The 105,672-nt window shown below is 41.8% G+C and overlaps 7 protein-coding genes and 1 long non-coding RNA gene across 18 annotated transcripts; 4 read left to right on the top strand and 4 right to left on the bottom strand.

Moving 5' to 3' along the window:
* The first annotated feature begins 12,275 nt into the window (after positions 1–12,275).
* Positions 12,276–18,996, top strand: metrnla (meteorin like, glial cell differentiation regulator a). The gene is made up of 4 exons (XM_046415963.1): positions 12,276–12,652; positions 14,444–14,832; positions 17,872–17,931; positions 18,080–18,996. Exons 1-4 carry the CDS (start codon positions 12,555–12,557, stop codon positions 18,391–18,393), a joined length of 861 nt encoding a protein of 286 aa, XP_046271919.1. The 5' UTR covers positions 12,276–12,554; the 3' UTR covers positions 18,394–18,996.
* Positions 18,997–27,662: 8,666 nt separating this feature from the next.
* atp5pd (ATP synthase peripheral stalk subunit d) lies at positions 27,663–29,580 on the bottom strand. Its single transcript, XM_046415231.1, has 5 exons — positions 29,419–29,580; positions 29,081–29,177; positions 28,821–28,892; positions 28,648–28,710; positions 27,663–28,108 (listed from the first exon to the last, which is right to left on the bottom strand). The coding sequence occupies exons 1-5, from the start codon at positions 29,538–29,540 to the stop codon at positions 27,977–27,979; spliced, it is 486 nt and encodes a 161-aa protein (XP_046271187.1). The 5' UTR covers positions 29,541–29,580; the 3' UTR covers positions 27,663–27,976.
* Positions 29,581–31,199: 1,619 nt separating this feature from the next.
* Positions 31,200–36,206, top strand: LOC124073188 (medium-chain acyl-CoA ligase ACSF2, mitochondrial-like). The gene is made up of 16 exons (XM_046415228.1): positions 31,200–31,406; positions 32,469–32,664; positions 32,857–32,985; positions 33,209–33,262; positions 33,424–33,542; positions 33,725–33,887; positions 34,002–34,097; positions 34,175–34,326; positions 34,416–34,504; positions 34,611–34,687; positions 34,782–34,889; positions 34,972–35,123; positions 35,243–35,384; positions 35,546–35,656; positions 35,757–35,825; positions 35,921–36,206. Exons 1-16 carry the CDS (start codon positions 31,285–31,287, stop codon positions 35,969–35,971), a joined length of 1,830 nt encoding a protein of 609 aa, XP_046271184.1. The 5' UTR covers positions 31,200–31,284; the 3' UTR covers positions 35,972–36,206.
* A 4-nt stretch (positions 36,207–36,210) lies between these two features.
* On the bottom strand, positions 36,211–45,652 carry ndel1b (nudE neurodevelopment protein 1-like 1b). The gene is made up of 9 exons (XM_046415229.1): positions 45,494–45,652; positions 42,256–42,352; positions 40,282–40,435; positions 39,352–39,500; positions 38,817–38,953; positions 38,541–38,708; positions 38,360–38,451; positions 37,974–38,119; positions 36,211–37,864 (listed from the first exon to the last, which is right to left on the bottom strand). The coding sequence occupies exons 2-9, from the start codon at positions 42,339–42,341 to the stop codon at positions 37,774–37,776; spliced, it is 1,023 nt and encodes a 340-aa protein (XP_046271185.1). The 5' UTR covers positions 42,342–42,352; positions 45,494–45,652; the 3' UTR covers positions 36,211–37,773.
* Positions 45,653–46,292: 640 nt separating this feature from the next.
* Positions 46,293–49,341, top strand: LOC124073399 (RING finger protein 222). Its single transcript, XM_046415569.1, has one exon. The coding sequence runs from the start codon at positions 46,590–46,592 to the stop codon at positions 47,214–47,216; it is 627 nt and encodes a 208-aa protein (XP_046271525.1). The 5' UTR covers positions 46,293–46,589; the 3' UTR covers positions 47,217–49,341.
* Positions 49,342–49,361: 20 nt separating this feature from the next.
* arhgap44a (Rho GTPase activating protein 44a) lies at positions 49,362–75,931 on the bottom strand. Of its 11 annotated transcripts, XM_046415557.1 has the most exons (22): positions 75,615–75,931; positions 66,086–66,125; positions 65,352–65,471; positions 64,968–65,044; positions 64,677–64,788; positions 64,402–64,478; positions 64,121–64,235; positions 63,871–63,939; positions 63,656–63,737; positions 63,209–63,336; positions 62,250–62,361; positions 61,721–61,802; positions 61,478–61,558; positions 60,614–60,727; positions 60,435–60,526; positions 59,741–59,924; positions 58,836–58,853; positions 58,551–58,739; positions 56,893–57,405; positions 54,825–54,970; positions 54,325–54,726; positions 49,362–52,569 (listed from the first exon to the last, which is right to left on the bottom strand). In XM_046415557.1, the coding sequence occupies exons 1-22, from the start codon at positions 75,665–75,667 to the stop codon at positions 52,415–52,417; spliced, it is 2,961 nt and encodes a 986-aa protein (XP_046271513.1). In that variant the 5' UTR covers positions 75,668–75,931; the 3' UTR covers positions 49,362–52,414. The 11 variants fall into 11 exon arrangements, with proteins under 11 accessions (XP_046271513.1, XP_046271521.1, XP_046271516.1 ...); XM_046415565.1 differs by lacking the exons at positions 66,086–66,125; positions 75,615–75,931 and adding an exon at positions 65,939–66,050; XM_046415560.1 differs by lacking the exons at positions 66,086–66,125; positions 75,615–75,931 and adding an exon at positions 65,817–65,956.
* A 1,581-nt stretch (positions 75,932–77,512) lies between these two features.
* Positions 77,513–88,928, bottom strand: LOC124073301. The gene is made up of 3 exons (XR_006845665.1): positions 88,797–88,928; positions 81,234–81,279; positions 77,513–79,286 (listed from the first exon to the last, which is right to left on the bottom strand). It is a non-coding gene; the product is annotated as an uncharacterized LOC124073301 (long non-coding RNA).
* A 472-nt stretch (positions 88,929–89,400) lies between these two features.
* On the top strand, positions 89,401–101,097 carry hs3st3b1a (heparan sulfate (glucosamine) 3-O-sulfotransferase 3B1a). Its single transcript, XM_046415463.1, has 2 exons — positions 89,401–90,237; positions 99,197–101,097. The coding sequence occupies exons 1-2, from the start codon at positions 89,744–89,746 to the stop codon at positions 99,813–99,815; spliced, it is 1,113 nt and encodes a 370-aa protein (XP_046271419.1). The 5' UTR covers positions 89,401–89,743; the 3' UTR covers positions 99,816–101,097.
* The last annotated feature ends 4,575 nt before the right edge of the window (positions 101,098–105,672 follow it).

Below are 105,672 nucleotides of genomic sequence, written 5' to 3'. Positions count from 1 at the left end.
TAGTCACAAAACATAGCACCTTCTCTCATCATATCTTTCACATACAGTTCTCCATGAAGAACATGCTGGCCAATTCCTAGGTACACACTGAAGTTGCAAATGGGGGCCCCTGCTGTCCTAGTCTTTTGTCGGCGGGCCACAGACATGCTTGGACACATCAACCGAGGATCAAATTGCTTTTGTTGGACCAGTCCCAGGGTCCACGCTGCTCCCCATGACTTCAAAGGGCCACGTCAATGTGTGTTAGAGAAGATGAGAAGCGGTACGAGGGCAAGCCAGCGAAGTGTGATCAGCAGGGGCCACGGTGCACCCTCAGGATGACACTGTGTTGTCTTAGTGAGATGGAGAGTCACGCAGCACTGACAAAAACACCCATGAAGAGGAGCCGAGGTGCACGGGAGAGCCAGCCAGCAAAGGTGTACAGGACCAGCGAGCAGCAGGACAGACAGGTGGAGGTTTGGAAAGGAAGGGCTAACTGGGAGGTGGGAAAGGACTGCATTGAGGAAGAGGAAGCTTACGGATAGATACTGTACATACCGGGGTCAAATGTCTCACAAATGTCTCTAAGAGCTACAATAGGACAAGAGGTAAAGCAGGTTGTGAGAGGATGATGGGGGTCAGGAGTCACCACACAGGAGGCAAAACATCCTCCACAATTCTCCCAAAAATCACATCCCCTGGTGTCGTTGCAGCCAGACCTGAACATCCTCTCCCCGGTCCAAACACAGCAACTCTCTTCCCCACACACCTAGTCTGCAACTAATCGCACAGCACGTAAAAACTCAGCTGTAAAAACGTTCTGAGTGTAATGTCTGAGCGGCACGTCTGTTATCTTTGAGGGTGTTTACACACTTTACACGAGAGCGAGGGGGGAAAGGAGGAAGAGATGTTTGCTTGATATTTTTTATTTGTTCTGGTGTGTAAGCCTTATTTACTATTCTTACTTAACCACTTGTTGATTTTCATGTTCTAACTACAAAAGGAAGATTATACGTGTGTTGTTGCTTAAAAAAAATGTACATGCTCAAAAATACACAACTTGCAAGCTGAAAACTGAGCTGTTGTTTTTAATGTGGGGTTTTCACCACACAGTGACGCAGCAAACACTCACGATGTTTTTCCACTTGTTATTCTTTGCAGTCTTGAAAAGAAATGCTTGACATTTTTGTGTGTAGGCTGCAGGTATTTCAGGCCACCACGGGTGTGTGTTTAGCGTTTGAGGTGACGATGCCTCGCGCACGGTAAAAAAGGTGTTTCATCGACAGGTGTGACTCCTGACCCTGTGTCTGTCAACACTCCGGGGCCTGATGCCTCAGCTCGGGCATGGAGAGACATGTTGCACCACCACAGGCTTTGTCTGCTCACCTGCTCGGAGGGATACAATATCCACTCTGTTGAACAGTGACGGTACGCACTCGTAATTGGGTTTTCACTATTCAGGCTTTTGTACGTGTCCTGAAGTAATGTCTGTGACAGCTTTTATTTGCACATAAGGTATATTCTCTTTTCCTCTCAGTGCAGCAGACATGACACAGTCGCGTGGTGGACTGCCCAGCCATGAGTAATGAGGAGGAGACTGATCGTAAACTAATTGTTGATGTTCAGCAGGAATTTGCTCACTGGAGATGATGTCAAAGCCCAAACATCTATTGGCAATTCACCAGTGAGTTTCCTTAATTTATTTTCTTGACAGTGAGGTTAATCTTTGCACAATGATAACATTCCTGGCAAACCTCCTAGATGACCCACGCACACATATATACGTGAGCATGCTTTCATTCGACCGGCAGATGATTCCAGATGTTTCCTAAACGGATGAAAGGCAGGGACCTGCATTAGACTCAACTAAGAGTTGGAAGCTGACCAGCTGGAGGCTCCTCCGCCTCCATACTGTTTCCTCCTCAATGGCCCTTCCCAGACACAAGCCCATATTTGTGATTTATCTCCCCGGGAGGTGTCAGGCGCGTGGGGAGTGCGAGAGGGCTGACATCCCAGTCATTAAATACAAAGCCCCATGATAAGATGCAGTCCAGGGAAAGAATAAAATGAATAACTGAAGCCAAAAAGAGAAACCCAGTCTCAGAAAATGTAGATGTAGCCTTTTCAGCACATTTGTTTATGTGTCATTAGACTGGTCGGCTTTTTTGCAATATCATCCAAGTGGAAAAATGATTACTCATTTGGGGTTTCAGATTGGCAGTAAGGAATTATTAAACTTCTCCAATGAACCGCCCTTTCATCACAGATCACTGATTCACCTCATGGAAATATCAGAATGTTATTAAATCTGTCACTCCAGCTCTACAGGGCTTGTGGTCTGGACCTTGGCTTGCACAGACACACATGAAAATACAAACAGGAGCTTATTTAAGCGGCAATCTCAGGTGCGCGAGCCACCCACAATTTAATTCATTATATCTGATTGATGCTACATCCCTGAAAACCGCAAACCTCTCAAAATGTCACTAGGAGTCAAAGGTGGGCGTGTTTTTCACCTGAATGGGAAGATTGTAACAATTATGGTGTTACCTCACCGTGCACAATGGCCCCATTGTGTAACATACAACTCCCCAGTCTGTTGTGGATCTGAGGCTTGGCGAGGAGAGAGCGGGACAGGGTGGAGGTGCACAGCGAGCCCACCGCTGAATCGTTGGCTTTGTTTGCAGACATATCCTCGGATTTTGATCATACGGGTGAAATGGCTGGGGCTCAAAGCTGCTTGGCTTTGCTTGTAGTGTGGCCAGAACACAGTGTCAGACACATGTGAAGGCACATTTAATCTTGCTATGAATATTGTAGATATCTCCACAGTTTCCTAAACCATCCGGATTTAGCTTTAGGCACACAATGGATTTAAACACGCTAAACGGTGTTAAATTGACAACATGCTGTATCATGAAGTTGTGTGTGCTACTGTGGGGGAAATGTACTGATATGAAGGAATATTTAATTTCTGCGTTGATCTGGTTAGCTGACCTGACAGATCCTCACTGTCCTTCACACTCACGTTCCTGGCAGATTAATGTGCACAGAGCGTCGACCTTGTTGATGTTCCCGAGTCCCCTGATACTGGAGTGGAACTAATGATATGATTCTGTCTGATGCAAGTAAAAACTGCATAGAGCTGAGTGACTGTAATGTTGCTTTGGGTATGACTGTGTCCATGTGTACGTGCTAAAGGAATTTCTTTTCTTACGTCAAGACTTGTATTGCAATTGTGTTGAACTTCTACATTCGAGTTTACACAACTTGAGCGGAACTTTTTGTTTCCTGAAGTTTTTGTTTTTCTTTTCATAAATGTGAGGATTTACCAGAAGCACGAGTTTCTCCACATCGGCTATGTTTGATTTAATTTACCAGTTGATGATGATTGAGCTGTGTGTGTGTGTGTGTGCGCGCACGCATGCGCCTGTGGCTGTGTCACCTGTTGTAGCTCTTCCAGTTGCGGTTGTGATTCACCTGCACAGACGCATGTCTCATCATGACGGACTCTCCTGTGTTTCAGCAGGTGTCGGGCTGCGCAGCAACATGAACTCCTTTACATGAGGGAATATTCAGCAGCTGTGTGTCCTTAAAAGTTTACATTACACTCCTCGTACAGTTTTATCACTTACTTACATATTATTTATTATTACTTTTAATAGCAACCACATATTTAACCATAATACCTGCTGCTGGGGTTTTATCTGACAACACAATATGATTGTCATGTCACTGGTAAGCTTTAAGAGAAACTTCTGTCACACAATGTATGATAGAAAGACAATCTGCAGACTGCTGAGCCACGCTCTGCCGCAGCCTTGTCTGATATGACACGTGACTTTTGTCATTCGGCATATGACCTGGGAGTGTGTCTGGAGTGTGCCAGGCTTTAGCATACGTGAGGGAACAGGATCAGTGTTCTAAACGTGCGTGCCTGTGTGTGTCACACAAACCGGCCAGACAACTTGCCGATTCAAACCTGCAGAAATAAAGGTGTGTGTTTGTGTGTGTCAGACACTGAGCTACTTAGGCGGGATAAGCCAGGCAGGCGAGGAGGGCAGCAGAGTGCCGACAAACACAAAGCACAATAATAAGATCACAGAGCACAACCTCCATGCTCAGTTCCCGTGATCCCTCAGCTGATCCCGCTGCTGATCCCGCAGCTGATCTGGCAGAGTTGGCCTTCGTGTTCCACTCACTCAGCACATCAGCTGCTTTCAACCTCATCCAGGTTACTAAATATGAAAACTTTCTCTGCACTGACTGCCACCTGCTTCAGCCCTAAAATAATCTCTCGATGTGAGCATGGCCTTTCTGTATAGACTCACACTAATTCATCCATACAATATGTGTGCTTAGAGGAGAATATTAAACAAAATATTGACTAGATGCTTGTCTATACTTGTCAGAAGTGTGATCTACTGGGAGGCCATTTCCATCAGCTCTCTGGATACCTGCTTGACTCGAAATGGCTCTTCATTTCACCACAGGCTGTGTTGGCTGACTGTCTGACATGACCTTAGGATGAATGGAGGAAGATACAGACCTAACAGGTTATTTGTGTTTTGCTCTATGCGCTTTATTAATGCCACGCTTCATGTCCTGTCATGCCTTGCATTGTTTTTCACAAAGGAGACAAAACAAAAGGAGAGGTTTGAGTATTTAGCAATGATTTTGGAGCTAAGGATTGCTAAACTCTGCAGTACTTTTCCCTCTCTCTCTCTCTCTCTCTCTTCCATGTTCCTCATCAGAAAGACGATCCCTTTACAACACAATGAGGAACAACACAATGATGAAATGTGGTCATTTTATACTCTGGGACAACCAGCTTGTTCTCTACTTCAACTGTAGTAAAGTCAAAAACATATTTTAAAAAGCTTGAACAAATGTTCCCCAGCTTGTCTGCTGAGTGTATATTACATTTCCACTCTGTTTATTTTAGAAAAGGGCATTTCCACACTAAAACAGCCTTGAAAGTTTGCGGTGGTGAGGTAGCGCTGAAACACTTACACCACTATTCAGGAAGAAAGAATTAAATAAGGAAACCTAATTTAAAATTCTGCACATTTAGTCTGCTCAAAGTTGACAAACAGAATATATTTCATATATATATATTACATATTTCATTTCATACGACAGCGGGGGAAGAGGACACAGCTCTGACATCCTGATTTGTCTTACTGCATTTTCATCAAGCACTTTGAAAATAAATCAGAATAAGAATGAAAATGAAAAGAACAACAATATTCCAGCAGAAACTGCAAAATAAGCTAGGATGTGTGTCTTCCATCATGGCTTCACTGTGAGCTGAATGTGATAAAGAACTGGAGCTCAATAAACCAAAAGAAACATACACCACAGCTGGCTGGATGCTACAATTGCTGCTACAATGTACACACCGACTTTGTATGTTTGTGTTTGTGAATAACCGCTTGCTTACCCTTATATGGTTTTCCCTGACCCCTACCTTTTCCAGTGAACCTGCCACCCACTGGCTGTCACCAGCTTGTGAATCAGCAGATGAGGCGAGTATCACCTTCAGAGCAGACCACGCCACCAGCGGAACTCTGGGTTTCCGAAATCCAGCTCTCATTACAGGCAGAATGAGTTCCATTCACGGGGGTGCCAGAGGATCTTAAAGACCCCTCTGTGTCTGTGCTCCAAGAACCAGACCACTGGGTCAGAATTTCCATAAAGAGCCATCGTGCTGTAGCTGATACAAGGATCTGATGGCTTGTTATGTTTTAAATTGTTTATTGGTTGTTTTCCGCAGGCAAACCATGTGCGAACACAAAACATTTACATGTGGATGGACACAATAGGCCAACTGTTCTCCTCTCCTGCACTTTCCTTCACTGTTCTCTCGCCCTGTGTAAACACATGAGCTTGTTAATGTGATTGCACTAAAAAGGCTGTGTTTTTTGGCTGGACGTATCAGCTGTGCAGTGGCAGAAGGTGTATTCAGATCCTTTACTTGAGCAAAAGTCAGTAACAGTCAGTACCTGAGTGTGAACATACCATTGCAAGTAAAAGCCTCACATACAAACATTCCTAAAGTGAAAAATTGTACATAAAGTGTCAAAAGTAAAGTAAGTCTCTTTCAGTGTGTTTCAACATTTACTCATTATCACCTACACATTAACATGTAAGCAGCATTTTAATGTTAATGCTGTCAACAGTGGAGCAGATTTTATTGCAACATTTCTTTCTGTTTAGCTGTGAGGTACAAGTATAAAGTAGGAGAAACTGGAAATATGCAAATGCAACAGAAATTGTACTGCACTTATGTAAATGCATTTAGTTGCTTTCCACCACTACAGCTGTTTGCGTGTCCGATGAGAAAGTCAGTGTTTTTTGTTAACGTCTGCCTTCAAAAGAAGAAGCCATGAAATGTGTAGATTGGTTAGTGTTCTTTGTTCACTTTTCAACTCCCAAAACCATTCAGGGGAAAGTTAGGCGTTATCTCCTTAAAAATCTGCTCCTTGATGTATAAAGAGGCCACAACCAAAAACATAACCTCCATTGAAAATACCAAGGGAGTCTGACTAAGCCCTCATGTGCACTGGCAGATGACTGCATCTCTGATTGAAGACAGACGTCCCCTGAAAGATTAAAACTCCATAAAAATCCATTTGGCTTTCCATGAGACTCAACTTGAAACTACATCAGATGAATATTGTTTGGATAGGCAAATTTTTAAACGTTTTCCTGCAAGAGTGTTAGCGCCAAAGTATTGCATGGGAATGATGCCAGAGTCTGTTGGTAGATAGAAGAAGCTGATCTCCTTGTATGAGCCGGAGAACTTGGGATTTAACAAAGGAAGGTGCTCCTGCTTCGTCCTTCCTGCCCCCACAGTCTCTGAGTCTGTCATGGCTGTCACCCAGCATCAGCGGGCCTAATAGCTGAAGCTTTTTGTGTACCGCATCCTGGACTGATCAGGCGAATCGAAGAATGAGTGTACGTATCAAGGAAACTCTCATGTCACCGTGCCATGAACAAACAGGAGGGACGTGGGCCAGAGCGCTTTCTCCACAGGAAGCCCTGAGAATCAGATCAGCAAAGCTAATCTGCAAAGCGGAAGTCGTCCCAGAGAAAGAGTGCTGCAAAGATACAGATCTGCTTTCCTTTAACGAGACAGATTTTTACCTTCAGCACTGTTGGCTGTGTCTCTCTGCCCTCGCAATGTGATGTTCTTTGTGTTTGGGTCACCGATTGGCTAATCCTCGAGCCTCAGAACCACCTGGACTTGCAGGCCTAATCCATATCTGATCTCTGTGACATTCAAAGGCACTTTTATTGTGTTGCTTTCATAAGAGCTGCCCACCTGCTAGCTCACACCTACCCGTGTCAGAATTATCCCCGACCCAAATTCCTCTAATGAGCCCCCAGGTCTGTCGTTCCTCAGGCTTCTGTCTTTTGCTCACAGATTGTTATGAAGGAGCTGATAGTGTGGTGTCAAAAACAGCTTGAAGGCATCGAGGGGCTAGTTCTACATGGACTTGAGCATGTCGCTGTGTTCAGGCTTTGGCAACATCTAATCTCCTCTGCCAGCCCTCACATGGCCCACAAAAGATACAACACAAGGAACCATGAGCCTTTTTTTCTGTACATCAGTGTCTTTTTTCCCTCTCACAAGCACATAAACATGAGTTATATATCACTATCAGGGCTGAAACAAAAGACAGGCTTTGTCTTCGCTGACTTGCAAAAACTTCAGGGAATTTTGAATGAGATGAGCCAGTTGCTGCATACTTCAAATTTGTCACTTCCTTCTACGTTTTTCCATGCTGGCTGGATGCATGCACTTTACTACCAACAATACAACCACCAACCAGAACTGACAATAGAGACCGGAGGGCTGCAGAGCTGGAATGTTTCTTCAATGTCATGTTGCTGAAGCAAGTGAAAAAGACTGCAAAAGTCATGCAAGGAGAAGAGATACAAGCAGTGGCTCACACTTTAAAATGACTGGTTTCTGTTGACAAAGAGGAATGCTCTTCACAGGTTTGAGCTCAGCTGCATTTCTGACAGTCTGGACAAGAGCCAGAGAGGGTTGATGACAGACAGACGGCCTCTCGATGATATCAGCGCCTTCCAATCTGCCTTTGCATACCACAGGATATCGGACATTCTTGTGCGGCTGCACTTCACAGTGTATCTGCCAAGACAGAAGGCTTATTGAAATAGGATGAGTCATTGAAAAGAGCAGCGGTTTAGGCGTACATCAAACCAAAAAGGAGGTTTAACACTGAAGGCTGAAGGTTGTTGAAAATTAACTCAAAACTCCAAAGCCAAACAGATCAGTAATCTTTTAAACCCCGGGGGGAAACAAAAGGTTTGCTCACCGACAAAACTTGTTTCTTGTTTTGCCACAGTGAAACAGCTAAGGAAACAACAGAGAGAAGGGACAGTGAGGACACACACACACATGCCAACACACATAAAAATCACATCCTGTCAGCAGCCTAATCTACTTTATGACTGCTTTTTCACCTGCAGGCGAGCTCCGGGCATAAAAGTGATTCACACTCAGCGAAAGGACAACTGCCACCCCCTCACACCCCTCCCCATGACTCCCCGCCTCCCCAAACTCTGCTTGTGTTCTGCCTCACTATCCCAGGCTACATAACAGATATTTACCAAGCGCTGCTTATCTTATAATTTAAGCTGCACCTCACTACTTCGTACTGAATGTCATGTTTCCTCTGCTCATCAGAACCCAACAACAGAAGCCCACTGTATGATTATCTCTCTGTTGTAGTATCAGTGTCCTGCTATCTGTCGCTGGTTAGTTTTATTTCTGCCCTCCCTGGTCTGCTCTGCACTCCTACCACCAGTGAAACTTGTGACAGGTGGAGGGCGAGAGTTAAACCTGCTTCCTTGCAGTGAGAGAGAAAATAACAAACACTAACAGCAAGTGACCAAGCAACTGGAATAACAAGAAGAGGCCAAGCGCGGGATTAATTATTCAGGGAAATAGTCTTTCAAGAGATTAGGTGATTCAACACCATAATCAATTGTTTCTCTCTCAGTCATTGCTGTAAAGTGATTAGTCATTCTAATCGGGTTTTGAGGAGGGCAGCAAATACTTCTGTTTATTATATTTGTTGGAGATTTTTTCGGAGGAAGAGTTTTAAATGGCTTAGTTTATCTGTTCAATAATTGTTATATTCTTAAAACAGATAAAAGCAGCAAATCTTCACAAACTAGGACCAGCAGGTGTTTCTTAATTTAGTTTAATAATTGACTTAAACTATTGATAGATTATCAGAATTGTTGTTATTTTTCTTATCAGCTAATTGACTGTGTCCTAGTTTTGAGTACAGTGACTGTCCCATTATTTATGCACAATTAAAAACACTTTGTTAAAAACTCAAATCTGGAGAAAATGAAATAATCGTTGACAGCAATGTCATTGTTCTTCACTGCGCAGACTTTTTGTATGTTAGATGTGAAATATTCCCATCTAGCAGTTGAGTTTTAAACTCCCAAATTGATTGGTGACCATTGGTATGTCCACCAGTGTCATCATTGTATGTTTTTTTACTTCATACAATGTAGTAAAATAGTCCTGTCTTCTTGATTTAATATTAAATTGTCGTAACATTGTCAGAGTCACTGTGGACAGTTTAGAAAAAGTCTTTTTCATTCCGCATATTCTTCTTCCTTGTCAAAACTTGCCACTGACATTACCCACAATTCAACCTGTTATCCAAGAGTTAAGTTGGATATTCGGGTGTCTGTCTCAAGGTGCATGGAGCGAGCTACAGAAGTAAGCTCGCATTTTCCAGGCCTCCAGATTTTTTTCTTCTTCTTTGTTTCTTTCAAATACACAGTAGTCCTCGCTAAGACCTGTAAACAGACTTTGATGTGTAAAATCAGTGGAATTCTCCTTTAATCTCAGCATGTAACAAATGACTGGGACACAAAGTGTGCTAATTTACACAAACTCACCAGTGTAGCGTTGCTCTAACACAGCAGGTGTCTTTGTTATGGTTCCTCAGACATCATGTTCAGACACGCCTCACCGTTCTGTTACCTCATCAAGAGATAAAACTCCCCGAAAGCCTGCAACACAGCAAGGCCTGCACAGAAACACACACACTCGCCAGTGATCCACTACAGACCACACAAGCAATACTAAAAAGTTGCTCAGTGTACAACTCTGGAAGCTGGCTGAGAGTTTGAGTGATTTCATTAAAGAGGGAGAATCTAGAGTCAAATAAAGAAAACCTATCCGCGTCTGCGTCTGAGGTTTGTGAAGCCCTGTGGTGGCATGTGGCCCAGGCTCGGACATGCACCCTGCATGTCGGGTCAGTAATAAAGACATGTCGATCACCAAACAGAAACAACTAATCCCAAGTCCTAAGAAACCAGAGATGGAAACTAGCAGTTACAAACTGCTCTGGTTTTCCTCGTCAGACGGGTTTCTTTCCCATGCTGAGCACCGTACGCGCACACATAACATCTTGTTCCATAAGAAAACCCTGGATCTACGACTTGAGTGATGAGTGAGTTTGTGTTTACAGATGCACCCAGTGGTAACGGACCCCACCACTCTACAAGTCCCTGCAGCTCTTGTTGCGTTCGGAAACAGAGCTTCATTGTAAACTAAAAAGCTCAAGCGTGTTCCCTTCACACGGACGAAGGATTTGTGTGTCATAAATCTATTGTGAAAGAAATTAAATTAATAATAACATGAATGAATGAAAGAGATTATTTTCAGTGGATGTTCTGAAATGGCTCTTTGACCTAAGTACTGTCTGGAAGGCATGGTGTGGTTTTTTTGGTTTTCCAGATTCATACTCATCTTATAAATTGCAGAATGAATTTAAATTTTCGAACTACTGTGTCATTATTTTAAATTTTAGGCATTATTTCACATAGAGCAACATGTCAAGTTGTGTTTACTTACTTGTGACTTCCATTCATATTTCCTTGATGTGGCCAATATTTGCAGATGTTTTGTGGGGCTGTGACCAGAGCACCAAACCATAATTTTTAATTTCAGCTGGTTCTTCTCTCCAGCCAAGAAATTGTCTGAACATAAATAACGCTCAGTATGTTCCAAGATGGTGAGTAAAATTCCTACAGTATGCATGGACTGCGGCCCTCCATGTTTCTCACGCATCATGTGAACCTTTTCTACAAACATAAACTTATACTCGTGTACTTTTCACTTTTCAGCCCATAATTTCAACATACTGTACAGTTGCTGACAGGTATTGCAAAATGCAGCGAAACAGAGCAACAGGCTGAAACAGTCGGTTTACTTAAGTCTGGTGGAAGTTCATGCCAGTTTAAATCAGATACAGGAAACAAGCTGTTTTAATAAAATAGCTAAATTCAATCCATGTATGAATTATGAACTGGTTTCAGCAAGCTGTTTTGTTTCACTTTTCTTCTGAAAACATTTGTTAACCAAGTTTACTTCCTTTTCATTTATTCCCACTTGACTGACTAATTTTAGGAAAGACATGACTGGGTGACATACTGGTTTAAAAGTAATGATAGTTACTTAAAATGAAACAAGACATTTCTACTTTTCTATAAATGAAAAAGGTGAGCATGTGAGATTGTTGTTATCCTAGAAATTCAAACGAAATTCTAGACTTTTATGCTAACTTCAACGACTGTGGGAAATTTTGGCACTTGTGAGATGATTCATCTCAACAGTAAATAAAAACATAAATAATTGGAAGGTAGGATTTTTTAGTACAAAATAATTACATCGTGATAATAACAACATAATTGTTTTTTTGTTTTTTTGTTTTTTTGTTTTTTTTTTTGGAATGACAACGAGAGTAAGTAATTGATTAATTGCCATACAAACAAAACAATCAACCCAACTAACAAAGCGAATCGTAAGCTGTGTTACTCAAGTTCACTTCAGTTCAATTACGACGTATTCCACTGTTCTCTACTTCAGCTACTTGATATATTTTTTAATTTTAATTATTTTGTCATTATTCAAAGAAATTAAATGCCTACACTTTAATATTACTCCTTTTATCTTATTAAATCATTATTCTGAAATCTGAGTAGACACTTCTTCCACCCAGAATGATTTGTTAGAATTCCTTTGTATTCTGTCACACATTTCTGTTGTTGTCAAGATTCAATGAAATAATCTCTTTTATCTACCACTGCATAACAGAGAAAACCTTTTAACCAATACTCGACACGGTAAAAGACCTCCTAACATAAGACACAGACGCCTTATGCCTTGATTCTCAAAGCTCGGAGTTTCGCCTGAGCACTTGAAGGCAGCATAAGTGATAAACCGCCGCGGATGGGGTGTGACGTGGAGAGCAATGGGCTGCTGGAGCCGAGTCGAGGCTGATCTCAGTTCACATTTCACGGAGTTCTGTCAGCACCGGACGCTGTACGCCAGAGTTTGAAAAGGCGCCGTTAAGTCATCTGAGCAGTCCGAGAGTAGAAGAAGAAACTCCGGGGAGCGGCACGGGACGGAGCCGGGGGCACATGGAAACGCTATGTGGCTGGAAATACGGCGGCGGACTTCATCATCATAGTTTCACTCGAGAGGAGGCGAAGTGAGCTGCGACATAAACATGCTCACCCCGATGCTGGCCTCCCTGCTGCCTCTTCTCCTTCTCTGTCGGATTTCCTTCAGCCAGTACTCAAGCGACCAGTGCAGCTGGAAGGGCAGGTGAGGCTCGCTGTCCTGTTTGATTAAACATCAAGTTTAAATGTCGGCAAATAAACGAGTGTAATAAAAGGAGTGCGAAAGTACTTTTGAGCCGCAGCGAAGATGAAATGACTGCAGGCTAACCGAAACTCAGGAGCGCAGAGTTAAACGAAAAGAGCCAGCAATTAGGACAAAATACAAATACAGCAATTGTCATAAAGTTCATAAAGCAAGTTAAAGGCCTGTTATTGTTTTAAAGGTGCAGTAGTTTTACGGACACGTGATTACTTTTGTCTCGTTTCAACTGAATTTATGAGTGACTAATTGACAAAATTATCTGATCACATCAAGCTCCGATTCACCAATAAATGGTGATAAATTGGATAAATGGAATAATTTGAAGATTTTAATACATTTAATTATTCTTCTTACACCTATTCAAATGTTCCCCTAAAATCTCAGTCAACATTCAAATGTTGGAAATTTTTGTCTTTGGGTTAACCTTCCCTCCACCACAAAAGAAAGAAAGAAAGAAAAAAAAAAAAGAAATATTCAGATTACATCCACAGATCTCCCAAGAACAGTTAAATGTTACTGGTTAAAACATTTCTAACAGATCCTAAACCCTTCGGCAGCTTTTACTGGAAAGTTTCACCTCCCATCAAACATCTGCTGAAATCTGTTTTGCACTTGAGAAGCTGTGCCTCACTTAGTGCGGTTTTGTTTTTCATCCTCCAGTCAGGAGGGGTAGGCCTTATCCTGTACTTTGAGGCCTTCACCAATAATCTGTTGTTCATTAGTGAGACTCTTGAGTAATCTCCTTTAATTGCATGCAGAAGTGATGAAGTTAGAGGGGACTTAATTAGAGGCGTGCTGAGGGGAGCCTGGTTATGGGGCTTCAGCTGCATATGCTCGGCATGTGCCATGGGTTACTTTAGATCTATGGCAAATTTGAATTTCAGCATCTCATTTTCAGGAAACTGGGCGTTTCTCCCCCCAGAGTCAAACCACTAGCTTGGCATGCACACACTGGTAGACTGCTGACGGCTTCCTGCCTCTGGCTTTGCCACAGAAAGACTGACAGCTTGGAGTTTTCAAACCCTGACCAGGCATTAAGTTCTGGAGGGAGTCATTTGGTCATGCTGGCGCCAGAGTCCGAAGTGCTGCCCGGACAAGTCTCTTCCAGTCTCTTTGGTGGCTTGAAAGCAAGGGAGGTTCGGTGCGTGACCTGCATTTGCACTTGCATGCAGCGGGCCCAGCTACTGTTGCTGCCGTTGTCTGCCCAGAAGCCCCTGTGTCCCTCCATTCATCCATTTCTGCTTCCAAAGTCTTCCCAAAGGCAGCATGCCAGTGGTGCATTTTGCCAAAGCTCTGGGAGGAACAATGTGGTATGGAGGAGGGGGGGAGAGAAGGTGGGGAGGGTGTGTGTGTGTGTGTGTGTGTGTGTTGGAGCTGAGGTCATTTTGGCTGCTCCGGCTCGTGACTGGTCATGCAGCCAGTCTTGCGCGCAGACGGCCTTTAATGCTTTAGGAGGAATGTGGTCTAATGTCCTCCCGGTCTGCCAGAGGTCTTCACCCTGGTCGGTTAACTCAGGGTATAAATGACTACAAAATAATTTTGAGACTAGTGAATAATCCCTTCATGTGCTAAAAGGGAAAAAAGCCTCAGTATGAGTTTGAAAAACACATCTCCACAAAGACGACTTTCACATTTATGGGTTCCTGTAAATGTAGACTTTTCGGGGACTCTTGACAACGGCTGCCTTGCGTGGTTTGATGTCTGCTGAAGTCTTTCCCTGTCTTCTTCTTCCAGCGGTCTGACTCACGAAGGCCACGACAGGGACGTAGAGCAGGTGTACTTGCGTTGCTCCCAGGGCTCTCTGGAGTGGCTCTATCCCACGGGGGCCATCATCGTCAACCTCCGACCCAACACGGTCTCGCCGGCCGCTGCCCGCCTCTCCGTCTGCATCAAACCCGCCGCAGACTCCAGAGGCACCAACATTTACCTGGACCGTAACGGCAAGCTGCGGTTGCTGCTGCGTGAACAGGACCAGGCTCAGGGCAAGGTGCAGTGCTTCAGTATCCAGGAGGGGGCGCTCTTCATCGAGGCTGTCCCACACATGGACATCAGCCGCCGGATCACAGCGTTCCAGTACGAGCTGGTCAGCGACAGGCTGGGACTGGACGCACACTCACTGGGTGGTAAGATGCATCTCCGTTATGATGCTTTTATAGTACAATATTACTGGCAAACCTGTGGTTAATTGTCCTGTGTTTCATCTGTGTCATCATATAAAAGGTCTCTAGGCTTTTGATTGATTCTCCATAGGAATCACTGGGTTCCCTTTGTGCTTTGTCCCTGTGGTGCGTGCTGTGCACTAAATGCAGCCATCTACTGGTGGAAGTTTTTAAGTTGCTTTCTAATAGTAGGAAACTCAACATTTGCTCCAGCACACTGCTAATACTGAAGCCCAAGTGCACCTCACTGGTAGCATTGTTTGTACATTTTGGTTTTAAGATGAATTTATTTCCTATCTAACTCCCAAAACATCAAAATCTGAAGGCTTTAAGTATTTATGGTGTTTTTTTGGTGCGAAATGTTCATATTTGAGTTCATTATTCACACTTGATCTGACTTGGCTCTAAGTTGTGTTTTCTTTTTTTTTCCCCGGATGGGTTGTGTGTGGAGGGGCACAGTCAAACAGAGGGCCTCCGCTGAAAAACAGACGTCTATTTTCACACCGCGTACCTGCCAAACCTGCACAGTTTCAAGCTGTGCAACTGTACTAGCGACTGTGTTTTTTGTGTTTTTTTTTTTTTTTCCACCTCAAGCAAAATACAAGCAGTATCAGGCTCACATCTGTTTTTACGGCTCTCTGGGTTCACATATCCACATCCTGCGTCATTATCTGGCACAGCAGAGGGTTTGGGGGGGGGTTCAATGTAGAGGAGAGAGCATGGAGTTGTTTTGACCACATGGGTGTGCTCTGCGGATCTGTGGAGTATAACCTCCGTCTGTGATGTGGCCTGAGACAGCACTGGGATGGTGCCCAAAGATGGTGGACTCGTGTCATCTGAACTCTGTGCCGGTGGATTGGCTGCTCCTTTTGCATCTTCTCATCCTCTTCTTTTACTTTCTCCTCTTTCTTTCCCTCTCCCTTCCTCTTCTCTCTGACACGCTGTGCTGGGATTGAGTTGCTCACTGTCAGGCTGGAATGTATCTCCAGCCAGATGTTGGGAGGACCTTCTAGGAGCATATAGGCTTATTTTCCCTCCACTCCCACTTTTCTTGCTGTCACTTCCCTCAGCCAGCCTTTCAGCTCACTTAAATTATCCTTCCCTTCTGTCTCACTATTTCCTACCTCTTTTTCCTTGTCTATTTATCATTCTTCTGTTGTACTTTTCATTCCTCTTCCCTTCATACATCTCCCCTCTCTCCTCTGGGCTGTTTGAAGTGGTTTTCATCTTTGCCGAGTGGCATTAGCAAGTTGCGCTCCATTACGGAGGAATGCGTCAGGGCCCAGATGTTGCAGGGACACTATGTTGTGCTCCCCTCCCTCATTTTACCACTCGTCCCATCCCTCATCCCTCCCCGGCCCTGTGAAGTGGTTCTGATCAGAGCGCTGCTGCATGCGCATGGGCCAGAGAGAGAGATGCTGACTCGGCTTTCAGCCCATTCCTGTGGTTCTGTTTCATGTCTGACATGTGAGCCCCGCTCTGTTCTGCCGTGGACGAAAGAAAAGAACAGCCCTGGGTTTAGGCCACGGCTCTGATGCTATGGCAGCACGCAGGATCACTTCAAAGGGCCTTCGCACTCCATAGCTCCGGGCTCTGGGCGAAGTCGGCCCCTCTGAAGTGTCCCAGGTCTCCAGCTGTTCTTAAGCTGTCCGAGCTTGTGGCTGTTTGACCTCTGACCTCTGTGGTGATGCAGGCCGCGCCTCGTGTTGCTACACAAGCTGACCTAAGACGCGCTCACCCCTCACCCCGATACCCTCAACTGCAGACAAGCCAGCTAAAAATAATGCTCCTGAAGATGACACATCTCTGTTACTGGACTTAATTCGGGGTTACGGTCTGCATACTTTTCTTCAGAATCCATCATTTCAAAAGTAGAGAAATTTTCCAATTTATGACCAGACTGTGTACGTTGAGTTGGTTTCCAATGATCCGGAATTAATGCTTTTAATCATTCCTCCTCTGGCTTTATGGATGGACACGTACTGATGCCCCACCCAAAGCCCGCTTGCTGACTCGACACCCCCCACCCCTCACTACTCCTCCCCTCCCCACCTGTCCCTGGATGCCACTCAAACCACAGCAGATCCAGGGCTAATAAAGGCGTTTTGGTCAGGCCAGCCGCAGGACCACCTGAGTCAACTAATCATTGATTTGACTGCTCTCATTTAAGACCCTTTCTCTGGCCATAAAACACTCTGGAGGCAGGCTGGCTGGGTTGCAGCTTACCACCAGCCATAAGTGAAATGTAGCCTGGAGTAGGCCTTTAAAGCACTTTGTAGAGGCTATTTCACTTTTTTTTTTATTATTATTTCTCTCAGCTAATTATTTGCCCTGCAGTTATCAGCACATGGCTTCCCTTAAGTGTATATGACAAAGTGAGAGGCTTTCGTGTAGGTTTGTCTTGTCTGCCTCCTTCTCTGAAGTCATTTTCACTGAAGGGCTTTTAAGAACTCAACTTGATGTTATCTTTGAAGACTCCCTGTTTCAGCCCTAGCAGGCCTGCTGAAAGGCTAGAGAGATGTAGCCTTTGCTTATGTCATCTGGTCCTTGTTTGTCATGGATTATCAAGGGTTTCCTCCTGCAATGGGGATGCTGACCACATGGCCCCTGTGAGCATTAAACACTCATCAGCAATTTTTTAAATTAGCAGTGGTTAAATTTTTGTTATTGTTTACCATCAGCAGCATGCCGGCCCAGCTCCATTTGGTGTTAAAAACCGGAGCTCTTCACAGCTAGATCCTGCTCTGCCTTTTTTTTTTCTTGTAAATAAATAATCTTATGTGGGGATGGAAATTGCTCTGACCCCAACTGGGAATGTGTGTGAGGAACACAAACTCCTACATGGCTGGCCTAACCACAGTGGTGTGTTTGTGTAAATGACTCTTAACTAGAACGTTGTTGACATGTCAACACAATTTTTATCAAGCAGCAAGTCCAGCAGTGCTAAAGAAATAGTGGACTTGGTTTCAGACTCATCCATCCTCTCCTTTTATTTCCATTTAGCACCCTGTAAGCCCTGCAGCGACGCTGAGATGCTTCTAGCAGTCTGCACCAATGACTTTGGTAAGTTAAAATGCGAGTGAGAGTTATGAGAGATATAAAGTTCCTGCTGCTTTATGGTGTTCAGGAATGTCCAATGAAAACATTCTGCGTAGCGTGAAACATAGCCACAACCAGTATCTAAATCTTATCTTCTGCTTGGTGTTTCCAGTGGCACGGGGCAGCATTAAGAAGGTGGAACAGGAAGAGGAGCGCTCGTCGGTCACTGTGGAAATCAGCCGCCTGTACAGACAGAAGACCCAGGTCTTTATATCTGGGGGTGTGAGGGTACGGAACTGGACCGGCCACATCAAGATCCCCCTTCAGTGCGGGGTGAAATCTGGGGAGGGCGAGTTCCTCTTCACGGGGACAGTAAGGTTTGGGGAGGCCTGGATGGGTTGCGCCCCACGCTACAAAGACTTCCTGCGGGTGTATAAGGAGGCACAGCAGCAGGGGACAAACCCCTGTCATGTGGACACTGACTGAGCGTGCCACCTGTCCACACTTGGAGATAGGACAAGTCCTCACTGGGTGGGGAAGAAAGTCAAACCGAGTGTTTGTTGAGTAAGGGACTGACAGACCAGCCCGGTGGCAGAGCCTCTCTCCTCTCCTGCTGTCCTGTGACTCCTTGGAGACAATGAATGGAGGTCCTGAATGTTGTCAAGCGGCGTGCTGGACTCTGGACTCTGTTCTGAAAGTCGAACGTGATGCACCGTCGAATGTGTTTGGACTGCCTTTTCTCGCAGATGAGGAACTCCCAGGTTTTAAATGTAGCAAGGTTTTTTTTTTTCTTTTAATGTGTATAAAATGTGAATGAACATTGTATATTTTGAAGCTCTGCGTGCTTTGTAAAAAGCTTGATGTACAGTTCTGAAGTTATTTCTTATGTGAGAAATGTATAAAGTGAAAGCCTCTAATTTTTATTTTGTTTAAAAAAAAATGATTTGCAATTTCATGCCTGAATTCATGTGTTTTTTGGGCTGTACCAGGCTGTACAGTGGTTAAAACAAAAAAAAACAAACAGACCAAAAAAGCAAGATCTTGTTTTGTCTTTTTTTGCCCTTGAGAATAAAATTTTATTCCCTGGAACAGCACTGATGTCTGTGGTGTTTCCTGTAAAATAAATGAGACAGGATTTTGGCTTGGCTTGGCTTTGTCTCTTATACACACACTGTGTGTATAAGAGACAAAAAAAATTTTATTCTAAATTTTCATAAGGAATTATGTTGTTTTTTTTTTTTTTTTTTTCCAAGCAAAAAAGCCAAGTATGACCAATTTGCCACTTCTTTAATTGGAGTATTTGCTACTTTTTCTTTTTTTTTTAATTAAATAGTTGTGGATTTTGAATGTAAAGACCTTTTAAGGCTTCTCTTTGAGCCGTGGGGACCTATGATGAGTGCTTGTAACTTTTTATATTTTAGTCTAAAGAAGCGATGCTTGAAAATAGTCATTAGTTGCAGCCTTAATTATATTAAGCTAATTTATTTTGATGCACTGCAACCATAAACCCAAACTTAAATGGACGTAATGGGTTATTCCAGATCGGATATAATATTCAGAACGGTTTATTTTTTCTGTATTTTCTGCTGGAATAAAAACACACTCATATGATGTGCATTAGCCTCCTCTCCAAGGTTCTCCTCAGCCTTGAGCTGACTGTCTGCCAGGGGTACAGGGAGATTGATATCAGAGAGCTGGAGTGGATTCCTCTGCGCTGGTTCCTGTGGTGATGGGGGTGGCCGTGTGTCAAGGTCAATGTGAAAGGCCTCTTTGTTCCAGCGCAGCAGCCCGGTATGAGAGAGACGACTGAAGACAGCCCTGTGACTGGGCACGCAGCAGAAAGCAGCACTCTCCAACCACACTCCAAATTTTGATTGGCGTGTTCAGTTCTGCTCAGGACTCCTGCTTAAGTGAAAGCTTTTCATTTTCGGTACTTATAAAAACACAAGGAATGCGTCAGGTTGTTGAAACTCTTAGCTGTGCTGCCATACCAGCCCAGGCCTGGTGAGATGACATCCAGTTCATTGGCAAGACCATTTGTTCTTTTTTGTCTGCCTTTTCACTTAAACGGAAATGCACCTAGACTGCCTTTCAAATTGCCTTACGTAAACAATTGCTCTTCCAGACAGCACCGTGCATTGAATTGACTGTCTGAATTCCAGCTGAAAGCCAGTGGTCCCGGAATTGTTCACTGGGAAATGCAAACAGAGTTTCTATAGCAACGATGCCTTACTGTGAACCTTCTCGCTCTGGCTATAAGACCGGGAGCCTGAGGAAGAATGCGTCAGGGTCAGCAGGCATTACTGACTGATGACTGTTGGGTTCTTTGCTGGTCAGACTGTCTTGGTTGTCAGACCTTCTTCTCTTCTCCCTCTCTGCTGCTGGTAACAGATGCACCAAGTCCTCGGCTGAATCCACAGCAACATCAGTATCTGCATCACTGTCCAGCATGTTGATGGTGTGCTCTGTGCTTTAACCCCAGCACACATATCTGTGTTCCACACTGAGCAGGACAAACTCTATTTATTCAGCCTATTTTTCATAAGGATTTACTTTCACACAAATGTGAAACTTAATAAATTTAAAAATCTTTGTTGCAAACTGCTGGTTGCACAAAACAAGACACTTGAAGCACATTAGTCAAAGAAAATTCTGATGTTTACTAGACCAGATGATTCATCAATTATAGGAAAACAACTGACAGATGAATCAATACTTCAAATATGATGATTCAAAAGCTTATTTTTCACATAGGTTTGCTGAGGCAAAGCATGTGCTCATAGTTTTAGCTTGATCAGTAAAGAGTAGAAGGTTAAGAATTATCAGTAATGTGAGAGTTGTGCAAAACAGATCATGACAGAAACTTGTGCTTATTAATCACATGGCATTTGGATTCAGAATGATTACATTCAGTTATCAATTACAGTGTTGTTTCTGATAAATAAAAAGGTGTCTGAATCTCCCTCACAAGTACCTGAGGCTAATTTGCACACTGGCTTTTCTCACTAGTGCTGCGCCATCTACCTGTGGTTCACTTGCTGGATGAGGATATAAAATATCCAGAATAAAATACAGTTAGTATTAGTAAAGGGTCATACATTACATAAATAATGTATTATTTTCTTCAGAAAGGATTCTAGTGTCACCGGGCGTAACTTCTTCAATTAATCTGACTATTATATTCGCAGATACAATCAGTTGTGACTTCATGGGCGAGGTCAGATTTAGCTGTAATACCAGTTGAGAAGGACCAGTTTAAACCAGATATGAATATGTGGCGTCTCTGTGCTGTCAGTGTGATTCAGACAGAAATCACCGCATGGTCATCTCGTGGGTGGAATTAAAAAAAAAAAAAGAGAACGAACAAAAAAGTATTGTCGAAAACTAAAGTGCACAGTCACTTGTAAGAAAGAGCAGTAGAGACCCCAGCGGGCAGAAGTGTATTGGCTTATATATTGTGCCTTTTTGGGAAGTGCTGGAATGTGAGGAATGTGTTGACTTCACACACACACACACACATACGTGCACATGTGCCACATCCCCCAGTGCTGCTGCCTTGATTAGCTGAAATCAATAGAGTCTCTGTGGTTTTTTTGTGTATTTGTGTGTGTGTGTGTTTGTGTTAGTGTGTATGCCCGCACTGTGCGCGTGGCCCTAACCCCAGCACACATAAACACACCACCCCATAGGCGAGATAGCTGCCACCCACACTGAGCCACAGCTCACTCTGCAGCTGCAGTCCTAACACCTCCGATCTGACACTATACTGCTCTGACACTTCTGTAAGGCAACCCTCAAATGCAGTTGAGACAGTTTATGAAATATCAGGTTTAAAATCTGACTTTTTCACCCCAAGAATAAAGTGGAATGTTACTCATTTTTGTGATATTCTTTGTTTTGTTTAACGACAACTCACTTCAATTTACGAGTTCATGGCTCTCTCTGCTGCAGGCTTATATTTCAGCTTCATGTTTTAGTCTAAATACATGACTAGGGAGACTAAGAATCTTAAAATTGTACAGTAATTTTAACTCTTACTGGTAAATAAGTCCAGACATCCACAGGAGAATCATTTGTATTGTATCAACCCCAAAACAGCACGATTGAAAGACTATTGAAAGACTTTTTATTAGCTTACAATCACCTGAAACTTAAAATAGTTGTATTTCTGTTCCAATAGGATGACCCCTTTTTTATCTGAAAAGTAAAAAGATCCTCTTTCACATGGTCCGTCATGTTGCACGCCATGTTTCTACAGTAGCCCAGAACAGACAATCCAAACACTGGCTACAGAGAGGGCCTTTTACGTTTTTTGAAAGCTGGTGCTTTACAGGTAGTATTTACCAGGTTTGTCATCTTAGTTTAGCTTGTTAGCGTGATAGAGAAAAACACATCCTGAAGTGAAGGTCAACAAGTGAGTAAGACGCCTCATAGAATGCTTATTAATCCCCAGTGGGTCATGAGTTTCCCCGTCATGAATACCTTGCAGCCTCCTCCTTTGCCCCACCTCTCTCACTGAGTCGGTATGGCAGGATTATGGACTCTGGTGTTGGGTGTCTCCAGAAAAAAGTGATTGCAGGGTCACAGCACGGGCCTGCATGTCTAAATATCAGGTATCAAAGGGGATCTGGGAATTGTACACTTCGACCAGGCACTGTCTCCATCAGATGGTCTGGAACTCAGAGTTGTCTGGTTTTGGATGATGGTAGCCTGTCAAGACCATGCTCCACTCTGCCGTAAACCTGGGTGAGACTTTTGGGATCGCATCCAGTCAAAAAACATACAGCAGCAACAGGCACAGTCTGTTGATGAAAACTGCCCTTACAGCCTATGCATGTGATAGAACACTGCTAAGCTTTATCATGTAAATTCCTCTTTCTTGGCATATGTCTATATTATGACTAATTATTTCTGTTTGTGAATGGTGATTTGCTCCTGTAGTCTGCTCCTACAAGACTGTCTCCTTCTGCCTTTTGTCCAACTTTGTCCCCTTTTCTTATTGAGTGAATGTGTGCGGCTGTTGTCAGCTCACATGGATCCCAGAGGCCGCGTCAGGGCGCCTTGTTCGTTCAGCAAACACACCAAAGTCCTCCAGAGTGGGGGGTCCTGCTGCAATGGGAGCCCCGCAATGCTCTGCAGCCCAATAACCGGGTAGAATTTGGCTCGAAGGACGTCAAGCAAACACACTGCAAATGGCACTTTTATTTACTTGCGTTTGCGTCCCTTCCCCCAACATCCTTCATTTACTGGGATCCACAGTGCCATTTCCAGGAGCCCCATGGCAACAGCAGGCCTTGTCAGTGGGGGGAGGGGTGGACAACTTTCTCATGATGTCACCAAACCATGGTGATTGGTGTTGCAAAGAGATGAAGCTCACTCCAAGATTTCAGGATACCAGTGGTTATTTGGATTTTGGTATTGAAGCTTGACCTGTGGATTATGTTATGATCTCACGAATCTGTTTGCGAGTTCCCTCGGTTTGGTAACCCCCTCCCTCCAGACCTTTTCACCATTGGATTTGGAGAGACTGTGACTTTTTTGTGACCTTCTGAAACTGACTGACTGTCATTCACAGCCACTTCATGCAGCAACTGGCCAGGTGTAAAGAAGTGAGGAGAGTCAGAGTTTAAACTTCTCTCTTGAACTCCCTTTTTTCATTTGCTTTACAGCTATGTGTGGCGCTTTGGATGTGAACAACCGAGTGCAATGCCTTCCCAGAGAGACCCGTTTGGAAATGTGTGGCATTGTCCCTGTATTTAAACTATTTAGCCTGTCTTGCTTAATGGTTGCCAGCTTGGAACAGCTTTAACCCTTTCTGTTTTGGTCAGACAAAACGTTGTACAAACTATTTTACGATACAACACGGCCCTAAGAGATACTTCACTGTGAATGGACCATCACAGAAAGTTTCAATGACAAAAGCCAGTCCTGTCACTGCGGCTCTCTTGACTTCATCTTGGCTTTGAATGAGCGTGTTGTTGCTTGCTCTACACAGCCTGTCACTCACCACACTCGCTTCTTGTGTGATTGTGATAATGCAATCTGTCCCAGCTCCTCTGCTTTCAGCCCTGTCAGACTCAGTACATCGGCTGTTTGCACAGTCCAGTGAGCACCAGTGGCTTTGCCTCGTTGGTGGAGTCCTCCATAGCAACCAGGCCAACCCCCTTTGACCTCTGACCGGTGTCAAGGCCTTGGGATGAGAGAAGAAAAAATAATAGTTCCTGTCTAAATTCAGCCATTAGAATCTGGAGGAGACGGGGGCGTGCCCTCTAGCCTCTAAAGGAAACACACATGTTTGGGCTTTGTGGGTTGACAAAGATCATCAGCCAATGGCGGGACAAGTGCAGACCGTGATGGATTGTGTAATTGAACATTTGACATTTGATGGATGTCTAAATGAGGAGCATAATAGGTTGTGTGATGGATAGGTAGGAAGCGAACACTTAGATTTTCACACGGGAGCGGATGTGAGATGTTTGCTTTTGGGACGGAGAATGATGGATCGATTCTTCAGGGAGGAGGACTCGGCAAAGGAGGGAATGGATGCGTCATACTACTGTTTAGTTTTTAGATAATTTCTGTTTTCACCATCGACTGGATCATCTTGTGCATAAACACAATTTATAGCCAAGGACCAGTAACCATTATGATCCAACTCTAACTCTATGATCCAGATATTTACAAAATACAAACGTTGCGCTATTACATTCAATGAGGTAAACACAAGTTCAAATCACACAGTGTAATGAGGGACTGGGGTGAATTCCTGTTGAAGAATCATCAGTTTAACATAATCATGTTTGTTTTGTGCATTCAAAGTATTTCTTTAACAGAAAAGCAACCCAACAGCTGTTCTGCCTAATTCAGGATAGAACAATCTGAATTTAGGGCCCTGCTCAAACATAACTAAGCTCAGCACCCCAGTGTCAAACATGGATTCAACAGAATTTTATTCTTGCAAGTACTTGGTTGCATTAAAAAAAGGCACTTTATTTTCTCTCTGTACAATTTCCAATATAAGATATTTTGCTGAATTATACACTTTATAGACAAAAGAATTGGGGCACCTGACCATTACACCAACAAGACTTCAATGACATCATATTCTAAATGCACAGCTTTGCAAGTGTTTCTGTTTGTATGTTTGCCTGTTCATGCAGTAGAGCATTTGTGAGGTCAAGCACTGATATTGGATGAAATGGCCTGGCTCACAATTTCCATTCCAGTTCATCCCAAAGGTGCACGATGGGGTTGAGGTCAGGGGTCTTTGTCAAGTTCTTGCACACCAAACTCATCCAAACATATCTTTATGGACTGTTGCCACAAAGTTGGAAGCATAGCATTGTTCAAAATGTCTTTGTATACTGAAGCATTAAGATTTCCTGTCACTGGAAGTAAGCATCCTAGCCCAACGCCTGAAAAACATCCCCATAGAGAGGGGTGTCTGGATACTTTTGTCTATATAGTGCAGTGTATAGTGTTCCAAGTTAGGCAGGAGCGTGGGGATTCAATTAAAACCATTACTGGTGGTAAACCAATGTTCTGAGCTCTGAGTTACGGCAACAGTTATCAAGTGGACAAGTGTTGGCGACAGCTGAACGCTCAGCTGGGAAAAGAATGGCTGAGCCCAGGGAAAGTAGAGCTATAGGGGCTCGCGGAAACACTCACACGTCTTGTATGCACATGCATGTTTCTGTTTCACAGAGTGACTGGGCACAGGTGACACTCAGTGACTGTTCAGAGTTCAGGACCCTGTCATGTTCTTGTTTTCCCTCCCAAAGGTCAAAGGCCAACTGGATTAATTAACACCGAGGAAGTGAAAAACTGAACTCTACTACATTTTTTCTGTGGGAATGGACATGTGCATATGACAGAAATAAAAAAAGAATAAAAACAGGCCATTTTTTTGAAAAATGAGACATTAAGTATGAGAAATCAATTAAATATAAAGATTTTTTATTTGATTCTCTTTGACTTGCAGTCTGTCTTCAATTTTTGGTCCGCACGCAGTGTTTCCAGTCTCTCAATCATATGAAAGCTGTTGTGGAGCTGTGCACTCATGTCACACCACAAGCACAGCAAGTCTTCCCACTTGCAGAATCACGAGACGAACCCTCGCTGGTGAGACATAATGTGTAGACTTTTGGGAGGATTATCACTCTGCTTTGGAATGCATAACATGTCTGAGTGGGGGAATCAAAGAGAAAAAGAACCTCACAGTGTGCTGACAGTGAAATTTTGTTTCGCCGTGCTATTTAAAAAATGTGAAGCTTACCGAAAGGACTCTTAAATATTTCATGAGCCTCTCCTGATGTTATGATTCCAGAAACTCTTCAGTGGTTCAGTGTGTAGGACCCTATTGGCAGAAATGGGATTTAATATTCAGATTTATGTTTTCATTAATGTATGAAAATAAAATCTATATAGGGAAATATGTATATATCATATCTATCTATTTCTTGTTTTTATCCACCACCAGTGGTTCTCCTACAAGTTTAGAAAGGGAGGATGAGACCAGGATTATTCAACTGGTTGCAATCTGTAATCTCATTCCTAGATACCAAATCCTACGCAATAGACCTTAAAATGTAAATTTAAGACAATCCACAAATTGCTGTAAGATACTCGCATACCAAATCACATCAACTTTCTTGAGCTATAGCAAGTCTTTATATAACTGTCAAAGTGTGTAGGTCAGTTTACTCATCATGAGGGCAACTACTCAGCCAGCAGTATCATGGGGTCATCGGGAGACATGATGCTGCTGCTGATGACCCGCTGCACAGACTAAAAGTACTATTTAGCTATTTTGAATTAGACCATTATTTGCGATTATCTAGATGTCCAAAAATGTTATTAGAATGAATGACAGGAATATATTAGTTTAACAAGCAGGTAAAAGCTTAAGGAAAATATTTCTCATTATCTTAATTCAACTCTAAAATATGAATTTGTTTTGTTTTTCCACTTTGAGAAACACAAAAAATTTTTGCACACTAAAACACTGGCCTAACTAAATGGATTTAACACAAGGTTCACAGATCTCTTTTAATAAGACCAATGCTGCCCCCTGCAGGACGTAACATCTTTAGCCACAGCTTCGCGGTGAATCCTGAGACAATGACCGTGTCGAGGCCAGAGTGCATTCCTCCACTTATCACAATCACGCCTGCACCGATGGGCTCAGTTATGTCTAATATTAACCCACAAACCAAAGCCATAATAACAGCACAGAAAGTGGACTTTATGTTTAAAGTCTTTCATTGATCCCAGAGAGACCGCTCATATTTCCAGCTGTGGTGAAATGTAGATTTATGCCGTAGTCATAACAAAGGCTCAATGAGACTGACACTCCGTAAGAAGGGTGGCTGGAGGTGTGATCCGCAGACATGCTGTCCACACACATTGATGGATGGCTTAATTCTGTCTTATCTGACACTGAATGTACCTAATACAACAGGACATCAAATAAAGAGTGTGAGGCAAGTACGAGCCCACCTGCATACATGAGTAAATATTCAGAGAGAAGGATGCTTCTTCCCTGCTGATGCAGAAAACCGACAGCTACAAGTCGCTGTCCCAAAGACAACAATGATACCACGTGGGAAGGAAACCAAACTCTGCTCTGCGCCCAGAGTGATTTGGCCGAGTGTGTACTTAAAAACTCATCAGTGAGTCCACAAGGGTTGGCTTTTCACTGAGTGTTGGAAGATGTTTCATACCAAATTTAGAAAGAAAACACAGTCCAACAGATCAAGTTCAGTTCATGACGCCTGGGAAGAAATCCAGTAATAAAACAACAGTTGATCTGCCTGTGAGAGGTCTATGAGGTTGTTTATAATGGACATGTGAACACTGGCGAGCTTTAGTTCATTTTACTGATCACAAAGTCATGCCAGGATTACTTTCAGTAGACTTCAGTTAAAATGAGAAGAAACACAATAAATATGTCTTCTTTTTCCTTCATTCATACAGTCATTTTATAAACCCTTGAATGGATGAAACAAGACTTTTATATACACACAGTACACGTTTTCACTCAGGGGAAGGTACAGTCAGGGTGGCAGATTTACAGTTCAGCAATGGGTTTGTGTGGCCAGTACGGATATTTCTGTTTGTCCAGTTTTGTTTCTGGGAAGGCCTCGTTCAGGTCTTCTGTAGTCATCTGCTTGAAAGGAATCATGTTGGTCAATTTGTCCAGCTGGGGAAAGAAGAGCAGAGCAAGAGCACAAAAGATGATTTTGATGAAGTGTTTCCACTTTAATCAGATTAATTAATACACCGAATCATCTTTTCCTCTTCAAACAGTTGCAATGCAGCAGTATTACTTGAGTGTGTAATACATTTAAGTTTCAAGCAGTTTCCTGCCATCTTTAAACGTCACGATCTCATTCTCCTCTTCTCCAATCACAACCTGCCACATTCTGCTTTAGCCAGTCATTTGCAAGCTGTCCAATTTCAGCACTTCAGCTTCATTCCTGATCACCAACACCTGTGTCTTGTCCTGGAGGGAAAGTCTCCCAAGTGACAGAAGACTCTTTCCTATGCAGATTTACTTTCTGCCAGCATCCAAGTGCCAAAGTCTATCTCTTCTGCTATCAGTAAGTTAATATTTCTTCAAGTTTCTCATTCTTTTTTCTTTCTTATTAGTCTCTCCTGTCTGAAAGAAAAGTTTTGGCTCCTGAATCAGTGGTAAGCACAGGGGCTGATGATGCCAAGTTTTACATTCATAATTCCCACCTCTTTCTCATAGTGGACGATCCGAGCTTTGGATTCTTCAATGTAGGCAGCAGCTGATGCATCCTAGATCATAAAAAAAAACAAAAAAAACCGCACAAAAACATTAAAAGTAGAGTTTTAATACAGTTTGTACTATACTACTGCAAGATAAATCCGTACACAGTGACACTCACTGCTTCTGCCTCCTGAGTGTTGATAAGAGCTGTCTGAGTGTCTACAGGCTCAGGAACCTTCAGGGCACAGAACTGAGACGACATAAAGTTAATGCCGATATCTGATTTTATTGTCGCCTGATATCAATCAAATACTCTACATCTTATTATGGTTTGACAGCCATTACTATGCCTAATAATAATATAAATGTTTTAATCACACATCTGTTCAAAGAATAAATCAGTAGTGCATAGCTAGACTTGCTGGTAACTTCTCTTACCTTCTTCTCAAACTCATCCACCATGCCTGCTTTAGCCACAGCAGACCTGTAGTAGCTCCAGTCGATGGCGACGGGTTTCTCTGGCAGGAAGCTGAGCCTGTGAACACAACCTCCTCTGTAGTACCACTGCACCACCAAGTCTCAAACAAAGTGTGTTCACAACATATTGTGTACATGCCTGCTAAACTTGCAGAAAAATATGAATTCAATACCACATTCAGAAATGAAACAGTGATGCAGCTATACTGTTCCACATTTTAAGAGAGGAATGGGATTTTTTTAGTTCAGTGTAAAGGCGTGACATATGTAGGAAATGATATGCAACAGGGACTACAAACTTTGCAGAGACAGCCTCACTCCGTGCCTTCAGGTTGTTAAACATGTTCCTCTGGTTGGGTGGCACCCTCTGTGCAAAAGCCACCCAGTCAATGGCCTTCAGTGCAGCTCGCCTCGCAGCCATGTTGCAGGTTAACTAGAGGGGACGGAAAAAAGCTCAAGCTTCAAATCCCCATACAAAATAATCAGTAAATCAGCGTAGTTGGTTCAGTCTGACTGATGAATATTTTTAAGACAGTTACGTCACAACACCACTGTCAGTGTTTTACATTTTGTCATGTTGTAATATTTTGCAGACCACTCTCCCGGATTGGTCCCAATATGTTTAAAGCATATTTTAGAAAGATGTGAACATAAAACCAACATCATACCGTCGATCATCCCTGGCGTCCGACAGAATATTGGGACCAGTCTCGCTGTTTGTTGTTTTATTTTGAAGGTTTCACAGGAAGTGTTAGTATGATATTGTGTCTTTCTTAACACTCACCGGAGTTTGCTCACTTAACCACAATGTAGACAGTTTTAATTAGATAAGGTAGAGACATCATTGCTCATAATGAAGCCTGTTCTTTTGTATGTAAATGGTGTATATTTGACTGGTGGTGTACAGTTATAAAAGTAGTGGAAGATGGGAAAGTTACAGGGGAAATTACGCTGGTACCTTGGTGATAAATATGCCCATATAATAGATTTACAACCAAACCGTGGGTTAGAATTACACGGAGGTCATTAGGGTTTATTATACCAAGTGGCTTAAGGCACAAATATTAGAGAAGAAAACTGCACTCGCTCATGACCTCAGTATTTCTTAAATCCTACCTACAGCCCTGCCATCTGACTTAAATATTTCACTGGACAATTTGTTGAGAACTGGTTCAGTTTGGAAAATTCATTAAACAAGACTAGTTCAGGCTTCACTAACGGCCCCTTGAGACAGCAGAATCAAACATGTTTGAACAAGAAACACCTCATAAGTTTATTATAGCAGCCTAACTAGGAGTGGAGCTAAACATATAGACTTTGTCCTAGAAAACGCCATATGGGGCTTTTAAATGCAAGTGATTTAACGCATTTGTCACAAATGAAACGTATAAGAAATTGTTATGACAATCTGTCGATCACATTGCGAGATATCTTGAGTACAAAACTGATATGTTCATTTTTTATAAATCATTAAAGTTTGTCCTCTGTGGAACAGAAATGTAATCAGCAGTACAAATGGATATTTTCACACGTATATTAGTGAAAAGTCTGGCCTTCTTTAGCTTCTGCCTGACAACTGTGGAAAACATATGCTGCTAGGTTACATCATCTATGTTCTAATGCATATAGTTCATTTGATAGAATGATGAGGTCAGTCTAATGTAAGTCCAAAACATATGAGCATAGTGGCACACTTAATCTGTTTTATAAGCACTGGGACTGTTATAATAAAACCACATTTAACCCTCCTGCAGGTGTTTAGGATATTTGCAGGTTTGCAAAGATACTCTCAGCCAGTATGAATGAATGGAGGTTAAAGATTATACAGACTGTGATGCAATACAAGAAAAACAGCCTGTAAACCAACACTTTTGTCCTGTTTTTTTGAGTTGCAGAAATGATAAACTATTTGTTTTACACACCATTGAAGCAGGACAATAAATGATGTGTAAAACAATATTTAAATTGTCTCTCAGGCGTGCAGGATACTTGCAGGTTTGCAAAGATACTCTCAGCCAAAGACGACAAGTGGAAGTTAAAGATTACACAGACCTTGATAAAATCCAACAGGAACAACCATGAGCAAGTCATTTGTTGACAAGCCCCAGTAACTTCTAATAGAAGCAGTCAGTTCAAGCAGGTTGAGTACGTGATACTTGGGACGAATGACAGCACTGATTTCTTACTCACTTCTAAGGTCCTGTGCTCACAGTCTGAGATCTGTGGATGGACTCAAACACAGCAAGACTTGGAAATTATGTGGCACAAATTTGCTCCAGCATTTTCGGTAAGTTTATGCACGTCATGTCCAGTAAAATGGGGGCCTGATAGCACTCAGATGTCAATTTCACTTTTAAGTCTGTGATGGTTTACTACCTATGCAGAAAACAATTGGCTTTTTTAAATGAGGTGACAAAGATCTTTGTGAGATATTTTTCTATTTGGATATATACAAATAATGGGTCATCCTATCTGTAATGCCTAACCTGGAGGTTCCTTTCAAATTGTTCATTAACAACAGATGATTTTAGCACACTTCTTCCATCCTCACAGTATTACAGCTAAACAGTCTCACACGTTTCCTTCACTTTTTGGCTGGAGTTGGTCAAATAAAACAACCTTAAGTTTAACATCAATCAAACCAAAGATATCATCTTTTTTATTCCACATATTCACCTTCCTTGTGCTCCTTAAGACCTGCAAACAGACTTTGAATTGTAAATTGGCAACAATAAAAACAACATCAATGTACTTTTGTTTAAAAAATGTCCTGAGAATCAATAATTACTATTAATTCAGTTGCATGTTGTTAATGACACAATGTGCTGAAAAGTTTGGGGAGTATTGCAGTTCTAAGACAAAAAAAAAAAAAAGAAAAGAAAAGAAGGAAAAAAAAGAAGAAGAAGAAGCTCACATAATTAATGGAAGAGCTCCTAAGAATGTCTGCTCATGTTTGACTCACAGACATTACAGGACTAACCGTGAGCATTCGTTCTCACAATAATGTGGTCTTTGTGTTTTTTCCATATGTTTGGTTTAATGGTCATGTCAGTGCACTGAAATGGTTTTGGTTTTCATTACTTGGTTTGCATTAGTCCACTCATGCTTTGATTTTTCTTGGCCATTAAGGCTGAGAATGAGCCTGTTTTTCTTGGTATGGTTTATGTTTTTGTCTCTTATTCATTAGGCTTATCCAAGGTTCATTGTATTGCATGATATAGGAGAACAGGGACTCGTCAGTAAGCATCCTCTTCATATGTGCAGTAATTGGCATTATAATGTTGAAATCATAGTCCATGTATTATATTTGACCCATGTGCTTCTCCTTGAATGTTGTTCTCTATGCCAGGTCACTCCATGTGGACAGTGCTCCTCAAACCCCCGCTCTGACCAGCAGCTATGTCCATGGCACCTCCTCCAACTCTCTGCTCTCCTTGACTGTAAGCCAGAGCCTGGAATCCACAGTCCAGCGTTGGCCCAATCGTGAAGCTGTGATCTTCTTGAAGGAGGGCATCCGGAAAACCTTTGCAGAATTTCAGCAAGATGTGTGTCTCAGATCTTGCGCCTTCAGTTTCTGCTTTCAGGAGCCTTCATGCATTTGTCAACCATTTGCATTGCACTGGTTCTCTTATTTGAGATCAATCATCAGCAAGTTTCTCTAAATCCAATGAAGATCTAATCTAATCTAAACACTGGTATTGATACTACTGATGGTGTTTTTTGTGACACTGGTGCAGGTTGATAAGGTGGCTGCAGGTCTGCTTGCTCTGGGCCTGAAGCAGGGCGATCGGCTAGGAGTTTGGGGACCTAACACCTATGAATGGATCCTTTTCCAGTTTGCTTCAGCCAAGGCTGGAATTATACTGGTCAGTTGTTTATACATTCCAAGTTACATTTACAGTACAACCTTGCAGGCAGATTGACAGTGCTACAGCTGGATGACTGGACAAATTTTCAGAATACATATGTTAGCAAACACCATGCTGTCAAGTGTCAGTGAGTGTATATTCATTAGTGGATGTACCATTACAATGCATGTTTACAGGTCATTATTTCACACCTGGTTTCAAACTGATCTTATCCTTGCAGGTGTCTTTGAACCCAGCTTATCAGGTGAGGGAAGTGGACTTTACACTAAAGAAGGTAAGACGAGTTCCGTTACAGGGTCTTATCCTACTTACATAACCACATATCAAGGCCTACTGTAATAGTGAACCAAAGTATTAGAAAGGCTGTCATGCCTTTCTATTACTACTGACAGCTGACAACAATTGTACAAGTTTTCACTGAGTTGTCACATGCAGGTCCAGTGCAATGCTGTGGTCTGCCCTACCCGCTTTAAAACGCAAAATTACTGTGAGATGCTCAGGGAGATCTGCCCAGAAATTGACACGACGCCAGCAGGCATGATCAAAAGCTCCAGGTTAGACAGAGCCAGAGCTGAATGTCAGATTTATTGCATGTTTTATTATTATTATTATTATTATTATTATTATTTATATTATAAGCAATAATACAAGAATGGAAATACTTTAAAAAGTACACAATCTATGATGAATGGTTCTGTGGATCTAATATAAAAAAACCCTGTGTTGGGTCTGGCAGACTGCCGGACTTGCGTATGGTGATTGTGACAGACAGCAGACAGCTGGGGATGCTCCACATAGACGATGTGATTCAAGCAGGGGAGAGTCGACACCACAAAGAGCTGATGGATCTGCAGAACAAGCTGTCCTTTGACGAACCCATTAATATCCAATTCACATCGGTAACCTTCAGTATTGCACCTTTCACACTGACTCACACCACTTGGACTGACATTATGCTCTCACATAGATCCAACAACGATTCAGATTAAGTCAAGTTGTTTTATTTGTTTCAGGGGACTACCGGGAATCCAAAGGGAGCCACTCTTTCCCACCACAATATTGTGAATAACGCCTACTTTGCAGGTCTCCGAATGGGTTATGACTGGAAAGTAAGTCCATATTTGTCACTTGATTCAAAGAAAACAGTGTTACTGTACCTAATCTTATTTTTCCGTATTTCTGTCAGCCTCAGGTGAGAATATGCGTGTCTGTACCCATGTACCACTGCTTTGGCTCAGTGCTGGCAGGGCTGAGTATGGCGGTACATGGTGTCACACTGGTATTCCCTTCCCCTGGCTACAATAGCCAAGCAAACCTAGAGGCCATTCAGAGGGAAAAGTACGGCAGGTTGCACATCACCGGAATTACTTGCAAATAAACAACATTTTGCACTTTTATTAAGGGCCATTCATGTTTTTGCTCTCCAGGTGCAATGTCGTCTATGGCACTCCTACAATGTTTACTGACATGCTTGGCCAGGATTTGAGCAAGTACGATTTGTCATCAGTTGAAGCTGGTAAGAAATTTGAAGACTAAAATGATATGATTACTATGCATGGAATTTGGTGTGATGTTCAACAAGCATCTGACACATTCCTCCTCTGTGTGCTGCTGTGTTTTAGGTCTCATGGGAGGTTCTCCGTGCCCTCCTGAGATTTTGAGAAAACTGAGAACAGACATGAACATGAAAGGCATAACTGTGAGCAGTAACATGTCATTTTCAAATAATATTCCACAAAAGCAGTACAGTTTCTCCAGCATATTACATAATTATGTACATTATGTTTTCATAGGTAGTTTATGGAACCACTGAAAACAGCCCACTTACGTTTATGGGATTCCCACAAGACACCGAGGAGTTGAAGCTACATACTGTCGGATGTATCATGCACCACACTGAAGTATGCCGTAACTTTTGCACAAACCTTTATCACACATTACCATAACAACACTGAGACTTACGCCTGTGAGTCTTTGCTATAGGCTAAAGTGGTGGACCCTGCTACTGGAAAGATTGTCCCTCTGGGGACTCCAGGAGAACTGATGATCAGAGGCAACTGTGTGATGCTTGGATACTGGGACGATCCGGAGAAAACCAGTGAGGTTATCTCTCAAGACCGCTGGTACAGGACTGGGTGTGTACAATGACTGTTTGTCTAATGAGGAAAACAGATGGATTGATCTTCATGTAGAAAATATTCTATACATTTTGTGTTTTTTTTACATTGTGCGTTGTGTATTTTCTTCTACAAAGTGACACGGCCAGCCTGAACGGTCTGGGATACTGCCGCATTGAAGGACGCATGAAAGACATGATCATCCGAGGAGGGGAGAACATCTACCCTACTGAGATAGAGCAATTTCTCTACACTCATCCCAAAGTGCAGGAGGTGCAGGTGAGACTCAGAACCACTTGAGGGCAGCAAAGAACAGAAACATTGCTTTCCAAACAGTCTACAGCAAAGATACACACTGAATTCATATGTTTGTGGGGCAACTGTAGATGTTCTTTTCATTGTAAACAAAATGTATTTTATGCAAAGTATTTATTACCCAGGTGGTTGGAGTGAAAGATGAGCGGCTGGGTGAGCAGGTGTGTGCCTGCATCAGGCTGAAAGAGGGCCAGACTTCTAGTCCAGAAGAGATAAGAGCATTTTGTAACGGCCAGGTGAGAATAGGTGATAAATCAAATTGCCAAAAGCTTAAAATTCTCAGAATCGGAGCACAACTGTTCAATTTATGGCCTGACATTTCTCCCCCCCTGCTAGATTTCTCACTTCAAGATCCCACACTATGTGTTCTTTGTAGACAGCTACCCTATGACAGTGACTAGAAAGGTATGATAATTCCGCTGAACTATCAACATGGTTGTGATGTTTTACGCTTGATAAATAAAATGAGACTGACATAGTTGCTTCTTTGTGTTTTCTAGATCAAGAAGAACGTGTTAAAGGAGATAATGGAAAAGAAGTTAGGCCTTTAAGTTTGTGGACCCTGATGGACTTTATGTGCACCCACTGGGAAAGCAGTGGGAATTCATGCTTTCTTTGCTGAGAGCTGAACTGGGACTATAGAACTCCTGGCTGGACTGTCATTAATTGAACTTCTTCTACTTTTACTTCAGATGGGTGATGTAACTGACAGTTTTGGAAAGTGTAAAGCGGACTTTGTGCTCTCTTTAATTACAGTATATGACCAAAACTACGTAACAAACAACATAACTGTTGTCTCAGTCTTTATTTACTTAAACAATTTTGACAAAACAGTGGATAGCATAATATAATGGCTTTAACCATTCATTATCTGCACATGCCATAAAGAATTCTGAAATAAATAGGACTTTAATGCCAAATGTCAATATGTACAAATGAGGCAAAATTCCATCCTTAGAAGCTGTTTACAAGTAACAGGCGCAGAAAGGTGCCCAAATAACATCTCGTATTATCAAATTCCAATTAATACAAAAGGCTTCTACTTAAGTGGTGGTGACATAAAGGTCTATGGGAAAGACAAATATGTGGGGAAAAATGGATTTAGACAAGATTCTGGGGTATGCAATGAATGCACTTACACTGTCCAACCTGTTAAAAATCCAAGAGTCAAGTCAAATTAATATTAAGTTCACAAAATAACAGACAATATCAGCAAATGTGCTGCGTGACACAAAGGTCACAATGGACCATGAACTCATTTACACCAGCCAAAGTTAGACAGTTTCAAAAAACATCATTGAATCAGATATTTTGCTTCAAGTATCCTTTTGTAAGAGTTTAATGAAGCCAAATTCACCTACTTCTATTATGAATCAACCATCAGACTGAGGTCAATAAACCTGTCACAAGATTTAAAAAAAATCTATATGTTTAACATTTAAAAAAAAAAAAAAAAAAAAAGGCAAAACTGCTCCCCCAAAATGTCAGTGGAAGTCCACAGAGGAAAACGCTCGACTGCAGCGCAACCCGTGAGGAGCAGTTTAAGTGCAGGTTGAACCCAGAGGACAGAACCAGCTGATATTTCCAAGCTTTAACATGGAGAAAACTGGATTACAGCAAGTAGCCATTAGCACGAGGAATGACAGCAATATGACTACATGGCTTTGAATGATCAACATTCACTTCAGTCAAGAACGTGAGGTCCCACTGTACCTCTACAGCCCCACGTTACATACGCACACATGCAGAAAAAAAATAGCAAATAATAAGCATTGCATTTTAAAGCATACTGTGAGATAAATTAGTTAATATGAACATATCCCTTTTTAAATATAATACATTCTAAACTGAAAATATTTTATCTGTGCAATTTAAGTGAAAATACAGAAGGACAAGATAAGAAGCTGTGGTCTCTTAAGGACCTTTTGTCAGGGATAATAGCTTTTGAAATGATCAGAGGAACTGAGAATAATAGTGTAATAGTGGTGTGTCACTTCAGAGGTGACATCCAGGGAGCAACGCATTTGCAGTTACATTCATACAAGCACAGTACAGCTTTAGGCACATGCAAATATGTGGTAGGAACGTATGCACCTACTCACAGATGCATTTAGAGCTGCAAACATCATATTGTCAAGCTCCCTCTTTCACACATCATGTCCAAAAATGCACAAACCCAAACAGGAAAAAAAAAAACACACACTTCATTTTAAGCACACTCTCTTTCTCCTTTCTCTCTCATACATACACACACACACACACACACTTAGCACACAATGTAATGGTCTTTCAAGTGTCCTCTCTGTTTATGTGTTGCAAGTTTTAGCAGAGGTTTACGTGGTATGGGGATGCATCACACGCTCAGAGGCAGCATGCCTGGCGGAGACACGGCTCTGGATGCAGCCATGGAGGTCAAGGAGCTGGGGTCCAATCCATTAACAGTCCTGCGGTTTCCACAAGGGCATGAGCAATATTAGCAAACACAGACTAAACTTAATATCGGTAATACAGGTAATGAGGGGAAGAATGAAAACCACTTGATTAAAGACTCACGTTTTGTCGAAATAAGTGGTATGGAGAGTATGGGAGAACTTGGTGGCGTTGCTGTTGATGACTGTGCCGTTGTCTTTGGAATAATTTTTTCTTGCTGCCTGGTCTTTGGCAAAGTTTCTGCAGGCAGCTAGTTTGGACTCCAAAGCCTAGTCACAAAACAGGGAAATACAATCTGTGTTTAGCCTCATCACAAACATCTTTGTGTTTGTCCTCTGGCTGAGGACATACTGTTCCTCAGTGCTCTGCAACGTATTCAGAATGTGAAAGCAGTGTTTAGCTTAACTTTGTCAGAACTTATGACGCATAAAGAGAACAAACACTCCATGCAAAAGGTAAAAAAAAAAGGTAATAGAATTATGCATTAAATTATTGGGAATGATACATACCCCAACTTTCCTCAGGAGATCACCAACAATATTAAGAGCTGAGATTCTAGCAGAGGGAGTGAGGGATGAGTTGCCACAGCCATTGGTCAGTACTGCACCAGGAAACAAGCCAATATTAGTATACAAATGAATACCCCATTTCTCACGTGTGCAATTACAAGTGAGAATATTCAAACCCGACCTTTTGGGCTGATGAAGGGATGCTCTATGCTCTTTCCTACAGGTGTGGCTGGGAGGGATAAAGAGGCCTGTACTGCTGAATCCATCTTGTCAATGTCTAAGGTGGGTGAGCTGGGTGCCGACATCCTGTCTGTGGTCCTCTCCCGCACTGCCAGCTCCTGTCTCAGATCTGCAGAAAACAGAGTCAGACTCATGAAAAACTCCTCTGCTAACCTTTTACACTGTGACATATTGCCTGCAAAAGGGTCAAATACAATCTTCTGTGCTTTGTTTTTACCTCGTGCTTCATCTTTCAGCCGCTGCACAGATACTAGAAGAGACTCCTTCTCATCCAGCTCACTTTCCAGGAAGGCGTTTCTCTCAATGGCCTGGTTTAAACGGCCCTCAAAGTCCTCCAGAGACACAATTGTTGCCCTGCACAGACAGTAGAGGTTAAGAGGTACACCTGTTAAAACCTTTTTAGGAACTTTACGGCAGGTGCAACCACAAGAAAATCTGCATACAGTTGGAATTTATCATCTCCTCAGACATGCCCAACTTTGCATGCTTGAGGCAGTGTGTGTGAGTGCGATACTTCATGATTTCAGAGTATTAACTTATGTCTTATTTACCCTTTTCTCACCCCTGGAGCAAAAGTGTTCCTAATGGCTGCGTTCAAAACTAGCACATTCATTGTATAGTTATGATGTTCATACTGTTTGGAAACCAAAGAGTCACAGATCATGCTATTGTTTGTGCTATATTTCATGAGTGTATTGAAACATACAGAATGTTGACCTAAATGTACCACTATAATACCGCGTCACCCTGACCTTTTGGCTCTCTCCAGGTCATCGTTGGCCTGCTCGAGCTCTCGGACGTATTTGTGGAGCTGCTCCTTGATGCTGCGTGTCTGGCCCAGGTCATCCTCCAGCATAGAAATCTGTTTATAACTCTGGGCATACTGCTGCTCCAGCTTCTCCTGATAGAGACAAATAAAATGGAAAAGAGAAAAGACATGAGGAGTGAGTGTGTATACAGAAACATGCACATTAAACCTGCTGTTCCAGGAAAAAAAAATGATTCTACTATCATTTCCTTGTTGAAAGCACCATTACAATACAACACTCGTTGTAGAACCCCAGCTACAACCTGGTGAATCATGAGACAGTTAGTAGGTTTTTTTCCATCCACATTATTTCACTTTCAAAGAGCCTCTTTGTTCTCTGGGGAAGCCCTGTGGTACTTTACAGTACAGTCAGTGGCAGGGCTGCATGCCTATAGGGTGACCCCTGAGGCACAAAGACAGGAAAGTCCAATTCTCTCTGGTTCATTGACACAGTTCATTTTTTAGCATTAGCTGCTGAAAGCATACTCACATGTTGAGCCATGTGAAAAATCCCTGTACTCTTTTTTGCCCTGTGTGCAGGGGTTATGCTAAATTTCAAAATGAGCGCAGTACTTAGTTGAACTATGGATATAAACACCTAATTACCACTGATGCCTGCAGCAACAAAACACCAGACTTTGGAATTTTCTATTTTCTTCCTCTTTATCCTGACATCCACTTAAGGAGTGCTGGAGGATTACATAAGAGCATGCCTTATTTTAAAACAAGTAAGACTTGGACCTTGTCCTCAGGACAGAGATCAGATAGCCGCTTAAGCAACTGCAAATTGTTGACTTACTACTGATGTCCTAACCCATAGTCCATAAAAGCAAGCCAAATCCCAAAATAAACTATGCTCCACAGGCTCACTTACCTTGAGGTTGGCCATCTCATTCTTCAGTCTCTCGTTTTCGCTTTGGAGGTCTCGAAGGCGGTGTTCGGCCTGGCCAAGCTGTGCCTCCAACTCTGCCTCCAGCTCCCGGCTCCCTTCCTGGAACTCCTGCAGCTCCTCCTGGGCATCTTGGCAACTGGATGTTGCACATACAAATACAGTGGGGAGAAACATAAACAATCATGGTCAATTACCAGCTACCCTGTTCACTGGTACCATTCAATTTTGCAGAGCTGACTGGCTGAATAACCCGCGGGCACGAGCTCTAGAACACTAACTGGCTTTTGTCCTGTAAGATGAGCCAGGGTCAGGCATGTTCCAGTAGCTTTATCTCTGACGGCCAGAAATAAACCTGCATGAAAAGCAAGTCAGATATTTGTAGCTTGTTAACCTTCATTCTTGCTTCAGCCAAACAGGAAACAGCTCAGCACGGTTGAGTTAAGCACTCTAAATATACAGCTCTAAAGAAACAGCTGAACTGTGACGGTAGGTAGCTCAAGAAAAACAGGCCTGGTGTCATGCACCCTCAGCTGTGGGGGGAGGTTAAAGGTCAGGGGCACAGAGAAAAGGAGAGGGCGCCAAAACAGGATGAGGACAAGAGCTAAGAAACAGGATGTGTGCACATGCTGGTCAGGGATGACCCCCATGTAGAAGTACGATAATGTGTACATTTGAGGGCGGAATAAGAAGGAAAAATTAATTTGTTCGGAATCTAAGAGTGCATTTAATCTAAACAGATCTTAGTTTTCTCATCCAGCAAGTGCGTACACACACATGACGACACCGTGGCTAACACTGTTCTGAGATCAGCTGACTCGTGCTGGGACAATGGCCTCACAGTGAATCAGATGTTGTGCCTGCGCCGTTCCACACATACCAACACAACAGTGGCTGCTTCATCAGCAGGCTGGGCCCTGTGACTCTCCTGTTTAACAGCTCTCTCTCTCTCTCTCTCTCTCCCTCTACAACCAAAAGTACTCTGAATGTACAATGCATTAAACATTAAGATTAAATATACATGTGTGACTGTAAGAAATACAACTTATAATGATAGACTGTATGATGTACAAGTAGCCTAATCACAAAAAATTGAAAAAAAAAATCAAGCACTACTTCAGAGAGATAACTTTTCAATAGGTAACTAATAAACACTGCAGGCTGTACAAAAACATGCGTGATACAAGGCACTGTGCTATTTTTTTCCATGGACTGGTTGTTAGTTTTTCCCCTATGTACCCACAGTAGGAATTTCTTAGAAAACCACGAGGAGTTTAACCCACTCTAGGCAGTTCTTTGGGAATACGGCGAGCTCCAGCTCCACGAACAGGAAAAGAGTTTAAGAGTGATTTAAATGACACTCACAAGTACTACTTCTGTGGTCTCTGTGCAAGTCAGAGATGGAGTCATTTCCTCCGGAGCAAGCTACAGCTGTTTGTGGTCACTGATTTCATAAAGCTCTCCTGGTCATTTGCCTTATATGGCCGAAAACAGGGTTTCCGTAAGGAAACTTTAAAGCTTCAAAAGTTTTGAAAACATCTGGTTGATGATAGTCTGAAAATGAATGTGGGATCACATCTTTCAGAACTAACAGACAAAGCACACATTCAGAAAATTAGCGTCAGCCTATTATGTAAGACTGTAAGACTGAGCTGCAGTTCAGAGTTTTGGGTGTTTTCTTCAAGTGATTATTTCATTTGAGGAACTGCTGTCATCTGATATTTGGTTCAATTTTCTTTTTTTTCTTTTTCAAAGGAAATCACAAAGTAAAATATGACACATGGTTACATAACCCAGTTTGCAAGAATAAGCTTAGCAGGCAAATACTTTCCATGTACAACAAAATGAAGATACAACAGAACATCTATCCTGTAGTTTTATGTGCATAGCATGTTGTGACCAATCAAGTAACAAGATGTTAAATATGACTTCTTATGAAAACCATATCACATAACTTACCTTTTCTTATATTTAAGGGCTTGGGACTTCCAGTAATCAACTTCCTCATCCTTTGACGAAAATTTGGGAATCATCTCTTTGTCCATTTCAGGGCACTCTGAGGATTAAAGAGACATGTTCTTTTAGCCTCACAGACAACCAAGTGACTCAAATTTAGTAAAACAATTTGACTATTTGCATCCTCAGGCATGTAGAGTCTGGTACAGTGCATTTCCCTTCTTATCTCAGAGCACAACAACCAGGCAAATCAAGACTGAGAATTTCCCGCCATTCCTCAGCAGAGAATATAACAGAACAGAAAGTCAATCTGCTGTTCTGAGATGAAGTCATCCTTAGTTACTCATGAATCACTGGAGCATTAAGGATTGAAATTCAGAACCGGTTCCAGTTGCAAAATAGCTACAGTTATGGTATAGTTATGCATACAGTACATCAGAATCACATGCTTCTGAGCATACACATTCTCTTCATATTTTTCTGACAGTTTAGCATTGCAAACTAATGATATCAAACTTTCGAATCTAAGCTGCTGGAAACTTGGAACAACATGGAACAGGGGAAGAAATGGCCCAAAGCAGGGGCTTAATTTCACAAACAACAGTGCCAATTGTTATGTTTAAATGATAAGCTCAACTAAGAATGGAAATGCCAGCAATGTGTTGAAACATCTTCTTGCACAACATAGGCTCAAATTCCAGGAATGCCATCCATTGCAGAGGGTGAATATCCTGCATTATAGTAACATGAGTGCCATACAGCTGGGTTTAGCAGTATTCTTCTTTGACTAAGTAAACCTAAAATGAATACCATACAAATATTCTCCTATTTCATCCATTTTAGATGATGACAGGCTGTTGCTACACCTTTCAGAGAGCACTAATAAAACAGCAGCAGCTGATCCAAGATAGAAAACTGATCAAGAATAAATAAGGATACCAATGAAGAATTGCACTACTAAGAAGGACTAATTATGGCAATGATGTCAATAAAATCTTACCATCCCTACACAACACCCAGTCTTTTAGAGGATGGATTTGGTCGTCCGACTGACATGGCTAACAAGCCTTTCTATGACTGTGAATAGCCTGCAAAATGTGTCTCCTCTTCATTTATTTTCTAACCTCACAGATCAATTTATGTGCCTCAGCATAACTAATTCACCAACAGTCATGCATGTGAATTCAGTGTGGCTGGTGTTAAATAGATCAAAGCAGTCTGTAGCCTAGTTCAGAAGTTTTGATCGTGTGTTCAAGGTTTTCGTCTTCCGTCCTATTTGCATAAATAACACTTTACTAGACAGTTGTTCCTTTTTCCTTGTGAGCTAATAAACTGCCTAACTCTGTGATCTATGTGGACCAACATGGCAGGTTTAAGGAAATTATTAAAGACATCTGGAAAGAACCACCGTGTGTGTGTGTGTGGGAGGATACAGCTGTTGCCCCTGACATTCCCATCACTGCAACTCCAAGAATATTCATAATGTGAAAAAGGTTTTATAAAACAACCAGTGGATGTAGCACAGAAACAAACAACCTCAGCTGAACATTAAGTCCATTAAAGAATGTATTTATTTATCATGTTAGAGGAATTTGGTTTGATTACTGTTAAAAATGTCTGTGCAAAAAAAAGTGGATACATAATTAAAATAAATGTAGTAGCCTTTATTGTTCTATTTTGACCAGGCTAGTCTGGTTTGGTCTAAAGCAAGGAGGGGGATGTCTTATTTTCCTTGCCAAGACGAAGGTGGTCTAGACTCAGAGGCCGCCTGCTTTTCCCTTTGAACATTCCTCTGAGGTGCCGTCATCAACTATTTACTCGCTACAGGCCCCTCACGTGTCAGTACACTACTTTGGAAGTTACGAAGGAAACTGGAGACCAAAATACAGTAAGGGTGGAGAGAGGGAAATGTTCCCAGGCTGCTGCTGACATAACATGTAAGCTATATCATATAACGAGGGGGGAGGTTTCAAATCTATCCCAGGAACAGCATGAATACATTTCCAGGTAATCTAGCAAAAATTGCAGATCTCTACTTACATATGATGCTTAATGGTTGGAAATTGGGATCCAGTGCTTTCTATTGATCCCTGGGGGTCACCAAAGGCATGAGGCAACAGGAAACAGTTTCCATGGTGATAGAGATCAAAGGCCAAATCAGGATAATTACCTCCTCAAAATAGACATGGCTACTTATCAGACCACGGACCAACAACAGGATACTTAAATAAAATGGGACAATAGAGATATACCCCTAAGTATATCCTTTATGTCACATAACAGGTCAAGTGCTGATTTTCCTTCATGACAAATGACAGTTCCTGTTATCTCTCATTTCAGCATCCTTTGTCACCTTGACCCCTGGATCTATTTGTCTGTTTGCTGTAACAATACCTGGACAGGCAGGGCCTGTAGCCAGCAAAAGGGTTGATGGTGACACTTCACTTACTGTGGAGCCATCTGGAAATTACAGACAGGGGAGGGCAGTGAAGAGAGTTTCCTTTCGCACATTCTTGTCTCTACATCCCCTTTCGTTGGGAGATGACGAGGTGCTTACTAAGAGCTGAAGTGCTGGCAGTGATCTAGACATATTTATAGTAGGGCCCATGAGAGGGTTTTTAGAGGAATACTTAAAACAAACAAACAAACAAGACAAACAAAGATCTTTGTAGCCTTATTGGTTTGCTCTAATTTGAATGATCAAACCTAATGCTCTGCAGGGTGTGGCAGTAGTTGTTCTCCTGACTTGAGCCTAAATGATGGCTAGAGGTTCAAAATTATCATACTATCAGACAAAAAGAAAAATAAAACAAATTGGCGCTTTTACTATAAAATGACAATTGACTTATATCGCAGATAGCACACATTTGCAGCCAATGTGCAGATTTACACAGCTGAAGCACTAAAAAGGCACACATCTATGAGCCCAGATTTATCTGAGTAGCGGCAGGTTGTCATTTAGCTAATAAATGCAACGTGACACTGCGTGGTTTGACGTACAGAAGTTTAGCTTAATGCCACACAGTCGCCTACGTATTACACTGGCTAAAGAAAACATCACGTACAAAATCTTAAAATGTAAGTCATTAGAAGCAAGAATTCAAGGCGAAAACCTCTCGACATTTAAACCGACTTTGAGCTGTCATCACAGACGCCGCGGCTGAACACGACAGCTCAACAGACGAACAGGTCAGCCATTAAACACATTAAAACGGAATATTTTCGCTGTTCGTTTCGGTACCTGCTCATGTCAAATCGGTACTCAGCAGTCTTCTGTTTCAGCAGGTCGCCTTCCAGCCGGTGTTATATCCAACTCACCGACCTCTACCCTGTTCTGGCCTCGGGTGATACTAAAGTGACTGAGCCGTGTTTAGGAAATTGCCAACGCGTCTCCCGGAACCGACGTAAATCCTGACATAGACGTGCGTGCTGACGTAATTGAAGTTGGTGTCGAAACTGGGCAGGGTTACTATAGAAATAGATGTACTAGAATGGTTTTTGAACTCTAGATTTGTAGCTTTGTCTTTTTCATTGCAGTGACCACGAGGTGGCATATCATTGCTGGAGAATAAACCATCACACACACCCCCATTTGAAATGAAAGCAGGTCCATTAAGACACCCTGACCAACATAAATATAGACTAAAGCAGTACAACAGAATATTCAGGAATATGTTAGTTGCTCGGACATGTAGGAGGTCTACAAAACAAAGGAGACATTGTCCAACATGATGAAACACGAGCATGTAAGTAGGGTAGACTACTCCTACTTTATGTTCAGAGTTTACGGCCAATTAAAGTTAGAAATTAAAGTTTAAAAAAAATCAGTAAGCTATAGTGAGAAATATTTTTAACCAAGCAACAAATCTGCAAATGTGTGTTTCCCTTATAACTCTGGACCTTTTTAAAAAAAAAAAAAAAAAAAAAAAATCATTTATTTGTCCAAAATATGAACTTGCACTAGTTTATTTACACTCTATTAATTGGTCTAAAATACATGCAAATTAGTTTAAAACATCTTACTAGTGGTCAGATGTGTACCTTTTTCCATATGCATTAGTGCCATATGATGAACACGCTTAGAACCAGCTTGGCCACTTGAACTGTCAGTGATACCTTCAGGGAACCCAATCAGTTAAGTCACCGCAGTCACAGGTGGCAGACCCTGTTTTACAAGGCGCAGCTCTCGCCTCCTCCCACAGCCAAACGTAAAGAAAGTCAGGCGTTGAGACCAAACGAACTTGGGAGAGGAATTCACTCTACGTTTACCACGTTGTCTACTTTAAACCTCAATAACTTCCTAGCTATCCGACTGAAGGGATTATTATTTCCCTTTCATGGCATTTCACAAGGAAGACAGCCATGAGGACGCACGAGAGTGTCCAGTGTGTTATGAGTGTCTTTCGGGCACAGAGAGGACTCTATGCTGCGGACATATGTTCTGCCACGACTGTCTGGTCAAAACGCTCGTCAGCATTAACAGCGATGGAAACATCAGAGACACTATTGTTTGCCCCATCTGTCGACATCTTACTTTCATCAAGAAGCAAAAGGAAGCGCTGGTGTCGCTCGCGGCGGACAAAACCTCGGATGAAACGCAGACGCTCGAGGTGCCTCTCCCGCTGCCACAGGGACACCCCCAGAGCGCACGGCGCACCTCCAGGGGCACTTTACCGAGGGGAGCTAATTGGATTGCTCATTGCTTTAGGGACGTCTCCGAACGAGTCCGTCGACAGAGGCTGATCAGCCCCAGCCACAATGCGTCTCAGATCTTTATCATAAGCGCTGAAGGGCGACCCATGGCTGAGGAAGATGCGCTCAGCCCTGTGATGACTGTGGTTCAGCCCCAGCGCAGGCGACGGCGTAGGATTTGCACAACTGCCCGATGCCTGGTCGTTTTACTGTCAGCATTTACTGTACTCGCACTAGTGGCTGCAACTTTACCCTGGATTTTGTTGGCGTAACCCAGTGATATGGATGTCTGGATGAAGTGCCAATGATGAACTAACATCTGTAGAAAACTTATTGTCATGTGGCTCATCTACCAGTTATGCAATGAAGCAGTCGTACTTTAAAACTTTGTAAACTGTTTAATTTGTCCTCCTGATTCAAACAATCTGTTGCAATACAGCACATAATCAATCCACAGGAAACGTACAATTTAGACAAAACTTCAAAGCCAACTTTAGTTTGTAGCATGGTTTTCGTCTTCATGGTTTCCTTACCTGATTTTAAAGAAAAGTCAGAAAGTTGCATACCCATGTGTTTTATGTGCATTACCAAGCAACAGGCTGGGAAAGCCTCGACAAAACTCTTTTGTTCCTGTCTGCGTCATGTTGTACCACTTTTATGGGAAGCAAACATGCAGGATTTTTTTAAGCTTTCAAAACACAACTAAAATTTGTAAATCCAACTACAGTAAATATTTTGCATTATAGAACAAAGCAGGAAAGAAAGTTTAGCACGAAGAAGTGCAATAATAATAATAATAATAATAAAAACATCAAACACTATTGTTTTTATAGCAGCTCAGTTCATTGTGGGGTTACCCTGTTGTTGGATACGCTGTTTCCAAGCAACTTTGTGGGCAAAAGCTGTATAGCTGCAGAGCAACAACCACCACAACCACAGCAACTTCAGGTTTATTTTGGGCAGGTTACACTTTGGCAGCAGGGAGCAAAGTGTGACAGTGAAGATCCTGTTAAAATATGTATCATGCTGACAGATCTTCTTACCTCCTTACATCACGAGGAAAGATGTCTGACATTTAAAAAAAAAAAAAAATCCCACAATTTCCTTTTTAAACTTCAATTTAACTAATGCTCATCAAGTGAAAATGCTTAATATGCAGATGGCTGGAGAGAGTTAGTGGTTGTATTAGGCCCTTAAAAAACACTGTAACCGGCTCACCTTGTAGTGTGTACAAAGACGCTGTAAACAGAGCTACCTTTAAAACCTTCAGTAAGGAATAATTGATGTGCTCGTGGTGGTCTGAAGGAGATAGATCAGGAGGCAGGGATGAGCTGTGCGTGGCTGGTTGCTGTAAGGAGATACACTGCTGGAGCGTAGCATTAGATTACCACCGACTCTTTAAGAATCCAGATTAAGATGGAGCAGAGAGACCCACGTTTTGCAACCCGGGGTGGAGATTCACCACAAATGAAAAACTAGTTTTCAGAATGATCTTTGTCAGTATCGCCACACCATCCTGACACTCCTGTGGCAAACCTTCAGCCATCTTGCTGGGCCAGTCCTACTGGTTGCACACATGAAGAGGCTCCTGCTATTCAGCCATGCACGGTTTTTCAGAGTGTGGGAGGAGGAGGATAAGGATTTATTGATATATTTGATGAGTCAGACTTCTTCTGTTGGTGGCTTGCATGCAAAGCATAAAGGTGGAAATGCACAAAAGTCACCAATTTCAAGGCAAAGAGACAAGAGCTGAAAAGGGATAATATGAGCATTTTATTCAGGTCAAAATGATCACACTACCAACAATGAGACAGCTGCTCAGATAACAAGCTGATCTTGTTTGAGACTTTTCTTTAATATTAGATTTTTTGTACTTTCACCTCTTTGGCTCTTAGACAAATATTTAAACGGAACCATGTGAGAAATTTAGAGCGGAAATGTCTTTTTGGTGAAACAAGCAACAACTCATACATCTGGAGCATGATAAGGAGCTCCAGCTAGACACATTGTTTTTTTTAGAAAGTACAAGCAAAAAAAGATTGTAATGTGCTGGCTTAGTTCTTTACAGAATGCTGTATTTCATATGGTTATCACATGTGTTGTATAAAAACTCTTAATCTGAAAAGTTACTACTGACTATAGCCATATAAGGTGAGTAAAAAGCACAATATATTCCCCTAGAAAGTTAAGTGTAAAGCAGCAGAAAATGGAAATATTGTAAGAGTACATCAAAATTGTACTTAAGTTGTTTAAATGTCCTCAATGACTTTCAATCACTGCTTCCAGGATTTTTTTTTCCTTTTAATGGTGGCAATTCATTCGTGACAATTCTGTCATCAAGGTTCACCAACAGAACAAAAACAACAGAAATGCAAAAAAAAAAAAAAAAAAAAAATAGCGAAATAAAACCCCCATAAACCAGGTGAGATTATTAAAAATGTAGAGTTTAATATATATATATATATTTATTTATTTCTGACATTCTGATAAGGATTGCAGGTAGGCTTCACAGTACACACTGTGTTCCACTTGATATGCTAAGCAGAGGAGGAAGGGGTGGGCATGGTGGGCTTGACAAGCGGCAGGTTCTGTTTGTACACTAGTAGTGAAAGCAGAAGGAGGCAGTACATCCACAGGCAACATCTACTCCTCTACCATATTGCTCAAAAACCCCACAAAGGACCACTTATTGTGATCCACATTCTCTAGAGTTCATCCTTACATTTTACCCTTCTTACAATCCCTAAAAAGACAGTGATTGACAAAAAACGTGGCTTATCAAAAGACTATCTAAGCGCATGCACAACACTTCTTCAAAATATCCTGTTTTCTCATTTAACCCCCTCAACCCACAACAAAATGTAAACAAATTGAGCTTGGCTTTAGACCAACTTACTTGTGGTGAAGTGAGGTCTACATCTGTTAAAATGCTTGATAAAATGATGTAACTGTACCATTTGGTGCAAAAAGTGGCTCTTATGAATCTGCTCTTGAAAATGGCTGTAAAGTTAAATTAGCTGTGTGAAATCATGACTTGTGTTTTAGGGTAGGGTACTGATGTTATTTTTTTGTTGTTGTTGTTGTTTTTTCCCCCCCAGCAGCATAATAATCACACCTGTAATGAATATGAATGCATGCTCTTAGGTGGCTCTAACTTCCAGTTATGATGATGCACAAAAGCATTGCAGCAATATGCCCGGTGCTGATAATAAAACATGCCAACAGGCCCTAATTAACCTTCATCCAAACACAAGCTCTCATTTGCCTGTAAATTATTACAAAATCAGGTAGCCTACTGTTTGAAATCTGAGTGAGTCACATTCAATTTGCACGCACAGAGAGAAACCCCTGCCTCCTCGTATAAATGTATGGATCCAGCACAGAAAATAAAACCTCTAGTACACATTAATTATGCCTATAGTTCCAAAATAACAACCAGTGTGAGGGCACTTGCAATTGTTGTCATACAGTATATTCACCACAACTACCAATATAATTATCAACATCACCAAAATCTTCATAAACATAGTCCATTGACAACACACACAGAGGCATACCATAAATCACTTTTGGATAGAGGTTAGTCTAGAATTAATTTTGTCCAAAGTAAACTCATACATAAAACAAACTTGAAAGAAAAAATAATTTGCTTAGCAATAAATTCAATGGCTTTTTTTTTTCTGTAGGTTTGGGAAGGGTGACTTTGATCACTTTTTGGACTGAGGTGGATCAGTAAACACTGTAATTGCACTTTAATTGACAAAATTATTGTCCTAAGACATTTTGTATGGAATTAAAAAAGTGACACTGCAGCATCTGTTATCTGAATGAATTCTAAATACCTCTGATCATTTGTATGACAACAAAGATCACAATTTCTTTTATTTTCCAATTGAATGAGCACACATTTTTATTTTGTTATGATCAGTCAAACAATATAGGCTCAAGACTTCATTTATCTTCATTCTGAATTAATAACTGGCCGAAATGTGCACAGAGAGTTCTAATAATTTCCACAGGAACTGATTAAATAACTGGTTACAAAAGAAGATAGGGCACTGATGTGCAACTCATTTAGTGCTGTAACATATTTGAAGTCAAAGCTCAGGAGACAGAATTCGAAAGATCACAACTGATTACCAGCAGAAATAACTTTCTGCATTTGTGCTGCAGCATCGTTGTAACCTGGTGTTGAAGTGAAACATTATTAATCTACAGTAAACCTGTTCATTGTGTGCAGGGACAAAAATAACATAACATTTTTAATCATTACATTTTCTACACATGATAAATATCAGCACATATATTATCATTATATATATCGAAGATATGCATTTTACATATACTTTTCCTCTCATTTATATACATCAATTTATGTACAGTCTTTGTATTTACATTAGGGGTCAAAGGTCACTGAACCTGAAGCACTTGAAACAAGTTTAAGGGAGAGAATCATATGAACCTAAAGGCAGTGTAGTCATCCATTCTTTATCGTCAAACTGCACATGGGAGGTCTAAATTTACTCTCCGAGGACGACGACGACAACAGAAACACTCACACGAAATAAAACACCGCCTTTCAGAGGCTTTTGATCCAAAGCAGTTTGCTCATATTGGCTTGTCATGCAAACACATCGTGGTGCTTTCTTCAAAACTGACAAAGAGATGCAAGTTCAAAAATTGAATTTACAGTAACATTCTTCTAATACTGTGCTGGTATAAAGTGAGTAAAAGTGAGCTGACCTGTGAGAAGGTAACCATCAGATAAAAAACTACAGTTGCAATATGTGATAGAAGGGGGGAAGTAAAGACTGGGTGTGACAGGAACAATGAAACTGCTGCATTAAATGTTTCATCCTGCATGCCAAACCTGTCTGGAGGGCTCAGCATTTTCCTAATGTGCACAAAGCTTCAATACCCTGCGAGCGATATAAGACTACTCTGTCACTCTGCCTCTCTGGTTCACCCTGAGGATGGGCTTTGCTCCTAACCATGTCAGGCTCTGAGTTTCCCTAATCAAAAGTTGTACAACTTGTGAATATCATATTGCAATTTGATTGCATGTTCAAATAAGGCAAATTAAAAAAAAGGAAATTGAGAAACCCACAGAAGTACAGACCACTGCATCAAATGACAAAGATGAACAAAGCAAAGCAAAAAGAAAAAGAAAAGAATTGAAAATCTGAAAATGTAATACTCATCTATATTCCAGTCTTTCCTCCTAAAGGCAACTGTTCCTCCACTATGGCATTTTGGTGTTTTTTTTTTTTTTGTGTAGTCACATTTATGTACTAGCGAGCAATTGTAAGAGATGAGTTTCTTTGCAGCCTGTAGCAGATGTGTTCGAGTTCTGGTTTCAGGTGGGCATTGGTGAGGCCAATGTGTGTTTCCATCAGGCCTTGGTGGCAACAGTTAAGAGTATGTACAGCCATAGGGGTGCTGGTAAGCTGTGATGCCTTAGGGTCATAGGTCATAGAGTGGTGCTCTGGGGCTCCTCCTCAGGCACAGCGTCCCCCTCTGGAGAGTCTGTCACTGCCACGGACCTCCTGCAAGGGGCACCGCTGAACTCATCGATGAGGCTGTCCAGATTGACATTGATGGAGGGGATTTCATAATTGAAGATATCTAATGGTGAGCATGACGTGAAAGGTGAGTGTGATGAGCAGAATGGCGGAAATGGTGATGATAAGCAAGAGGAGGAGGAGAAGAAGAGGGCATATGATGATGATAATGAGGTGCAAGAAACGGAAGAGAGCAGAAATAATATTAATATATTTGAGGCCGAACTCATGGTAAGTGGCATAACGTGTCTGCCCTGATTGAAGAAAATCAGTAGATTACATGTGTTTCACATTCTACACAGGGATCTTTTCTGTGTGTTGCTAATCACGCCTGAACTAGCTTAGCAACTAATGTGGTTTGTCACAGCTTTTTTTGTGTCTTTTGAGACAACAGCAACAGATATTTTGTCAGATAAAATACAATAACAGGTCAAAATGACTGCACAATGACACATTACTGTACACATTTACAACAATGGCCAGATAAACCAACACAGAGGCAACAAGATGTGTGTGGAACTCTGTGGAAAAATGGCACCAAGACACCAAGTGGGCTTGAAGTAACAATGAAAATCTCATGAGGACCGGATACAGTGTTTGCTCTAAATATAGGTATTCTAATGTGCTGCTGCATTTACTGGAAGCAGCAGGTCTAAGCAGAGACCAATGACTACTCCTGTGTAGGAATGAGATGGAGCGTGGCAGTGTAGTAAGAGGGAGCAGAGGTTTTAAAAAGCAATGATCCTGCCAAAGGACGAAGTGGGGGTTACCTGTGGCCCCCTGATGCCGTCGGCAGGGACGATAGAGGGGGATGTCTGCTGGCGTAGGGCTGGGAATGGGGAACGAGGGGGGGGGGGGGGGGGGCTTTAGGATGAACCTTTGTAAAGCGACGGCGTCTGCAATGTGAGTGCAGTGTGGTGCACTCTGGGAAGTCCTTAAGCCATGCAGTATTGGTTGAGCTAAAAAAACCCAATAGTCCCAGCCTGCTTAGAGGAAATAGGGAAAATGTTCTGTTTCAGAGCCACTGGTAGATATGCTTGAGGCAGGCTGCAGGAGACCCCAGAGGCAGCCACAGCACGAGGCCAGGCAGTGAGATGGAGCGCATGGGGTGGGGACGGTCTGGCTTACCCTAAAAGTCCCCCTCACACTTAGCCCACACTGAATCCCTGGCCTCACACAGCTGCAAGGTACACAATAGTAGCAGGGGGAACAAGAGAACGATAAATATAACAAAGTGACAGAATGATTGGTATATGACAGAACACCTCATCATCAGAACATCATACGGTAGATATTATGAGAGGTTTGTCGGGCTAGGTCTCCGTGCCTGCTACGCAGTAAGAGAGACTGGACTGGTGTGATCTGTGTAAGCCTCTGACCTACCTCTGCCAAGTGAGGGTCTTTGTAACACAGATAAACAGAGAGCACATGATGAATCTAATGGCAACTTCCATACAAGCAGGACGAGCTATGCTTCTCTGATGTTTCCACACATTACCCAGAAACATCATCACATAACACAAGCAATGAATACATAGGTCAGGAGATTTGCTCACTATACAATTGCAAAAAAATGGTAATATTTACATTGCATCATTTTCAGGCATCTGTGTCTAAAAGGCTACTATTATTCATTCAGACATTCGTTTGGGAGTAGTCAATAAAGGGAAAAGGTGTCTACAGTGATAAGTCCTAGTGACAGAGTCCTACACTCGTCCACCGTCTCCATTGGACAGGGCCACAGCAAGTCTGAGAGAGGGCCGCTGCAGCCCCATCTGTGGTGGCAGTGGGGGTGTTGTTGCCAAGGGGTGGTGTTTACCTGTAGACATGCTCTCCCCAGGAGACAGTCCATCCAGGAGGCCTTGCTCCATGGGCTGGGGAACTGGGGCCATGGCCGGGCCACTGAGCCCTGGTGGGGCTGTGGGTGGCTGAGGAGGAGGCAGACTTGGTCTCTGCCTGGGCTTAGGGGCAGGCCGTGACTTGGTGAGTGTTCCAGTCAGGGAGGGTGGGGACGAAAGGGAGTGGGGCGCTCCCAATGGAGTCTGCCCAGGAGAGGATGGGGGCACTTGCCCTGGAGGGCAGGCCAGTCCATAAGGGGACGGGGTGCTAGGTGGTGTAGGGGACAGGCTGACCGGTGACGGCTGACCTGTGGACTGGTCGGACATCCCGCCAGACTGGCTGTAAGGGACCTTGGGAGGCACAGGGGCCAGCTTCTTGGAACCTGGAAACACACAACACAGTCATATTACTATCTCTTGTTAAAAATGAAAAACTCAAACTGAAGAAAGTTGGTCTAAGCACAGACAGAGAGATGTTAACCTTTGCGCAGGGTGTGTGGACTGTGCTCTGTAGAGTGGGGGGACTGGCTGCTGCTCTGAGGACTACTGCTGGGGGGCACTGTAGGACCTGCCACCTGGATGGCTTTGTGTCCAATTACAGGGGAGAGCTCTTTACTCTTCAATGAACTGGAAGAGAGAGACAAACATTAGTGTGTGACTGGTATCAGACACGTGTTTATAAATAGTCAGAACCAACCACCACCATCATCATCATCATCATCACCACTTATGAGTGTTTCACTGTTAATGACATTACTAAGTTTTCTGAGATTGAAACCCAGAGTTCAGCAAGTGTTAAGCAAGGCTACGTTAAGGTAAGTGAGTTTACAGACAGTGTTGCATATTTTGAAACACAAACGGTGAACATAAGTTCCTAAAAACTGCAAGTATCTCTCACTTCAAACCAGACTACAGACTTGTCCATGTTGATAAAAATGTCAAGCACTGTGAATGTGAACACCGTTTTTGACTCAAATAATGAACTTAGATGGTGCAGACATTTCAATCAGACAAACCCGATCAGAATTACAACATTACTGTTATACCCAGATAAATACAGATGGATATATATAACAATGATTAATGACTATTAAAAAAACACACACTTGACACAGCTTTTGTAGAATAAAAAAAGAAAGGAAAATAAAGCTTATGTGTTTTCCGTAACAATATTAATTCGGACAGAGTTGTCATTTGTCAGACGTGTTGAATTGTGAATTAGAAAAAAAAAAAATCGAAACAATAAATTACTTTCCTCTCCAAATATACAAGAGTTTATGTGATCAACAAAAGAAATTATTGATGTTGACTCAGCTACAGACCAGCTGGGGTCTGGATCTTGAAAAATCTGAATCTCATGATAGATTCCTGACCGAAACGCCACTGAGCTTGAACAATTCAGCCAGCACTAGTGAACCGAAAGGGCACTTATTTGTATCCAGCAACAAATAGAGATCTTGAACCTCTTTGGGCAGAAACTCGATAACTTACGTTGTTCAGTATTGGGCTTATCTTTTTATTACAGTAAAGACAGTAGTGAACATGCACAGAAAATAGAGAGAAGAGGAGAGATACTGCGTGCAAAAATCTGAAAACATCTTCACTCATCGGTTAACATGCACATCAAGAAACATGATTATTTATGAAGGTTACAAATAACCTTGATTTACTTACATACATAATTCTTGAGGTCTGCATGATGTTAAAATGATGTTGTCAGACACCATTAATGGGAATAACGTTTGATATATTGTGTATTTTTCTATTTCATTTTAAAACATTATCATTATGTTTTGAATTATTATCTTCTCTTCTTACTGTGAGACAAAAGAATAATCATAATTGATGAAGATGTACTCAGTAATATAGATCAGTACAGTTGCTTAACTCGTATGAACTCCTGCCTTCAAAGCGCACCCATAATTGAAGTACGGTAGTCACATTTTAGATTATGTGACATCTAATTAACTGCAATCTCCTGCAGTCCCACTGAGCTGTGTGGGCCCAAAAAAAAAGACCATCTGAATGGGAAGCCATGGAGATACCAAATCACAACAAGGATGGTTATTGAGCAACTTGTTCTGACTGCTGACAAAGATTTGCTGTAATGATTCATGCTGTCCTCAGTGGTTGTAACACCAAAGACTTATGAGTCAGGAAACTGCCACAGTCACTCTATACAAACTCAGCTCTTTGGGTCTAGCTGGAAGATGCTTATGCCTAGAAAAACTGCTGCAAACTGTAGATTAAATACATTCATATGCTATTTGATAGCCATATGCAGCTTCCTCCATGTATTTATCATCTACTCAATACCAGCATGAAACCGAGCCAGTAACCAAGCCAGTAACATCCTTAGTTGCTAGGCAACCCCCATGAGAGGCATCCCTGGACAACCTGAATGTTACAGAATCTGGGGTATTTAATTTGAAAGGGGAGGGGGAGAAAAAAAGCAAAAAGAAAATCTATGAGCCAGCGAGCTAGAGGAGAGGAGAGACAGCTGCCACTCTGTGTTACATCCATAGCGGCCATGGGTGTGTTGTATTTACCTAGTCAGCCTGGGGGGTCCTCTCTCTCGGGCACATGGACAGGCAGCCCACGGCGGGGGCGGGGGCGCGGACGAAGGGAGGCTAGGGGGGTTGCCAAGGGACTGGTCATGGCGAGTTAGTACCAAGGGGGTTTTGATGTAGAGTGGTGAAGCATTAGTGTCTGGCGGGGGAGCATGCGACATATCACCAGGCGGGCTGTGCTTGGGGAAGTGCAGACAGCTGGGTTTGGGGTTCGAATTGATGTCGAGTGACGAGGAGGAGGAGGAAGAAGAAGAGGAAGGGGGCGGGGCAGGGGGAGTGAAGCCAGACCAGCGCAATAGGGGCGGGGGTGAGCCGGGGGGCTGGGACTCTGGACCCGGAGCCACAGGGCGAGCGCAGGGTGGGGGCTTGGGATAGAAGTGGTGGGGGGCAGTGTGGCATGAAGAGGTGGGATAAGGGGGGGGTGGCCGGTCCTCCCCTGAGGGTGGGTGGGCATGAGAGGTGTCCGGCCGATTGGGCGACACGTTGTCTGAGCTGTAGATGTTGAGAGAATAGACAGCACAAAAGAAACAGCTCTAGTGATTGAACAGGGAGACGCACTGGAGCGATATTGGGTAAGCTGTTTTGATGATCAGGGTGTTAGTGGGTTAGTTGGTCCGTAGCCAAAAACAGAAGAGAAAAAATTGCATTTTAGGGTAGGTGGTGGGCACCAAGCTTAGCACACAGTCAGCTTAGTGCAAATAAAAAGACAAGCACAAAGAAACAGCAAAGAAAAAGAAAGTTTTATCGGCAAAGGAAAAGAATACAGTGTTTAGGACTCCCTCTGTGATCACCTTGTGTCTGCACACTGCATAGAGCTGTGAGGATCTGTGTCTGGAGTCAAAGTGCTGGTCTTATGATATTATCAAGCTGAGCTGATGACTTCGTGTGAAAACCCTTTCTGCCCTCATCCTACAGTATATGACTTGCTTGCATTGCAGGTCCTGCAGCCAGCCCAGGGCAGTGTGAAACAGACACAAAACCCTTTCATCGGCTGAAAGAGCCACAGGAGAGGAGGGGAAAGCCAGCCAAGCCAGAAGCCATATTATCTTTTGTCTGCCACACAGGCAGAGCCAGCAACCATGAGGTGATTATTCATGTGTTTATCTATGATAATCATAGTAATAAATGGTAAAATCAGTCTGAGTGTCAACAGAAAAGGAAATAATTCACGACCAAAGCTGAGAAAGCCAAGCCACAACAATGGGATATTAGAAATATTTGCATGCTCGCAAAGGATTTGTGGATTGAAGCTTAGTGCACACAGTGTACAGGAACAAAACTTCCATACAGAATTTGGATTAAACCCTTAGAGTCAAAAAATGTCATTATCCTTTTAAAATTTTACCTGCAGTGACATTAACCTGACAAACAACAGTGAGAACTGAAGAAATGTGGAGAGTGAGACACCACAATGATCTCAGACACATGAGGGTGTGACAGAGAAACACTAAAAATAATGAAGAGGTGTTGCAAAGAAATGGGAGTAGGATTAACACAGCCATGGATGTTGGTCACACAGAGCTCCGAATGTTAATGATGGTTTATGATGATGATGATGATGGCTATAAATGACAATAAAAATTAACCGGAGTGAATGCGCGAGGAAGAGGGGGGGTAGCTTCTAAACTGTGACTTACCAAACCCTTTCTCCTGGAGGCGGTGTTGCAGATGGGGAGGTGGCAAGCTCTCCGGGCTGCTCGGGGATGAGTGTGTCTGCGGGGGAACCGGGGCCTTGCATGCCTGGAGGGGTGGACGAGGCCTTGCGTGCCAGGGTGGCGGAACCCTTGCGAGACACCCAGGAGGTATCCATAACCCGCACGCCCATACTGGACACAAACACAAATGTGGAGTCACATATGATGACAAAGAAAGAGGTGAGAGCGGGGTGGGTTTTAAGGAAAGAAGTGGGGAAAGAGGCGTACCTTTGAATCTTCCTAATGCTGCGTTAGTAGGGGGAAGAGAGGCAAAAGGGATATGAGGTCAGAAGTAATGCAGACATGGTCCACAATCAGAAGACTTAAACCTCTCATTTACTCAGGATACTGTATATGATGAGGGAGATGAGATCCGCATTAGCAGGAGAAGTGATGTTCCACAGGTAAGAAGATGTCAGGCCACATAACCAGTCTGCACTTATCTACTGACCAGTTTGTTTGTTTTTCTAATTAAACCTGTTTTGGTCTTAGAAACGCACAAAAACATAGACAGAGAGAGGACACCTTTTCCCCAAGCTGCCAATAAAGCTATTTTCCATCACCCCATATTGATAGTTGGCGGTAAATGAATGCACATATTTACAGCCTTTTCCTTAATTTGATGGGGGTATTTTGGAGAAGGCATCAGTTTCTCACACTGCCAGTGTTTTTCCACCGGCTGCATGAATGACTCAGGCCAGGTGACGTGCTAGCCAGACTGTGAAGGAGGAGCTGGGTGTGGGAGGATAGGAAGATAGCTATGGAGGAAAAAAAAATAAAACAGACATAACTAGCAGCCTTCTATCAGAGGCCGCACAGTCAATGCCACACAAAGCAATCCATGTCCATGTATTCGAATCAGACTACATTTCAGCCTTCTCTTCTCTGCTCTTGATGAATGCTGATTGAGGGGGAATGCACTTGTACAGTATCACTGGAGCGGAAAACTTTAGACTGCAGGATGCGTAAATACTCCACCAAGGTAATGGATTTTTAATGTGAATGTGTTGCTTGGTTCGGATATAAGAATCAAATATCAGCTGCATGAGAGGAGGTGTGGGTGGGAAGAGAAAGAGAGAAAGAGAGAAAGAGAGTGAGAGGTGGGCAGCAGAAGGATGCACTTGGCATCATACCCATCCTTCTTGTAAAACTCCAGCATCATGTTGTCAGTGGCGACGCTCAGTGGGCGTCGGCTCTGGTCGTGCTGCTGCTTGCGCTCTGATTGGTCCATGTCTGGTGAGGGCATGGAGCTGTAGTTGGAATTGTGGTTGGTGTGGATTGGGCTGCCATAGCTGCCTGTCAAGTTGAATTCAATCTCTGAGGGAGAAGCAGACACGATTAGACCATTAGAAGATGGTACACTGATGTTACAGTAGTTTTAAGAACGGGAGTTAGAGTGCAGATATCTTGATATAAAACTGCATTTCTACATGCCAAACACAGTATCATAATTGTTTAATTTAACATTCTGTTTTGTTGCATGCTTTTAATCTGCTGAGAAACAAAATGTGTTTTCTTTATATGACAAGATACATTTTTGGAACGACAAACACAACTCAGGTGCAGTTTATTATGCAACAGGAGAACATGGGAATTCTTGTTGTCGACATACACACACACACACACACACACATATATATACACAATACAATATATATGAATAATAAGACCAGTAATATAAATGCTAAGAATAGCAATATTGCATCAAGCAATTTATATAACTATATGTTATGTAAAAAATCCCTTTGTACAATTACAATTATAAAAGATCATTAAAATGGTGCCTAGCCTGACTGCAATGTTGCATAGATAGCATGTGATCCCCACCTCCAGGGAAGAACCAATCAGCATGCTGGATAATGGGTTCAATGATGCCGACAATCTGCAGGGACAAGGTGGTCATCATCTCTGTCATGTTTCTGGAACAAACAAAAATAAGTGAACCACAGCATGATCCTTACGTGATACTGATAAGTTGTATGTATGCAAAATAATTAAATACGTACGGTTCAGTGTGTGTCCAGAGCAAATTAGGGCCGAGAACAATCGCCATGTTACCGGCAGTCATCTTGTTTACATCTTGGTACTCGCTTAGCTTGGCTAAGAATTTGATTAGATATCTGTGGGATTTAAATAAAACAATGCATCTTAAAACCTGTTTATATCTTATTTATTTATTTTTGTCAGACATCTGCTAACACTACAGAGCTAATGATTGCCAGGAGTAATTGCTATTTTCCCATATACTGTAAATAATTCACTCACTCACTTTTAGCAGGTTGCAGATACTGCACAAGGAGCTACACAATTTAATTATCATACCTGTGCCACCCAGGTTACTGTATAGAAAGAAAAGTAATAGCAACAGTAGTGTAAACTTGCAGATGACATATTGACAAGACCATAAAAAAAAACTAAACAGCAGCTGCAATTTCAAAACTTGCAGGCAGTGGTTAGCTGTAAAATTCATTATCTGCGAATGGCGCAGGTGTCAGTATTGCAAAAGCAATGATTTTCTCTGCCTGTAGGTGGTGATACCTGAATGTCTGCATTTCAGACCTGCTGTTGCTGTTACTTGGCTGTAGGTGGCACAGGCTGGACTGAAACTGCAGGGCTGAACCTGATTGTCAAAGTTTTTTTTCAGTTGGATGATATTGTCTGATTTTGGTTCATTTGAATAAAGAACATGGTTGTTTTCATTTCAGGGATTAATTCTTTTTTTCTTTGGAGAGTTTGGCAGCAAGTGAAATGTTACCTTCTAGTTTTACAATGATTTCAGGATTTTTATTTTCTCTTTGTAGTACTAGCTGGACCACGCGGGAACATGTACAAGGACAGGACAAAAAAAATAAACAAAGAAAGCAACTGACCTGAAATTGTTTAGGTTGTCTGTGGGTAGTTTTTCACATGCGGCCATTAACGCTTGTAGTCTCTTGTCCATATCTTGAATGCTGTGTAAATAAAAAATTATTATGGTTCTCAGTTGCTCCACTTCTTAATAAATGCTACCATTTTTCATTTTGGCAGTTTAGACCCTCTGAATGAAGACTGTTTTTCACTGTGGCCAGTGGCATGATTCAAAAAATACTTTTAATGAGAAAACTGCAACTCACTTGGAGGCCTGAATCCATTCATCATAAAGCTCAGTGGTCATCAGTGGCTCAGGAAGCTCACGGAGGTATGATTTCAGAGCCCCTTTGGGTGAGAGAAACAGGGAGTAAAAACTGGTTAGCTGTTTTTAGAGGAAGAGAGGGCTGTTTTCTTTCTCCTTCAGAGCACTGCTGAGGCCATGCCCCATATCTCCACTCCCCTCCAGCAGGCCCTTGCAGCTTGTGCAGCTGCCAGATTCAGATTGCTCAACACAGATTTCATGCTAATGTGTGAAACAGACAGCAATATCAGAACAAAAAGCCTTCAGGATAAGAGCAGCGAGGGCAAAGCAGACAAAGACTGCTCAGTGGCTGTTATGCTCGCCCGAAGGAGCACATTTTCCAAAAACTAGTCAATGTTTAGTAAAAATCTTTGTCTTTTACGTAGATGTATTTAACAGTTTTTTTTTCCTGATTTAGCAATGACAGAGTGTAGGGGTTGTTGTTATGGAAATGGGATTTGAACAAGGCATTTCTGTGGGCGTTAGTTCACCTGCGATGGCGTGTGGGTCGGAGGAGTACTCCTGCACATCCAGAACTCCACAGTCCAGGGATGCTTTCAGCTTCTTCAGCTTGGAGGCTGACGGAGCCACTCTGAAGAGGCCCTGCAGCCCACACGAAGGAAAAACATAACCATGTGTAATTATCAGACCTAACATGACCTGTGCATAAACGCCGTAAAAAGTCACAGCCTCCATCGTGTGCACTTGACATCAGTTTATGATTAATAACACAGTTGCATACAGGTGGGTTCACATGTTTTACTCCATTAACTAGGCTATGTTTATATTACCATCAGCCATTTTCTAAAGCACACCATAAGTCTCATTACCACAAGCAGATAAAACCATTGTAAAGATGATGTAACCTCAGTTTCACAGCCCTGGTACTGCTCATATTAGTGAACATAAAATGGGGGCACAAACAGTGCTGTTTTCTGCTGCAGTGCAGTGTTGCTACTTGTCCTCTCTCTCCCTCCTCAACCGAATTTAATTTTAATCTAAAAGTCAGAAAAAAAAAGGGTCATTATAAACTTTCCAGTCTTCACAACGTAAGGTGAAGTCAGGTTTAAACTACTGACAGATCTTAATTTTTGTCAGTTATCTTGAAGACATACATTTCTTGGTATTTTTTAACTGATACTGGGTCATTTACAAAATCCATTATCAAACTCTCTCTAGCTTGTCCCCTTTCTGTAGCCGAAAACAGTTTATGCCCCTGACCTCAAAACTTTTATCAGTCATTAACACTGATAGGGGAATTTTAAAGGTCAGCATGACAGCAAGAGCAAACTATTATTTGATTATTTTCCCAAGATAAATCATATTCATTAATTTCTTTTATTTCCCTCTACATTGTTCATCTGGTTATCCAAGCTCCCCCTCTATATCTCCCTGACACTGCTCCCAACAGAACCAATGTGATGTGTACATGCGTGTGTGTGTCCTCTACCTCTTCCTGCATGCCACACTCTAACAGCATGGTGACACAAGCTTCAATGGGGAAGGCAATCTCTCTCCCACTAATATTCAGGTGTTCCTCCAAGGACTTGCCAAACGACGGCTTCTCCACCCACGCCTCTGCAGCACAAAAACAGCAGCTTGACAAACATAAATCTACAAACCTCAGCTGCATCTCCTCCTCCTCCTCCTGCACGACTTTAGATCAATCATGTCACTTACATGGTTAGATTACACATCAGAGTTTCATTGTTGCCACACCTCTATTTCTGACATTGATTATGAAAACGTAGGGCTTAAGCTCCTTTGTTTGGTTTAGCACTCATAAAGCAGCCACATCTCAAATATCAGGGTAAACATGTCAGGGCTATTACCTCCTTTACTTCTCATCTTGATATTGCTTTAATTGCAGAGTTGAAGCAGCAGTGAGAAGACTCACCTTGGTGAGCTTTAATCTGGGGCAGGACACTGTGAAGAATCTCTAATGACTTCCTGTGATATTCTGCTTGTGTTTCTATCAGCTAAAGGAGACAGCAGGAGAACACAGTTGATAGTTGTGTATCATATAATAAAGTTATTATCTTCTATAATGCTCACATTTATTTGTCAAACAGAAATAAAAATAGAGTGAGAGCACTTTCCCAATGTACTTACTGCCTGGAAGTAGTTTGCATAGTCTATTTCTTTGGCCACAAAACTGTACATATCTGCAGACAGCTGGTCCTGAAACAGAAAGTAGACAACCACTATCCCAAAAGAAATGATCTCACCCACATGTAACTGTAATATCATCCTGGCACTGTGGTCCATTTGTGTCTGATACATGCAGCAGGGATATAAATCAAATAGAGACCAAAGGAGCTGGAGGAAGGCATAATATTCTAGGCTCTGATTGGTGACTCACCCTACAAATCTCCATCCGGTTGGCTGCCTCCTCCATCTCTTCTCTAAGAGACTCAGACTTGGCGCCGGGCTGCAGTGTGCTCGGGTGACTGGATGACTTGGATGACTGCTGATACCTAAGGACATGATATTAAGAAATATATAAATAAAAAGTAAAAATAAATAAAATAAAGGCTACCGCACTGGATAATTCATGCTTCCTGCACAGATATTTAAAACCTGATGCTAGATTTAAAAATTAAACCAACTGAGGGGAGCTCTTAAACGTGGGCATTGCTTCACCTTGTTCGAGCGGAGTCCATGTCCAAGACAAGTTTAGCTAAGTGCTTCCTCTGTTTCTGGATGTTGGGAATGTCCACCTGCAAAAGAATATTAAGTCAGCTCAGAGAAAAAGTGCAGAACTTTCACGTAAACAAAATCCAGACTTTGCTTGTAATTTCATGTCATTAACATCTGAAATAACAAAAAAAAGTGTGAGTGTGGCTCTGTAATTTAAATCAGGAAGATGTTATGTTTTAATTTGCGAAACAGTAGCAGTGACAGCAGTGAAAGCTCACCTCAGCGAGCACATAGAGGGGCTCCACCACATCTCTCTCTATCTGGAACTCAAACTGGATGAGCTCCTGGGCCAGTTTCTCTTCTGTCTCCCCACAGAGCTTCAGCATCTTCCTGTTTGGTGACAGCCAAAGTCACAGGCAATCAAATGTAATTGAAATGCAGACAAGGGTAATGAGGACAGAGAAGAATTCAATAGCCAAATCAATAATTAAAGAGGACTTTCTCTCTGTGTTTGTGCATGTATGCCAGAGAAGTGTGTGAGCGAAGGCCTGTTAACTACAGCGACTTACCCCAGGAGAGAGTCGTCCCCCAGCACTGCAGCCCCTTCGACCATACACTGAGCCAGGATCGTGAGCGGTAGTTTTTTCTGACAGCAGAGAGAAATAATCTTATTCGAACTTCTCTAAGATTCATGCAAGATCATTTCCTGGCAACCTCATGAATGGCTCATGCAGGAAGGTCATCAGCTGATTAATCTTAGGGCTCTTAGGCTATAAAATAATGGTTGTTTGCTTCATTTTGACTTTAGCTTTAATCAATTACTCTTGTTTTAAGAAAAATATCTTCCACGGACTCCCTTCTTGTCGCACACCCTGAGCCAGTCTGTGACATCATGTTATGTTGCACATCACAGCATATCAGTGTCTGAGAGAAAGATGGACGCAGGTACTCACAGAAGGTGACTTGACGGATCTCTTCTCCATATCAGTCCCCTGCTGACCCTGCAGGCATGCAGTCAGCTTCTTGTGGGTGCTGTGTGTCACCTGTTTGACCAGGTCCAGACGCTTCTCCACCTGGAAGAATACACACACGCATCAGAAACCTCTTGTCCTGAACACATGTATTTCCATGAAGATGACACTTCTGCTGTCTTCATAGTACAAATTGGCAGCGGACAAGTTGTGTATATGCACAAGGTTTGTACCTGCTTGTAAAAGACAGAAATTCAAAAGATAAAAAGTTCAAATTATTTTCAGCTGTGCCATGTTGCAATAGGCATTTACTCATTTGATACAGTTGATCAGCGTAAATAACACAAATAATGGATGATATATCATTAGCTGCAGTCAGAAACTTTTTCTCTTTGTTTAAATCGGACAACCTTAGAAGGGAAATTTTTTTTTCATTATTTGATTGACCTGCAGACAAATGTAACCTGTGATAAGAGCCTGCATTGGGTTAGGGCTCACAAGACAAAAATGTTGGAATCACTGATCTCCATTATGGTCAGACACAGCAGTCATAATCACATTATTTACACCTGGTAACAAAAGCCAGTGTGAACAATGATGAGACCAACTGCTTGGAGACCATCTTTAATCAAGGACCCGGTTCGCAGGTGTTGTGATTGTCTTCCCTGCCCACACACACGCACACACAAGCACACACTCTTAATACCGCAGCTCACCTGCAGAAGGTCCTCGCTTAACACCTCAGTTTTTTCTGCCCTGTAAAGATAAAAATGGAAAAAACGTTAGGGTATTAACATGAATATTAGCTAATGCTAGCATTCTGAAACAATGAGCTGTACATAAGCAACACTACACACGTATGGCAGAACAAACTAAACGTTTTTTTTTACATATCACACCCAACAAGCTACACAGCCTGTGGCAGAATATTACAGATGGGTGTCTTTCTCACACACTCTTTTACAGGCTCACGATGACATGCTAGTTATGCTCATTGATTTGAAGCGCTTCACAAGTCTCACTTGTATCCAAATGTATATCACATTGGTGTGTCTTTGCCAAAATGTTTTGCAGTTGTGATACAGAGCCCCAGCTGTCTTGCAATGGATGTAGACTCATTCACTGGCTTTTTACATACCCAAAATGGGTGGGTCATCCATGCACCTGTCCCCGTGTGGGTGTTCATGTGAACGTTTATATATGTGTGGCTGTTTTCCCAAGTGTTAAATAATACATGAGCTCAACATATTAATTATCAGGCAAACTAGTCATTGAGCATGAATAGTTTGCCTGAATAACTTGATGGAGTGTTCTAACACCAGCGCGAGTGCAACAAGCAGGACGACAACTAAAGGCCACTGATTCAAATATTCAAATTCCCACAGAGAGGCTTCGCATCCCACTGTGAATCTAGCAGACTGGGGACTTAGCCAAAGACTGAGGGAAAGACTAGAGCTGCACTGCTGCTGAAGCAGATAAAACTACTCATGCAGAGTACTGAATGAGCCGTAACCTCAGAAAAGAGCAAACCACTGGATATCATAAAGATACAGTATCAGCTCATTTCAGACAGCTTATATTTTAAGTCTTACATCCTTTTCTGGCAAAGCATATTGAGCCCAACAGAGCTAAGTATTCCCTTTATAATTCTCCAAGAAACAGGCAGATTGTCTCCTTGAAGCACATACATTGTATATTATATTAAAATATGTGTTTTCTTTTTTTATTTAAGCAAACTTTGGCACAACAGTGCACAAATCTAAAGCAACAATCAAGGACCTATCAGGACCACCTTATCAGATTGGAGGATAACATGTAATTCCTGCTCAGAAAGGGCTTTAGACTGACAAGGGAGGGACTGTTCGGGCAGACAGAATGACCCCCTAACATGAATCAAAACCAGTTCTGTAGACCCCCTGCAACCACCAAGTGGTGCACATACTCTCTCAGCACTTCCCCTTCCTGTCTGCACAACCTTTTCCTGCTATTGTGCCCCAACTGTGCCAATACCAATTGTGAATAATAGCTTGTTTTGTATCATTCATTTAGAAACAAAATCTGAAATTATCTCACTTCTGACAAAGAGAATGTAAAAGACCTTGGTTTGTGCTCTATCAGTCATCAGCGAGACAAAAATACATCATAACTAAAATGCTCTTGACATGTACAATGCCTCATTGCAGGAGATATCAGAAAACAAAAGGACTCAACTAAAGAGCATCTGTATAGTGGTGTGTGTACATGTTCCATACACTGTTGAGAACAACAGAGAGCTGAGCTTGAATGATGTCAGTTATTGGCGTCTCCTGGTCTCAATGCCAAGATGTGAGCATGAAGCCATGGGAACTGGGTCAAACCATGTACCAGTGGATCTAATCACACTCAGCCTCTTGGAAAACTGCTTTGCTCGCAGATCGACGAGGAAAAATACAGGACATGAGAATGTGCATGTTCGCCTAAGAGGGGGAGAGAAAAATGATAGCGGCATGAGAGATTTCTGGCATGATCTGTAAAGAAAAGTGTGATCGCAGATTGCTGATTACAAGACAAAGGGGGATAAAAATAAGCCGAGCTGTGCACTAAAGTTTGGCTCAGTTTTGCTACGACACTCTGACAGCCTTGAAAAATCTCCATGTGCTATAAAAAACCTTGAGGACCAGACTGTCACATGTATTTTTATGTCAGCTCATCACCGTATATCCAGCCTCAGACTGGCTGGTCAAGGTGTCCATTGGATGAATCTGGCAGCTGAGGGACCCTAATAGGGGGCCCAACAAGAAGCTTCAGCTGTGACAGGGATGTTGGAGAAGCTACTCCATTAGCATATCATATGTCATATTTGACAGAGATACATGGACAACCAGTGACACCCTCTCTGTTTTGGAGTCAGGAGCTGACTTTGACTAATAAACTCACTGTCAAACTTTCTCAATAATATGACAGCGGCATGTGGGGGAAAGATTTAATTCATCCTATTCCTATCACTCAGTGCTTTTCCTGAAGCCGTGACCCGACTGAGACAATGTAGATGCTGTATTAGTTAATTGCATTTGCTGTTTTGAAAGAAAGGAAATGAAAGTTTAAACACGGGCATCTCATGTTCGCACTGACCACAACTGATTATGACCAATTATGACCTAGACTTCAAACAAATCGGAGCCTATCTTCAAAGACAGCAGAGCGTCTTGTTCTTTGAGCTTGTTTGTTTTCAGACACTGGTATTTCCTCTTAGGAAAGCAGTGTTGTTCATAATCGGCCTGTGAAGACACAAAGTATCAGCGTGTAGGCAAGAAAACAGAGGGGTACTGGAGCTGCTTGAACCTGATGTAAGGCTAACTCGCAGGAGATTTCAGAGGTGAGGAGAGAAATTCATCTCAGCAAACAGTGTGCACAATGAGTCCTGGGAGGAAAGTAAAAGCGTGGGAATGTTGGCAGCCATGTGGGCGGTGTGCTCGTGGAGGGGGAGAGAGACTTTGCTAGGTTTATGCCAACCATCTGCCACTTCGCAGGCATACTTTCACCTGGAGCTGTTGATGACTCAATACAAACATGCGCACGTGCTCAAACACACGTGCACACGCATCTATAAATGGACAGATTAATTAATTATATTCAAAATGTTGAACTTTATCATAAGCCTTCAACACATACAAAATAATATCAATACCTGACAAAATCTGACTCGTTTCTTTGATAGATCAGTGAAGACGGAACTATAAGTCTGCGCAACGCAAACATGGACACGGAGACATCAACTGCCAGATTCTGGTGGCAACATTAGCAAAATGCTGATGAGACGAAGTGTCTGAATCTGTTGAGGACATCTGGGCTTTTGTATTTACAGCTGGCCGAAAAGAAATGAGATTTTTTTGTGCATATTTTCCCCGGGGACCTTAGATATTCTAAGTCATTGTAATTCCAGAAAGTTGGGAAAGATGTGTGCAATAAATACTCAGCTGCAGTCCGCACAAACATGTCTTTTATAATAAATATTGCTATCTCAAGATATGTTAATGTTGAAGGACCTCATGCTCAGCCCTCTGGTGCTGTACATGGTTTATGAGAGCATGAATAATCCATGTCGACGCAATCAAAATGTGATTAAAATTAACATCCATAGTCTTGAACATATTGCCTTGGCAGCTAGCCAACTGTTGGCTAAAGCACTTTCAGCCTACAGGTCCACCTGAGAGCCGTCTGAACAAAAATAAAGCGGTCATGCTCTGGTTTTGCTCTCACTGCTGCTTGCCTGGCTAAGAAAAGTGCTTACTCTAAGGCCTGGAAGTGCTGTGCTCGATGCTAGATCCTGTGCTGCGAGGGGAGTGTAGTGGAGCAGAATGGTGGCCCTGGGCCTCAGCAGGGCAGCACACGGCCCGGAGCACTGGCATGAGAGCCCCAGTCAGCCATACACACCCACAAACACAGAACTGTGTTCATGCTAGACATGCTCTGTGAATATTTCTCCACTTAATGTTATTTTTTTCCTTTTTCTCTCCAGACCATCCCCGTGCAAATGCATCTAGAGGCCCAACCGGTTTCCTCCCAAATGACAAGGCAAAGGGCTGATGGGATACAAGGTTACTAAAACAGAAAAACCCACTTACTGTAGTTGTCCAGCAAACTAGGTCACAGTTCTGTTAAGTATGCAAGAATAACTGACAGAGGAGTGCACACACGCACACAAGCGTGCACATGCACACACACACACACACAAGCAACACATACATGTCCGGAGAGGGAGTGAACGAGAGAGGGGAGAGAGAGACAGAGAGAGCCTGCAGCAATCAGCAACGTTTCACTGGAAACACAAGCAGTGAGTTATCTCTAATAACTTTATTCATGGTGAATAATCTCCATAAAGAAGCATTCTGCTCTGTGACTTAACTGTGTGTTCACACTACCTAAGCACACACACACTGCACCTGAATGACGCCAAATATCCAGACGAGCGCATCAAACAGGCAATGAAGTAAAAAGAAGCAACAAAGATCAATACTGCAACACTTAAGCCAAAAAAATGAAAAAGAAAGAAATTTCTCCACCATTTTTGAAAAAAATGTGGGTTGACAAGCGAATGTGACGAAACAGCTAATACCAAATGAGTGTTTCTAGGCAACCAAAGCAAATGAAAGATTTTATGTCTACTGTATAGAAAAGGGAGAATCATCTCCCTTAATGAAAGAAGGAAAATTTAGATGAAAAATAAGAAAAAAGTAAATAGGAAATTGTTATTTGTGCTTCCTGTTGTGAGCCCATTGACATTCCTGAATGGAAGGAAGTGGGCATGTTGATATGACGTTGCCTGTTTTCTTAGGAGGATGTTGTTATTTCTAAAAACAGTTCCACTGTACTGTAACCAGCACTATCTAAATGAATAGCTAAGGCTTTGGGTTGTACACCCCTAAAAATTAAGGGTAATTTTAGAAGCAGTGCAAAACACAAATTTGACCTAACGATATCAAAATAGCGAATTATGATATTATACAAGTTTACCATCACCACCTGAAAAGTTAACTGTCAAAAGCAAGCATCAGAGAATCTTTGCGTAGAACATTAAATCCTTTTCAGACCCAGTCTTGTTCCTGAATGCCTCGCAGCTTGGACTGCATCTGATTCATTTGTTGTATTTCAATCAGGCCCTGGGGTCACTTCCTGTTGGAGATGAGCTCATGAGCAACAGACTGGGCCAACCCTGACATCCGTGATCTGCACCTGCTTTAATGTGAAGCGGGTCAATGGGGACAAAAAGTAAATCGAAGTGCAAATGAGAGCAAGCAAGCGGTGTGTGTGCCATATTGTTTTTTTTTATATGTGAGTTTACAGGACCAGGACAGTGGCACTTTAAGAAGCTAGCCTTTTGAGAGAATCAGCGACATGGAAAGAGAGAAACAAAGCTTCTGTCCGATATTACATCATCTCTCTTTTGAAGACCAAAATGGCCCCTTGACAAAGGCTCTTTATCACTAACACTACCCTGTAGTATGCTGTCTCTGGGAGGCACCGACTGGGGTATGGGAGCATTATCAACGTGGATCTCTGATACTAGCACCAAAAGGCTCTATAATCACAGCTATTACTTTAAATAAAGATACACTATTTAGAACACAAGTAATGACTCATTTCTGATGACTACGCCCTCAAATCAACACAAATCTCTTGCCATGAAAGCGCTTTGACTTGTAAAATAACAAGCTGAGGGTGTGCTTTGCAGTCAGGATTCAACAATGTGATCAGAAAAGAACAATACAAAAGTGAACCCAGAAGAGCAGTGAATCAACTGCCACTCGCACTGAGATCTCCACCGCGGTGTTCTCAACCTGCAAATCCAGTGAATCCAGGCAATGAGGTGGACGAGGGAGACCGAGAGGAAAGGAGAGGAGAGGAGGAGATGCTGCATTGGCATGCAACAGGGTCTCCTTGTACGTCTTGTGTTACCTGTCAGCTACCATATGCTCTTTTACACTTACATTCTTGCCAAGAGGTGCACATGTTAATCCTGCGCTGAATGTAAAACAGGCAGGGACAGTCACGTTCCACGCCAACAAAAATTTGTTTACAAGATTAATATGTTGGGGATTCATGCATAATCTTTTCTTTTCTGTGATTTATCAGGATTGAAGTGCAGGACACCACGGGTGTTCAAGTGCAAACACATTACATGCAAACTCTTCGCTAAATTACATAAAAATATCCACTGATACATTTCGTAACGTTTGCCATAATGTGTCCTCCTTCTTCTCCCTGTATGTCAAACTCCTTGAGAAGAAAGCAAGCTTAAAGGTAGCACTGTCACCTACTGTGTCACATTATCATATGGAAGAGAAAGAGAAACATAATAAGAGTGAGTCCATGCAGGAAACAGAAAGCATCTGCAACTCAACTGCCAGCCCACAAATGGCTGCAGCCATTTTCTGATAACTGCTTTGTGGAGTGGTAAGCTAAAGCCTGTACCCTAAAGGCATGAACAGAAACAATGCTGCTGCCATACAATAGTGTTACTGGTGAACATCACCCAGGTGAGTGGTACAGAGTGTACTAGCAGTCCACTTTTTAAGTATAAAGTATAAAAAAAACCCCAAAAACAAAAAACAGTTTTTTTCATTCATTACATGTGTGAAATTGGTGTGACGTGGAATCTTTTACCAGGCTGTCCTAGACCTAGATTGGGCAGAGAGTTGGGAATAGAGAAATAGGTCATAAGAAACGGAGGGCGGGAGGTGGCTGGAGCTAAGTAATCTTTTCCTGGCTTGTTTGGTGTGTATGAGGGCATCACAGAAGCTACAGTGAATATAAATACTTGTCTTAACATCATGGAGAAGTTTTGCAAAACACCAAGGCCTCAGTCGAGGCTGAACTGTCAAATATGATGGCTTAACTTAACAAAAACATGCCAGAAAAAAAGGCAAATTCAGGCAAAATGTCTCACACTTTGCAGAGATGTGACACCCCTTTGTCTCTCCCACTGCACCAGAACACATTTCTTTCAGCTATAGAGTATGCATGGCTGCACAGCCTACAGTATGAGGTCTTGCTCCACAGAGGTGATTGGTCAAGCTGGCGATCACATGACATGGATCTCACCCAGGAAAGTGGCAGCAGCAGCAGCAGCAGCATCCTCAGAGAACCAGAGAGATGCTGACACAGCACACCTGATCGTCAACCCCCCACTGAAAAAGACCTTCAATCGCCATCACATACGAGATACACATTAAAAAAAAAAACCTTGTGGAAGCAGAAAGAGTAGCCATTACAGACAGGATAATATCTGCCAGAAAGAGGTGAGCAATTTAAAAGTCTGCAGTTATAACACCTCACTCATTATCTCTTGAACGAAGACACATGCCTGTTAATACACACAGAGATTCTTGTTACCAAAGTCATACAGTTTCCAACATGGCTTATGTGCTTCTTGTGGATTTGATTGGTTTGTTTGAAGAGAATGAGGACTGGTCAGCGCTATTAACGGCTCCAGTGAGACTGCTGAGGTTCAGGAAGGTCAAACCAAGGGAGTAACCCCTGTTCCACTCTGAAGATGGGCTTGATAGCTTGAGTCAGCTGAACAGTATATCTGAAGCCTCAGTGAGAAAGGACAGGGCAAAAGCACGGTCTGTGAGATCATTAATCAACAGAGAAACTCAAAAGATGGCAATAGTTTCAACCTGTTTCAGTCAATATGGCACACACTCCCTCCTGGGTGTGTGCAGCATCCATTAAAATGGTGATGCCATTCTCACTCGTGCAGGAAAGGCTCTCACAGGGAGAGGAGCTGAACTGTAGCACGACTGGAGTGTGAATGTTTACATTATGATGCCTCATTAATCTGCACATACACACATTTGTCTGACTCCACCGGCTGATTCTGCACTAACACACCAAGTCACGTGTGTGTGTGTGTGTGTGTGCAAGGACACATGGATCCAAACAGGCATCCATGTAAGCATCCAAACACACCCACACATTTCTTCCCTGTGGGTGGTACTATCAAGGGACTTCATCGCCCTTCATGGATCGGATGCAAACCGGAGAAACAAACACTAAAAACTAATCATACACATGATCCAAGCCTAAACACAACATCTCTTTAACATAATCGATGGAGGAGAAATTGACTTCAAATGCAAAACGAGACAGCGATGATCACGAAAAACATGCTGACCTTTAGGGAGCACATACACGACAAAAAAAAACACATTTGATGGACATTTTAATCCAGAGCACCTTATGGTACCCTGATTGATGGTTTGCTTCAATAACTGATATTTAACTTGCTTATCTGGCCCAGGTGGGTTTGAGAGTTGAGGTTGTGGCTATGAAATGTAGATAGCAGAGGGACAAAACTGTTCAGGGAGAATGTTGGTACTCATCATTGCTCTGTGGTACAGGCAGACCACCTCAGCAGGGAAGATTGCTGCTCTTAAGACACACGGCTTCAGAAAACTGCAGAGTTTGAGAAGAATATTACACTCACAACAGCACAGGTGTGCACGACACACGGGGATTCAAATAAGACTGTACAAGTGCTCACACACACACACACAAGGAAGAACTGCCCTGTCTTCTCTTCTCATAAGAAGGCCCACAAGCACATCCAGAATCACACTCCCACACACACACAAACACACACAAATGAGTCACACAGAAATGATTATAAAAAGACTGGAGCTAGAAAAAGCAACCATGAACCAAGGGGTAACTGACAATGATAGCACAAACAGAGCCCGCAAGGTGTGTCCCCTCCCTTCCGAGTGCATGCCACTCACACAGCCGTGTAATAATAATGACCCACACCTCCTGGCCCTAACCCCACCCCCCTCCACCCAGCAGAGAACACCTCCTGGCCCAGCGCTGCTTGACAAGCTGCTCTGCCTCCCTGTGTGGTGAATGAACAGAGTGGGTGGGTGGGGTGAGTGATAAACCCAAAGGACCTGCGTCAAAGGTCACAGAACATCTATTTCTGAAGGTGGGAAGGGATTTCAGAACCACCCAGATGCAGGGCAAGCACAGGACATGGAGGTCTGTGAGGAGAGGGATGGAAAATTTTGTTTCAGATCTGGTTTTTAGGAACTATAATGACATGATGAAGCATCCTCTTTAAAAGAGTAATAATCACATTATCCAAACATAAAAAAGCCGCATGTTAGGTAAATGCCACATTCGGAATACGACCTTCAGGAATTCACGGACTTGATAACCCACGCCTAGTAGGTGCTTCCCTCCTCACAGCTGATATTACTGCGTGATGAAAACATTGCGCCTTTTTCCATTCTCGCTCACGTCGCAGCCCACACCGCATCCGTCTGCATCACGTTCACCTACTGACAGGTTCTGTGACAGGAGGCAAATTTAATCACAGCATAACTTCACAACTGTACGTTTTTCATACACTCCACGGGTGATACCTTGTCGTCTCCGTGTGATATTGCGATTGTCTATATTTAATGTGTTTCCGTGGGCAGGTTGTACTGGGGCAATGCGCCTACACTCTGCCTATGCGGTAGCCTCCTCCAATGGACATAACGCATAGGAGCACCATAGGCGTTTTAAACACGGGGTATTCATTCGTTCCCGTGAATTAGAACAATTGCACTGACCACTGTCTGTTCCATATAATAAGCCTAATAACATGCAACATCAATCACGTTTGCATGAATATGATTCTCGTCCTATTGGGGCCATGCATGGGGGGCTTCTCTTCAGTTTGACTTGGCCCCGGCGAGAACAGCGCACGGAGAGGGTTTAGCTTACCTTCCCACCGTTTGGTTGGCGAGCTGTCGCATCCGATTGAATTGCTTCTTCATCTTGTATTTTCTGCGTTAACACCTACAGGGGGGAATATTCCGCATTATTTCTCTCAATACAACGGTCCGTGCTCCACAGAGGCGCAACACAAAATCCAATCTGCCATATTTTCCTTCCCTCATTGCAAGCTGCCAACGCCAAAAACGCATCCCACGATTACATTTTCAAATGGTTCATATATGCGCTTTTACATCTACATTTGCTCCACTGCCTGCGCAGGGATGCTGGACCAATTCACCGCGGGCACACTCACAGGCAGAGAGCGACAGCAGTGACAAGTAGCGGCTGCGCAGCAATGCAGTGTGGGAAATGTAGTGCGTCGAGGCTGCTGCTCAGTAAAGAATTCAATCTTGCCGGTTCCCAGAGGACTATGAGGCGTGATCAAAAAGACATTTATTTTCCTACGTGTTTAGATGTGTTTAACTTCATTCTATATTTCAAAAACTGATTCCAACAATATTTCAACCAAGTGTATAAGGAAACGACTGAATGTGTAGAGTTGGATATATGAGTAGAACTATGGAGTTTATGGTCAGACATTTGTGGAGATCAAAAAATAATATATATAATAAAATTTAAAACAAATTAGGTTCAATAGCCTATTTATATTTATGCGTTTCAGTGACTAAGCTAATGTGGTATGATTCGCTATTCTATCATGGTACTCCCCCTCCCCGAAATGGCGAGACAAGGACCACGAACACCAAAGAGGTAGTAAGTGCCAGTCTGAGTCAGCCTGGCTAATATCTCCATCTAGTGTTTTAAATGTGCCCATGCATCTAAAAAAAAAACACAAGTTGAAGAACAAATAATTACTCTCCAGTTAAAGGTCCAATGTAGTGGATTGCTCATTCCCATGTCGCCAAAAACTGATCAAAAATCAAGATAACAAAAATGATGATGATGATGATGATGATAAATAATTTTTACAAAAACATGTTTCTTTCACATAATAATGTAACATCATTGCATATGTTGTTCAAAATTGTTCTCCATGAATGTTAGAAGTGCTGGTTCTGACGTTGCTGTGATGTACACTATATAGACAAAAGTACAGGGGCACCTGATCATCATACAATGACAGAATTTAATGACACTGTATTCTAAATACATGGACGGCTTTGCAACTGTAACAGCTTCCACGCTTCTGGGAAGGATTTTCACAAGATTTTGGAGTGTGTCTGTGGGGATTTTTGCCTGTTCGTGCAGTAGAGCATTTGTGAGTTCAGGCAATAATGTTGGGTGAAAAGGGCTGGCTCACAATCTTCACAGTTCACCCTAAAGGTGTTGGATGGGGTTGAGGTCAGGGCTCTTTGCCTGACAAGTTCTTCCACACCAAACTCATCCTAGCTTTATGGACTTTGGTTTGCACACTGTGACACAATCATGCTGGAATAGGAAAGGGTCTGACCCAAACTGTTACCACAGTTGGAAGCTGGAAACATAGCATTGTCCAAAATGTCTTTGTATGCTGAAGCATTTAAAATTTTTAGGCTGACCATCCAGTAGGGGGCAGTCTTGTCTTAAAACCTCTTCAGCACTGCAGTGTCAGCAGCATCAGACAGGGCTCATTACTGGGACTATTAGCTACCATGTAATTTGTTCAAACAGAGATGACATGCCATGTAAAACGCTTGGAATGTACCGTCTTGGTGGATGTTATCTGCTGAGTTTACCAGAGTATTTTCAATAGCTGTGAAACTAAAAAACATGTGTGCATTAAAAGCTAAGGCAATCACAGTCAAAGAAGTGGGAGTTTAAGAAAATGATCAATCAGAGAAGTCACACATTATTTTCCCAATTTATTCATTAGTATAGACAAGGTGATCTAGTATCTAGTATACTGGTATAAACTGTGATTACAGCTCTCTTTAAGGTCAAAAGTATAAAATGGAAACATGACACAATACACAATGCACTGTCTGTGCTGCTGTGAACAGGACAGAGCAGATACAGCCTCGAGTCAGGAGTGATTCCCTCTGGCTGAGTGTCACAAGGCCTTAATAGGCCAACAGGTGGGCCATGGGGTTCAGAGGCCTCAGGGAGTAAATGATACAGAGAAATGGCTGTTCTCTGCCCTCATTAATCTCCCAAGTTGGAAATTGAGAGGGGCGGAGGATCCTTCAGCCTTGATCTCAACCTTTTGACCTCGTCAGATCATTTGTTTTCATTAGTCCCCACTCAGACGAACTGGCCAGTCCCAGTCCAGACACACACCCTGCCCCCCTAAAGTGGTGAATAATTTCTGAAACCATCTCTAGGGGTCTTCTAAACCCAACCCCCCAAAACTTACAGCTCTAGAGTGTCTCTGGTCATATCTAAATCAGCATGGATGATTCTTTACATCCACTGGCCTGTTTCAGAACATCTATCACCATTAATTACTCCACAATGGGTATGCACAGAAACAGCAACATAAAGTCATAATATAGGGAAGCCATGAGATGGATTTCAACACAGATATCACTGAAGAGTTCCCACGTTTGAGATCAGTTCATAGCATACCCGAAAAAAGGCTTTGAATTCTTCATCTGGTCTCCTGCTGTTCCTGTCAGTGACTGTGGTGACGAGTGTTCTTCCACTAACTCTAATGCTCCTCTGCTGTGCAGCTGGGGACTAATTGGCTTCCAGTTCACCTAATGAAGTCTTCTCTCAGGTCACCATCTCCACTTGATGACCCAGTGCTGCTACTGATATGTGGGAAGTCCTGGTCAGACAGATGCCCCATGATCCCAGCACTGAGATGTGGTATTACAGTAACTCCTGCAGAGCAACGCTTTGCATTCAGTCACTAGATGGGTTAGGTCTTGCTGGAAACAAAATGTTGGCGTGTCAAGTGTTAGCTTTGCTCAAAACAAACAAGGGCAGGGCATTAGGAAGGACCTAATGGCACGTTATGTGCTCAGGTTAAAAGCTGCCTGGTCTGCAGTGAGGATTGGTGGGATCATTACATACATCATGCTTGTGTTTTATCTTCAGACGCACAGCATCATATTACCCAGATCAATCAGCCTGGTTGTGAGGGGTGGGTTGGTACAAGCCTTTGGTCTGTCATTAAAGAAAAGTGTGACATATTCATCAAGAAGGTTTGTGCAAGGCAACAGGCGAGCAGTTTGAGCTGTACGCCCTTTGGCAAAAGTTCATGGTCCTCCTTTTAATCCAGAGAAATTCACTTTTACGTTAATTTCAGACCCAGTGTAATCAGAGATCAGTGACTGATATGACAGTTTGAGTCAAACAACTTGCAAAACTTAGTGACATATGCTCCTCTCTGTTGTTGATAAAGTTCTTGTCTCTTGAAGAATGGATGTTAACTTCAGTTTTTCAGGTAATCCTCGAGGTCAGACTCTGTGGCGTGTCTTTAAAGGGTTATCTTGGGCTATAATGAGCCTGAGCAAACCCAACGCCAGGCCTAATGAAAACTCTGTGACATCTGAGGGGAAAATATATTACAGGTCTAAACTACGGGGGCTGTTTTAACATGCATCAAATGACAGAAAATGATGGTTATCACAAACACCTTTCAGACACTAAATGCAGGTCTGCTGGCAAGTAGGCCTGGAGTTGAGAAACACAAGCATAGCACTAAACACTGATGGCGTGTTGGACACTCAGCATCTGGGAATAAACAAACAAGAGACATAATTAACACATGAAAAATGCTTCTTTCTCTGGGCAACAGAGAAGACAGTGGCTCCAACACAGAACAACTCATGAGTTCTATTTATAAGGTGTGGACATAAAACTGAGAAAATGGTGCTCTCATGTCAGCTATCAAGGTATCACCTTCCACAATGTAACTTTCATCACCTAGATCTTCCAGGTTGCAAATATGCTGAAATATGTGGTAATAATAAATGAGAGCTCAATATATAGAAGGAGAGAGCAATTGGATCATTAAATAGAAAATATGCTCTTCATTATCTTTAATTTACTATGAAAATAAAACCGAAATAATTCACAAATATTATCCAAATCTTTGTCAGAAACCAACTGTAGTATACCATGAGGAGATCACTTGGACAGAAATAAATGTGAACACTGTGCAGCTAAAGCTTACCGCTGCACCACTTCAGCACAACAGTTAAATCTGTGGTTATTTCAACTTTATTTTTACTGCTTTGAAAATTACCTGAAACACCATCAGTAATTTAAAGTCATCCTTATAGCAAGACAGCAGATCAGTAAAAGAGCAAAACATTTCAACTTATCTTGCTGATCTGATAGTTTAGGGAAAGCTGTAAACATAAAATGCACATTGTTTAATATATATAGATATGTATGTAAAGTTAACCTTTTAAAGTTAAACTTTTTACTCATCAGTATTCACTGATGTGAGTTTCATAACCCGAGCATCAGTTCTAAGTACTTTATGTCACACAAAGGACCTTCATTGTTTTTAATCATCCTTTAGCATATAAACAGAGAGGAGTTCACACAAGTGACAGGTATTAGCCTGCAGCAAACTCACTGATGCATTAATCTTATGATAATGCTGTGTTCCTGGCATGCTCCTCTTTGCCACTTCTTCTTGAATACCAGCTCAATAACTGTTTGCCGGGGTGTGGTGAGCTCCAGCTGCAGTGTATTGTGGATGTGTTTGTGTTCAGAGACAGAGCGTGTATATACATGCAAGTGCACATGTAATAAATGGCAGGTATTGCTTAAAAGAGAGCACAGTTAGAGAAAAGATGTATGTGAGAGGGAGATGGCTTTTTGTACTTGTGTGATATAATATGTGGAAGTTTTTATCAGTGGATAAGTTGATAAGTTTAAGTTGGTGCAGTTTTAAAGAGAGAGATCAATCACTGGGAATGACCCGGTGCTTCTTCGGGTTTCCGATCTTTTTCTTGTGTGAATTTTTGTGCTTTGAGTTGTTTTGTTCACATTCTCTTGAGTTTAGTGTATTGTAAAGGTCCATTCACAAATAGGGATTACAAAATTGCTTAGACTATAAATGCTGTGATGTGATTTGTCCTTGTACTGTTGTACTCTTGCATATTTTCTTGAGTGCTCTACATGAGTATTATATTGAGGTACTTGTAATTAATGTCCATTTTCTGCTACTTTTCACTTTGACTACATTACGTAGTCAAAGTGAAAATACTTATTACTCCACTTAATACATTTAGTAAATCTGATCCATTATTGTAGATAAAGATAAGAGATTACCTTATCCCTGCATGGAAATTCACAAGCTACCCAGAAGTATATATTAGAATTAGCCCAGCTTTCACCAGCTGTAACATTAAAGTGATGTACACATTCATGCATCCATAATTATAATACAATATGCATAATTAAATACAGGACTTCTACTTGTAGTATTTCCACACTTTGGTATTGCTACTTTACTCAAGATGGCGAGTTATTGGACTATAATAAGAAATGCTAGTCAGCGTTCATAAAGTTGAAAGATTAAGCAGTCTTGATGAAGGTTTGTAATATGATATTGCATTTATTATACTAGCGTTCCATTGTTGCAAGTGTAGATGGAACATTCACACACATGCCCAACACATACACACGCACGCACGCGACTCGTTTGATAAGAGACCAACCTACCCTTATGGACACGAAGGCCTTGAGGTAGCCTTGGCATTTCATGGACCTGAAAGACAGATTAAGCTCAGATGGTCCATGGATTTATAACGTGAGGCGAGCAACCTGAGGGACAAGCCAACTCCTCCCTGGGCTGGCAGCCACGAGTGATAGACAGATTTACAAGTGGACTATTACAGCTGATTTCTCATAGACCATGGGAAAAGTAAAATGGACATGGAGCGCACAAATACCATATCCTTGCAGTGGGTTTGAAGGCTGAATTAGAGTGCTGGATCCCACAGCACTTGTTCTAATCTAAAGCTTTAGAGACTCGGGTCAAGAATGGCTCCGCCAAACTAAAAGCTGAAGGGTCCATAAATCAAGCCTTGAGAGAGCTCTGAATCCCTTAGTTAAGAGCTGTGTAGTGTACTGTATATTTGGCTAAAGTGCTCAAAATCTTGATCACGACCTCAGGAAAGTATGTACACCAAAGGTAATTTATGTGGTTGATGGTATTTGCCCACCCTTACTGCTGTAGTATGTACTGTAAATCTGGAAAGAGGTTGAATTTTCAATGGACTGTCACAACCCTTATGAAATATGCATGCACTCAACAGGTTTCTGGTGCAGCAGTGTGTTTATCCAATGCTAATGAGCGTGGTTAGTCGTGCGGAGAGAGTTCATGGTCGTCAACACACTGTTTGTATTGGCTTCTCGCGGCTTCTTCATGCTTTGTTAAAGTGGGATCTGTATTTTGTCATTAAAATTTGTGGGTTTTTTTGTTCACATAAAATACAGTAAAGTTAAGTTTGCGTGTTTGCATTGTGTTCAAAAGGTTGGATTTAATGTAATAATCAGCCTCTTTTGCTGTTGACATTGGTGTTCAGGAATGTAGGAAGCATCGACGTCGGCGTAGGAGCTTCGATGACTGACTGACCTTACACTTCCCTCAACCCTGAGCTGAACTCCATTAAGGGCTGCCTGAAGTCTGTAATTTTACCAACAGCCTCTTATCATGTTTGTCTTGTCTCTTCCTCAGGGGATTGACTCCTTGCCCACAGACCAGCTTTACTTAATTTCAGCCAGCTTTCCACGGAGAATACCGTCAGCGGATATAACAACAGCACAACTGAGTGAGAATACAACTTGAAGACTGAGAAATGACTGTACATTTCTAATGAGTATAGGTTAGGAAAAGAACGGCATGTCTTTGGGCTATGAGCTCTGCCTGGAATTACTTACTTTTCAGTCACAGCAGTGATTGCATTTTTAAGCTTTAAACTTTTGAGTTTTGCAACACTGTGGCTCTATGGATCATTTACTGTTCACAAGGATGTACAAAGCAAATCTACTCCATTACAGTTTAATACTGTCAATTATTCGGTTTATTGCACTGTGCACATAGGAGGGCCCAACCCACAAAAAAATACTGTTGCACTGTTTTTTTCTTTTGTTTTTTTGTCAGACATAGACATAACTTCAGCAAAGCTTCCCCGCCAAAAACCCCTTTTTATAATCAGCAATCCGGAAAAAGGATAACCAGAAATTTTGGACATGTTACTGGAAAGTGTGGCACTTAAATCAACATATAATGAACAATAGAAGATGAAATAGATTTCCTGTTCAGTATTGACCTAAATCAGAGAGCAAACAAGTCTTTCATCTTCCAGAAGACCACTAAACCTGTCTAAAGTACCTGAACATTTCAGTGCATGCAGAGATCTTAGACTTCTAGGCTCTGTACATAAGGAACAAATGAATATTACATGGTAACTTGTTTGGAAAAATTTAAATATTTAAACAGACTGTTTAATGATCAAATCAATTAGCACATATGAATTGCTATATTTTGGTCACGCCTTTGACAGTGCCTGGATTTTATAGTCATCGATCACTGCAGTTTATTGCTTCTGAGGAAAATTTTGTCCTTATAAATTATACTGTATCTGCCATATAATACTGACTTTTGAAAGGTTTTATTAAATTCAAAATTGGATGAAAAATATGTATATAAAAAGTTTATGAATGCACATTTGATGAATTTAATAAGTTTTGAATGCTTTAGGGTTTCTGCCTCAGCTTGAGCGGCCAGGTTCTCTTTAGCAGTGTTCTCCTCACCCAGTCTTGCACATGGGTGCAAGACTGGGTGAATGACCTTGTCATATTCTGCCTGTGGTGACAGAGGAGGCCTGGGGCTCTGGGACCACACAGCCTTGTCATCTCGACCCAGATCAAAGGGGCCCTGCTCTCGTCTGGCAGGAGCCAAGGCTCTCGACGAGGGCTTTAATGAACATGAAGTTTGGAAGCAGAACTTGACCAACACCATGGGTGGCAAGAAGACATTTCACCAGGCTTGAAGAAGCTTTAGAGGTATCGTCTCCACCCGGTTCGTCTTGCTTTGATATGCTCAAGATATGAGTGGAAAAGTCAAATTTGTAAGAATAGAATCTGGAGATATGAGTGAAATGAAAGAGAAGTGAGACACAAAGCATGTCAGGAATGTTGAAACAAAAGCATGTGGAAAGAGAAGTGGTGGAAACGTGGTGTGTAACGCGTCTTTAGAGGACCTCCACCCAGACAGAACTTCAGAGAGAAGTTGTTCTTGGCCGCAGCCCTGCTTTCTTGTGACCACAGAGTACTGCTGACATGTACAGCCTCTCCAGTGAATAATAAATACTAGCTGAGACTGAAGATCAAATAATTAAGGCACAAACCTGAAGTAAATGGTTTGTGAATTAAGTTCTCTTTGTTGTGTGCCTCCAAGTAGAATAAAACAAGTAGATGGGAAGATTCAGATAGAATTCCCATTAGGATTAAAAGTGTTATATCACTTGGATCAGATGTTAATGTCATGTTTATGTGCCATCCAGTAATGATAATTACAATAATGAATGCAATCCGTCATACACGACCAATTAAAAATAACTTTTGGACCAACTCATCATTTTCATGCATGTGTCCAATTAACTTGCTCTATGCTGGTCAGGGAGACTCTTTCCTATAAAAGAAGCGTCCCTTGTTTTTCCATCTTTATTCTATAAATGGCTTCTCTTGTTGACTCACAACCTGAGCATCTGATCTCTTTTGCTTTCAAAAGGCCACATCGTAAATTCCAGGACCTTGATATTTTCCCTCATTTCCCACAGGGCCATAATGATGCAGGGTTCTTTGTTGAAAGCACCTGTTCTCAGCTCGAATAATGGCCTACATTTTCATCCAGGATATACTCCCTAAGGGACGCCCTGCCTCCCAGCCTTCGACTTGAGGGTATCTAGTTGCCGCCGTTGCCAGCGAATGTTTGCTGCAGCCTTTTGAACACAACCAGCCAACATGTGTTCCTTAACTGGTAGGATCTGTTTTTGGAAATGGTCAAATGGCAGGGCTGCGTTGTCTTTGAAGCTATTGTCTGTAGGTATGATAATGAAGCAGCAAAAATAACACTGATTGTATGTGTGTGAATGATTTCATTTTTAAATGAGCTTGTACAGAAGTCAAAAAAGGGATAAATACAAGTTATATATATATTATACTCCTGTACATCATAAAACTTACACAAGATATCAAATACATTTCACTTTCTGAGACTTTCCAGTCAATGTGATAATTAGGCCATGTCCTTATGAGCTACCCTGGCAGTGTTTATACCACCTCTCTTTAACTATAGTGTAGATGAACTTAATGAAGTGATGACAAACAAACATGTCTAAAAATAAAAGTGACTGAAATGTCTTCCTATGACATGAAGTGACTATGACCTCCATTCTCCAAGACTGGGCTCTTTTACTGATGGCTTAATTATTTGAAGCAAATATGAAAACTATCACTGGAAAGTCTGCCCATGTGCGTGTTTTTTTGCAAATGGAAGTTGATAAACTAAACTATAATACACCTGAAAATGAAGTGACAGAGTTGTATAATACTTGTGTATATATAAAACTTGTGAACCATCTGGAGATTGTGAAAAAGATCCAGACAACCCATTTAATTACAGGGACATGCAACCTGTTTTGAAACTTTTGTACTCTCCGGGTTTCAGTACTCTCAGTACTTTTTCCGTGTGTGTGCTTGTTGATATCTCTCTGTTACAGTTAATAGTCTCGAGGACTGGAGGGTTTTGTATACAGTGCACTACAAGAAAGGTCTGCATAGAGTAAAAGAAAAGCCAAACAAATGCAAGCATGAAGTCATTTTCTTAAACCCATACAATTACTTGTGTTTGAAAAGCTTTCATTTGTTTAATTGGATAAATGCTTTGAAAGTGAACTGATGTTTGGATTGTCATCAGCAGTTTGAGGGAAGGAAACAGATCCTGCTATTCTAATTTCACAAATCCCCATTCCCAGAACTACGTAAGTCAGAGCATCTTTATTTCAGCCACTGTTTCACGCTCACCTGCTAAAAGACCTAACAGCATTACAGGATTTCTTTAGCTTGTGAAAGAACATCTAAGCCTGCCTGAGCCCTCCAACCTGCCACAGGGATGCTTCCATGTCCAGGAGGACAGCACTGAAGGATAAGACCTTTTCTACAGGATCAAGTGAGGAAATCCGCTCAGACTGTTCCTTAACAGAAGATAAGATGGTCCACAGCACGGCTCCAGTGAATTTATAGACATTTTAAATGGCTTTATGCAGAGCTGAAGACCTTGAAGGAGGACTTAAGGAGCGAGAGCAGTGTGTTGATCTTCCTCTCGACTCACCAAATAACCCTGTCATTTGACTGGGGGCTTTTGCGTGTGTAAGACCTCGGTCGATCCTGCTGTTGTCTTGCGTTTGTTTGTTCTTTCTGGAACAGAGGGGTGGATGAGATCATCCGTCAGTCCACTTTACTCTCTAATGGGCTCGGATCTCTGACATCTGGAGGTTGCTCCAGCAGTGATGTTAGTACAATGTGATGTTTCTTTGTATATCTGACTATACAGCGTTAGCACATTAGATAACTACCACAGGATGTAATTATATTCACTACATGTTCACAAGATGACATCCAGGGCTCAGGTATCCACCAGATTCCCACTTTATTTACACATCTGCAGGTATGCTGAAAAACTAACTGTGAAAACTTGTTGACAGGACAAGGTGATAAGCAAGCACATTAGCAGCGCCGGTTAGCAGCACAATTAAAGTTATTTTGTGCAGGCAGATGGTTGGAACACCGCACGGCCTTGTTAGGTGGAGAGACGCAGCTTTAGGCTTATTTCTCCTGATGAAGCAACAACAGTCTTTTGTGGTGTGAGCACTGTATTAGAAAATGGCACCAGAATGGCAGACTGACAACGCAAATACACAAAGCTTGGCTCAGGTTGCATTTGTTGATACTGTATGATGTGTTAGACGATACAGGCCTGAATATCAGTGTGTGTCCCGAGGCAGGGCATTATTTAACCGTCTGGCTTTCATGTACGAGCCCTTTATGTCATCTGTTTAGGCTGCAGAAGAGGAGCGTGTTAGCATGGTTCGCTAAGCACAATCGTACTGAGGATGTGTGGAACAAGTCAAGTACTCCCTTTACTTCTTCTAAGTCCGTGTGAGATGACACAGTGTGTGTGTGTGTGTGTGGGCAGTGTGTGCATAAGGTAGTGTCTCTGCACATCATGTATAACAGATGGAAAAAATCAGCATAGTTTTACAGAAGTCCGGAAAAAGTGTTTAAATTTCTTCATTTCAGGACTTTGCTCCACTCGATGCATTGAAAAATGAAACCTCAGAAGAAAACAAAAATAACACCCATGTCCCCCTTTTATATAGCAAATTACGTTGTAGTAAACATAAATCATTATGAGTAAATCTAACAATAATTTAAATGATAGATTATTTTGTTTGATACCTTCATTGAATTCTTACAGGTGATTTAATATCGTCTATGCACTTAATTTATCATTTTTAAAAGTGATGTGCTGTATGTTTTTAATTATTTATGAATATTTTCCGATTATATAAAGAGGTAACTAAAATATACACTTTGATGTTTTTATTAATAACAAACGAAAAAAAATGTTGTTTTCAGCAGGAAAGCTGTGATTAGCAGTGTATCTTCAACTTTTTACTGTGTGAAAAGACCATGTTTAAATCAGACTTACATATATATATATATGTATATATATATATATGTATATATATTATGTAAGTCCTTATGCCAGGCCCAGCCTTTCTAGAGACAGTATTATTTGTTCTATGAATGAGACTTTACTTGTTCATACCGTATTTCTCTGTTCATCTGGCTGTGCTCCAGAGTGCTCCAGGGTGCTTACACTTGGCGAGAACAGAGCGAATTTGTCAGAAAAACCTTGGTAGTGACTAATAATTTGTCATAAAACGCCAAAGTTAGACAAATATATAGCAACTCTTTCAAAACAGATGTGTTGTGATTTCTTCATGGTTATATTTACTTTATAGTTTTCTCATGCTGGGAGCTCTCTGCATGTGGAATACAGGCTATCTATCAAAGATGGGGCCACATGTAAATGGCTCTATCTTTTTCCATTGGCACGACTCAGGAAAGAGGGTTTTTTTTTTTTGACTTGAGAGCAAATAGAACTTTAATACTCTAACAGCACTTGAACTCAGCTATTCAACTTCCACCCAGAGAGTTACAAGCACAAAGAGCAAAGACAAACATGGTCTGTACACAGAGCGGAGAGGACAAACCATGACAGTGAAGCGACAACTAAACCTCTTGATGCACACGTTTTCTCAAACAGGTTATCTTGTGCTCATGCACTGTGGAAATGCAACTAGGATTAGAAAACACTCCCTCACACACACGCACACACACACACACATATATATCATATATAGCAGTGTCTGAGAGATGAGATAAGGGGCTTAGATGAAGGGGGCAGGGTTGTCTCTGGTGAAACTCTGACTGACATGGCTTCTCTGGGGTAATCCTGCTAATCCTTTGCTAGCTCAGGGGTGCAGTGGGACCTGAGGCCTTTGACCCTCCATCAAGAGAAGGTGCCAACACACACACAAACTAAGCTTTTGGTGGCATTTAAGAATTCATGGTCACACATATTAATTATGACCAAAACTTCCACTGAATGCACCACTACACCACAAAAAAGTAAATCATTAACTTTTATGGATCCCAAAAGTATTCTGATAAGATTTTGTTTATAAAGAATGACATGTTGACATTGTTTGGAGTGATTGCAAAGGCAATTAGGAAGAATTATGAGGTTAGTTAAAACTCAGACCCAATAAACCAGTCGTCTCATAAAACCAGTAAAAAGTGTAGCACAAATTCACGTCACTTGTTTGTCTGCTGGCGTCGAAAGCTGAAGCTGGATGCAGTTCAAATGACAGAAGTGCAAGTAAACATGTCAAACTTGGACATGGCAGGCTTACTTCTGCATTCCTTTAAACAGCAAGCCCTAGATGTGTGTGTTTCTCTTGTCTGAAGAGAACTGACTGTATTTTGTGCATTACACCAAATAAAGTGCGACTGACTGAAGGGCTGATTTCAAGTTCTAACATTTCAACCAACGGTATTGTACTCTAAGAAAATATGTTTTTCTCTTCATTGGTGCTCCTGGTCTGATGTTTATTTCATCATGATGGAAGAAAACGAGCTGCAATTTACCTGTTGTGTGCGATGACATTAAACGGTTCCAATCTGTTCACGGTGGAGGGATCGTTCAGCTCCAGAAGGAGTCATCCGCCCTCCAGTGTTCCTGAGACTCTGAGAGCTGTGTCAAAGCAGACAGCGACAGACAGAACAAGACCAGAAGCTTTAGAAATTTCACAATAAAAGTAATAACCGTGATTTAATACAAATCATTGGAAGAAACCCAGAGTCCAAAATCCAAGAGCGGGTTCAGCCCTGTACTGTTACCCTGCTTTGAATGTTCAATTTGAGATCATTTGCATCTGAATAAAATATAATGATATAGAAAGGGTCACCCCTTTCTTCTTCTTCTTCTTCTTCTTCCTCTGCTTCTTCAGCTTTTGTGAAAATACAATCATATCATCTTGGTAAATACATGGAACCAGTGCATACATGAAAGCAATATAAAACAAACATATTCATCACATGCAGGGAGAAATTATTGTTTCAAATGCGTTTTATTTTATTTTATTAGCTTGCTTTGCTACATTCTCGGCAGCTTTATTTTGAAAGGCTTTACCGGAAGTAATTTGTTCATATTGTTTTTCGCTTGATCCCTATGGCTTGTGTAGATAACTTGGTGCTGCTGTGTGAGCGCTCACACGCTGAGAGCGAGTGATGGGAGACAAACTCGGTCCCTGACGCGCGTTTCGCTCACCTGGCGATATTTTCACAGCGCGTTTCAGATTTTTTTTGTTTCTGTCAGGAATAAAACATATCAGTCTTAGACTCCAAGCTGAACTGGAGTTGAAGCAGGAGGTGGACGCTCGCCGTAGCTTCAATTCAGTATCAGTTTCCACACTGGCTATTTGTGTTTGGGGAAATTGCGCACCGATTATCCAGGATTTGAATCATGGCAGAGGAGTGAGGCGCATTTGCCAAAATGAATGTTAACTGGAATATAACTTTTTCACGGCGGTCCTATGGAATATAGTCCGATTTTACACAGCCTACATGTTGTGCCACCATCCCACGTGAAAAACAAACTCTTTGTTTTCTGCATAATGCTGTCTCTTTGGGTGTACATGATTTATTGTTGTGTTGGCTACTGCTCAACTATGCCAAACCTGACGTACGGCTCCCTGAGCAGGCACGAAAACAACGCAGAAGTTGACAATCAGGAGTCCTCTCTCGGGGCTTCCAGGGACTTACTGAATAACGAAAACGATTTGGACAGCAGAGGAGAAGAGTGGGATGACATTAAAGGCGAGGCGAGGGCGTTAGATGATAATGCCATGTCAGGTTTCCTCAATGAGTCGGAAAGTAAAAAGTTACCCCAGGCGATCATCATCGGGGTGAAGAAAGGAGGGACCCGGGCGCTGCTGGAGTTTCTGCGCCTGCATCCAGACATCAGAGCGGTGGGGGCAGAGCCGCACTTCTTCGACCGCAACTACGACAAGGGACTGGAGTGGTACAGGTATCAGACTTGATGCGTTATTTTAAAACATGAATCCGGAGAGAGATGGTCAGCTGAGCTCTGCGCCTTGTGCCATGCTCAAGGGCATCTTTAAAAGCATAGGTGTTGGTTGTACTGAGTCCAGAATCAAAACACAAAGAACAGCACTCCTCTTCTTATGAACAGATATTGCCGATTCATGCAACTCCACCTATACTTTGCGTGATTTAACCATAAAGCAGCCGCCACAGCAATCCATTATGTTGCCTTTCTCATATTGCACCATAAAGCTACTATATGGTATTCTTAACAAATCCTGAAGTCTCATCATATTTTCTGCAACAGTATAAAAGATCACCAGTTATTTCAGTACGTTTCCAGAGAATATATCATGAAGAAGATGAGGCAGTAGGTGCAAAGAAACCGAGGAAATAAAGTAATGATGCTCTGAAATACACTTAAAAGAAAGCTGTTTTTTTTTCCTGATGAGAGCAAGTGACAAACTATCCTGCTGTTAGATGTGAATGAAAATAGCGTCATATTTGCTGCAACTGCATTAATTTAAGGCAATTTATAAAAAAAAAGAAGTGAAAGTGAACGTGACTTTAAATTCCTCTTTATAACTTATGACTTTATTAAGCTGGAGAGTTAAGATGTTCAGAGTGAGAGAAGCTTAGAGGTTTCATAATAGCTACACTAAACAGCAACTGTAGGCATTTTTTTTTTTGATAGAAATGAAACTGAAAGTCAGCCAATGAAACGCTATTGATAATGTGATAATGGTGACCTCAGGTGACAGTATTATGTAGAACACAAACTGTTGATGTTCCCATTATGAAAAGCAGGATCAGAGCATTTTAACATCCAGACAGTTTAAACAGCTAACCTCGAAAGTCAGTACACCACAGGTCATAGCACTCAAATGAAGGCCAACACCATGCATTTCTATGGGCCAAAAGACCAAAACTCTCTATTTGCACTGAAGGCTTAGTCGGCTCCTATCAGTCCTGTTCATTTAAAAAGCACAATCGATTTTTTGGGGCTTGTTTGCGTGGCCTTCACTCTGAGTTTGTGGAATTTTTTGATATGTGGATCTGCACCTTGGATCTAGATTTGCTGTGGCTCTCTGACAATAAGGGGGCACTACGCAGGTGGAGAAAGATAAAGCAGAGCGTCTATTTAAATTGTGCCTTAATTGTGAGTGCAGTTCAAAGAAACCGCCCTTGGTTTACGGTTTGGAGCTAGCAAGTTACATCATGTTATCATTCTTGAGCAGCCAGGAGTGTGGCTGAAGATTATTAAGAGTTCCAGGGTATTGATTCAGTGGAAGCAATTTGTTTTGATCTTCAATCCAAATAGATGTCAATGTCAAAGGCAGAGCTCTGGGATGAGAGGCTGCTCACACTGTCAATATTGCCTTTAACTTGCACATTTTTATTGTATTCTCGTCCATGGCAACTGTTGTCCTTGTACCATTATGAGCAAGCTCTTTTACTATTGACGCAACTGCATTATTACACAACTTCTTACTCTTACTGGAACTGAAAGACAAACACAATTTAGTCATGGAAATTATTGATTATTTACGTATTGCAAATGTTCCCAGAAACAGTTTGGCATTGAATGGTTTACATCAGAGCAACCACATTGTTCATAAGAGATAATAAGAGATGCTGCAGTTTCAAGTGTCCATTTGACTGAGCCGAGGGATTAAGGGGCAGTGTCAAAGGATCTAGACACTGTTTCAATGCTGGCTCCATAGAGTTACAATAGGGGAAGCGAAGCATTGTTCAAAGGACTTCTCGCTTAAGCTCCTTTAAGAATTTCCGGACAGGTTTAGGACATTTTTGGATGATCGGTCTGTGACGAGTGATCTTTTGTCCATCTCTACAAACTGAGCAATACGAACAAATTGAAATCATCCTATGCTTCAAGTTTTTTTTTTTTCCTTTTTTTTTTTGTTTTTAGGTTGGTCTTTCAGCTGTTCCTAATCCAGGCAATGCACCTCAAGAATAAGCAATGTCTAAAATGGAGGATAGGCTATTATTAAAAATGGATAAAATAAAATGGTATATAGGTAATAGTCAAAGAAGCAGTTGTATATAACTGAGATGTGCCAGCTACTTGTTCACAGTGGCGACTGTATACCAAACACGAGCTAGCGGATGTGGGAAACTGTTTCATCGTGAGACATGTATAATGAAGGCTTCTTTTCCCACAGAGGTGATCGTGCTAATTAAAACAACTTGGCTTGAGTTGTCACAGTGAGAGCAGCGTGCCACAGATTGACCCCATACAGCAGAGCACCAGCATGCAGACTCAACCCCTAATGATCATTTAGCGGAGCTCAGAGAACACCTCGCCTGGCTTTGTGGTGGAGCACATCACTGCTCGACGAATGTTTTTTCCCCACAACACTGTGCCAGCTTAATAAATGAGCACTGACACACCTTTTTGAAGCCTCTTAAAACTTTGCCCACTATACTGTTGGATCAGAAGTAAGTCTTAAAGATGAGCCGAGAGCATAAATGAGGAAGGTGAGTGTTGATTTGATTCCATATGTTTCACTTCATTGTCCCTGGACTAATGGCATGGAGTAGCTTTGGTAGAGGAGCAGTCTGCTGGGTGGGCTTATCAGTTCCTGTGGTGGCATTGAGTTGTGGTCACACCATTTATCTGCTGTGATTGGTGCGTCCATCCTGCTGGAGGTCTGTTGTGTCCATCCTGCTGGAGCCCCACATAGAGGAGAGGCCCCCACACAGCAGGACACCAGCCACAATACAGCACATTTTTACCCAAAGGCAGGAAAAGAGAAGCAGTCAGACAATTATGCACACTTAACTCACACAGAGCACCTCCTTTCTTTAATAACAGAATCCCAGCTTCCTCCTGTATGTCTTATTTTGGCAGGTTAACTACTCATCTACTGAATGCAAGCTCAGATCAGGGCCCTTAGTGTTCTATACAGTAGATGTAAATTAATTGCTGTAATTGTGTTTTTCCTCTTGAGGTTCCATATATAGAACAATGACCGGCCTTCTTACTAACTCACTGAGGGTGTCAGAGAAGACGACGTAATCCTCCTCGGAGCCCCAGGGAAGCTTACTGCAGGCCAGTGGCAGATAGAGGGCAGTAAATTTAAAGTGAGTCTTTAGAAAGCGCAACAGTATTATGGAGCTCAATGAAAGGGGATGCTGGAGAACCCCTGGGGTCTGCATTAACCCTGACAATAAAAGAGCAGACAATTAGTGTGAAACATGTTTTCTCTGCCTTCACTTTGTATGCAAATGTGCTCAGAAGGGTGAAAGTGCCCTTTGACGAAGCCCAGCAGGAGTTCATCAGAAAGAGCATTCACTGGAACCTGCCCAAGAAAAGACTCACACTCTACACTTAAGCTTTTTTGGCTGAAAGTTGACTTTCAGAGATCTCTGTGTAGAAAGTTGTGTTTCCCAAGAGTAAGTTCATTTGAGTCCACTGGTGTCTTTTTGCTTACTCAGTACTTTTCAGCTCTTCACAAGGACACAGGGGGATTGGTGTAAGTGAGAGAGTTCTTGATATAAGGTATCCCCAAGCTTGAACTAATGTGTCAGCATGCTGACAGGAAAAGAAGAAGGGGAAACTGCACTGATAATGAGATGCTTTAAAGAAACAATTCACACATGCTAGCTATTGTTTCAAATATGTCTAAGATGTTTCCACAAACCATAAGACTGTGCACTTTAAAACTCTATGCTCTGCAAAAAGTAAACTTGGCAGATCATTTTTTCCGATAGAATAATGCTAGCATTCCTAAAATAAGTCCACAAGATTGTCAATACTGGTAATGTGCACCTCCCTCCCTCTTCTGGAGATTGAAGATTTAATTTTCTGCAACAACCCCCTGGGTTTTTGCTTGAGGCAATTTGTCAAACCACAGCACTTATTACAGCACTTTGGAAAGAGTGAAAAAAAACAAAAAAAAACAGGTTCACTCCATTATATCCCCTTGAGTTGTTGACTTCCTCATCTCTCTCTCTTTTGTTGTATCTTCAGAGAAAAGGTGCTGTTTCCTGCTTCTATCTTTCTTTACACTTCAGAGACTCCCAGACAGCAAGCCAGAGCAACTTTAGAAAGCACCAATCTGCCTCAACCATCTTTGTTTTGATTCTTTGAAGTCTTGTTTGCTTTTGCCGAATGTCTCAAACCAGTATGCATCTGTGGGGAATTATCTAATTGTACCAACCACTACTTAAACTGGAAACATACATTTCATACAAAGATGCTGCACACTTTTTCTTTGTTTTTTTTTCTTTCTTTTGCCCTGTTGCCCTGTTGGATAGTTCAACTCAATTCTTGACAGTCAGGACAAAGGTTCATTTATTTTATGCATGTGATGTTGCTTTGAACTGAAGCAGAAGCTAGAGCTGACTGGTAAACTAACCTCTTTCTAACTGCACATCTTCAGACTTGTTTTCATTTTCAAATTTGTAGTCCTCAGCCTCATCCAATACTGACTCCAAATGACATCACTTGAGGCATTTTTTAAAAATCAGATTTCACGCAGCTCCCCCAGGATAAACAGAAGGTTTAATGCAATTTTTTTTGGTTGCATATCTGCATAATACTGCAAGACCTCTGAACAAACTTGTGGCTTGCATTTCTATCAAAGATCTCCTTGTAACTTCCTGGTTATTGTAACATATTTATTGTTAATAAATAGTTACACCTGTTGATTCGTCTCACTGAACTGTCATCCACAATCAGACAAAAATGACCTGGTCACACTGAAACATCACACACTGTAAGCTCTTTCTCCTACATTTATCTGAAGATGGGAGTTTGTTATCGCGGCAGTAGATCCAAACCATACATCCATGCATACTGATATCAGTTTTTAACAATTTTCATTAAACTTTCACTAAACATCTAATGTGATTGGTTTAGCTGTGCTGGTTTACATTTTTCCAGAAGCACCACCCTGATAAAAAGTGCTCGCTGATTCTATAAACAGCCGAGTGTCAGAATTTTTATGTGTTAATGCAAGGCTGACAGTCGTGTGAGGGAAGCCAGAATGGCCTCACGCACTGTTCTTCCTCCTCCTCCTCCTCTTTTCAGACTGGGCCTGTCTCCATCAGACAGCCAGGTGGCCATGAATTCTGCATACTGACAGTAATAATGGTGGATGGTAAAAATGCATTCTCTGCATTATCATTGTTGTTCAGGAATGCTCATCGAGATAATGAAGGTCTTGAGTGTAAAGTGTGATGGCAGTGACTTTCACACTCATGATGAGATGTGCTGCAGTGACCAAGGAGCACCTTACCTAAAGATGCTTTCCTCTTTGATTTCTGTCTGGAACTCATCTCACAGTATATTGGTGTGATTATTAGAAGTGGCTGCATACCACCACCTCTCATCCTCTCATCTTTGAGAAGAGGAACGATTCCCACAGCAGCTCACCCCCTTCTCAGAGCTGTAGTGTAAGATTAGAACCCATCATAACATTAGATAATGCTGAGGTTTTTTTTTTTTCTGCAGCAGTCCCTTGTAACCACGGTCTGAAAAGCTTAAATACAGATGCCAGTTGGAGTCGGTCAAGGAGAATACTACGAAAAATGAAAGTGCTGTCAAAGTTGTCTGCACCGTACTTGTTCCTTACTTGAATGTGAATTCTTACTGAGGGCATCAGCCACGCGGCAAAGTTGTAAATTCCTACCTTTGAACTGGCTTTCTGATAGCAGTGAATGTAAACAAGGCACCAGCTTTCAAACGCTGTCTCTCCAGCTACCAGTTAAATGGACACACCTGACTGCCCAGCAGACACAACAACAGCAACTTGTACAACGCACCAGTCCTGGATTAATATCTGTCTGTAGACTGCAGTATCTTGTGCTACTGTTCCAGGAAATTGCACAGTTAGCGTTGAACATGGCTGGGCTGATGACTTAATATTTAGACTTAGGTGTCTAGGCCGGGTGGGGGGGCCGGGTGGGGGGGTCATCCTATGTGCTCTCCAACAGTTCACCTGATTCTATTCGATTCTAATCCTCTCTTTCCTCTTCCTCCTTAGAAGTCTTCCTCACTGCCTGACTCTGTTATCTTCTCTCTCCTGCTCTTCTACTGCAAGTATGGCAGGACATTTTAGAGGGCGGTAGGATGTTTATGTGTATGTGAGGGTTGTGAGGGCATCAACTTAGATTTATTTTTAGTGCGCCAATTATAGGTAGAAATTCTTCAAAGCTTCAGACTCCTTGCTTTATGACTTTGAAAATACATTTACAACCCACTTAGACCTTACAGCTTTAGAGTAAAGCAGTGTTTTTAGCTTTATGAAGTAAAATAGAAACATGCACAATTCATGATGGTGCAAAAGTCAGTGCACCGTGGCTCAGTTCCTTAGAGAGGACCACCTTTTTCATTCTGCTGAAGCTGAATGATAAAGCCTTTGCATGGCTGATTGATAGATGAGGATGCAATGAAACCTATTGGTTCCAGGCGACATTGTTTATTAAGCAGAACAAATTGTGAAAGCTTGCTACATCTGGCCCCTAAGGCAACTCCTTCACTCCTCACTCAGTCAGAGATGTTCTCTCTCTGTCTGCTGAGATGAATAATGCATATGTTTCTCACACAGATTGTATTGCTTGGGGACTAAGTGGAAAGTTTGATTGGTTGTAAGTTTTTATGTCCCTTGAGGCCCAGAGTAAGGCCTGCAGTGCTCAGCTTGTGTGTATCCAAGAGATACATAAGATAATTGCAGGGGGTTCTGATAAAGTTGTTTGTCTCTCTTGTACCTATTACCTTGATTAGTTTTGTGATTTTTTTCCACCATATACAAAGGTGGCAAAGTCTCTCAGGGAGGGAAAATTGGAACAAATGTGTAAGACCTAGGGCCTCTGCAGAAAGGAAAGAAAGAGCAGGTGACATCAGGTGATGAAATTACATAAGGAAAAAAAAACCCATGTGTGTTTGTAAGACAATAATTAGGTATGGGTGATGCCTACTTTTCCCATCATTACTACAGTTTTTTCCCCAGCACTGGGTCAAAATCTTGCAGGCTATTTTCTGCTTGTTCCTGCCACATAAATTTGTAAAATGAAAGCTGCTGGGTTTGGAGAGGAATACTGAAGCTCTGTGGACATGAACCAACAGATGGTTGGAAATTATTGCAATCACTTTAATGACATGGCTCCTCTACTTCCCGGATGTTCTATTTAGATGAACTGCCCACAATCAAAACAGGAGAACATCACCAAACATTTTGACTAACTGATGTTTGTGAACACCTGTGGCATATAGCAAAAAAAAAGAGATATCCACACACTGCTGTTGAAGACATTTGTTGTGCTGGTATGGGATATACCCAGAAGGCAGGGACCAAGAAGTTAGTTTGATGTAGTTAATAACTAAATCTCTTAAATGTAAGAGGATTTTGATACTTCGTGAGGCTAGCAAACACATAAGTTAGTGGAGTGATGTTGCCACAGTGTCCAAGAAGATAGTGAGCTGAATTGGTGGAAAGTACATTTACCCAAGTACATAGCTACAGTACATAATTTGAATAATTTGTACTTTACTTGTGCATTTGCAAGATTTTATTTGTCCGTTTTAAAAAGCTACCCAGCAGTACATTCAGTAAAATTAATAAACCCCAACTTTATCACAATTGTTTAATGCATCAACAATTATAATTTAATAGTATGCATTGTTCTAATATGCATAATGAAAACTTTAAGTTTTTGTACTTAAATGTTCTATACTTTGATACTAATACTTTTGTATTTTTACTCAAGTAAAATTTTGAATGTATGACTTTTTCTTGGAACAAAGTTGTCATACTTCCTTTACTTTAGTTAAATATCTGAGTAATTCTTGCAGCACTGGTCTGTGGTGTTGCTGAGCTGAATTATATTGTACATTGTTACTGAGTGGAATGAGAAACGTTTTCATATATAATGCAGTCTAATGCAACATAACCTTAAACTGCACCCATAAAATGTTGCATAGAAGTGAGTGAATGCCACTCTGACAAAGTTCCAACAAAGTGTAACCATATTGGGTTGAACTCAGCTGTAGAGCAGTTTGTGTTATTGTATCCATCACTTGTATTTCTTCATGGATTAACTACTTTCCACTGACTCTCATCGTTGTGGCCACGTATCTCTCTCCCTCTCTTTGCAGAGGCAAGCCAGCCAGCTACCCAGCCAGCCAACAAGGCAGTCAACCAGCCTCTAATGCTCTAGCGTGTTTGGCTTAGTCTTAATCCCCCTTGGCTCACTTTAGCCATTATCCAGTCAGAGCTTCAGTTAACAGGCTATATTATGATCAACCAGAGCCATCCAGGGTCAAGAAGAATATGCATTTATGTGAAGAGACAGCTCCCTAGCTTTGCATTTTCTACTCAGGAATGCAAAGCTTATCCAAATCTTCACATTTTGCACAAAATTACTGACAAATATGAGTAGAAAGGTGCCGTCATAGTCATCTGTTTAGGCTTGACATGAAGCAGCATAATACTGTCTATTCACAGTGAAACAACCCTTTGTATAATGTAATGAAGGTGTGGAATATTTCAATATGAGGATTGTGGTTTTTGAAAGAGGATCGAGGTCTTAAGGTAGATTAAATGCAGCAGCAGGAGATGAATGTCTTCCTTTAGGATTTGTGTTTAGAACATGTCATGAACTGTGTATTGTCTTCACATGCAATCGCACATGATTGATAGGACTCCTGCTCTACCTACCAGTTCCTGTCACTTTAGATGTACTCACAGACTCGATTAATGTTGCTTGTGATATCTGCAATTGTCTTCTTGATGACAATTGACTTGCTCCTGCCTGACAGTACCTGCCACGGAGCTACTGTGTCACTGTCAATCTGTCATCCTGTATTGGAGTTTTTGAATGTTGTTAGCTTTAAAAAGTAGTAGGATTACATTTTTTTTTGTGCCACAGAATGCCTGCAGCACAAATGCAAATCAATGTGTTTGTGTCTTTTGCAGGGAATTGATGCCCAAGTCATCAGAAGGCCAGATGACCATGGAGAAGACCCCCAGCTACTATGTCACCAAGGAGGTCCCTGCTCGAATCTACACCATGTCTAAAGACACAAAACTCATTATAGTCGTACGAGATCCAGTCACTCGGGCCATCTCAGACTACACCCAGACACGCTCCAAGAAGCCGGACATCCCGTCTTTTGAGAGCCTGACCTTTAAGAACATGTCAGCAGGTCTGATTGACACCACCTGGAGCGCTGTTCAAATAGGCATGTATGCTAAGCACCTCGAGCGCTGGCTCCAGTACTTCCCCATGGAGCAGCTGCTGTTTGTTAGCGGAGAGCGTCTGATTAGCGACCCTGCAGGTGAGATGGCTCGTGTCCAAGACTTTCTTGGACTCAGGAGGGTGGTCACGGAGAAGCATTTCCACTTTAACCCAGCAAAGGGCTTCCCGTGCCTTAAGAGACCTGAGGGGAACAGTAAGCCACACTGCTTAGGCAAAACCAAAGGCAGAACCCATCCTAATATTGACCCGGAAGTGGTGCAGAGGCTAAGGGACTTTTATAAACCCTTTAATAGAAAGTTTTACCAGATGACAGGACATGACTTTGGCTGGGACTGAGAGGGAAAACTATGATGACAGACCCGTCTCTGTCTGTGTTTTTTATAAGTTTATCACTCTGGAGATATTGTTATACAGTGTATGTACAGTATTTGGTGGATGTGTAAAAAGTTCAGAAGTCTATTTTATGATAATTTATTGTTATGATATTAACTCACTGAGTTGCCTAACCAGGTTTCTTCATGATCTAACATACACAGTTTTAATTCTCATTAAAAACATGAACGTTTTTTCTATAAGCACAATGTTTTTACGGGTATTATGAGCAGGGTCAGTTTTTTTTTTTTTCTCGGCTTCTTGTGGGCCACCATTTCTTCTTCCTGGACTTTTCAAAATGCTGGTTTTGTTTCACCTTAAGCTGAATGAGATCCAGCTTTACAAACAACTGGTAATATCCCCTTAACATTTGCCTGACCCTCAAGAGGTCTGTGGACCCACTTAGTCAGGTCGATACTGGCCTCAGCTGATCCAGTGCCACTTGCCAGGTGGATCAATACAGTAATAGCTCCTCATCATGTCAATTAGACCTGAGTGATGGCTCTGCCTCAAACTCCCGAGCACCGTAATAAAACGTGGATCCATTAATGTTAGTAAGTTTATGGTTGACCCTTGAGCCAACTTTAAGTTAATATAATAATATAAATTTCCACTGCAATATTTTGACTTAACCACTATTTATACTGTTTCTGCAAAGGAATGTTGATCAGGATCCAATAGAGGGTCCTGTCACGATACTTTGGGGATGTTTTTTATTCGGTGTCCACAAACCTGACGCACAGATTTCACAATGCCTAATCAGTTATTTCTCTTTCCAAAAAGAAAATGATTCAGCTTCATTGATCTATACTGAAATGGTTCTCATTGATCATTTTGTTCAGTTCATTTTTTTTTTAAATCACAGGTGATGCTAGATGTGGTAATGAAGCCCGTACCCATTATACATCAACTGACGCAAATAAGCATTTCTCTAAATATGTGTAGTTTACATTCAGCTCTGTCTGAAGAGAATTAAAATAAACCATCTTGGGGCAAAATTCCTCCCTCATGTAAACATTATGTTTGGTTGAGTTTTATTCAATCAACACTCATTTGTGAGCATTTTCACGGACGTCATTCTATAATGATGTAATGCGACCCCGCTTTTGTAGAGGCACTATTTTGCTGTATGCATTGCTTTACAAACATGGATGTGAAGCAGGTTTGACTGAGAAGCTGATTAAAAGGTGCAGTCATGTCATTTTTATGAAGTAAGAAATAAAAATATAAAAATGTTTTACCAAAATGTTAACAAGCTCTTTTTGTTTTTTGTTTTTTGTTTTTTGTTTTTTTTTTTTACAGTTTTTGGAGATATCAGCCTGTTTGGATGTGTAAATAGCTTCACAGGTTAGACAAGTCTTTTTGATTCTGGGCTGAAATGTTCCTTTAAAATGCTGAACTTGTGTGACTCCATAATGCACTACTTCCACCTTGCCTGATCAGATTTCTGGTTCCCTGCAGGCAAACGTGTACCGCTGTGTCTAATTTACCATCTTGCACATTATTGTGCTAACGGGCTAATTGACACAGCAGTGTTAACTACTTTTAGCTGTCTCAGCTCCCCCCACTGCCACCTGTGAGAGGACATTGTTGCCACGAGACCAACAAACACAAAATAACGTGTCAGGTTTACAATCAGTGACATGTAAAAAATAGTAGAATTCCTTTATGTCCCTGAGTGACACTAAACACACCCCAACATGAAGTGAGATCAGGTTTCAAGGCGCCGTTTCAAAGTGTTCAGGAGGATGTAAACATTAAGGGCTTTTTTCCTCTTTGTGTGTTTGAGCCATGACCTGAAGCAGAAGTAATCTTTGCAGAGGTGATTACACTGCTGATAATACAATTCAGTCACATAATTACATATGACACACAACCGTTTTTATTCCAGAAACAGTTAGTGTCTTCTGTCAGTACGTTATGTTGGGAGGCTGAACCGGTCGCTCTATGCATTTGCCTCTAGCAAAATGTCCCATCCATCATGTGGCAAAGCTAACCACAGAGCAAAAGGTTAAGGCCAGATATGAATTGCCCCACTCTATTAACGACCAACCTTTATTTAACTCTTGAACAAAACACCCTCATTTACCTGGGGCTGCCAAAGGTGATGAAGCCAGTCTCCCTGGTGGCAGGCTAGCAGTCTGATCACTCAGGAAGCAGCTCCCTTTGCAATTACAGGGATAGAGGAGGGGTGCTGTAATTGCTAGGCTCCCAACTGGGGAATTGCTGTTAGCACACATCCCTCCAGGCTGTTGTAAGGGAGGCTGCTGTTGTTTGAAGGTTGGGAAGACAAGGAAAATAGACACCTGGCAGCCCTGAGCATCAAGCGACTTCACACATCCACTTGGCAGCTACCACTGGGGAATAAAATCAGAACCACTGAATAAAAAGGGAACAAAATAAAACATCATGCAACAGCTAGACTGTTTGGTTTGGAGAACAAATGTACAGAAATTTGGAGTTTGAGAGCTGGCAGCAGGATGAACTGTAGCCTTAATATGATGTCAATGAAAAAACTGTGTGTTCTGCCAAAATGTCATTCATGCAGGAAGTGAGTTAAACATGTTTGGTCTGCATCTGCAGAAGTGATTGCAAATCATTCATCCTCTCGACTTGATTGCTCAGTCAATCCCAGTCACATCAGTGATTAAGTAAAAAATCATGCTGTGAGGTTAATAATGTAGCCTTTATGTGACATTAAAGGCACTGACTGAAAGGAAAAAAATACTGCCAAAGTTCTGTCGTATCATAGATCTAGTCTGTCGGTGCTGTTTCGGGCTATAACAGACATCGTTGAGTGCTAAAATTTGTTGAGTCCTGTCAGGCTGCCTTTTTCTCCCTATACCTTGCAGGGATTAAATGAGCTTTTGTTACTTTTTTAGTATTTGGATTGCTGACCTTTTCATTCTCTTATGAAACGTGTGAGCTCTTACTCAAAGTATGACAGCCAAACAAGATGTTAGGCCTGTCCTGAAGCCTGGGTTTGTAATTTCAACTATGTGTTTGTTTTGAAAATTGTGAGGGCATCATTTTTTATTTTTGACACAATGTACTCTTTCAAAATTTGAGGAAGATCATGACAACTGAAAAAGGTTAAAGAACACTGAATTTTCAACACTGCTGATTCGGTTGAGTCATTGACAGGAAGTACACTTTGGATTCAGCTGAAGCTGCACCGTGACAATCTTATCTCTGGGATAAAACCAACATTTCTTAAATGAACAGAGCAACCAGATCAGGTAATTAAATTTTGTTTCAAAGGTTATTTAGACAATTGCCTTCCTCTGTCCTGTAATCTTTCCTTCTGTATTGTCCAGAATCTTAATCCTAATCCGATAGGAAGGGCAAGCATTAATCTGAGACACTAGACTTGGAGTTGACATGTATGTGCTGACATAGCTAATCCAGATCTAATCTCTCTTTCAATAGGGCTTCATAGCTTCATAGCAGGACCAATTTGATTTATGCAGCTTCAAATAAAACATGGGTGAGAATTCCTATGAATTCGAGATGAGACAGATGTTAGTGTAAACTACTGATTTGTGCACCACACACCCACACTGTGGGCCTGTCAGGTCGAATCTAAGAATTGCTGAATTCACTGCTGTCATACTCTGACATGCTGCTACTGTACATCAGCTCGTCATGGGCAGGATTTAGAGCTGTGAATGCTCTATTGCACCTGAAAATAGCTTGTCATAACACATAACGAAACTAAACATTTCTCAACACGTTCTCAGGCATCTGTTCAAATGCAACAGAGCACATCTAAATGTTGCTTAGTACAATTTAACAAAATGTTTCATTTTCTCTTGTGGCTATCTTTGCCTCTGGACTCAGTACAGGTCAGTGTAAAATGGGATTTTCGTAATGTGTGGAAATGTTTGTTCATTGTTTGTGGATTTGAACAAGAAGAGAAAAGGCAGTAATTCCATCACGATAATGTCATCAAAGTACTTAGCGATACATACTGTAACAAGGTAATAACATCTGCTCCATTAACAGTACTTTGCAGACACATTAAAAATCATTTTATTTGAACATAAAAGCTCATATAATACATACTGATATGACATACCATTTGATTGATTCACTCTGCCATTATAGTGCAGTATCTGTCAAATCCTTTTCTTTTAACGTTGCAGCTGTGAATGTATTCGTTTCTCTCAAACATGTTTTCAAGCTGCTCTTGTTCACAATGTTCTCGATCTGTGTCTTATTTTTAGCTCATCATGGGCTGAAACAGATGGGCAAAGAGTCATCAGACCTCTTTTTAATCACATTTTTGATTTAGTAATTACTTCGACTCTAATTAGCCTTCAAGCATTAGCATTTCTTTACCTCTTTTGGTATTATAAGGCCACTTGAAAATGTTCTCATTTGTAACCTAGACAAATTTTGCTTACGGTACTCTGGATTGTGTTGCAGTTCAAGATCCCCAACGACAAAACTTTTTATTCTTTGTCTTTAAACTATTAACCTTATACAAAACAGTTGATTTCCCCAGTGTTTTCAAAGGGTCAGAGCTTCTGTTTTTTTTCCCCAATGAGATTATTAGACTTCACATATGGCACTCCACATGGCTTTTAATTTGAGCTTTGTTGCTCTCCTTGGTTTTCATCATTGTGCCAATCATTTGATATTAGGAAAATATTCCTTATGATGTATATTTAATTTTGAACCAGTTTTGTCATGTTAATATATAAAGCCTATCAAGCCATATTGTGGAGTACGTTACAGAGGATAAACACACATGCTGTCATGTAGACTGGTAGTTGCATCAAAACCAATGAAATCCATGTGTTGTAACCAGAGAATCCCTGGAGGATGGAGATGAAGCCAGAAGGGCCCTCTAACCAATACAGGCAGTTGTGTCGTTAATGCTCACTCTGTGGTCTCCCAACACTATTTGTTGCAGTCGCCCGCCTGCCTGGTACCACTTTGGACTCTCCATTATGCCAGACCAGTCCTCTCCAAATCCCAGCGGCATGCCATTATAATGACTTTATCACTTTACCTCAGCATGGCCACTCATTGAGTCCCTAATAGCAAAACCATTTTGGCTTTGGAATTATGGCACAAAACTCAATATCTCTGCTGTCAAAGCACATTAAAAAGCATAAGTAGTTTGCGTGGCGTATCTGATTCAACACACTGTTTTAAAGGATTTTACATATGCCCTTATTTCCTTGAAATGACACAATTCAGTAATCAGCCTTAACTGCTCAAGCTTACAACTTATGACCCCACTCAGCTCAGACATCTCAGTGCTTTTTCAGTCTCATCCTGCTTTCTCTGTATGTGTAAGGTGCAACGAGGTGAGCATAGCCCCCTACTCTCTATGGACCAATGTCACCTTCATAATCCAAGATTTGGTCCTTAAGGGGTGAGGGATATGCAGGACCCTCAGTGGGATTACTGACTCGGCTGTCTGTTGCATGGTCTGTCGTCTGTCTGCAACCTCAGAGGGGCCGAGCAGGGGGATCCTTGGCCTTTAGCTGGTGCTAATCTGGAGTGGAAGGCACAGTCCTGTCTGAGCTGGTCTCAGGGCCAGACAGTCACATTTATCTGTACATATGTGCGTCACAGATACGGATATATTTAAAATAGTGCTTCTGACTACAAGACAGCTCCTTCCGGACATGGCAGATACAAGCTCACATGGCAATATATCTAACGAAGTTATGTTGTGGAGCATTTCATTATGACTGTGGACAAGGATAAAAAGGGAAGATAGTGGAAGTTCATGACTCACAGACTTGTTGGCTTTTAACAGAGATCTTAAATTAACTGGGGACAATAATATGTGTGCCTTGAGCAT

Source organism: Scatophagus argus, chromosome 16 (assembly GCF_020382885.2).
Source record: "Scatophagus argus isolate fScaArg1 chromosome 16, fScaArg1.pri, whole genome shotgun sequence".
NCBI lineage: Eukaryota > Metazoa > Chordata > Actinopteri > Scatophagidae > Scatophagus > Scatophagus argus.
Note: the sequence above shows the minus strand (reverse complement) of the source record. Positions and strands in the feature narration are given on the sequence as shown.

Bases quoted from the DNA above. Each gene is read 5' to 3' on its own strand.
- LOC124073399 (XM_046415569.1), top strand. From the start codon at position 46,590: ATGGCATTTCACAAGGAAGACAGCCATGAGGACGCACGAGAGTGTCCA.
- metrnla (XM_046415963.1), top strand. From the start codon at position 12,555: ATGCTCACCCCGATGCTGGCCTCCCTGCTGCCTCTTCTCCTTCTCTGT. The intron at 12,653-14,443 runs GTGAGGCTCGCT...TTCTTCTTCCAG, and splicing joins CAGTGCAGCTGGAAGGGCAG to CGGTCTGACTCACGAAGGCC. The intron at 14,833-17,871 runs GTAAGATGCATC...ATTTCCATTTAG, and splicing joins GGACGCACACTCACTGGGTG to CACCCTGTAAGCCCTGCAGC.
- LOC124073188 (XM_046415228.1), top strand. From the start codon at position 31,285: ATGACAGCACTGATTTCTTACTCACTTCTAAGGTCCTGTGCTCACAGT. The intron at 33,263-33,423 runs GTAAGACGAGTT...TGTCACATGCAG, and splicing joins TGGACTTTACACTAAAGAAG to GTCCAGTGCAATGCTGTGGT. The intron at 35,385-35,545 runs GTGAGACTCAGA...TTTATTACCCAG, and splicing joins CCAAAGTGCAGGAGGTGCAG to GTGGTTGGAGTGAAAGATGA.
- hs3st3b1a (XM_046415463.1), top strand. From the start codon at position 89,744: ATGGAATATAGTCCGATTTTACACAGCCTACATGTTGTGCCACCATCC. The intron at 90,238-99,196 runs GTATCAGACTTG...TGTCTTTTGCAG, and splicing joins AAGGGACTGGAGTGGTACAG to GGAATTGATGCCCAAGTCAT.
- arhgap44a (XM_046415557.1), bottom strand. From the start codon at position 75,667: ATGAAGAAGCAATTCAATCGGATGCGACAGCTCGCCAACCAAACGGTG. The intron at 62,362-63,208 runs GTAGAGGACACA...TGTGGGCTGCAG, and splicing joins AGTGTGGCATGCAGGAAGAG to GGCCTCTTCAGAGTGGCTCC. The intron at 60,728-61,477 runs GTCAGTTGCTTT...TAAATCCCACAG, and splicing joins GACAACCTAAACAATTTCAG to ATATCTAATCAAATTCTTAG.
- ndel1b (XM_046415229.1), bottom strand. From the start codon at position 42,341: ATGGACAAAGAGATGATTCCCAAATTTTCGTCAAAGGATGAGGAAGTT. The intron at 38,954-39,351 runs GTCAGGGTGACG...CTGTCTGTGCAG, and splicing joins GACCTGGAGAGAGCCAAAAG to GGCAACAATTGTGTCTCTGG. The intron at 38,452-38,540 runs GTCGGGTTTGAA...TTCCTGGTGCAG, and splicing joins TCCCTTCATCAGCCCAAAAG to TACTGACCAATGGCTGTGGC.
- atp5pd (XM_046415231.1), bottom strand. From the start codon at position 29,540: ATGGCTGCGAGGCGAGCTGCACTGAAGGCCATTGACTGGGTGGCTTTT. The intron at 29,178-29,418 runs GTTTGTAGTCCC...TTGTGTTCACAG, and splicing joins AGTGAGGCTGTCTCTGCAAA to GCTCAGCTTCCTGCCAGAGA. The intron at 28,893-29,080 runs GTAAGAGAAGTT...ATGTCGTCTCAG, and splicing joins TGGATGAGTTTGAGAAGAAG to TTCTGTGCCCTGAAGGTTCC.